Source organism: Eutrigla gurnardus (genome assembly GCF_963514095.1).
Source record: "Eutrigla gurnardus genome assembly, chromosome: 4".
NCBI lineage: Eukaryota > Metazoa > Chordata > Actinopteri > Perciformes > Triglidae > Eutrigla > Eutrigla gurnardus.
In genome coordinates, this window is record NC_139918.1 from 22,869,366 (window position 1) to 23,012,369 (window position 143,004).

The 143,004-nt window shown below is 40.6% G+C and overlaps 11 protein-coding genes and 1 long non-coding RNA gene across 18 annotated transcripts in view; 7 read left to right on the plus strand and 5 right to left on the minus strand.

Moving 5' to 3' along the window:
• samd7 (sterile alpha motif domain containing 7) overlaps positions 1–1,961 on the minus strand; it is a 7,130-nt gene extending 5,169 nt beyond the window's left edge. Inside the window, exon 1 of the mRNA XM_084007973.1 lies at positions 1,652–1,961. The gene's annotated coding sequence lies outside the window, so the exon portion shown is untranslated. The remainder of the gene's footprint in view (positions 1–1,651) is intronic.
• A 3,471-nt stretch (positions 1,962–5,432) lies between these two features.
• On the plus strand, positions 5,433–6,893 carry LOC311012533 (apolipoprotein D-like). Its single transcript, XM_084008007.1, has 4 exons — positions 5,433–5,555; positions 5,780–5,901; positions 6,429–6,517; positions 6,649–6,893. The coding sequence occupies exons 1-4, from the start codon at positions 5,436–5,438 to the stop codon at positions 6,888–6,890; spliced, it is 573 nt and encodes a 190-aa protein (XP_083864133.1). The 5' UTR covers positions 5,433–5,435; the 3' UTR covers positions 6,891–6,893.
• A 730-nt stretch (positions 6,894–7,623) lies between these two features.
• On the minus strand, positions 7,624–8,887 carry LOC311012112 (apolipoprotein D-like). The gene is made up of 4 exons (XM_084007448.1): positions 8,765–8,887; positions 8,530–8,651; positions 7,989–8,077; positions 7,624–7,898 (listed from the first exon to the last, which is right to left on the minus strand). Exons 1-4 carry the CDS (start codon positions 8,882–8,884, stop codon positions 7,657–7,659), a joined length of 573 nt encoding a protein of 190 aa, XP_083863574.1. The 5' UTR covers positions 8,885–8,887; the 3' UTR covers positions 7,624–7,656.
• A 7,418-nt stretch (positions 8,888–16,305) lies between these two features.
• On the plus strand, positions 16,306–18,609 carry apoda.1 (apolipoprotein Da, duplicate 1). The gene is made up of 5 exons (XM_084007646.1): positions 16,306–16,488; positions 16,753–16,891; positions 17,540–17,661; positions 17,781–17,866; positions 18,024–18,609. The coding sequence occupies exons 2-5, from the start codon at positions 16,775–16,777 to the stop codon at positions 18,257–18,259; spliced, it is 561 nt and encodes a 186-aa protein (XP_083863772.1). The 5' UTR covers positions 16,306–16,488; positions 16,753–16,774; the 3' UTR covers positions 18,260–18,609.
• Positions 18,610–19,246: 637 nt separating this feature from the next.
• LOC311012018 (COP9 signalosome complex subunit 9-like) lies at positions 19,247–24,409 on the plus strand. Its single transcript, XM_084007281.1, has 3 exons — positions 19,247–19,456; positions 20,133–20,205; positions 23,799–24,409. Exons 1-3 carry the CDS (start codon positions 19,358–19,360, stop codon positions 23,834–23,836), a joined length of 210 nt encoding a protein of 69 aa, XP_083863407.1. The 5' UTR covers positions 19,247–19,357; the 3' UTR covers positions 23,837–24,409.
• Positions 24,410–28,378: 3,969 nt separating this feature from the next.
• and2 (actinodin2) lies at positions 28,379–33,272 on the plus strand. The gene is made up of 5 exons (XM_084007644.1): positions 28,379–28,466; positions 30,080–30,121; positions 31,117–31,271; positions 31,737–32,633; positions 32,865–33,272. Exons 1-5 carry the CDS (start codon positions 28,382–28,384, stop codon positions 33,255–33,257), a joined length of 1,572 nt encoding a protein of 523 aa, XP_083863770.1. The 5' UTR covers positions 28,379–28,381; the 3' UTR covers positions 33,258–33,272.
• Positions 33,273–50,639: 17,367 nt separating this feature from the next.
• LOC311012096 (RNA-binding Raly-like protein) lies at positions 50,640–83,603 on the plus strand. Of its 7 annotated transcripts, none has more exons than XM_084007428.1 (9): positions 50,662–50,758; positions 61,010–61,280; positions 78,797–78,872; positions 79,329–79,376; positions 80,120–80,310; positions 81,087–81,200; positions 81,421–81,578; positions 82,106–82,143; positions 82,832–83,603. In XM_084007428.1, exons 2-8 carry the CDS (start codon positions 61,025–61,027, stop codon positions 82,136–82,138), a joined length of 876 nt encoding a protein of 291 aa, XP_083863554.1. In that variant the 5' UTR covers positions 50,662–50,758; positions 61,010–61,024; the 3' UTR covers positions 82,139–82,143; positions 82,832–83,603. The 7 variants fall into 7 exon arrangements, with proteins under 7 accessions (XP_083863551.1, XP_083863554.1, XP_083863555.1 ...); XM_084007429.1 differs by having other exon boundaries at positions 82,843–83,603; XM_084007430.1 differs by having other exon boundaries at positions 83,024–83,603.
• Positions 83,604–86,615: 3,012 nt separating this feature from the next.
• Positions 86,616–101,081, plus strand: lrrcc1 (leucine rich repeat and coiled-coil centrosomal protein 1). Its single transcript, XM_084007846.1, has 19 exons — positions 86,616–86,985; positions 87,440–87,645; positions 87,783–87,848; positions 87,954–88,121; positions 89,895–90,061; positions 91,162–91,353; positions 91,755–91,954; positions 92,734–92,908; positions 93,901–94,049; positions 94,924–95,128; positions 95,397–95,536; positions 96,613–96,814; positions 97,335–97,520; positions 97,643–97,817; positions 98,142–98,305; positions 98,497–98,705; positions 98,927–99,064; positions 100,257–100,392; positions 100,782–101,081. The coding sequence occupies exons 1-19, from the start codon at positions 86,942–86,944 to the stop codon at positions 100,890–100,892; spliced, it is 3,033 nt and encodes a 1,010-aa protein (XP_083863972.1). The 5' UTR covers positions 86,616–86,941; the 3' UTR covers positions 100,893–101,081.
• Positions 101,082–101,845: 764 nt separating this feature from the next.
• e2f5 (E2F transcription factor 5) lies at positions 101,846–109,117 on the plus strand. Its single transcript, XM_084007595.1, has 8 exons — positions 101,846–102,120; positions 103,597–103,706; positions 104,026–104,195; positions 104,626–104,744; positions 105,046–105,373; positions 108,168–108,305; positions 108,530–108,568; positions 108,985–109,117. Exons 1-8 carry the CDS (start codon positions 101,992–101,994, stop codon positions 109,059–109,061), a joined length of 1,110 nt encoding a protein of 369 aa, XP_083863721.1. The 5' UTR covers positions 101,846–101,991; the 3' UTR covers positions 109,062–109,117.
• A 2,581-nt stretch (positions 109,118–111,698) lies between these two features.
• On the minus strand, positions 111,699–114,450 carry ackr4a (atypical chemokine receptor 4a; the record flags this gene model as incomplete). The annotated part of the gene is made up of 2 exons (XM_084007594.1): positions 114,237–114,450; positions 111,699–112,826 (listed from the first exon to the last, which is right to left on the minus strand). The coding sequence occupies exon 2, from the start codon at positions 112,809–112,811 to the stop codon at positions 111,699–111,701; it is 1,113 nt and encodes a 370-aa protein (XP_083863720.1). The 5' UTR covers positions 112,812–112,826; positions 114,237–114,450.
• A 2,432-nt stretch (positions 114,451–116,882) lies between these two features.
• On the minus strand, positions 116,883–118,199 carry LOC311012132. Its single transcript, XR_014596991.1, has 4 exons — positions 118,044–118,199; positions 117,850–117,936; positions 117,673–117,719; positions 116,883–117,436 (listed from the first exon to the last, which is right to left on the minus strand). It is a non-coding gene; the product is annotated as an uncharacterized lncRNA (long non-coding RNA).
• A 5,246-nt stretch (positions 118,200–123,445) lies between these two features.
• On the minus strand, positions 123,446–132,342 carry LOC311011995 (uncharacterized protein). Its single transcript, XM_084007254.1, has 9 exons — positions 132,194–132,342; positions 132,020–132,097; positions 131,763–131,822; positions 131,505–131,564; positions 131,247–131,306; positions 130,989–131,048; positions 130,731–130,790; positions 130,427–130,532; positions 123,446–124,007 (listed from the first exon to the last, which is right to left on the minus strand). Exons 1-8 carry the CDS (start codon positions 132,305–132,307, stop codon positions 130,527–130,529), a joined length of 498 nt encoding a protein of 165 aa, XP_083863380.1. The 5' UTR covers positions 132,308–132,342; the 3' UTR covers positions 123,446–124,007; positions 130,427–130,526.
• Positions 132,343–143,004: the final 10,662 nt, after the last annotated feature.

The following is a 143,004-nucleotide window of genomic DNA, read 5'->3' on the forward strand; positions in this document are numbered from 1 at the left end:
TGAACATTTTCACATTTTGATCATCTGCAATAGAGAATATTTAATCTGCTGCAATTTTAAAAAAAATGTTTACTCAAGTTGTGGCTGTTTATTTCAAGTAGTAAGAAATTCCATGTGGTTACTAATTTCTCTTTTTAAAGATGCAAATATATTGATGTATTCTTTTTTATGTAAATGTAAATTGTATTACTAATACAACAAATGTTGTGAGGAACCTGCCTGTCGTAAGCTCAGCGCGTGACAGGACGGACATTAAAATGACGCATGAATAATAAAACCAGCATACGAAGAAAGTATTGAAAATAAAGAGCATGAATCTAAAAGATAAGCTAAAGACAAAATGATTTAACGTGTGAGATGTTTGCTTATAATATGTTTCACATTGTGCTAATGGGGCAAATAGGTCCATAACACATCTTTGTTTGGATTAGCAAACAAAGTCGCGACTTGTGTAACAGGTTGTCATCGTGCAACAAACAGAATATTTTTTCTTTCAGATGGGGATTGTGAAGAGTCTTTTAGAATTCTTTTTATACATTTTTTTAAAGATTAGACAAATGTTTTCCTGGAAAGTCGTATGCTTAGCTCTGTGACTCTAATGTAGAGGTAATACAAGAGAGGAACAAAGTGTGGCCCTTGTGGAAACTTGGAAGAATCCTTTGCTAAGGCCTCGATCACAGCTAACACTTAGATTTGCTTTTGTTTTATGTTTTTTAAGTGAAGTCGTAGTTTAAGACTTAACTTATACCGCTGTAACACAACGTCAAACCTGACCTCGCTCAAACTTCTTAAAGAATCTTACACAAACGTGTCAAATGCGTTTTCTGGGTGAAACTATCGTTACAGGTGACCCTTGAAAACTTTTGTCTCATATTTCCTCAACAAACAGAGGCCACACCGCAGCTGCCAAATCCGGGGATTGGACTCCTTGGATTTGCTGTTGCCTGGTTAATCTCATTACAAGAATGAATTAAAGGGAAAAATTGCTGACGACTTAGATGGAGCCCTGAGGAGGTCATATCAGACAAGACAGAAGAATTGTCTAGTGCTTCCTAATCCCCCCTCAAACAACATGCTAACGCCATGTCACATTTTGTCAGTTACAAGCGGCAGATTAGATTTCTGAGAGATTTTACTGCCAAGCTGCCGGTAGTATTGATTTACGAATTACTTGTGGTGTCAAAAGCTCACACAAAACGTTGAAAACAATGGTCGAAAGGGTAAAATTCAATCAATATAATATACAGTTTAATGGAGACACGATTCATTACAGTTGATAAGACCTTATCATGTATTTTAGCATCAGTTTCACTACAGTAAGTGCTATTTACAGTATCTGGGCTAATTATTAGGTTAATTATCCAGATTTCAAGTGTTCCTAATCGCATTGGCCTTTAGATGTAATCACTTACTGAGGGATCAGTAGGCTTTTATACAGTTAACTGCTCATAATATGCATAACAAGATTTACCATTTGAAGGTTGTTCCTTGTAATGCAAATACAACAAATATCCATAGAAGGTTGTTTCTTTTTCATACTCCAGAAAAAATTAAGTCGATTTCATGGTTTACTCAAAACAGTGAAAAGGAAAGAAAATTAGAAATACAGTAGAAGGAGTAATATTAAAGGAGGAAATTTTAATGCACTTACCTTCAAGTTTGCACAATTGAGCAGAGCTTGGAAATGGGTTTGTCCCAATTCAGTCCCAAAAAACGTGAAGGAAAAACCTTTGGGTAGCCTGCCGACTGTCCCTCTCTCCTGTCCCTCTTTCACTTCAAACTACTATTAATGGTCTCCCACTAACCAGCCGACCGGTCTGAGGACCGTGTGCTGCCAGCTAACTGCCTTAACTAAAAAAGACCTTTTAAATACCGATTCATTTCATCTCCATTAGATGGCCTTATCTCCTGCGGTAAGCCCTCCCTGTCCTGACATCACTATGATCTCCCATCCAACTGCTTGCCGCACCTTGCAACTGAAGTGTAATTACTGAAGCAGCACTAGTCCTAAGCATGGGGTGCTAAACCTCTTTCAACGTTTACCTCACTAATCCCTTGTTAGCACTTTAGACCATAGTTAAGACACCTAAATGCTCAGCTTCCTTTTCCAGTGGCAAAATGTCCAACCCCTTCTTAACCGCTCTATGGCCACATGCAGAGAAGCTACATGATGCTGGTTGTAGACTTGTTGTAAACCCAAACAGATCAGTCTTGTTTTTGTTTTTCCTTGCATGTCTAGTTTGGGTGTCAGAAGCATTGCGCTCCCCAGGGTGCCAAAGGGTCGACCCAAACATGCTTGCTGGTAATTTGCTCGAAATCCGACTAAATGTTGGCCGGATGATCCTCTCAGACCTCTTAATCTGACAGTTTGTGCTCACCAACTGCTTACAGCAAGGCCCTGCACCTCTTTGAATTATTTTTTTCTTTAATGCTGGACGGGCATGAAAGGTGTGCTCAGTTGGGGGGCTGAATGGTAATTTTGCTAATCAGCAGACATGATATGAATGAGGGGGCAGTGTGGTGTTTCCATCTGCTTCTACAGTCTGCAGCAGAGCTCCTGGAAAGTTGAGTGAAACTAGAGGTCAGTGAACCCCTGTGTTGTCAAACATATACATTCACAAGCTGTTTATAAGGTACATTTTAGATTTATATGGTCATTTTGGAGGCTGTCTGTGTTGCTGTTGAACTGTATTGCACTTATTTCTATTATTTTCTGCACCACAATCCACATACTCCCAAATGAGTTGAATCAACACCTGTCAAAAACTTTAAAACCTCCAAACAAACGCCAACTTATTGTACAACCCCTCCAACGAATCGCCACGTTGGCAATAGCTCCCGGTAGGGTCTCCCAAGGCAAAGTGGTCTCAGGGGAGGGGATTAGAGATTCATAGACCCTATAGGAATCATCCAGAAAAGAATTGTTGCACCTTACCTGGAGAAGGAAAAATAGGGACTCATTGTGGAGCCAGACCTGGAAACGGTTGTGGCCAGCCTGGGACCAGAAGCCTCTCTGGCGCAACGCAACTCCTGGTCCAAGCACTGGTCATTACTTTACTCAGACGTGGACCTAACAGTTTCTATTTTTTCGCTCTTACTTTATCGGTAATGATATGTTGTGATTTCTTTCTTTTGACAAATGTACTAGTCGCTTTGGAGAAAAGCATCTGCTAAATGCCCTAAATGTAAATGTAAATGGTGGGGAAGGAAATGGATCTGGTGCAAGAGGTGGAGTGTAACCAACTAGATAGGCTATAGTTGGACTCACATCTACGCGTAGCACTGGTTCTAAAACCAAATCAAACCAAACAAGATAGGGGCTGGACTCCAGAGTTGCACAGTGTGAGAGGTGAGACTGAGTGCTGTGGTGTTGGGGTTTTCCCAAGGAGGGTCGCCACTGCAACTGCAATTTGCTGAGAGGAAGACTCTGAGCTTGCTTATCCACATAAGAGCCACTCGGGTAGCCTGGGTTCTTGGGGTTTCTGGGTGGCATCCTGGAAAGTGACTGGGGACTCTATAGTTCTGCTGGGGAACTGAACCCAATTGTTGCTTTGTTGCTTAAGGTATCGGAGTGTCACTGGTCCCTCTACGGAGTATGGACTGGTAGCTGGAATGGAGCCAGTTCCCCCACTTGGTACTGCCGCGGTGCTCTTGAGCACGGGACCAAACCCCCAACTCCTGGAGTGCCTTGTTGCCCTGACATCGCTGCATTAATACACATGTATAGGTCTTCATTTCACCTCATCGCCACAAAAAGTATGGCGTGTTGGGTCGAGGTCTGGAGACTGAAGCAATGTTCCCCCAAAAATATTTCCTTATGATGAGTGCCGTGAAGCTCATTATTCTGCAGCTTCCCCTGCAGAATAATAATTCCTCCTCAGAAATGTATGAACAAAAGATGATGAGGTGCACCTGGGCATTAACAATGTTTTGGCACTGTGACATTCAAACAATGCTGCTCTGGTAATGGAGGGGTCTAATGTGTGCCAGGAATTTGCTCATCGTACCATTACAATACATTACGTTGAATACAAAATCAGACTTTTACCCTCAGCATGCTGCAGACACATTGAAGTTCCATCCCCCTTCAGTCATCCTGGTGCCTTTACACTAAAGAAACTTTTATGTTTAAGTCCATAAACATATCTGACGAACACATTTCCTAGATAGTATTAGTGTGTTTGTGCAGTAAAAAGTATAGGTTGATCATTTTTACTGAAAAGAAACTAATGAAGGACTTAGGAATTAGGAGAGGAGAGCATTAGGACATCTAAACCGAATTCAAGAATCCCCTAGGTGTAAGCTTTTCGTGAGGGATTTCTGTCCGTCTTGTTTGCACCCAGCAAGTCACCGTGAGGTGAAGGGATCAGAGCAGGTTTAATGTCCAGAAACAGGCCTGGCTGTTAATTCACCGAGTCAGCACAGACAACCGTCCATCTTCTAATTACAGCAACAATCTGCTGTCCAAATTGCATGCATTTCCCTGTATTCTTATATCCTGTATCCCCACAGAACGGCAACTGTACCAAAACTGTATTCCCTCGAAGGTGGCAGCATTACGTCTTTTACACTTGGTGGAAATCCCGTCGATTACCGTGAAATCCTGAGCAGTAGGATTCTTTAGGATAAAGAAGCCCTGAAATAACTGTCAAAGCCTAGTTGTATTACACACAGGAAATACTCACCGACACAGTGAATGCATTTTATGCAGTGGTGGAAGGAGTACACATCTTTTAAATTTATTCTGCTGCAAGATTTCACTTACATTTACAAAAGTAATTCAGATATTACTTCAGTATCAGAGAGTAATATATCTCAGTTATATGACTATATCACTTATCATATTGTTGTACAAAGTAGACAGAAGAGAACAAAGTGATGTCATAACTGTAACTCTACGTGTGTCCATCTCACAGTAGCACTAAAGGAAAAGACATGGGGTCACCAAAGTCAGATTCATCCTCTGTGCAACAGGAATGACAATATAAAATTGAATGGGACTTTTATTCTGCACTGCAAGTACTGGACCGACCCATCAGCATCCAAAAACTAGCTACTTAAACAATCTACCAGTTATCAACATCTGCACGGTAATCCAACTTTTTCATAACTTCAACATCACTTATCTCCTTTTCCTGCTGGAGACCTTTAAAAAATGTGAACAGGTGCCAATTCCCACACAACTTTCTCAAAATAGCCTTGCATGTAAAGTACATATGAAGGAGGGGCTGCGGAAACATGATCTATAAGAACACCACCAAAACTCAGAACTTTCACTGACACCCAGTTATAGAGGCAAGCAGGTATCCGATACCGGGCTCCCGTTTTCTCCACTGGTGTCTCTTTTTGTGACTATCAACATAAATGCATAATCTTTAAACATAAAATCTGAACTTATTTATTTATTTTTGTTCTCATCAGGTTGTGGAGAAAAGATGCAAGCCATCCAAGTGATTTCCCTCACTCTGCTGTCCGTCCTGGCAGCCAACGCTCAGGTCATCATGCCAGGAAGATGCCCCAAGCCTGCTGTTCAGGAGAACTTTGATGCTGCCAGGGTGAAACATGAAACCTTTTTATATTTTACCTGAATATATTCTGTAGGGAAACAAGGCAGCATTTTGTGTTTCATTTTCTTTCATTTAAATTGCAATTATGCCCCCCAGGATGAACATTTGTGCCACTAAAGTAAAATTTCAACTTGAATGCCTCAAGATTCTGCAGCTCTTCATCAACAACCACTGTGTGTCATGCTCTGGTGTTCCTTCTGCTTCCTCTGCAGTATCTCGGTAAGTGGTATGATATCCAGAGACTTCCTCATGCCTTCCAGAAGGGCGAGTGCTGCACTGCCACCTACAGCCTGAAGAGCCCTGGAGTTGTTGGTGTCCTCAACAGCGAGCTTCTGTGAGTACTCTGCCCGCATCCAAATGCTTTTTTTTATGACTGAAATACCCCTTAAATTCTGTTTCTGAAGCCACAGCTAAGCTATAAACAGGTTGAATTTACTCAAGTTTTATCTAGCCTGTAACAGTTAAATTTATTAAGATGTCCAATTTTGGTAGTAAAACTATTGGCTAAAATAACATTTAAAATAGTAGTAATGAGTAAATTACGATAAATTGTGTTTTCTCAAGTACTCTACATAAATACAATGTTGCGCTAATTTGACTTTACTTGAGCATTTCAAGGTTATGCTACTTTATGCTTTTTACTCCAATTTGGATTTACTTTACAGTTTAAGATTGTGCAAACAAAACATGATCAATTATACAATATGATACAGTGCAACTCTCCAAATTTATATAAAGTAATTAAAATGTGCTCCACCTCCACCAGCTGTCATAATTAAAAAGCTTATTCCAATAATAGATATATAATAACTCTTTTGCTGGGAATACTTTTGAATGCAGAGCTCTTTTTGTGTCTTTTAGTGCTGATATGACCATTAACACGATCAGTGGCTCTGCCGTGGCTAAGGACGCCTCTGAGCCCGCCAAACTGCAGGTCTCCTTCTTTGAAAGTAAGAATTAAGAATAAGAATCTCATTAATTACAAACCTGGAACGATTACCATTCAAATACTATGAATTATATATATATATCTTTTTTGGAAATGTGTTCACTTGACCCTCCTGTCCTTTTTACACCTCAGACTCTCCCCCTGCACCTTACTGGGTGCTGTCCACCGACTACGATAACTACTCTCTGGTCTTCAGCTGCACCGACCTCGGGGTGCTGCATGTGGAGTTTGCCTGGATCATGAGCAGACAGCCGGAGCTGCCTGAGGAGACCCTCGCAGAGCTGCACGGCACCCTGTCCTCCATCGGAGTCAGAGTGGACAAGCTGCTCACCACCAACCAGGATGCAGCTTACTGCAGCGCCATGGACCAGTAAAAAGACTGATTGACCCGATGAAGGCTAAAGGCCAACAGACTGCTGGGCGCCTGTGATTGTACTTTTCCGTGTACGTCTCATGCAAAGTCAATGCAATAAAGTTATTTAAACAGCATTACAGGTTTTGGTTCTTCTGTTGTAATCAGTATTGATAAACGGTTCGTTACCTTTGCATTCATATTTTTGTCCTTGTAAAATGTTTAGGTTAGTGTTTAGGTTTAGGTTTGGAATCTGATAGCCAGGATGTTCGTCAGAAATCTGCACAAAGCCAATATTTACTTCTATAAAGTGCATGTTTCTCAAATTAAAAATCAGATAAGGTGCTGCAGAAACAGATAAACGATTTGAGTAGAAAGAGAAATGGATTTTATTTTGTGTGGTGTTTAACAAAATGGTTGAGGTTGAGAAGTTTAGCTAAACTGCAATTAAGCACATTGACCACACATGGTCAGCCTTATATATATATATATATATATATATAATATAATATATATATATGTTTTAGTGTTGTAACGTTTGGAGGTCGAAATCATACTTGATTGATCAGATTTTTTAACCCAACTAGAGAAAGATACGCGTTGCACACCGATTACTTAAATGTTGTGCAATGCAAGTTATAGTACCCACTAGGGTTTGCAGCTCAGAATAAGCCCAGTAGGGCTAAAGATGGCACATCAGAACACACATTTCTTTCTACATGTTTATTGCATTGACAGGGTGAGACACACCACATGCAGTGCCATCGTGTCACGAAACTGGTGTCCGTTTACTGGTCCATGGCGCTGCAGTAAGTCTCATCCTGGTTGGTGGGGATCATCTTGGCCACATTGATGCCGATGGAGGACAGGATGCCTTGCAGGTTCTCTGTGGTCTCCTCAGACAGGGTAGGTTCTCTGCTCAGGATCCAGGACAGCTCCAGGCGGAACAGCCCGTAGTCGGCACAGCCATAGACCAGAGAGTGACCCTCGTAGTCGGTGGACAGCACCCAGTAGGGACCAGGGGGAGATCCTGCAGGAGAGACTGAAATATTAAATACACAAGCGACCACTCACAATGACTGAACTGGAATATTTTTTGTAAGGAATAAGACTTCTTTACCTTCAAAGAAGGAGACCTCGAGCTTGGCGGGCTCAGAGGGGTTCTTGACCTTGGCTGAGCCAACAATGGCATTAGTGGTTCCATCGTCACTAAGACATAAACATTTTGTTATGCATTTCCTTCGACTCCAGGGTCTTTTTTCCAATTCACTGAATGCTTTGCTTTTCATAAATAAAAAGAAATCTAAAAACTATTCTGTTGATTCTGTATGTTAATGTAGCAGGCATTTTGGCAGTCAACACTCAATACACAGGAGGTAAAAAAAATAAAAATAAAAAAGGCAAAAGAAATACAAAGCCTTCTGTGAAACAATTCCATCAGTTATGTTTATTGTGCAATTACACACCACTTTCTAATTTAGAGGATAAAAAGGCTTTTCTGCTCTGAAAATTATTTCAAGGACAACAAGTAATTTTAGTTTCCAAACTATTGAATTCAAGCAGTATTTTCTCTTTTTTTTTTCTTCTTTTTTTTTTTTAAGAAATAGCATATTCTAAACCCCACATCGAAAAGGTTTGACATTTATGCAGCATTTACTCACAGCAGCTCACGGTTGAGGACCCCGATGACTCCAGGACTCTTGGGGCTGTAGGTGGCAGTGCCGCACTCACCTTTCTGGAAGGTTGTTGGCAGTTTCTTGATCTCATACCACTTACCAATGTACTGCAGATGAAACAAAGGATTTCACACTCTTAAGAAAACCTGAGCACTGCAATTGTTGTGAAACAGGAAAGATGATCATGCTATAGTAGCAAAAAGGAGAGTTTAGTATTCACCCTGGACGTATCAAAGTTGGCCTGAACAGCTGGTTTGGGACATCTTCCAAACTTCAACACCTGAGCACTCGCTGCGAGAACAGATAGCAGAGTCAAGAATATCACCTGCATGGCCTTCATCTTATGACCTGGAGAGAACAGCATTGGCAAAATGAGACGATCGGATTTACATCAAGGTAACTCTAGTCACGGCTGCAGTCTGCTCACCTGAAGGGAAAACAGTGTTACTACCGGTATGCATGACGTCCAGTTTTGAGGATCCTTTATAGATCTAAGGACCTTCATTATTGATCACAGTCTTTAGCCCCTCCTCTGGTGTTTACATGTAAACGTGTTGAGGTGGAGGGAATGTGAATGTTGGCACCTGTTCAAATGAAGACACTGTTCAAACAGGCCTCACTCCTGATGTAGAAGTAAACCCCTTACTCTCGCTGCCCAATCACCAGCATCTTTTTAGTATCACCTTTCTCAAGAGGAACCTTGGCCAAACACCAGAGCCAAATGTGAGAATGATACACAAGATGAATAGTAAACAGTATCAAAAAGTATCAAAGCAACCAAGCTGATAGTCTGAACTGAAGAAATGCATTTTTCATGTCGAGGGCTTAAGAGGCCGCATTTCCCCTTCTTAGGTTTGATCGAGTTTGGAATTAGCATCTGCTTATTTACATAGCTTAAATATTTTACACACCAAAATCACAATCTTAGTGTCACGGGATGTCCAGGGAGACCACAGGAGCAAAAAAACTATCCTAAAACAAAGAACAAGATCATCCAAACCATGAACAGAACTCAGAAACAGGATTGCAGACAAAGACCAGGACACAGGACAGATCAGGTGGTGGACACAGATCCAGGATAAAACAGGACAACCAAGCAAAGACAGAACAGAAACACACAAATACACAGGGCTGATTAGGTTCAATGACAGACAGGTGTGGAAACACAAGGGCAGGCTGTGGTGATTGGGGAAAACAAGAGGCAAGGCTGACAAGACAATGAGACACAGCTGGGAGACAGAAAAAAGGAGGGAAACCAAGACAGGAAGCAAAGCACGTGACAACACAAGACAGAAGGACTACAAAATCAAACAGGAAACCAACACTACAAAAACCCAGTTCATGTTAGAGAAAGAGGGACGGCTGCTGGATCACCTGAAACCCTTAATCTCTCCTTTAAAGTATTATTATGGAAAATGCGCTTATTCACTTCACCCAGAGAATTAGTTTGATTAGAAGGCCAATACCACTCATGTTTGTCTGGTTCATATGAAGCTACACCTAGCAGCTTGTTAGCTCATTCTTTTAATGGTGCATGTAAGATGGATTTTGTTACCTTCAGACAGGAAAATGCTCACAGTTTCCCCTGATGGACATTACTGGGACCAAATCATGAGAGTATCGATCTTCTCCAAGAAAGTCAATAAACCTTTCCCCCTCCTTTAAGAAAGTCTCGAGCTGCTACATTTATCAGAACCACAGTTAATGCGTGTTTCCCTTTTACCTATACAAACTGTGAAATAATTAGTCCTGGTTCTTATCACCAACAACATGAATACGTTTCACTCTCCTTACCAGCATCAGCCTTTCAATCTCCAAACATAAATGCTGTCTCAGGTAAACATTTTTAAAAGCACACCCATGTGGAAAGAAAGATTAATTGGGCACAGGTGCATCTGGTTTTCTTGATGCTCCCACAGCAACTCATTCTACACCTCTAAATCTACTTTTAATTCCTGCCCTGCTTTTACAAGAGAGCTGCAAGGGCCTTGGAAACCACTTTGCTGTGGAAATGGGTTGGGGCTGTTGGTTAATCAACAGCAGAGATGGAGAGAAAAAGAAACACAAGGAGAGCTGCAGGACACAAAATGCTCCTAAACAAAACCTTTAACGATTAGATAGCTTTATATAGCAATAGAAGTATTGGAAAGGTGATCAGAACTTATATGTTGTGATAAACAACGGATTCTGTTCAGTTTTAATTGGCTAATTATTACTTCCAATGCGTCATCTACATCCTGAGTTCTGTAATGCTTGTTCTGACAATGTATTGGAGAATAAAACTTTTGCCTCATGATAATTTAAGTCTGCTTTCATACAGTGGATTCACAGTAATAATTATTTTTCTCTCCTTTTAGGAAAAGTGTTTTTAAAACAGGCAGACATTTCCTTTGGTTCGAGTCCAATGTAAGAATTCGTCTGTAATTAAAAGATTAACCACAGCAACATTTATTTTTTAATAAATTACTTACTTATTCAAACAGCAGCTGCACTATTCACTTGCTTAGTCAAAGTTGGCCAGAATTGAACAAATTGCCTTTACAAATCAGACATTGCACTACCTTGGGTCCCCAACAACGCATTAGGGAAAGGCCATCCCTGTGCTGTGGTAATGTAGGGCTGAGGGAACACATAAGGGCTGAGGGAACATATGGGCTGAGGGAACATAGGGCTGAGGGAACACATATGGGCTGAGGGTACATTGGGCTGAGGGAACATAGGGCTGAGGGAACACATATGGGCTGAGGGGACATGAGCTGAGGGAACATGAGCTGAGGGAACATATATGGGCTGAGGGAACATTTATGGGCTGAGGAAACATATATGGGCTGAGGGAACATTTATGGGCTGAGGGAACATATATGGGCTAAGGGAACATAAGGCTGAGGGAACATAATGAGGGAACTTACGGCTGAGGGAACACATATGGGCTGAGGGAACACATATGGGCTGAGGGAACATGAGCTCAGGGAACATATATGGGCTGAGGGAACATATATGGGCTGAGGGAACATATATGGGCCGAGGGAACATCGGGCTGAGGGAACATAGGGCTGAGGGAACATATATGGGCTGAGGGAACATGGGCTGAGGGAACATAGGGCCGAGAGAACATAGGGCTGAGGGAACATATATGGGCTGAGGGAACATAGGGCTGAGGGAACATAAGGATGGCCCCCCAATAGAATGGTTAATAAGAACATATCAAAGGCATAATTTTAATTCTCCAGTTCACCTGCATTCCTTTGATATTTAACAAAATATATATAATCTGTCAGATACATTATCTTGTTTGCAGCGATAATCTGCAATTTAACCATTTTGTTTTGGATAAAAGTTAAAAAAAAAAAAAGTCCATTCAGCAGATGTATTGATCCTCAGTGGATCGAGTGGATTGTTATTGGGAAATGACCTCTGACCCTACAAAGTGACACATTCTCCGGTGTGTTTCACCAGAAAAGTTGTTTCAGTCAGGACCACTTTGTCAAAAAGAATCTTTATTTATTTGCACAAGTTTCATTTGGTGGTATGGTACTGTTCTGGGACTCCCTGCTCTTCCACGCGCTTGCGTGGAAAGCCTGAGGCAGGAAGAGCACCTTCCTGCCCTTCATGAGCCATCATGAATGGCATAAGCAGGGAGCGTAGCAGCAAAGAAAAACCCCAGACAGAGCAGAGCAACCAACAAGAACAATGGTAAGGTACATAACAGATGACGGGAGGAGCTGGGGTGGAGGTGGGTTGAAAACGCCGGCAGAGGAAGCAACGAGGGAGGTCAGGCTAGAGCAGTTTAAATAGTGCGCTCTGAATGCAATTTCCCAATAGGAAGCGAGCACGGGGAGTCAGCTGAGCCGTCAGCTGATCTCCTCGGTTTCGACAGCTACGCTGTTGCTGCTGATTTAGAGCTTGACGTCGTGGCCTGCCAGAACTAACGCTACGCTTGATTAAAGGATAACCACATACTGTATCAGCTTAACCAAACAGTCACCTCAGTCAACAGTAACCAGTTAATGGACAATGTGTTGTCTTAGAAATAAACTTGTTTAATATGCCTACAACAGGGGGAGATCAGGGAGTCATGTATTTAAATTTAATTATAAGCAGGTGTGTATGTTCCAATTAGTTGTATTTTAGTGCAACCAAAAAATAAATCTGTGTTTATGTCCCAAAGGCTGAAAACTCTTCATGGCATTTATTTCACCTTGTTCTACTCTTTATGTTCATTCTTGTGCATGGTGATGGTGAGCAGAACAAGGTCAAATACTTGAACTAAGGTTTTACTACCTGTTTTTAATGCTTTTAGAATTGTGCAAATTCATTTGGTGTAATTTTTATTAATAAATAACTGTAATATCCATGTTGTCTCTCCAGCCATACTTTCCTTAATTACTCATTATTCTGATTTGAACAACAAACTGTTTTTCTTATGAATGATTTTACCCTAACCCTTCTTAATCAATTTCAGCCCTGCTCTAATTTCTTTGTGACTTGTGTTATAGTTAGTTTAATTAGTTAATTCAATGACTTATTTTCAAAAAAATAAAATAAAAAATACAGTCGTGCTGCATCAAGTCTGTAAGAGGCTGTGAATTAAATGTAGGTGAAAGCTCACAGATGGTATTGTGATCTTTGTTGTCCCTCAGGAGCAGCAGCAGGAAATATTCTCAAGCTGTATGTGTGTTATGGCATACATTACAGCATTTTCACTTCCACACGTGTGTGTGTGTGTGTGTGTGTGTGTGTGTGTGTGTGTGTGTGTACACAGGTGCCCCCTGACATGACCCCGTAACCCTGAGAAGTCATGTAAGTTAATGTTCCTGTTGCATGTTTGTCCCACAAACACGTTTAATGATTCCACATGTGTTTTGGATACGACATAAGTTTGAGAAACACTGATTGGCTGATTGATTGATTGATTGATTGATTGTAAGTGATGTACATGCACTTTTTAACGTTAGATTGTTAAAGACATCGAATTCTGCTACCAATTAGGCTTTTGTTATTGCAAACACCTGTGTCAACATTAACGAGGGCTCAAGCCTGTAAGCCTCTATAAACAATTCCATCATTAATCCCCTACATTAGTAATATAATTAGTTACACCGGTGTTTGACAAGTCTGAATGTCTGCAATGACATTCATTTACACACGTACAATTTGGGGTACGTGAGTCTTAATCTTACCGGGCAACTTTATTCTCCACATTTCACAGGGAAATAATACCTTTTACTCCTCTTTATTTATTTGACATTTGTAGTTTCTTCACAAATCAAGATTTTTGCACACAAAGCATACAGAGCTTATCAAACATAGCGTTTTGTGATAGTTACCTACCTAGTCAACAGTTTACAGTTACAGTTTACAGTTTTGCAAGCACAACCACAACCAAATTGACTCAATTGACAGTCTAGCTAGCTACTATTTTGAGTATTCAAGTCATTTTTCATGCAAAAACATTACATGGTTCCAGCTTCACAAATGTGCGGATTTCACATTTAACATTTCCAATGCAGGACTTTCTTTTTCACAGTGTGGCTTCATTTAAATAAAAGATCTGAATACTTCCTCCACCACTGGGAATGTCTGTAATAATTAGCTGTTTTCGGGCTCATGCAGTACACACAAAATAGTTTACATTAAAGCTTCAGTTAACTTTTATAAAAGTATTTTTTTAAATATTTTCTCAAACTGTCACTTTATAATGACAGTACATGAAACAGATCATCTGTGAAAGAATCAGCTAGGCAGCTAGGTGGTGCTGTGATACACTATCACACAACACCGCCATGTCTGAGCACATGCGTTGAATCTTCCTTATCTCCACCGCGAAAACCAAAACATGTTATGTTAGAGTTTTGCGTCTTGGCAGTGTAGACGGAAACGCTACGGCGTATTCAATTTTTTAACTCTGGAGGGTGGTTTCAGATTGTTGCATTTTTAAGCCCCAAAAACGCCGTCACCGTCTAAACGAAAGGCACTTCCGATAAAATATTTTGTCGTTTTTTGTCCTCTGCCAGATAGTCCCGTCTTGTTCGGTAGTGTTGTGTGGGTTTCTTATTATTATTAAAATGTGTTTTTGCCCTGCCTTGCTGTTTTGCCAGCCCTGTTTGGTCACTCCTTCCCCCACCTTTTGCCTGAGACCTCCTCTCTGCTTTGGGGTCCTCCTCTCTGCTCTGGGGTTACCTGACCCTTAACACAAACTTGATGACCGTTTATATAACAACACAACTAGGAACTCTGTAATGACTGAACAGCAACAAAGACTGATACAAATATACAAACAAACAAACTTGTTACAGGAACACTATAATTTTTTTTCTGAAAAGCTCCAGTGTCTACATTCTCATCTGCTATATATATTCCATATTTCCTACCCTTTAAATAATTTTTTTTGTAGCCAGTGTACCAGTCGGTTCTTTCCTTGATCATCTGCTGGCCGGTCGGGCTCATTGCCTCCATTCAGGGGAAAAACCTTCAAACTTCAACCAGGCTTTGATGTATCTGGGTGCAGCTAACAAGTTGTTCCTCTCTGAAGTGTATTAGCTGGAAATTGAGCCTTTTGATCTTTCTCTTCTTTAATTGAACCTTGTTTGTAGCCGTGGGGCTTTGTGTGGAAGCAGGGAATTTGCATTTAATTGACAGTGTTGGGTTTAATCTGTTTTGAGTGTAAAACAGCTGTGGTTTACTGTACCAGAACGTTTTACATATTTTAATGCTGGGTTAACAGCAATACTGATATTTAATCTAATTATTATTATTATTATTTTTTTTTATGCTGCATTTGGACCATGGAGCAGATTTCTTCAACTTTTCATGGATACAGACCTGCTGTCACATGATTAAATAATGTACGGATGATCGTGACATGTAATCATCTTAAGAAAATCTGAAGAAAACAGCAGCATTGAAAGTAGTGTGTGGTAGTTTCATAATATTTATAAAAATGTATAGGACTGCCTTGTTTGGATACTCAAAGACACTTTACATGAGATGCAGGACAAATACAGAACACAAAAATAAAATAATCAATATACCAGTGTTAACTTCAGTCCACACCCATACAATTTTACACCGTTTTGCTCAGTGTGTGTAACTGACAGGATGAGAGTCACCAGTCAATCTGGCTGAAAACCAACACAGAGCAACAGAGAGGATTCAACCCAGCACATAATGAGCAGAAGAGGTCAGACGGATGGAAATACGTGGCCGTAGAAACCACGAGTGTGTGTGTCGGCATGTAATTAACACTAACGGAGGACGATGCCGTATAATGTGTGCTATATTATGAAACAAGACTTTGAGGTTGTAATACTTAACGTAAAAAAAATAGATGAATAATTGTTGCTCACATAATTCTTTTAAACCTTAATTTTAGCAACATCTTGATTGCATTGAATCACCAAAGTCGTAAGGATTCATTGTCTGGGAATCATTCAAGTGTGCAGAAAATATCAATGCAATCCATTCCAAAGTACAACATCAGTGCACAGAGAGACTGACATTACCATCCAGCCATGTCACGAGCGTGGTTAAACAAGGTCAGACTTTGGTGAATTAGGCTGAATATAATTTGTCAGCCCCTTTGTCCAATCAGGAGTGAGCCATTTTCTTTCCTATGTTCAAAAATAATTGAATCTATCTGCATCAACATTAAAAATGGCATCTTAGACCTCAGGTATTTGATTGAAAAAAATAAATCCACATTCCTGCCCATCATGAGCAAGGGAACATCCAGATTGTTTATAACATTTCTACTGGTGTGTCCCACATGACTCCACTTTGCTAATAGTTTACTTCATGTCTGAAATAAGCTGGCTCTACACAAAGACACCCATTGATGACACACTGTCGCAGTGCTGCAAAACTCACAGAGGGCAACGTCTCTAATTCAAATACCAGAATTTGACTGAGGGAGAGAAGATACATCAGAACCACCAGGACACAGAGGTAAGAACATATATTTGGTCATCTAAATAAAGAATAGAATGGCAGTTCATTCACTTATCATTTTCTGTATATTTTATAAGGAAAATGTTATTCATTAGCCACTTTTTATGTTGTATTTTATGATTTTAAAGAAACTATTAACAAGGAAAAACCCTTGTCCTTCACAGCTTCTATCTTGTTCTTTATGTATGTTATTTGTTGCCTTATCAACACGTACTGCAGACGTAATTCCATTTGTATTTTGTGACGGATTTACTTTTGCAGGTGACAAAGGCCCGTGTCGACCATGAAGTTGTTTTTTGTTGTGGCTTTTGCCTTCGTCCTCCCGCTCATCAGGGCTCAGGTGCCCCATTGGGGACCTTGTCCAGAACCAACTGTTCAGCCAGCCTTCAACCTTAAACAGGTAGAAACTTCTTTGCACAGGACATGATAAATAAATAAATTGGCAGACTGATTTTCAGCGGTGTCCCATGGTGGTGTGTGGATGACATGAACAGCTGTCCCTTTTCTCTTGTGCTATCTAAAAAAGCCAAATAAATAATGTCCCACATAAAAACATCTATATTCGTTTAAGTGAAAGCTATATTTAGAATATTTTCCAATGGAGAACTTTCCTGTACTGTTTTTGGAAATGACCTCCTGAGCATAGACAAGTTTCAATTTCAGTTCACTTACACACCAGAAATGGCTGTCTGATGGCAACATAAAGCGGTGGAAATATTCATAATTATGTTCCTAATGTTAACCAATGATTTACTTACCAAGTCCTTTTCATCCCCTATGGGTCCTCTTACAACTTTGAGAAACACCAGCTAGCAGGGCTGGTTCTACCCTATGCAAAAGGGGCCCTGGGAGGAGTTGGGGCCAAGTAGTACAGTTGGTGGTGCCACTGGTTATTTTATAGCACTATTGAATGTTGTAGTCTCATCACTAGTAAAAGAAAAAAAAATATTTATATTTAACTGAATCCACTAATGCATGTAGATTTATTCATACTCTCTCACAGAGCTCTGAGTTGTCTTTGAACTCTTGTGTGTCTTTGCCCTCGCAGTTCATGGGGAGATGGTTTGAAATTGCCAAACTGCCGGCCCAGTTTGAGAAAGGTCGCTGCATTGAAACCAATTTCAGTATGAGGACAGACAACTCCATTCGAGTGGTCAGCTCTGAAATACTGTGAGTCTTATCTGCAATTTCCTTTTTTTGCAAAAAAAAAGAAGTCAAGAGTTAATGCTTGCATGGCGTGTACATTTCCCTTAATCCAACGTGAAATTTGACTGTGTGGTATGAAACAGAAAAAAGGAGCTGAGGAAAATTGAAGGGACTGGAGTCGTAGAGGATATGAAGAATCCGGCTAAACTGGGAATAAGTTATTCCTACGGTAAGAGATTTTATACATATTTGAGAATAACTGCCACTGTTGTGTGTTGTTTAGGGAGTTGGTAATGTTTGTGTTAGTTTTCCCGTTGTGCCACATCAACAGAAAACATCGTAGGTGATCTGCTTCTGCTTGTTTTTTTTGCTCCTTAACGTCACAGTCCTGCCCTTCTCCCCTTACTGGATTCTGTCCACTGACTACGTGAACTCGGCCCTGGTGTATTCCTGTACGGACATCCTGAGGCTCTTCCACGTCGACTTTGCCTGGATCTTGAGTCGCACACGAACCCTGCCGGATGCCACCATTGAGAAAGCCATGGAGAGCTTCGCTAATAACAACATCGAAGTGAGCAGGATGATTCCCAGCAGGCAGGAGGGCTGTGAGAAAATCCTGTGAGGGAGGAGAGAAAATTATTTTGTATCTGCTCTATAAAAGCAATGATGGAAACAATAAAAATATTTGCTGACAGTATAACTGCATGATTATATACTGTGCATAATGCAAGGTTGTGGGGGTGCTTCATGTACAGCAGCATAAGTGAAGTCATAGTATTATTTAACACATCATCCCTGGTTTTATTAGTTGAGAGTAATTTTCTGCATAGTTTTAGCCATTTAAGCTGTTAACTTTGTCATACAGAACAATGTTGATGAATCATATTGGAATCAAATAATATTGACTAAATCTGATGGTTTATAGCACAAACTGGAAGCATATTGCATTTAATAGTCAATAAAAGTCAATGAAACCAACTTCATGTGACCTTTGATTCTGTACATCTTTCAATGAAAACATACTTTATGAACATCAGTGTGTAGTTCAGGATTTCCACACACACACACACACACACACACACACACACACACACACACACACACACACACACACACACACACACACACACACACACACTCTCTCTCACACACACACACACACACACACACACACACACACACACACACACACACACACACACACACACACACGACAAGTAGGTAAATAGAATGTGAACATATATGAAAAAGATGGATACAGGAGAGTGAATGGGAGTGGTCATATTAAAGTAAGAATGAAACAAACTGTATTAAAGGTTTGAAGTATGTCAAATATGAATTTCACATCTTGTAGGCATGTTGTTTTTTATATATATATATATATATATATATATATATATATATATATATATATATATATATATATATATATATATATATAAATATGTAGTTTGGCAGCATTTTCCAATAGTTCAAATGCCCCTTAGGAAAGCATAATAAATAAATAAAACACCACACACATTTAAATAAGCGTGTGTATTAAATTAACGACGACCATCTAAGTTTACCTGAAAAGTCGCTGCGGAACCTTTGTGTCTTCGCTCGACTTTCACGTCGGCTTTATTTTTACCCGGCAACGCACTAACTTGGCTGTGTGTAGCTTCTTTGGCTAATAATTTGATGCATATTTGGCGATAAGACCTCGTTGTTTTGTTCCTCGATGCCATTAAAGGATCAGTCAAACTCCACCGTCGCCATGAAACCAGCAGTGGATGAGATGTTCCCGGAGGGCGCGGGACCGTACGTGGATCTGGATGAGGTTTGTTAAACAACTAGCTGGCTAGCTCGTTAGCATGGTAGCTTAGTTAGCTGCTCATGTAAACAGTAAGCGTGTTAGTTAGTTAGCTGTAACAACTAACATTAGTTGTTCGTTATAACGCCTTCGTCATTTCCGTTTCTACGGCCAAGGTGCGTCAGAGTCAAGTGGCTGTTTGACTTTAACTGCCGAAAGTTACGGATAATAACTAAATAATAATAAAATAATAAGATAATATTAATAACGCTAATGTTAATATAACTTAAGCTTGTTGCCTTGGCAACTGTGTCATGTTATATGTTAACCAACCCAGACGATAGCACATATCACAGTATAAACACTTGTGTGAATCCATTGAGAACCACTTTGATTCGGAGTAAAAAAATCCTTTAATGTGTGTTTGTCCAATAAAGCTGATACGGCAGTATTTTGCAGTATCTTAGTTAATTTTATAAATGTACTTTTTTCAAATATTCAAAAGTATGAAAAATACATCCACAATAAACTCAACAAAATGTGACTGATAGCTTCCTTTTGGATTGACAAGCAGTTTGCAGGCTGGAATAAAAATAGCTCAAGGAAACAGCAAATGTATGTATTAGCAGTTTTAATTGACTGTTTTCTGGCTGTATTTCTGGTTGAATGTGTGGCTCTGAGCTGCGTGTTTGTTCTCTGGCAGGCTGGGGGAAGCACAGGACTGCTGATGGACCTGGCTGCCAATGAAAAGGCAGTACACTTAGACTTCTTCAATGGTAAACTCCTTCTTCCTTTACATGCAACTTGCCATTCCTTACTTTTTTCACAATGAAGACTGAGATTCTCGACAGCAAAAACAACACTATCAATCATTCAACCCTTCATAAAATATTGAGGAAATACTTATTTAATGTTGTTGCACTGACTCCATTTTATCTGACAGCATTGTATGAGCTGTGTATCTACTACTAAGTCCTTGTCAGATAATTAATACACCCACGCACTATGATTTGACATACTAATACAGACAAATGACGTGCAAAAATGTAATATACAGTAGTTCATAGCTAATTTGAATCACTTATCTAAGATTCAGTCACATTTTATCTAAGATTTTCAATTATTCAATATATTCTACATGAAATAACAGAATTATGAGCCAAGTGCCCAAAATATATTTTCACATCAATACTAAATAATGGGTAGACATAACACTTGGGTGGTCCCCAAAGATACATTTTTCTCTGAAATGCTGCAGACTGGGTGCGTGTCCAGCATTTCAACAACGCTTCGTCTGCCTGGAGATGACAAAGTTTATTACTCCAGTTATTGCCTTCATCTGGGAGGAGTTGGGGGCCAGGTAGTGCGGTTGGTGGTGCCACTGGTTATTTTATAGCACGATTGAATGTTGTAGATACTTGAAATGCTCTGTTCAGTTTTCCTTTTTCTGCCACTTTGGTACCTTCAAACTTTGGATTTTAGACTGCTGAGCATTGTATGCATTGGAGTCTGACATTTTTGTTTGGGTTACAAATTATTTTCAGGAAGTGAATGTTTTTAAGTAGGTATTTGATAAGATTTAGCAGAAGACAGGTGAGTCACATTCAGATACTCAGACCCTCAGATATGAACAAAAACTACAGAGATTAGTTAGTCAGTCAGTCAGTGGGTTAGTTAGTTAGTTAGTTAGTTAAATGTTGTTGGATTTTTGCAGCCATGTAGAGTTTTGACGAAATTCTCCCAGAATTTGAATCTAACGTGTCGATTTGACTCTAGCATGCAGCGTCGCTGTATCTCTGACCTTTGTATTAATTTTTTGAGTGGTGTCTTTATTAAAAGACAGAGCCTTGACACAGCTTTTGGTTGTACTGATCCTCTCACAGGTTATTACGAATAGATGTATTAATGCAAATTAATTTTGCTGCTCAGGTAATCTGAAGTGAATTGAGGAGGAGGAGTCAGTCATCTTCAAATGGGAAATAGTCAGTCAGGGCAGATTGAATCTGTTAGCATATGATGTTAATTCACTCCTGGGCGTCAGAGCGCTGCTGGTTCCACTGCAGGAAATCCCTTTACTGGCCCCAAAACATTCCTTGTACCCCCGGCCCCCCTTTTACTAACTGTGTTTTATAATGTAGTGTGATCTCTTGTCCCGAGGCGCAGCTACATCAAACGGCCATGACTTCTCGCCATATGCGACAGATTCCACGCAGACTTCTCAGCAGGAGCTGTGTAGATGTGCTTCGTATGAGGCTTATTTATGGTGGCAGGCTTTTTTTATTCCCTTCTGATAGAGATGTGTGCCACTTAACCATCTCCAAATGTGTAGAAAGCAGCTCCCATTCCCCTAGCCTGCATTTCTAAAGGCATTTTAAATATTCATTCTTTTAAACAATCAGTGGCTCAGTCCTTTCACAGTCCCAAAAGTGACAATTTGTGTTAATTTCCACTGAAATATTCAGGCAGCAGCAGTTGGAATAATAACTTAAATTTTTGAATGGTTCAGGTTTAGTCCTTGTGTTTTTAAAACATGAAGCTGCAGTATAATCAGACTGCTGCTGCAAGTAAAATTGATCTCTTTGGAAAATGATGTGTAGTATCAGGTGCATGCATGTTTAAAATCCAGTATGAATACTGGATTCCATGTATTTATACATTACAACTACTAAACTCCTTTTAACTTTTTAAATAGGGTGATGTGATATAACTGTTCAGTTATTCAGTTAATATGGGTTGACAAAATCAAAATGCTTGACAGTGATATTTTGGACAAAAAGGTACTTCCAACTTTGTGGCAACATTTTGGGATAATGTCCCCGTGCTCCTTTGGGCACTCACATATTCTGGCTAATAGCTTATGTGACTTTGAGAAGAAACCTTTTGTCCCAGGATTTCCAACATGGCAGAAGGAATTTTGTCACCTGAGCTTACCTGTCTTTCATTGTACATAATGCCTATTGTTTTTTTTTGTGAAGGCTTTATTTAACATGTTTTTCTGTCATGAGCTGACATGCTGTCTGATTTCTATGTTCTATGTATTTGACGACACCTTTTAAAACAGGAGTCTGTGCACAAGGAGGACCTGTGGATAATAAACCTATACTGCAACTATGAATTCTTGTGTTTAAGTCTGCACACAGTGTACTTTATGGAGACTGGCTGCAGACTGCACAAAATATAACACTATTTAAGGTTTACACAAAAGTACAAGGAAGATCACTCAAAGTTCACCCTTTTTCTTTTTACTGAAACTGAGATTAGTTGATCAATCTATTATTCCTGACAGAAAATGAATCAGCATTCTTTTTTCAACATAAAATGTTAAAAACACACATCGTGTTGTTGTCTTGTGGTCATGAATCAAATATTTTAGTGATACATTCAAGATAAGACATCACTTTAGTTGATTTGTGATGGTTCTGTTGATTTATGCTTCAGACTAAACAACTGGGGCAGAATAATTGAAAATGAAAATAATCATCGTTGGCAGGCTCCATTTCTATTTTACCAGGAAACCAGCCGGGGTAGCAACTTTTTATTGATTATTTTCATCGATGATTAGCTTGCTGATTATTTTCCCGAAGTTAAAATTGTGAAAAATATTAGTAATACTTTCCCAAATTACTCTGTTTACTGTCATATATATATTGAAGAAAATTCTCACATTTATGTAATCGTAACTAGCCAGCGTTTGGCGTTTTTGCTCGAATGATGAAAACGATGCATCAATTATCAAAATAGTCTCTTCTGTTGATCGACTCATCGTTGCACCTCTAGAAAACATAACAAAGAATGTGAGCCTAAAAAGTCAGTAGTAGTTGAAGTACTAATGCGAGTTTATTCTCCCTTAAATTGGATTGTAGTGGTAAAGGTACAGTGTGTAGGATTAAGTCGCATCCTGCTGTGAGATTGTAGATTGGAACCAAAGGAATGACACTGCTGACTCCCTGAAGATGACCTACGAAGTTCTCATTCTAAGTTAACGGAAACACAGACATTTTTAGTTTTAAGTGATACAACACTTTGTTCCATTTGTGCTGATCGATCCCCTGAAATCCTACACACTGGCCCTTTAACGAAGGCGACCCGGAGAAACAGAGGATGTGGCACACGTATTCCCATGCATGTTCATACACTTCTGCTGCCGACCTCTGACCTCACAAACTGTCAGACCCACAGGAAGCCCGCTCAGCAAGTGCATTCCCAGATCATTTTGCTTTTATCACCCTGCACCCCTCCAAGCCCCTCAACCTGTAATGCTTTATGAGAAAATGCCTTGCTTGCAGAGACATTTCAAAATACGGCGTTTCATTGTCTGGCTGTTATGTAACTTTATTTTAATAATTGTGTTTTTTTTTTGTTTACACAGATTTTGAGGATCTGTATGATGATGATGACATCCAGTGACCGAGACTTCAGAGTAATGATAGATGATATTCACTCCACTCCTGCCTTTTTTTGGGTGGAAAGCAAACCAACCATTTACTGTCTAATGACATACAATTTCTTTTCATAGTCCTAGTTTCAGGCTCTTTTAAAAAAAAAAAAAAAAAACATCCTTAAAAAGTTGTTACCGACTCCAGATGTTGTGAAATTCTTAAGATCCCAAGGATTCTTTCATACGTGGTGTGTTAAAATTATGAGCCTGTATGGCGTTCATGTCTTCGACGGTTTCTAACCTGGATTGCAGGTTTGGGTGTGCTGGAGAACACCTGTTAGGAGCATAATTATACATGTGATGGGCAGAGGTTCCATGTGCTGTCGCCCTCAAACATGCTGTAGATGATATATGATAATTGATGGTCTGCTAAAACGTTGTTAATTATTTGTATGACAGTGTGTGATAGTCACATACCGTGTGTTTGGTTTTATATCTGGACTGTGTTCTGTTGTGTCATGAATTTGCACATATTTGTGCATCAGTTATGCATCCCCACTTGTATTTTTGTTGTCAAAAATCAATAAATAGCATTTTGTATATCCGAAGCTGCAAGTGTGTGTTCTTTTCATTAACAATGAATTGTACAAAGTTGGGGCAGAGTTATGAATTTATTAATATCTCCTGTCACCTATCATGAATATCCAGATTTATCATGTTCCATATAAACTCACTCAATGATTTCAAGGACATTTTTTATAATAAAAAACAGAAACAATGTTTTATTGAAATGTGTCCATTACAGTGGAATACATTCATATCTGTTAGTTGAGAAAACAATCTCACTACAAAGTCCTTTTAGAGGCTCATTACATGATCTTCATCAGCAGGTTGTAGATATTGATGTTCAAACTTGTGTTAAATAGCACTTAAAGAACCACTATAAAATCAACCTTAAACTATTTAAATTTGGAGTCCTTAAAGTGCTCATTGATGGAAAGTATAGCTGAAACCATTCATTGATTGATAGGTTGACTGACAAATCGATTAATCTTTTGTATTTTTTTCACACAAAAACCCAAAGATGACTTTGTTCTAAATATTTGCTGCTTATATCTGCGTCATGTGACCAGAAACATCTTTATGTTGTTTGGAGACATAAACACATTAATGGATAATGAAAACTATTCTTAGTTTTTCTATATCTTTCCCACCTTTTTCAACCTTTACCAAGTTGATAATTGATAAGGTCATTTAGAAGTTTATTGACCTGTCCCACTATCTTAAATCCAAAAACTTGATGATGTATTGCAGTTTATTCCAGGAATATGAAGTGCGGAACCAAAAAGTAAATGAGGAACCTCGAGGATCCGCCGGTTCTTAGAGTGACTGTCATCAACTCCAGTACTGCAGCAATTAAAATAAGATCTGCTAACATATATTTAAATAAAATATTTGTGTTTTTTGGAAAGCAAAACTGTCACTGCTGCAGCTGCTGCAGCTCTCCACCTATAGTTCACATCAGCAGTCAAAAAGTAAGACTGCTTCAAAAAAAGTTGAATAAAGAATATGAGAGAGACTTACAGTTTCTGCAATGCAGCATAAAGCAAATTTCATCCTCAGTTTGTCAGTAAGATATGGATTTTAATAATTTCGAAACCTATGTGTGTATTGCATGGAAGGATTTCTTAATAACGGTAGCCTGCCAATGGGAATACTGATCTGAAAGTAAATAAGGTTTCTAGTTTGGGCATATTGAGGTTTTATTACTAGATATAAGAGGCTTCTGAAGAGCAGTTCAGCGAATCAGCAAAACAAAGATCTGTGCTGTCAGCAAAGACATTTCCAACAGTTATGCACCACACAATGGTGAAAATTCTCACAATGCTCAATTGTGCATTTACACACAAAGAACTATTTCATGTAAGCTGAACCACTTTCAGGCTAAAGGATCAGAACACGTTAACAAAAGTGTCCGTAATAGCAGGAAATAATCGACTTTATTCAAAATGTTTTAGAAAGTCATGATTAGCCTTTCCAGACACGACGCGATATAACTTTCAATACGCAAAGGAACAAAAATGATACTCTCTGCAAAAAGAAATGCCAATTGTGGAGCGCTATTTATTACAAATCCCAAATTCTGTGTGTGCAGGACAATGAAGAGATTAGACAGGATTAGTTTATTATTTCTATAATTTAGAGTGTACGGTCACGCTGGCGACTCTGTGAGGCTGTAATGTTCATCATATTCACCATCTTACTTTAGCATGTTGGCATGCTAATTTGCTAATCGGCACTCGGCAAAAAGTACAGCTCAGACTTATATGAACAATATGGCGACACAATGGGCACATTTTCTGCTCTTCTGACAGTCAAATTAATATTTGTGAACATTCACTCGAAGCTTTAGTCTGGAATTGCATTGAAACAGTGGTGTATTGTATAATCTGGGTCTGGGATGTTATATATGAGATTTATTTGATTTCAGCACTGATCAGAAAATGAAACACAACATGCTTCCATGTGTCTTTCTTTCTCCATCGGAAATACCAAGTATGCCTCATAGTTGTTGAAAAGTCAAATTTTTCTGCTTAAATATTTCTTCGTCTTCTAATTTAACAATGTTTACATTATTATTGTTATTACATGATCCTTTGCTGATGTATTTGTATGTGACATGTAATTTGAACCACAACTAAAGCAATTTGACAGGCAGCGTTTTTCACACTTTAGTGGCTTTTAGCTCAACTTTCTATTCTATTCCATTCTATTCTATTCTACTCTATGCACGGAAATAAACTTCTGCTTTAAGTTGTAGAAGACAACCCTTTGTTGCCTTCTGACAGCCAGTTCCTGAAATGAAGAAATTGCAGGCACCCTACCTGAGGCCGATATAGGGGACAAACTGTACGACAGTTGAAAACGAGTAATTTGGGACTAAGTGGAAAAAGATGTTTGAGGCAGAATTTTGATTCAGTTTTTCAGAAACAATAGGAATCAAAATATATGCTAATATCGTAAACCGAAGCTGCTGCGTATGCACAGGCCTTCTGTATATTCTACTCAGGCTACGTGGCACAATCCAAGCATGAGGAGCCAAACAAAGTGTAGTGTTGGCATGTTGATCGTAACGGCTCTGCACGTCTGCAGCTTCATTAGTGGCCTACCTCTCCAGCTTCCTCCATGTAGGCAAATAAAAAACATGCATGTGCAAGAAAAAAAAACAAGTACTGGTTTTCTCACTGACACTATTTTTTAAAGCATGAAGTTATCTTTTTTTATATTGAGGTCCATCGGTACACTTTTAATGCATGTTTCTTTCTTACAGCAGCTGCAGCTGTGGAATAAAAACAGGCTGAGTAGAGGAGGCTATTATTGTTATTTACTGCCTTATTATTTAAAGCCAGATTCTGTGTTGTATACCCTTTTTTTTTCTTGTGCGCCATCAGGTCTACCTCTTGCTCTCCTGTTTCCACTGAACATTTTATCAGCACCACCTCGATAGCCTAGGGCACTCCTTCATAAATCTGCTCCTATGCAGCAGAGGCCTCAAATTGCATGGTTTTAACAGCTTATAGTTTTTTTTTATGTTTGTGCCCACAGAGCTGTTCATGTATACATTTCAAATTTCAAAATCAACTAGTGACTTAGATGCAACGTCACCTTGCATGTTGACCCCCGAATTCCAAACCTATGAGGAAAGAAAGACAGCGCTAAATGGCACCTTGTTAATGTTTCTCCACGGAAAGCGGTGGTGGTGCTGCTCACCTCTGCTAATTACAGGACCCCTATTGGTTGTTCGGATGGCAGGGCGAGAGCCAATCGTGGAGCGCCTACCAGCATGCCAGAGCCGCACGACATGCCTTTTTGTTTTTAATGATCAAGGGGCCTCCTTTAAAATGTTTCCCTGCCTGTCTGTCCCATAGGTAAAAGGGTTGAGACCGCTCAGACAACCACAGTGACAGGGAGCCCCCGCCCCCTCAAGAAGCTTCATCCAGAGAGCCGCCGGATCCAGAGGTGATCACAGGAGGCCCGAACTTCAGCACCTTTGCAGGTAAGGACTGGTGTGGTTGCTGCATGTTGCTAAAAGTTGATATATTTGCAGTTCGTTGAGCCAAAGCCTTCAACTCCAACTTCATTATGTTTGGATGAAAAGTGAGAAAGTCTAAGAAATGTGTAGGTTTGAAACTAAAGAAGATAATCTTTTTAACGCAGCAGACAGAAGAACATTTCAAGCTTTTGGCTGTTTGATTGTTCCGTTCAGTCGCATTAACTACATTACTAGAGTCAGATTTTTCTCAGTAATCCCTGAAAGAAAGCTCTATTACAGCATGTCCCCAATCCTCTCTATTGTCTGGGCATCAGCCATTTACATACAAGCTCTCTCTGTCTTCCCAGTGCATTGTCTTCCATTTCCATATCTAACAGTTTGCTGAAGAAACAACGGGACGAAGGAGTCTAGTCAAATTGTAATATTACGTTATAAAGCCAGCTGTTCATACTTCATTAAGCTTTCTCAAACATGTCATTATCAGTGAATATTGTTTCTGTCTTTTAACCTCAGGAAGCACATGAAAAACAAAATGGCACGTGTTGGACGACCATCACTTTCCCTGATCCACACAGGATTCCTGTTAGCCATGGTTTTACTACCAGGTGAGACTTGATTTACACATTTTAACTGATTCGAAATGTATCTATGACGTCATCTGATATTTCACTTGAAGATATAGTTGTTAGACAGATGCAAACGTATTCTAATGTAATGTGCACTTGTAACGCATTGGACTGGGTGATTCAACTGAAGATACCGAGGTCTTCTGGGGGAATTTAACAACCTGTGAAGGAGTTCACATTCTACAAACTCTAGTTCTGAAATAGTTTTAAGGCAGAACATTAAATAGAAAATTACCATGACGTTTACAATTACCTGCAACCTCTTTTCACTGTTTATGCTTTTCAGTACCAAATCCTGATATTTCCTTCTGAGATTGTTTCATTTGAAGGGTTTTTGGAGGCCTGAGGAGGTCAAAGTTCTCAGTATTCCACAATTTTTTTTTTTTTTGTGTAACAGAAATCAGATTTATTTTCTTTTTACCCCTTGTAATCATCTTCCTGCCTTTGGACATGCATTAGTTGAATATGTTTGTGTTTTTGGCAGAATGTAACCAAGTATTAGCAAGCTTATAGAAGTACGACATTGAAGCACTTTGCTTCCATACTATGTGACTTGCTGCTAGATTAGGAAATATTGTACTTTTTACATTCATCTAAAAGATATAGTTATAAGTTACTCTGCTAATTGATATTTTATATGGAAAACATATGAGTTAATAAAATATGACACATTGCATATAAACTACATAACATTATACAGTATATTGTAGATAAGATGAGCTCCGCTTTGACTCAAATCCTGCTTTCACATCGGGAACATTATATAATCATTAAATATTAAATAAAAATATAACAATTAAATGGGTTGGTTGTCTGCATAACAAATACTTTTACCTTTGATCCTTTAAGTACATAATGCAGTATATTTAAACCACCACTTAAGTAAAGGACCTGAGAACTTGTTCCTCATTTTGGGCTCATGACCTCAGTGTTGTTAATATCCTGTCTACATCCCAGAGCACTGGCATATTAATCTCTGGCACAGAATTATAGAGACACGTTACCTTCATCTCTTTAAAACTAATATAATGTGCCATGCTGATGTGCAAAGCAGCCTGTAAATCATTCCAGAGTCGTAAAAAGACATGTATCCCTTCTCCTCTGGGAGATTTTCCACATTAATAAATTAGAAGGACCACAAATTTCCACCACAAGCAGCTGACTTGACTTGTTTTCTCATACTCTAATAAACTTCTAAATAACCCCCCCACATATGTCTGTACACAGAAATGTCCCCTCCCTCCCACCTTCCACTTTCACAGTGTATTGGTAATTGGTTTGCGTGAGGGCCCACTCTTTGTAGTTTTACAGGGTAACTTTAAGGAGGCCCCCAGTAGTCGCAGGAGCTCCACCGTCCTGGCTCCAAGCCAAGCACGCATGGGGGGGTGGGGGTCTGCAGGAGGAGGAGGAGGATTGGGTGTTTAATCTGCGGGATGCTGCCTCTGCCAGGGCGCCAGAGCCCCAGAGCCTGCAGTGTTCACCCAAGGGCTTATTAGCAGGTCAGCGTTTTCACCGATGTTGAGAGAAAGCTCAACATCTGGTCCTAGTCAGCTAGCGGCCCCGCTAATGTGACTGCTGCTTGTGTTTTACAGAGTTCCTGGGGGCCATTCCAGTGCAGCAGCACAGGGAGGATGGTAAGGACCTGTGATGTGGCATGTGGGACACGTGGGCTGTTCAGTCAAGGGGTCAGGCTTTAAAAGGAGGAGTGGACTTTAAATCTTAAATCAGTGACAGTTAACGAGGATCATTCAACTCATCATTCAACAGTCAATTTTCATGGAAAAATATATACTATACTGAATATTTTTGGGTTAAGTATTGCTGTTCATATAAAGAAAACATTATGAAGAAGTTTTGCCCTTTGGGATTCTGTAATGGGCATTTCTACTATTAATTTTAATCTGATATTTAACAGTGATTAACGAGCCTAATTAATCCCATCAGGCATATTCAGGGGATGAATTGATTAATACTCGCTAGACGCAGTTCTAATCCAGTCAAATAACTCTGCCAGAAGTACATTTGTGACTGTTATGTTAAGCTTTTGTTGGCAGTATCTCACAGAAGAGAGAGAGAGAGAGAGAGAGAGAGAGAGAGAGGATGCAGTCTGTGATGTTGTCGTATTGATTGGCTAAATTGTTCCTGCGGAGAAAGAAAATAGCACCGAACAATGTGATGTAGTCCATCCTTTTAAATGAAATATCAGGGTAGATCTTGTACACATGACCCACAAACAACACTCTCCCGGTTCCTTGCTTCGAAAACACACATTTACAACTAAACACAAACAAACAAGCTGCTAAATGACTGAAGGAGGATGAAAAGATCAATACCACTCACACACACGATCTTGGTGGTATTGATCTTCTCATCTACCTCTCAGAAAGAAAGCAAATAGACACATGTTGTTAAAATGCTGAACTATTCCTGTAAATATTGACTTTTTATGCTATAATGCATATAAATACAAATATGTAACATAACTAAGACTCTTATCGAAATAGTGAAAATAGTGGAAGGTCTTTGTGACTCTGAGGACATAAAAGTAACTGAATATATCATGTGTAAATTCTGGCTCCAGCACCCTTTTACTTTAGTCCTCTCCCTCCCTCCCTCCCTCCCCCCTCAGAGCTTGCAGTGTCTGATGTTGTGAACGCCGAGGACCTGAAGACGCTGGTTCGCAACAGAAGGAACGTCCCCGTCTTAGCTGTGCCCCAGTTCAAACGCGTGCCAGACTTCTGGGGATGGTACAAGTACTTCATGGACAGCCAGAACCAGGAGGGAGTGAGTGGAGTTTGTTTCACATTAATTATTCAGTTTCTCCCAGCGAGGATTACGAAACAGAGCCTGTTTTTCCTTACAAACAGTTTGCATTTTAACACGTTTTTTTTCCCTTGTTATTTTTTTTTTTAGAGAGATTTACTCAGCTCTTTATACCAAAAAACACATATTTAAACACCTTTTGACAATGACAATACGAAAGCATTAATATAGTGTTACCATTTTAATAGGCTAAATTACTCACTGCAATGTTCCAGCATGTCTTTTTATTCCCAGTGGAAACTCAGTTCAAGAGTGTGAGCTGAAAAGACACATTCCTCCTCAGAGGATTTGTGTTAAAGTGCTCCTCCATCAAAGACCTCTTATGAATGTTATTTTTAATTAAGTTTCACTCTCTGTGACATGGAAATCACATTGAATTAAAGCGCATTCATTCATTTTGTTCCCTTTCTCCCCTGAATATTTCAGGTTGAGGATCTGGATCGTCTGTACATGGCCTACTTGCAGAACAAGCACAGGTCAGAGGAGGGCCCAACGTTCAACCACTACCTCAAGCACCTCAGTGAAATCTACAAATCTTGTGCCGATTCCGATGATCCGGAATGCATCTCCGAGTCCACCAGCAAGCCAAAGGCTGCGGTGGTGATGCCCGCCCCCATCAAGTCTGCTGCCGTCAGGATGTGCAACCCTTATCTCGACCCCTACTGCCTGTTCCCCCTCGTCCCCAAGGCTGCCGCCGTGGAGCCTGAGCCAGCACCGGCCAAGGTGCCAGCCCCCATCTTAACCCCGATGCTGCCCATGCCCATGAAGAGCCCCACCGGCTTCTACTACTACGCCCCCGTCCTGGAGCCTTTCCTGAGCGCCCCTCAGAAGTCTGAGCTGCTGAGGATCTGCAACTCTGAAGATGTGGAGTGTCTGCAGTATCACCTGAGGGCAGCTTACGGCTACCGCGCAGCCCCTGGCCCAGCCCCATCCTACGCCGCCCTCAAATGTGACCCCAAAGACCCCTACTGCATGCCCCCCCTTGTCCACAAAGCCCCCACTGGCTTCTACCACATGCTGTACCCCAGCTGTGACCCAGCAGTGGATCCTCTGTGCGTGTCGACCTCCACCGGTCCTGCTCCCCTTGCTGCAGAGGGCGCCCCCAAAGAGCAACACTGCAACCCTCTCTTTGACGCTGGCTGCAACCCCCTGACCGCCACCAAACTGTCCGGCCTCACCAAGCCCGTGCTGGAGTACGCCTCCAAGGGCGCGCCCGCGGCTCCGGCTGCCCCCCTGGCCTGCGACCCTCGCTCCGACCCGTTCTGCATCCTGGCAGCCGCCGCTGCCCTGCGCAGGCCCGCTCCGCAGATGCCCGAGCACCAGGTCTGAATTTGAAGTCCTGCTACTAGGAAAAGTTAAAATGTTTTGACTAATCTAGTGTAGGCTAAACCTTGCTTGTTGAATGATTCTTTTAAACGTCTCTTCTTTTTTCATTTGGTTTATTAAATGATGTAGTGAAATTCTATGGGTGTTGCATAATGCTTTCGTTTGCTCTCTGTGATCTGCTTTGCATCTGTTTTTGAACCCAAAAACACAAATCAATCAATCAACCAGGTCCGCTCCCAGCTGGGCGTCCGTGGCAAGACCAAGGAGGGCCACGACTGCTATGTGCACTATGACAAAGACTGCACCCCGGTGAAGTCTGGCTCTGAGGCCAAGGCCGACATCAAGGCTCCAGCAAAGCCCTCCTGCCATCCATACGACCCCAACTGTGGCAAGTTCTCTTCACCTTCCGGCGTTGTGGCCCCAAAGCCCGGCAAGGATGGCATAATCCTGCCCGACCCCGACTGTGACCCCGAGTACGACTACAACTGCCGCCTGCGTCGCGCCGAGCCCGCCGCCGCTGAGGAGAAGGCCGCCGACGAACCTGCCGACGAGCCCGCCAAGGATGCCGCCACCCCACGCTTTGAAGATTTCCTCAGGGGCGTCATGAGCCAGCACAAGTAGAAGTAACAGATCCAACATCTGTAGTCCCTAATCCTGATGGACTCCATGGACCACCATCTCAATATCATCAAGTCCATGCAAAACGACAAAATCAATCACAAAATAATGCAGCTTTTAAATAATGAATCTGATTTTCCCAGAAAATCTGAAGGTGCCTTGATTTTGGTCTGTTTTTTTTTTATGAAAGGGGAACAATTCCACAGGGCCAAGCCACATAGAACATGTGAAACTTGTGTATTAAATACTCCATGTACGTGTGTTTGTAGAAAAGAGTTGTCTGTATAGATGTGTGATAGATTAGGGTTTGAATTTGTGTTAGTGGGCAAGAATTCCTCTCTGTTGTACATTCTCTGTTTCCATTTGAGTTACCCTATTTAATGTTGTTTTTCTGTAACTCCAATCCTCATAATGCTTCATCTGTTTAGTTGTTATGACGTTCTAAATAATAATTAAAAAAACGTATTTGAAAAAAAAAACCAAAACTCCTGAATTTTCTTTCGAGAGGTTAAATGCAGAGGTCACAGATGGATGAAAATAAAAGCATCAAACCTCATGATGAAAGCAGCAACACACCATTACCAGCTGGCACCAGTTTATGTTCCACCATCAAAAACATAGTGAATCGTTGCCACATCTGCGTATTTGACATTCACGCATAAATAAAAACGCTTTATCTGACAGTAGTAAAGACAGACCAGAGACACAGTGAGACAGAGGGATGCAATAAATGAGGCTCCCCAGTTATTTGTGTCTTAACCAACTGGCTACCACTCACACCCAATGGTTTTTCTACCCAATATTTTATTTTACCTAGAATAAAGGATCACTTAAAGGGCCATACACCAAAAACACAAAAACATTGCTATCAAGCCACATCTATGCTGTAAATACTCACTGGTAGATGAATCATGTCTTTGTGACACTTAAGCAGCCAATTCCTCACATTCTAACACGCTCATGACAATGCTAACAGGCTAATGTTTATAAGGTATTAGCACTAGCTCATAGTGCCGCTGAGGCTTATGGGAATACCATTAGTTTCGCAGTTAGCTGGTCATAAATCAATGTGTTGAAACATTTTAAATGTTTTGATATTTTGCGCTTGATTGAACTTGTGTTTCCAGGAACAAAGTCACATTGATTTGCTTGAACCTAAAACTAACCTTAATTAAAAGAGTTATCTGTCAAATACATGGAAATCCAGATTTTTGTCCCCAGATTGGAGAGCACTCCCGATAATACAGAATAGTGTTTAACACGCTCGTGCACAAAATGAGGGATTACTATTTGCCTGTTACACATCAGTGGAACAACAGATGCATCATGCAGTATTTGTACTGTGGTATATTCGCTCCCAAAGCTGAAACGTTGTAGTTTAGAAACTTGCAGCTGCGGGCTACAAGGACTGCTGTCTGCTTTTCAATAACCAACTTTTCAGAAGCTCCAGCGCACAGCAGTCGCCTCAAGGAGATGAATGCCGCTGCTTTTTCTGACAGTTTTAAAGGCGGATAACACACAGCCAGGCCCGGTAATGACTACTGTACCTGAACACAGCATGTACTCAAGAAAACCCCATGACAGTTTGTAATTGTAGCTGCTGCTGACCAAGTTTGGACTTGGTGAAAAGTAGCAAAGTACATTTTCTCAATTATTGCCCTTAAAGCGACAGTTCACCCCAAAATAAAAATGATATATACTTCTTACTCTCTTTAATGCTTTTTTTTGTGTTTTGGTGTGAAATGCCTAGTTTTGGAGTTATCGGCTGTAGAGATGTCTGCTTTCTCTGGAACATACACGATTATAAAGCACTCAGCTTGTGATGCTTAAAAAAAATACAATAGCAATATATAATTTCTGGAAAGAGAGATTGCCGTATGCCGAATGCTCATCGTTTGTACCCTCTAGCAATTGGAAACCCTGACCACCCCATACAAAGGTATTCAAAATGTAATTTCCATTTAGAAAACCTTTGAATTGGCTGTTCAGGGGTTTTTTCAAAAGTACTAACCACCAGCTTTTTGAATGTGTATATTTTCATAGAAATTGGCTGTAACGACCTGAAACACTTTGAGGACCTGAACCTCTACTGTAGACCTTCTGGGTCATCCAGGTCCAGTCTATTAAAGGTGCCATATTATACTGTTATACTGTCCTGAATTTCAGCTGTCTAAAAGTTGCTCAAATGAGCTCTGCTGAGAACAGGCTGGTTCTGTCTCTGCACCTTTAAATGCTAATGAGCTCCGTCTGTCAACGCCTACTTGGAGAGAGACGGAGACGATGCCGCTTACGCTAGCGGTAGCATGCGCCAATGTTTACGTGGATGTATCGCTATGGCTCGCCTATGTGGCTCAGGTGAAGTTGCCGGGTCCCGTATGGTTGGGACAAATCGTTTTATGAGGGTCAGTGTCGAGGCAAAGGCAGCTTTGTACTGACCCTCGTTACTGAAGCAGTCTGATGTGAAGTGGTTAGCACAAACATACAAGCTAACGCGAACCGTAGCTGGCACATTGTCATTGTAAAAATGAAACGCAACCACCGTCTCTTCTGTTCTTCTGTAGCTGGGACAGAATATAAGCACTTATGTTGATTTGTACGACAACAGGGCAATCTGCGTGTCTAGCTCTGAATGACGACATTGTGAAACATTGCTATCTCACTGCTATTTCATTGCTGCCTCACTGCAGGACAGACCAAACTTCACCTCCGTGATGAACGCCCCCTCTCGGATATCTCCTATCATCGCGTAGAGGAGTTCAGCCTATGCAAATGACTCCTTTCATTACGTAACGACAGGAGCTGAATCTGAACAGCCCGTAGGAGCACCGTTGTACCAGTGGGTGGGCTGCAGAGACCATGCAGGAGTCACTTGTTTTCCTCATTCGTGGAGTTGACAGGCTCAAGGAGGACCAGTTTAAAGGTGTAGAGACCAGAGAAAACATGTTTTATATAATATGGGACCTTTAAGGTGGAACCCGGCCAGAGTTAAAGAGCTGCCTCTATTATGGTGCATTTTTCAATTTCGTAATAATAAGTAATTTACGAGTCTTTTCACAGGCTTAGCCAAGAATCCACTTCAGTCCAATACTGGGTAAGTTTTCCTTATGGCCTTTCTTTAATTTATCAACTCTGACATTTTGAATATCTCTGACTGGCCTGAATGGAATTTTATTCATTTCCTCATATTTTAGATTTTTGTTTGCATTCAAGGAAGTGGAACACAGACTGATTTTTGCACATTTGTTCACTGTCTGCACAGGAATAGAAACATTTACAACATAATAATGATATTAAGATTAGATTAGCTGTTATCAAGGAAACCCTTGCATTTGATTTATCATTATTTGAGAGTTTTTATTTGCACTTTCATTTCCTATGGAACAATTCATTCCACGTTTGATCGTTCCACAAAGCACATGCTGCACACGAATATACACAAATGTGAATAATGTGAATGCAGGAAGTATAATTAAGCAGTATGCAAGTGTTAAATGACTTATTTAAAATGAAAATAATTAAGTTATTATTTAATTCATGAGTTGAACCTTTAATCTAAAGCCGAAGCTTACATAATTTACTAAAACATTATTATTTTAAAAACTACTGACTCACACTTGACATGTGAATTTAAGCACATTATGCATGAGTGAATGATGAAGCGGCTTGGAGAAAATGTCTCAGTGGGACAACAATGTGTCTCTTATCTTACAGTCTTTCACATTTTCATTTGCAGCATGCAGTAAATTTAGAATATGAGTGTAAAACGTGTTGGCATCCATTGCTCCAAAGAGAAGAGCTCCCCTGTGACTCTTTCAGTGCAGTAAGTGTGCGCTGTGTGTTTAACCATGGGAGGAGTCAGAGCGGGGAGTAATTTAAGTTTGGCATTTTGATGTTCCATGTCAACACAAGAAACAAAATAAATGAATTATACACATAGTGTATTTAAAAAAAAGTTTTGTTTAGAACTGCAATCTGAGTGTAATCTTGGTGTTGATTATTGTGGAAACAGTTGAGAACCTTCATATTTACACACGGCCTCCAGCAGGTGTCGCTGATCTCCTAGAGCTCCAAATACTGAGCTGTCATGCATTCCTCTGTAACTGCTGTCACAACTGTCTCAGCAAATGAATCTCCATCACAGTCAGAGCTGGTTTTTATTACTTACCAAAGCAAATTAGAAAGAAACTGTAATATAAGTTGATAGGCAGTTGATGGAGGAGATGTTGTGCAAAACACTCAAAACAGGAATTAATTAATCTTGATTACATTAAGCAATTTATCCAACATCAGATGACTTCCTCTCTTTTTTAAGCCAAAAGGTACAGAACGATTTGTCAGTGATGAAAGTTTGATATCTTTAGGTGAGATATTGTAAAAGCTGCATGAAGTGTTGATGTTCAAAATTGAATTTCATCGAGGGTCGTCTCGGGGGAGCAGAGATCAAACAGTGTGAGGTGGAGAAAGAGAAAATGTTTGGAATCAATTTCACGCCTCCCTGAAGAATAATTGCTGTGGATTTTAAACATTACAATATTGAGTTAAGCGTCTTTCAGCTTATGTCAGCGGAACGCATTTAGTCGAGTGGTTCTATCACGGCTGCCTGTTTCGTGTTAATTAATAAATAACTGATGTATTTATCTGCCATGAAATACCATTTCCTGTCTGCTCCTGAGACAGACAGACAAACAGACAGACAGACAGACAGACAGACAGACAGACAGACAGACAGACAGACAGACAATAGATAGATAGATAGATAGATAGATAGATAGATAGATAGATAGATAGATAGATAGATAGATAGATAGATAGATGGATAGATAGATAGATAGATAGATAGATAGATAGATTATTTCCTTTTCCTGCACATCAGAACATTAATATCAACAAACCTACATGTATAAATTATGCATAGATGGACAGCGTTTACTTTTTATGGATAGTGGTTTGATAAAAAAAAAGGAGCTCCAGCAGGAATTTTTCTCGTAAACAAGCAATTTTCTCTTCTAGACAAGAAACCATTTATATTCTGAATCCATCCTTCATAAAAAGGCATGACTGACAAAACAAATGGACACACAACTTGCATTAATAAGAAATAAACTTTTCTGTGGTACAGAAATGGAGCCAAAGCAGACTGTGTGTGAGGTCATTGGCCCTTGTACTCCAATGAAAACTCCACCGGTGGACTGAGTGAGTATTAAAGTGGCAATATATGATGTTCGGAGACAGGGACGTCACTAGTATTTGAAGAGCTTAGCCCCCAGGAGAAGCATACAAATCGTTGCGCTTGCATCTTTTTACTACCGTATTACAACTACACAACAACCAGGGAAGAAGTCAAGCTAGTAACAAGTTAAAAGCAACAGACATTGTCTTCTTCCATTCTCTTTCAATTACTGTAGATTGGTTCAATCAGAGTGATTTTGCTCAGTAATATTTGTCATAAAGTACACAGTAGAATAAACCAAAACTGTTTTTAAAGGTTGCAATGAAATCTGACAACATATGAACTTTACCCCAATAACTGTACTTTGTATGTATGTGTGTGTAAACAAAAAAATCAAATCAAAAAATCTAAAACAAAAAAGACAAAAAGGCTTTACAGAAATGCTTCTTTCTAGTATATTCTTTCTACATACTATGATGCTATACTCCTAAAAAAAACATATTTTGGGGGGCTTGGGAAGAATTTAGAGTAGCTCCAGCCCCCCTAAAATAGACTTAACCTAACAATGTCACTGTTCGGAGCATTAATATAGCACCTAACAACTATTTGGTCCGTAAAGACATAGTGGGGAAATATCTACCTGAATGTAGTCACTCTCCCTCTGTGTGTGTTGTTATCCGAGCTTCTCCTTGCTGTTAGCAATGTTAGCTGAGGGACCGGCATCTCAGGCTTCACCATGTTGAGAGATGTTTGGAGGCGGTATGAACCTTTTAGTAGCAATATTTAATTTTCTTTGTCCTTGTCCTCAGTAATGCTTTTTATGAGTGAGGCATTACAGTGAAAAGGAGCAGTCAAGTAATACATTGACAGGGACTTGTTTCTAGCAATCTTTAGGAAGCCATGCATGTGTGCTACAAATGCTAATCATGTTTTGTAGACCAGTCTCTACTTTGTGTATGGTTTTTGCTGTTTCAGAAAGATGATGGAAAGTGCAAATGATTAGCAGAGTGGGGGACTAAACGTGTGAGGAAAGTGAGTGTGACAGGCAGAGTGAGTCATTTAAAAAGGTCAGGTTCTCAGTGTCTCTTTGAATTAAGTGATGCAATGAACTTCTTGCATAAAGATGTGTTTTCAGATGCTACTTATTAAGAACAGGGGTGGCTCAATTTGGTTATTGTACAAAAAAAAAAGACCCAGTTTGCCTAATTCATGTCATTCCCAATTTGTTTTGGTAAAATAAGCTGATTTTGCTTCCAGTAGATGACGTTATGTGGCAGTAATGGTGGTCTTTTGCTGCAGCGCTGGAACACGTGAACCAATAACAGTAGTAGCGACACCTCCATTATCGCGATGTCCTATCAACATTCGTTGTGTTTCAAGCCGGCGGTGAGTCACAGCGAGACCACAAACATGGAGGAAACCCCACAGAGATTGAACAGTGGTGCTTCTGTTCTTAAAATCTGTTTTCCTTCACAAACATTCCCCCCAATAAATCTGTCCTTCTATAATTTTAACCAGAAAAATGCCTGCAGCTTTGTGGGGGAGTAATTGCACCATGCATTTTAAGAGCTTCCTCCTCTACCAACAAAGGTATAGCTTATGAACCTGCTTTATGTTTTGGATAATAAATTGTGTTGTTCCATCAGATGAATTTAAGCTTATTAAACCCACTCTTTATGCAATTGCTGCTTTGGTTTAAGGGATCAGAGAGATTGTGTTTTTAGTGAAATGCATCTAAAAGATGAAAATTAAAATGAACGAGCAATAAAACGAACTGTTGCTCAGTTTCACGAGAGACTCAAATGGCTGTTCCTGTCCCCGTCTCAGTGAAGATGCAGTCAGTCCAAGCTACGTTCAAGGTAAACAGTGAACCTTCAAGCTCAAAAAGTAGGAGTGAAATAGAAAATGGGGGGAAGGAGTGGTTTGGAGTTTGGAGGTGAAGGAGTCCCAAACAGCCCTGGGGCCGTTGGTGGACAGCAATGATAAAAAAACAAAACTAAAACACTCTGAACTCAGTGGCAGTCCTCTGGATCCTGTGGATGGAATGATTTTAGCTGACTATGCTACAAACACAGCTTCTCGCTAAGTCTTAGCTTCAGAGGTTGGGAGGTAGAGCCGGTAGCTGTGGGAGTTTTCTTTGGCTACTTGAGTCAACACAAGGTGAGGTTTGTGCTGACAGCGCGGCCTCAGTACCCTGGACCTCCAGAGAGCGAGGGGAATAGCATTACCTCAATCAAATCCGCTGCCTGCGAATGGCAACGAGGAGAAAGAAAAAGAAGATGCTAACTGAAATTAGCTCCACTGTGCATTCAGTTCACCGAGCGCCACACTTTGGATTCAGCAGGCGGAGGCCGTCTGAAGTCTGTTCATCAAAGTTTCAAACGAGAAGCTTCAGCACGAGGCTTGCTGTTTCCCAGCTTCCACGATTTCATCGTCTCTACGCAACTTAGAGAACTGGCTTCGTTTGGACGCTGTTTAAACATGAATCCCAACAGATGAAATCTGCAAACGCAAGACTCTGCAGTGTATTACTGTTGCATTTGATGTGCTGCTTGCTGAGTGAGCTACAGTCGACAACAGAGAGCTTGTTTACTGGCAGATTTTAGTACTGGGAAAGGAGACGTACTCAAGCTTGTCGAAGTTGCTCTTATCGCAGGCAACTAAATTGACATAGTTTTAAGCAAAAAGCAAGAAGCTAGACAAGTCAGAAATGTTTCTGGTCTCAGGAGGGCTGCTGTCAAGAAGTTTTTTGGGGGGTCCTGTTGGAAAAATTTCCCTCAGCAGCACGGAGACATCAAACCAGGCCTTTAAAATTTAAAGCAAAGTAAAGAGAAATATCAGATGGCATTTTAAAAGCATTTAATGGAAATATGACACACCCTGTGTGTGTTTTCGTTCTTTGGATACAAATGTTTTGGTCTTCAAAGGCAATCATTCTGTCAAAGTGCTTTCTTTGCCTCAGACTTTATTTATCATTTAAAATGTTCCTACTTTTTTTCCTGAAGGATTTTAATGTTACTTTTATTCACAGACCTAGAAACTCCCAAGTATTCACTCACAATAAAGACATAATTTGAAGTGGCTCGTATGAAATAATCTGCACATTTTCACCTCACATTTTGGGCGGGATGTGGGCTTTTTTAAAGCTTGCATAAGGCCTCCTCCATGTTTCCTTTTGGCGCATGAAGCATTTGAGGAGCCCCGTGGAGTTCAATGGTATTGACCATAGTATGAATGCAGAAGTACACACACACACACACACATACACACACACACACACACACACACACACACACACACACACACACACACACACACACACACACACACACACACACACACACACACACATCTGAGAACTTCCTTTGAAGCATCTGCTGCCCAGAATATATAGTCAGTATGAATTTCTTATGTTCCTGCATCTTTTACTCTTGTGCTCTTGATGTTGGAGGGAAGTAGACTTCACAGGTCAGACTTTCCACGTCTCTTTGACCCAAATACACCCAGATTGCTGTCAAACACACGCGCACATATACGCTGAACACAGGTTGGTCTTGCGAATCCGTTACCTTTCTTCGGGGAACAAACACGATAATAATCTCAGGCGTGGCTGACTACAATGTGAATATATGCCTTGGTTTTGTACAATCATTTTTTTAAACGCCAGAGAAAAGTGTCAGGAGGGAAATAACATGTTTCCACTGCAGGATTACGGCCGGAACAAACAGAAACTCACACACTGTCATCAAATGGCCCTGACGTTCAACACACATTTATTGATAATCCATTTCAAAGCAGAGGCAGAGACAACATGAAGTGTCCCTTTGTCTGTAAAAGCAACACACTATCTTCTTTGTGAGACAATTTAGTTCTCCGGCAGCTAAAATCGACTCCCGGTGTTTGTTTGCTTCTCACAGCCGAGGTTCACGCATGTGAATGTGATACGGATGCTCCTTAAAAAGAGAGTATTGCTCTTAATAGCCATGTTTACAACATGTTAGTCAACTTTCCATCAACTCAAATAAACTAAGCTACGGTCAGAAGTTGCCGCTGTTGGTCACACAATGCTGCATGTTGGCTTGTACTGGCCATGTTTCATGCTGTCCAGAGATGAAGACAAACATTCGGCGGTGATGGAAATATCCAGGAAGATGGCAGAAACTGCTGATCAGTCATGTGAGATAAATGTTTGAAATGTGTTCAACAAAGACGTTTTCAGAAACCATTTAGTGACTCTTTTTTCCGACAAAACCACACAGGGTCCACCTTATGTTCCCTCAGCACAGGGATAAATATGAAGCTGCAGCCAATTAGCATAGCTTAGCATAAAAACTGGACCATTTATATACTCGGTGGCAAACAAACATGTATCATGCTTACACGTTTTGTCCAGCAAGATAACCTTCACAAATGAACATCACTCCTATGATTTTTGAAGCATAAACATAGACACCAGCCACTTAACCACCTTTTTAAAAATGCATAAAGCTTCAGAATTCAAATCCGGCATTTACCCGGGTGTTTTGTCTTAACCACAGACCATATTCCTGGCATGAAACAAAAACCCTTGGGCCCTATGATTTGCCAAAATGTGGATACAATTTATGAATTCATTAGAAGCATTTTTTTTTCACATCATCTATGCCGAATGAACAGAAAACAAACTATGCTGCTGTGCAAAAATATTGTTTTGTTTTCATTTTCAGGGCTGCTGATTCTCTCCTTTGCTCTCGTTGTGAGAGCAAGGCTCCACCACACACACGCACACACACACACACACACACACACACACACACACACACACACACACACACACACACACACAGTCATGTCGAAGAGGCCCTCTGAGACACCTAGTGTTGTGAACACTACAAGAATTTGACACAACAGCAAAATGTAGAGCACCCTATTTTACAAAAGGATGAAATGTTTTCTTACTGTGTGAATGCAATTGCCAGACGCTCTTCCTGGTGACAAAATGTGCTTGAATCGTAAAACAACGAATTTAAAACCCTTTGATTTCGGGACGAGGGAACCGGAAGTGCCAGGATTTAGGACTCATTCCTGCCGCAGTCTGTAATCCACTGAGAAATGCAGCAGCACAGAAGATGACGTGGAATCTTTCTTTTAGTCTTCATCCTTCTGCTACAGAGAAACACCTTGACAGCTCTGTGTGCTACTCTGTGCTGCCGGTTGCACACTTTCTTTTCTCTCACATGTTTGTCTGTGTTTTTTGAAATCTCTTTCATGGTTGCCTATTATTTACTTTTTTAAATTGATGCACTGCTGCGTGTTGGGGTTACACAACAATGTGAGAAAACCCTGAAAAAAATTGGAGTGCTGATCATTATCACAGTGGTAGGGCTTTTTATCTTGGAGTTTATGTGTTTTTAATCTGCTCTGTCTGAAGCAAACACAGCTGACCAGTCTGCAGCTCGGAGGCGGACGTAATGAAACAGATGCTCGGCAGATGTCAAGGTTAAAACACGCGCCGAGGAATTCACTTTCCCGTTTAACGGGCTCGTTGAGAACATGCCTTTCAGCTGTGGCCTGTGGAAGTGGAAAATTGGGGTGGAAGTGGCGAGGTGGAGGGGAGGATTGAGTCGTTTCGAGTGCACATATCTTACACTTTTCTATATGCATTTGCAATCGAAGGTCTCCGTTTTTTCTTTGGGGTTTTTGTGGTCGGATGGGATGAGACAAACCCTTACAGATGACATTCACTCGTGCTGCTCCCTCGTGCTTTAGATTGAAGGCGGCTGCCAGCTAAGAAGATGATCATTTTCAGGATTCAACTTAAAATGGAGCCCTGCAGCCTCTCAAAACTGACTCCGGCTCTCGTCTTTTCAGGGGCGACATGAGGGAGAGGAGCACCTACAGTGAACAAAGAAGACGTAGATATCTCCTCTGACTCTGGCGGTGGTATATGAGAAAGTTGTACTCTTCATGTTGCTTTTAAAGAAAATTAACACATACTTGCATGCATTTTTTTCCACTTTTATTGTAGAAAAGTATTTGTTGTAATCATATGGATACAGTTTCATCTGTTCTGAGTAAACTATCACTTTAGGAGGATGCTGTGAGTGACATTTTGAGATTTATGGTACCATGGAGACAGAGGGGAGGCGTCACCTACTTTTTCATCTTTGACAGTAACAACTTATGAGCAGAACAGACCTCCCATTAGCACAACGACTACCATATCTGCCTCCCAGCTATCCTTACATGCACAAACTGGTCTTCAGAGCTCACTGGGAGGAGGACGAGCTTGGAAGTTTCTCAGTTCAGATTTCCTTTATTTAATTTGTGTTTTGTTGTGTTTCTTGGCGTTGAACAAACTAAGTTTCTGTCTTTGTTAGGGAGAGGCAGGAGTGGGCACGATACAGCGAAATTACCCACCTGATGCTGCAGTGCACACACACACACACACACACACACACACACACGCACACACACGCACACACACACACACACACACACACACACACACACACACACACACACACACACACACACACATTGCTCTGCTCTTCCCCTGTTTGATAATCAGCTGCAGCAACAATCAGAATGGGAAACGAGCAGCCATAGAAACGTGTGCCTCTTGAGTGCACGTTGCATGCAATAAATATGCCTGCGAATCACTCTCCGTCCTCGCCCTCCGTCAACTCTGCTCGGCTGCTGGTTGTAACGGATGATTTATTAATATGTTCTCACTAATACACTCCAATCATGCCCTGTACTGCCTGCCGGGAGAAATGATGTCTACCTCTCACACTGTCCCTCTGCTCGGGTCAGTCCAACAGAACCTGTTCAATAATTCAAGAACTCGCTGGACCGGAAGGGCCGCGACCCGCATGTTACACACAACGAGGAGGCACACGGCACTAAACTCCAGCCATCGCTCACAGCTCATCATCAGCTGCCGAGGAATAATGAAGCCTAAATGACCCGAGCAGAGAGAGATAAATGAAGTGGTGCAGAGCTGGAGAGCACGAACAGTGGATATCCATGTTTAAGATGACACCGTTATCCTCATTTGATGTTTTAATAATGCTCCATTATGTAAAGGACATTTGTAAAATATGCTTACTGTATTAGCTTTCATACTGAGGGTTTAGTTCAGCATAAAGAGACGGATGGAAACGTCTAGCCGCTCTGTTTGAAGGTAACAAAATCTGCACTTCTGAAGCTCATTTATTAACTGGGATTATCTTGTACTTAACTGAAGTGTTTCATTTACAGGAGCTCAATTGCTGGACTATTTCTGGGCGAGGCAGCCTGGCAGATAGTCCAGCACACATCCCCAACAAAAAAGGCAAGTTGATATTTTTATACACGTTGATAAATAAGCATGGAATAATTGGTTAATTTGTAGGTGGATTTGGTTATTTTTGGAGCCAAACAAGCTTTTCCCTCCAGCTTCCAGACTCTAGTGCTATGTTAAGCTAAGCCGCTGCTTCCCTGGCTTCGTATTTAAATTTCACCTGCCCTCTGCTGCTGTTGCGTTTCCAGGAGCGACTCGGTGTGTGAGCATCGTGGCAAGCACACCCACTGCTGAGGAAATTCACTCATAAGTCAGAACTAAACTACAAGGGAGCAAACGGATTCATTGAAAGGTTTTGACAACTTGTGCGCATTTTAAATCCCCACAGGAAGCTTAATAATCACACTTGAGCTTAAACTAAGAGAGGAGGGAAATAAGCGAGAGCATCTTACTTCCCCCATCAGCTGAATTAATCAGGAGTGTGAGAGGACTCACATCTAATGAGTCCAAGTTGGAGCACAGTGATGCCCCTAATTGAACTTTGCACACTAGAGGAAGACAAGGAGCGAGGGGACGGAAATAACACTGCGTATCCTTCAGTTCAGGCTGAATTCTCAGTGGGAATATAGAGATACGGTTCCCTCTGAGGTTAAAGGTGCAAACACAGATTTCACTAGGAGTCCCAGCGAATCCCCCTGGTCTGCAGACCACATCTGTTTTCAGAGCAGATGCAGTGTGTTTCGAGTCCATTCTCACTGAATGGGCATTTTCAAGGAGCAAGTGCTCATCATGCAGTCAGACCTCGCTTTGTGCAATAGGCACATATTCCCAGGTGTGCTATAATACATCATGGAGTTTGTAAAGCAGGCAAGGCAGCAGTTTCACATTTCCAATTCATAGCAGCCCCCCCCCCCCCCCACACACACACACACACACACACACACGCCTGCTCACTCTCCGGTGTAATAGACTCCTGTCATTGACGAGTCCCTGGGGTGTACAGAGTGAATCCTTTCTCACGTCTGCATCGATCGGCTCGAGAGTCCTGCCTGATCTACATTGACAAGCTGATTGGGGTCCAAATGAAAGTAAGCAGGTTTTCCAAATTGGAAACACAAGGGACGTCGGTACGCAAACAGACAGCCGGGAAGGTAAATGTCGACATTTGGATTGAACGCCGCAGAAGACGGCTGACTTGGCGACTTGAGAGGCAGTGGTCACTTTGAGCAGCGTGTGCTCTCGTGTTAAAGGATCATTTAACGTGTGTTTGATTTAGTTAAAGCAACGGCTACTGACATATTGGTACTTCATGGGTAATGTGTTTGCAAACAGTTACACGTCTAGACACTGTGCAACATTAGCATTATTTTTTTGTGATGTTAGTCTCATATTCACTCTTGTTTAAGTTCAGTTTTGGTCTCCACCAACTCTCGAGGGAAATGTCTGTTAAAAGCTGATCCATCAATATAAAAAAAAAGAATCAGTGCAGCTTTAAAATCTTATGTCAATGGAAGCCAAAGCTCCTCTTTTGGTGTTTTTGTTCAGAATAATAATATCAGGAGGTGAAACACTGCCAGGTTAATTCACAGTATGATACGGAGACCCGTAACATATGGGCGGCCATATCGGGAAGCCAAAAGAACAGATGGACCAAAGCCCTCATAGTCATTAAGTGTCAGGGCTCATTCAACAGTCAGTATCACAAGCTTGATGTTTGGTTTTTAAAAAGTCGGTATTGCTTTTTAATTTCAGTTCGGGATGTTTGATGGATGCAGAGAATATGAAAGTATGAAATATAAAGGGCTTTATAAAGTCATGAGAGGACAAGATGATCAGGATATCAAATATTCCACACACGTGGACAGAGCAAAGATCATTGAGATCATTGAGATGTCCAAATTACAGTGGAATACCTAAAGCAAAAACATTAACTTGGTTTTATTTGACAGGGGACAGATGAGTTAGTGAAACTAATGTAATTATGTTTTAGTTGCAGGCTCTGCACGGTTCGAGAGCTGGCAGGACAGGCAGCTCAGGGATACGTGAGCTTCAATAAAGTCCAGGGTTTTAGTTTTCCCAGAGGAACACAACAGATCTCAGGAAATGTCAACGTGCAAACGTATCAAAAGGTTACGCCTCGGGGAGGTGCACGGACAAATGCATGATCTGCAAATGAACGGCCTCCCACGCGAAGAAAAATAACACACACGTGCACCAACTGCATCAATGACCTTTCGTCTAATCATTATCTTTCAAGTAAGCAGCACAAATGGTGTTTTCACAAGTCTCTCAGACACTCAAATTACTTTTCTTTACGTTGTAATTTCCGTGAGAAATGGCAGCAAATGCAAAAGATATGCCTGAAAAACGGGACAGAGCCGAACAGAAAGAGAGGGCAAGCACTCAACATTTCCTCAGAGCTCTAACTTACACACAATTGAAATTAATTTTCTCTCCACCCCACCAGAGGCCCTTGAATGATACTGGCAGCATTATACCAGGACAAAGCTTATTTGGTTTACAAACACACACACACACACACACACACACACACACACACACACACACACACACACACACACACACACACACACACACACACACACACACACACACACACACACACACACACACCACTCAGTCACCCACTTTCACATCACTTTCTACATGTCCTAAATTGTATTTAATAGCACCAATCAGTGTGTGGATAGTGAATCCCTGCTGCTAATGCACTATTCGTGTTTGGAAAAGGGGACATTGTAGGCGAAGCATCAGTCCTTTTGCCATTAACGTTACATTACATGTCTTGTTTCGCACTATAATTATAGCTGAGTGCAGACACATGGTTGGACCCGAGTCTTGGAATAAATCAGGTGTTTACGAGGAAGAGACGTGGCCTGCAACGCACACACACAACAACACACAGGCGCGTTGTCTGCCATCGCCTCCTTCGGCTGCATGGCTCGGAGCTGTGTCAGCGAGGACGAGCTGACGCCAGACACCGTTGGACTTATTCACACGGGGCTTGGGACGCCAGCCAGAGAATCACCGTGTGCACCGGGCTGGAGGAAGGTGGATCGAGATGAACAGATACAGAAATCCTCTGTCCCACTGGAGTGGCAGCTGCTCAGAGTGATGTGACTCTCTTCCTCCTTTTTTTTTTTTTTATTGATTTTTATGATGAAGTGAAGCCCCAGAATATTTGGATGTGTTGCTGTAGGAATAGCAGGCAACAACCAAACAAAAACATTTTAACACATTGTGAGATTTTGACATCATCCAGTACAAAACGTGTCTGATAAATGCTGCACAAAAATCGATTCTGGCAGGAATAAGATGCACGATAGGAAGTGCGCTGCCATTACATCTGTCTGTCTCTGCTTATCAGTCCCTTGAGAAGCCATTGATCCATACAGACCCTTTGCTCATATGACCAGCAGACGCTGCAGCAGCAACAAACCCTTCGCTCTCCGTCAAGAATGGGTGGGAACCCTGGAGATGTCAACCTTTCAAAGAGAGGGAGACAGAAAATATATGGAAATATGTCCTGGAGTTTAAAGGTGCAAATGTGTATGATCTGGTCTGAATTTTTGTTTAGAACATTAAAAACATCCACAGAAAGTCTTGTCTTGTTCCTCGGGAGACACTATTACTCCCTGTCACCAGGGGGACTAGGGAGGAGGATGGGTGGTGGGTCCAGGAAACGGGCTTCTAGTTAGCAGTGAGGTAAAGCAACTCAAATTCGGGAGACAGCCCAAACTCCCTGCATCAACAAACAGCAGCCCACTATCACTGCACTGGGTTTGAGACGGCTGAATGCAAGTCGCTACGGCTGCTAACTGAAAGTCTGTCCCGGGGCAACCGGCTTTCCTCCCCGCGGCCATGTAGTTTAAACTTTGTTAAGAACCGCGTCGATCGTTGACATCCTTATTGGTGATCAATATTCTCATGAGGCTCAGTATAAACTCTGTGAATCCATTAAGTAGTTTTTAATGAGCAAGCACCGAGAAGTTGAAGTCGTAATGATGCATGGAAACCTTTTTCAATCGTTCAGTGGACGAAAACAGCTCCCGGCAATAATGATAATCAGTTTATTAGTTTACTAATTTATGTAAATGACAGAATGAGCAACAAGGAGCGATATAATGAGAAATGCTCATAGACTTTTGACAAGATATTACCTTTATGGATGTGGTGGTGGCATGACAGATAATTAGGTGGAAATCAGCATCAGATCAACTTGACAACTGAATTTTTTGACTAAAAGGAAAAATAAGCAACATGATCAGAAAGGCTTTAAAAAAAAACTTGAATCTTTTTTTTTTTGCAATAATTTATAAAAAATAAATTATTGAGGACACAAGCAAATGATTATAGGCTACTTTGTCTCTAATTTTGATTATTCAATTTAAATAAAAAGTTGAAAGTTTTATCTTGAATATTAAAATTTAGTAAACTCAGAGCATTTGATACTCTCCCTGCCTAACTTTCACTGTTTACATTTGTGGGTTTTTTTTGGCTAACAAGGCTAATTTACCACCATGTCTTGGTTCAGCTTTAAAACGTCACTGACCACGTGGACTCACGAGTTGTCAAACTTTTTCAATTATGATCAAGGATCACCAAAAACATTCTGATTAAATCATAGATGCAATGCAACTTAAAAATATATCAGAATGCATTTATCAACTTCAGCAAATGAAGGAAATAAAAAATATATATAAATAAAACATTTAAAGAAAAAACCACCTAGGAACCGTCCGTGACCCCAGGTAGTACCCGGACCCTATTTTGAGAAACTCAAAGATAGCAACGCGCTTAAACATCGACGGCAGAATTCTGAAATCGTCTATTCTTTAACAGCGATAGATAGAACTAGATAGCAGAGGAAAGAAGCTCGGACTGATTAAAAAAACTCGGGACGATCACGAGTCACGTGACTCGAGCACCGGCAGCGGAGAGCGCAAAAGGGACGCAGAGCCTCGGTGCACACACGCCTGCACACCGCCAGTCCGCCGGCCGCTATACGCCCAATTCTCTTTTTAATTGAACCCCTTTTACTCCCGCTCGGTGAGTACATTTCCCACTGACATTTTCTTTTTTTTTAATCCTCTTTTTCTTGCTTTCTCGTCTTGCTGCTCCGACGCCGGAGAAATGTTTTCTCGTTTTCTGCATGCAGTGATTTGAATCTCGGATGCTGTGCGTTGACGCTCCGGCGACATCCACATGAGAAATAGCCAAACGTGCTTTGCGGACGCTCTTGATATTTTTTTTTCTTTTTTTTTTTTAACCCCCTTCTCCCTCTCTCTTCCTCTTCCTCTTCTCTTCCCGAAGCAGCTTCTTTACGGGCTCACTTGTTATATTCTCCACCTTCTTTCACGCTTTTTCTTCTTCTTCGCAATGGCTTGTTTTGGTTTGATTTTGGTTTTGGTGCTTTCCTGTGATTTTGCAGTGTTTCTCTGGTGCTGGAGGCTGCACGTCTCCGAGGGCGAGAAAATAGTTTTGATTTTCATCTTTAAGGATTTTGCTTTTCTAATAGGTGAGAAATGTCACTTTGCTGGAGTTTGTTTTGGTATTTTCCTCGTGCATCTTTGTGCAGCCTTACCGAGCATATGGGACTTTTTTTGTTTTGGATATCTCGGACAGAGCTGGATTTGTATTGGATTGTCAAATAGTTTTAGCTCTTTTAGATGCATCTTCAAAAATCATGCCACGGTTAAAGACATTTTACATCTTAAATCGATGTTCCTGTTTCTTTGGAGGATACAAGTAAAGTGATTGAATGACACAGAATGCAGGATTTGTGTCCTTCAAAGTTTACCTTTTAATTTGGAAAATGTTAAAACAAGTCTATGAATGCAAATCACTGCTGTGCAAAACAAAAAGAGGAGCAACGACCGGATTCCTGCCCATTGAACCGGCCACAGCTGTGCATCTCCGCCCCTGTTTCTCTTGTTTCACACACATTGATAACTGGCGAACACTCACACGTCACCAAGCTTGGAAACTTAAACCGGCTGTATGAGTGGATGGTGGGCGCGGAAGCTTGTACGGGGGTTCCTTGAGGCCCTGGCACATTTTCCAGCAGTTCATTATGCAAATCTGGCTGATAGATTTGATTAGTGGTTTGACCTTGACATGCAGCCAGAACCCAACCGCTAAAAAACCTGCAAGCGACAAATAAAAAAACCCCACAAATCCTCATGCGGTTAACAGGCAAAAATAAAAGTGGCATTACCCTTTAAAATGACCGCTGGAATCATCTATTTAAAAATCCTTAGCCAAAGTTTGTTGTGCTGGAAGCTCTCAAGATATTTATCGGACCAAACCTCCTTTCAATCATCCTCGAATAGACACGGGTGAAGGCCTTTGACAAGCTTTTCCAAGCCTTCAGAAATGTGCAGGTCAGGGAACAGGTGGGGGAAGCCGAGCATGAAATGTGCTGCGACGCAAACAATACTTATCTCTCTACCGGGGATGAGGTGGGGCTGGCTCTGGAACAGCCAGCCTATATAGGCATTGACTGAATCACTAAGAGAGCAGAGGAAGGAAGTAATAAAAGTTCCACCCAGCATTTCTCGAGCGGTCGGTCATCTGTCTCGGTCCAGCCTTGGCCTGTCTTTGTGTTTCCGTGCCCCGTGGCCTGGGATGATCATTGACCCTTAGCAGGTGTACCATGTGGGCTGCCTCCAAGCCACGCACCACAGAGTCCATCTTCTCTGAGATATGGACAAAAAAACATTTTAGAGCTGCTCCAGCATTCAGAGTAGAGGTCAAAGAACATCTCCATCTCTCCGTCTCCTTTTATATCCCCGCATGTGAAAGATAAACAGATGAGGGCGTCAGACAAACAACAAGAAAGACGACGGCGTGCTTTTGTGTGTGTGAAAGAGTGTGTTTCTCTGTTCTAAAATTCACAAGCACACACACACGTATGATATCCACTTCACATAGTTGCAGTTGCGTGTTACATTATGCATGTGGTAATACCCACCGCTCCCTATTAGATCTCCCACACTATGTTCCACGCCTGCATTAGTCATTTTCATCACACTTTTCCGGTGCATGGTTTCGCTTTTGTCGGCCACTGGAAAGCAGCAGTTTGGATAAACAGCGGCATCCTGCACTCATGCACCTGATTCTCGGTTCTGTTGTCACACATGGCATTAGCAGAGCAGCGTCAGTATCTCAGCACCACGGCCAGCTCCCTTTTTTTATTTTTTATTATCCATTCACAGAGATAGTGGTTGATTTCAGCACCATGGACAGCTGCCAGCACTTTATTACTCTGGCAGCTGGAGCGAGCTGATTCTTGCCTGGAAGTAAAGTGTCTCCGCTCACTAACCCCTGGCCTCTCCATCACACACGTCTTATTCTGAGCTATTTCAAGCTCTGTACTCCCCATTCAAAAGGCTGACAAATAGGTTTTTACCCTCGATAAGATAATGAGCATAATTTTATCCTTTTCAAACCATCACTGGAATACTCTTCATATTGTAAGGTTGGACGTATAACAGATATTTGTGTTGTTATTCAACTAAAATAACGTGTGGACACAAAACCACATTTGCTGTAGAGTTGTATGGACACATCATTGACACATACCCAACACTGTGAATGTAGTTATTATTATTGTATTGTGTTGTGTCCATCCATTCAACAGGCTGCAACAATTAGATTAACAAAACGATACTTACTCAGACAGGCAACCTCCATGTTTTAAGCTGTTTATATTCATTTATTTTCTTTTTTCTTTTTATTACTGCCAATAAATCCAACGAAGGACAAAAACAACAATGAACTGACTAATAATTCTTGTCTGTGAAGCCAAAGCCTGATGTATTTTTGTCCTTGTTGCCAAAGACCAGTGATTTATGTATATTGCAGGGGATCCATGAAATATTGTGGAGTACCTCAGCTAATTAAAAATAATAGGAATAATGGTTTGAGAAAATAAATCCACATATCTGTCGTTGCCAAAAACTCTGATTGGATGTTGGCTTTATGCTTTTTACACCACATGATGCATTTACGGTAGTTACGTTGTCAAAGTTACGTTATTATTTAAACCCAAAATGAAACGTATCTGTGAAAGATTTTCAACATTCATTGAATTCGGTGGTTGGCAGAAACCTACAATGCCAACATTTAATTCTGTCGACTGGGTTTTGTAAACCCATAGACTTTAAATGTTGTCCAAAAACGGTTGAAAACGCATCAAGCATCACAGCTGAAAATAGTCCTCAACAAATGAATAATTAATTCTTTGTTTTGTAATGTTTGATTTACATATCTAGTGGGAAGCAATAGGCTTCAGACAGGCTGAGGGAGTCGTGTCGAGAGATGCATGTACTCATTGTTGGTTTTGGGCTTTTGGTGGCATTTATTGGTAAAAACAAAAATATAGAATTAAGGCAGGTTTATGCTTTAATTAAATCCTTAGTAAACCCAAATTTGACTATGCCTTATATAGTAAGGACAGATGTAAAGTGTACAACCGTTATTTGTATTGTTTTTTCAACAGACATATGGCACCAAATTTACTGTAGAGTTGAATAAACGCCTCACGTACAAAAGAAAACGATAAAATTAGAAACTATGAGCTTTACAAATGTATAATTTATTACTTAAACATGCCTGTTATGAACAAATATAGACACGGAGCCGATGGATCACCAAGACAACAGTTTTTTCTGTTTCTTTCCTTTAACATTTAATAATTAATTAAATGTCTCATTTAGTGACATTATTTAGTGTTTGCTCGTTTTGATGTCGCATGCTTTCACTCTATTGTGTTTACAAAATCAGTTTCTTATCCACTATACAATAAACTGAAATCACTGCCAGCGTGTTCAACAGCAGACCAGAGGGATTTTTTTCAATTTAAATTGCAAATTGTTCCTAGATTAGAATTATAATGAGCAACTTTGTTTTTACCATTCAGTAAGGAAACTCCACATTATAAATATCCAGCTCGGCTTCATATTTGATTCATTCGATCAGACCTGCACAATGTTTGAATGCCCCCTTCTTTGTGTGTGTGTGTGTGTGTGACCTCTTGCCCACTTTCACCTTTAACCTTTCACCCTCACTGCCCCAAAATCATTACCTCAGTCTGACTTCACGGCTCCACTCCACAGCCTTCTGGTGTCATAAAGCAGAAACCAGCTAATTACTCACAGCTCTAGTAACCCAGTTACTTTAGCCTAGTGGAGCGGGAAGCTACATTTGGCAGTCACACAAGAGGAGAATTAAGGAAATGGAGAAGTACATATGTCCGTGCCAAGAGATATGGGGGGGAAGCATGGCATATGCTCATATGCCCTTGAGTGGGATTGTGGACTCCCCTGCTACAACAGCAGGTGGAGTGTTTTCTTCCCAGTTGCCTTCAAACACTCATATTGATGTAGGAACAGTGCTTGAGTGTTTTCCTCAGTGTGACTTTGGGAAAATCTTCAAGTGAAGCTAAAAATAAACAGCAGACAGCAGCGTGGACACAGTGACGTAACAGAGAAAGAGGGTTAAACACGGTCCATGAACAGAATATGTCCCATGGGCATCAATGAAGCATCGTCCAAGTCGCTCAATAGGTTTCTCCGTGTATCGCTTTTTATAACTGTTTACAAAAGTTGCAAATAGTTTCAAGTTCAAATGATACACGATGACCTCAAAGATCAGGTTTGGTGATAATATAATATGATGTGATGATATCATAAAATCAAATGCCCCAAAGATGCAGAGATAATCTGCCCTGCTATTATTGCAAAATGCAAGATAAAACGTCTCCCAGCGATACGGCTGTATGCCATCTCACCGCATAGGTCACACTGTGCCTTTATCTCCCTGCTGTCATCGCACGTCGAGGCTATAGGTCGCTGGAATCTGATTATGATACTCATTTTAGCTGCGTGATCATCTTCCTTCAGTCGCTCTGCTTCATTGAGCCTCACACGGGAGGGGGGGTTTCTTTAGTTCTGTATAAGTGTATACCTGTGGGGTTTCACATATCCTTCCACATGGTTAAAGGTATGAAAACAATGATGAAAGGCTGATAGAAGAGGAATATAAAGGATAGATTCACAGAAACGATTTTTAAGCTACCTACCGTGTGATGTATGCTTGTATTTTCCCATCTTTCAAATTCTGGTCCGAGGCCTAAGCTCCTTGAAGATGACTGGCATTGCAAATGTCTTTTTATCCCTCCACCCCCCTTTTTTTGACGTTCTCTCATTCCCTCCTGTCTTATTTCCCTTTGTTGCCATTTTGCTCCTTTCCATTCCAACTCAAGACAGGTATTATGCAGGAGGTAATGAGAATAGTGCTTGACAGTCATCCGTCCGTATTCCAGGTACATACAGTAAACGGGGCTCAGCACTGCGGGCCAAGTTGCTCATTATATGTTGGCTATAACAGCCTATTCTCTATCTGCTGTGCAGGGTTAGCCAGTATTTACTGTACACGTCCTGCAGGAGAGAGATTATATTCCACTGGGCCCTATGGGCTGGGAGCAGAATGGCCCAGCAAGGAACTCTATTCATTAAGCCCTTAATTGCTAATTGAGGTCTTGAATGATTCAGCAATAGCCGCTGCTGTTCAGGCATTAGTTGAGTAATTTATGGCCGAGAGGGAGCAGGGGAAAAAAATTAACAAGGGCGAGAGAGTGTTATTAAAAAGGACATCAGTGCCCGCACAGCGCTGTTATGACACAGCCACCTAATGTTAACTCTCCAAAATCTGTAAACGGCTCTTTTTTTTGAATAGCTGATTTGTCTTTGAGTTAAACGCATTATGTTCTGCGTTTCCTTTAACCATAATAGTATTTGACCCTCCACACCCTCATAGTCTTTATTTAACTCACATTTTTTGTGGTTAAGAATGGGTTTTTAGCAGTATTTTCAGCTTTTATATTATTCACAGCAGCATTTTGATAAATCCTCACATGTACTGCCAAAACAGCAGAAGCCGAGTTCAGCATAGCTCATAAATTTAGACTGTGTAAAAATCAGCTGGCAGCTGGTGAGGAGGAAAAACCAACCCATGGTGCCATGTGATTTTACACCAGTTGTTTATTATCTCTGCTTTCTTTCTTTCTTTTAGTTTTTGTTTTAGTAAATAACACAGATTATAACAATAATAAAAGAGCCAGGGGTATATATATATATATATATAAATATGGAGAATATAAAACATCCTTCAGGAACACAACAAAATAAGTCGTTTGGGTTTTTCTTATGTGGTTAATGGGATTTAAAGCCACATTCTGTTGTGCAAATTGTACAATGACAATGAATTGAACCTTCAACTTTGTATTTCTATTGCTAAAATGATATTTATGAATAAAAGATTTTGTCAACATTCTCGGGTTGTTGGATTTTTAAAAAAACACCGCCACACCAACACCACACTTTCCCATCGTAACGTTAAGCTTTTTTTTACAACTGATTATTGGAACATCTGAGCAGCCAGAACAGCAACAATCATTATTCTGGCTCTAAAACCTCCCAGAGACGCTGTCATTGAGTGATTTCAGCACAATTTTCAGCTTTTATGGTTTCCACAGCGGCATTTTTGATAAATCCTCGCATTTTATGCTGTAAATGTTCTCCCGTAAAGAAGGAACATTACCCATACCTACATCATGGCGTGCTTTGTAAATGTAGACTGTATAAAATGTAATTATATTTCAGTCCACATTTATGCCCCTGTAATGTGTTTGGCTGTCATTCAAAAGGCACAAAGAAAACAAAATACCGGCTTATTATAAACGCATACTCCATTCTTTTATGCAGATGTATTTTTTCCAGTGAGGTACTAAAAGTTGAAACTCGAAAGTCGTCCGTCACCTGATAAGACAGAAGGCGACATATCTACAGCTTGTTCTCCTCTGCTGACGACGGTCGAGGTTAGATGCTACGCCATCAGATAAAACGCCGCCATGATTAACGCGTTCAAGCGGCGGAGAGTGAGTGTGGCCTGAATGCATCCTTCACATCCCAAAAGTATTCGTCACACTGGGTGAGGGGTTTCCATCTTGTCCTCGTCTGACGGGAGCGTGAATCAGCGAGGAGAGATCTGGGGAGAGAGGGAGAGGATATGCTAAAATGATTACTTTCACCAGTTCCTCGCTTCTTTATCTCCGGAGACTCTGAAGCCGCCTGACAGTCGGTGTGAAAGGACCAAAGAGGATCCATGAAATACTTAAACTTGGAACCTCTGCAACACGGGAGGATGCCCTGAAGAAAGAAAAAAACATCACTGTCAAGCACTCACTTTGCTGTTAGAAGAAAATGTACTGACTTGTAACAGACAAACAAAAATGTCTCAGCATGGATAAAGCATGCCAGTGGTGACGTAGGGTGTGTTCGCAGCTTCACCGATGCATGAAGATGTTATTTAGCATTCATTTCTGAAGCGTGAAGCATGCCAGGCTGAATCCAAAGTGTGTTTTTTTTCCGGCCTGGGATGTTTCCACACGCGTTTGCCAGCAGTTTTGCCACATGTTCTCCTTAAATGCTTTGAGGATCTTTGGGACTCATGAATATGGTAAAATAATCGTCTCTTATTTATTTTTTGTGAGTGGCCATTTTGAGGGAGCTAGGAATAATGTAAAACTTTTTCTTGCCACCATTTAAAAACATGTGATCGAGGGGAGTTGACAAAATACTGCTGGAGTATCTCTGGGGCGTTGATGTGAGCTGAAGCATGTGGTGAAAGAGAGACTGACGGCTGCCTTAACAGGATATAGATCGTTTACACAAGCTGCAGTTATTTAGAGCACAAGTTTAGTGGAAGCACCAGTTGTCGTGGACGGTGGACAGGTTTCCAGATTCTGTAGAAAACTACAAAGCCTTAGTGGAGCTAATGTCCATAAGTAAGTTTCTTTTTAGCGTATATGAGACGATCTATGCCCTTCTGTGTCTTTAAAAAAGAATATATTTATATAGAGAGAGAGCTTCTGCAGTCGTTCCAACCAAACAAGTTTCATTCAAACATTTCAACCAGTCTATCCAGAGACAGACAGGTAACCAGTCTATCACAGGGCCAACATGTAGAGACAGACAGGTCTCCAGTCTATCACTGGGCTGACTGAGACAGACAGGTAACCAGTCTATCACAGGGCTGACATGTAGAGACAGACAGGTAACCAGTCTATCACGGGGCTGACATGTAGAGACAGACAAGCATTCGCAATCACATTCACACCTACGGGCAATTTAGAATAATCAATTGCCTGTCTGTCTGTCTGTCTGTCTGTCTGTTTGTCTGTCTGTCTGTCTGTCTTGATTCTTAACGATGTACTGTATTTCATACATTTATGTTTTGTCAAATCTTAATCTGTAACGTAATAACTAAAAACTCCAGCTGTAAAAGTACCTAAAAAACAAAAAGTTACCGTCCACCATTAGTTAATATTATGAGAATTAGCACCAGTAATTAATTAATTGATATGGGTCGAGACAAAGGTAGAAGGAGCAGCCTGGTGGCGTTTAGTAGGACTCAGAGTGGCGGTGTGTTCTCCTGAGGGCCACATTACTGTATAACGCTGACCTGAGGTCCTCACAGGGAATTGATGAATAGATTGGAGGATGATTGTGGGGCCTGTTTCTCCCACCGGGGGGGAGCCAAGTCTCTTTGCTGGACTATCTTTTAAATATGGAAACAGGGTTATATCTCCTATAGGAGATATGTCAGGTTTCACACTTTTCCTCTCACCTCCTGCAGACAGTGTTCCTGTCTCAGCTTCCATGTAAATGTGTAGGTGGGGTCAGGATATTCATCAATTAACTGAGAAAAACAATGCTCAGAAATATATATATATATGTATATTTGTTTTGGTTCTGTAAGTAAATGGAATTTCTTTTGGTTTTAGCCAAGGCAAGGCAATTTTATTTATATAGCACCTTTCAACAACAAGGCAATTCAATGTGCTTTATATAAAACATTTAAATAAGCCAATAAAATAAAATATATTTTGTTTTAATAAAAAAAAAAAAAAAAAAAAAAAAAAGAATGTCAAGGAATGGAAATTACAGTGCAGTATAATAAATTCATAGATAAATTGTTGTTTGGAAAACAATAATGTCATGTGACGTTTGATGCAACAATTTGTCAATTAATCACAGTCATTGACAGAAAGTTATTAGCAACTACTGTTTTGAGTCATTTTTGAAGAAAAAAATCTTTCCTGCTTTTCCTTGTTTTATAGTTAAGGATCTTTGGGTTTCGGACTGCTGATCAGAAAATACAAGATGTTTAAAGATGTCACCTCAGACACTGATGTTTTACAGGATAAATGATTAATCAATAAATAAAAGATAGTTACATGTTGCAGCTCTAATTTGAAGAGATCACGTCGGCTTTTGGGAAGCTGTGATGGACACTTTTCACTTGTTGCAGCCCTAAAGGATTTACTGTAGCTCCCTAATTTTTGGTTTTCAATTCTCTTATAAACAAATAAGAAAATATGATCACATAAATCAAGCATTTGCTGTGACTATTGAAGTTGTTGGGTAAAAATCTTTGAGCGTATCTCAAAATGCTTTTATCGCTCATAGTTTGACCATAGTGGGGTTTAGGTGGATTCATAAAACCATAGATGGCGGTGCGTTACTATGAGGGGCCGTCAGGGACATAATTCAGAATTACCTCTCACACACACATGCTCTCATATACACTACTGAAACGCTCTCATACACACTACTAAAACGCTCTCACACACACTTCTAAAATGCTGTCATACACACTTCTAAAATGCTCTCATACATACAAGTAAAACTCTCTCACACACACTACTAAAATGCTCTCACACACACTACTAAAACACTCTCACACACACTGCTAAAATGCTCTCATACATACAAGTAAAACACTCTCACATACACTACTAAAATGCTCTCGTACACACTACTTCACTTTAATTTGTAAGAGGATTTTACTTGGTTAGCGTTTTAGTAGTGTGTGTGAGAGCGTTTTAGTAGTGTATGCGAGAGCGTTTTACTTGTATGTATGAGAGCGTTTTAGTAGTGTGTGTGAGAGCGTTTTAGTAGTGTGTGTGAGAGCGTTTCAGTAGTGTGTGTGAGAGCGTTTCAGTAGTGTGTGTGAGCAAATACTTTTTCAGTTGTTTATGTGAGAGTGTTTCAGTAGTGTATATGAGAGCATTTCACATGTGTGTGTGAGAGGTAATTCTGAATTATGTCCCAGATGGCCCCTCATACGTTACGTCCCACTGCTGCTCGCTGTTTGGCTTCCTGTGTGTAACCTGCACACTCTAACCCTTCCTGGCTTTCTGAGCAGTGTGCACCTGTGTCTCCCAGCAGGCAGTGCTGCAGGACTAGGATGACTGGGAAGACCCAGACCAGCAACGTGACCAACAAGAATGACCCGCGCTCTCTCAACTCCCGCGTCTTCATCGGCAACCTCAACACAGCTGTGGTAACCAAGGGCGACATCGAAGCCATCTTCGCCAAATACGGCAAGATCGTGGGCTGCTCGGTGCACAAGGGCTACGCCTTCGTCCAGTATGCCAGCGAGAGGAACGCCAGGGCGGCCGTGACCGGGGAGAACGCCAGGGTCGTCGCCGGACAATCACTAGGTGATGTTGTTCAAATGTGCATCCTTGAATTCTGGTTACTGTGCAGTGAGAACTACACTGGACTTTCTCCATAATAAGAGACCATTTTTCAGTGCTTCACTCTAAAAAGTTTTTAATGTCAGATGACTTGGATTCCCAAAAGTACATTTCTGATATCTTGAAAAACATATGCAACAACAACATATACAGATCTGCTGGCTGATTTATGTATACGTTTATAAAAGATGACGAAGCTAGCGTTCAGTGCAACATCAGGTTCCTGTGTGTGACAGTTGGCCGTTAGTGTCCGTGGTTGGTCCTTTGTCTGAGGATTTAGTGGAGATGAATGAGAGTCATATTCTTGTAGTTTATTGGTGGCCTGTGGATTCTGGTTTCCGTTTTCTTCTCCAAAGTTCAAGCTATTGTTGAAGCAGCTGATTACAGCTTCCTGGCGTTAAGAGTGGACTGAATTTGGTTGAGAAGTTAAAGTTTCTGAGTTAATAAGCTATATTTAACGGTATTTAATGACTATATTTTCAACATGTAACTTGCCCTGATGGTGGCTTGTTATCCTCCACCTATGATACTAATGCGTCTACAGCTACTATAAAGGGTTAAACTTGTCTTCTATTTCTGGCAGTACTGTTAAGTGTTCCTCATGCATTCATATGGTTAATGCATACTTGAGCGTGAGACACCTACATCTTCACAGGTGGAAAAATTCAACTTGAAATATATATATATATATATGCACACGTATCATTTTCTGCAAAAGCAATAAAAACTACACAAGCTGTACATATAAGAAGAAGGTCATATAAGAAGGGGTCAATACCAATAACAAGAGATCATGTCATAAAAGCAAGTCCATATAAAAAGACCTCCAGTTGCCATCTGGTTCATTGTGTTTGTGGACGAAAGCCCTCCGATGACGGCGAGCTCGAATTTGATCAGTAAAACCGTAAAAACAATTATGAAATGGAATGGAGAAGTACAGCCGGTGTGGAGATACTAAGATACAGAATCCGTTTTTAGGAGTTGACTTAAACTTAAAGTTCAAACAGACAGACAGTCAGGCAGACAGACGGCAACAAGGAGGAAACATTCAGATCCACCATCCTCGTGGGCATTGAGTGGATCCCTGCAAATCTTCCTTATTACTTATTGATTAGTTTACAGCCTCCTCCACGGAAAATAAAAGTCCTCCCCGAGCCCTGCTCTCTCATTAAATATGAATGAGAGCACCGCCGGGTCACATCTGTGATTTCGTCCTGTGTTTGCAGACAGTTCCATGCATTCCTTGGCTGTGAAATCACATATGTCAGTGGTAAGAGTGCAAGGTGGGGTTGTGTTCACGGGGATTTGCTGCATTATTATGTGGCTCAAGAACTATTATTCAGTGAAAGTAAACTCACTAAGGTGTTATTTTGGTAGAAACTGGTCAAATTAGACCCGGTGGGACCAAAGATACAAGCAGACAGACAATCGGATTTTAAACAACAATAGGAGCCAAACTTAATGCAAAATCCATCACAGTTTAAAGATCGAGTTCCTGGTTCAAGTTTGACCTACGGTATTTGCTCACATGATTATCCTGTTACTGCTGAACTTTAGGTTTGGATGATCTGGATGTTGGCTTGTTTGAAAGCTAGCGAGGAAGAAGAGATCTGTTTGAAAAGTAAACTGGAATAAAACGAGAAGAAGCGTAGAAAAATGACACTCCAGTTGACATAAAATGGAAATACTGTATCCTCTTAAAGAAATAATTCAACATTTCGGGGATACACACGTTTTGCTTTCCTGCCAAGACTCTCATGTCTGTATTAAGTATGGAACTAGAGCCAAGAGGTGATTAATTAAGCTTAGCATCACTTCATCCGGCTGCTGCTTGCCATTTTTCTCCTGTGGCTCCTTTTTCCATTTAATTTAGCACGACACATGCTCAGTCATTTTCAAAGAAGCATAAAGGTCTTGTGAATAATTGGTTATCTTATCAGCCATCACCATACATTTGCGTTATGGTAGGACCATCGATAAAAATTGTATGTTCAATCATCGGACCTAATTACAGAGGGGAATAATTAGACACATTTCCGAACGCCTAGGGGCTTGTTATTGACCCAGCCTTCAATGCAGATCCACATCCTGTCCGTCATGCCCAGTCTGCATCGTTGCATCCGCCCAGAGGAGCTCCTCTCATTGTTATGCACGGTTTTATGCGTCGTGAGAAACCCACGGTTTCCTGAGAGGAAAAGCAAACAGCGTCCAGCTGAGAAGATCTCAGGTGAACACTCGTCTCCTGAACAGTGTCTTTGTGCAGCAATAAAAGTGAAGGATTCCTTTGCGTAGCGTGGCATATTGCAGCTCCGCTGGCTGCATCCCCGTAAACACAATAAATTCAGCATATTAGCAATGCACCATAAGTGTCAGAGGTATCCTTAAGGTGCCGACAATAACGTCTCCCTCCGCTTTGGAAATGATATTTTCTGCCTTCTGAAATTTAACCCTTCAATCATCAGCTTTTAAACATTAACTTCATATTTGATTTGGCTCTGGAACTGTGTTTCCAAGATATTAATTTGTGATATTTCTCTTGTTTTATTAAATCACACAGAGAGTAGTGTAAAGGTATGTGACAGGAGGGGTCACAAGGTCAGATCCAGACCTGAGTATACAGCATGCAGCTCGAGTTAGCAGAACGTCCCACGCTCGAGTGGATTTAATAGCCACGAGATACTGAAGCTCCAGCGATTGCTTCATTCAATTTAATTCCTTCGGACATGACTGGAGTGCTGACTCAATGACTTTAAGTAGTTCATGAAAATAAAAGTGACATTCAATCACGCCGCCGGTTGGCCCCAGACAGCAGCTACTTAGATCCTGATGAAGACGTCAGCTGTGATGAAAAGCACGGAGGGGGGGTGGTTCTTGTTTCCTACCAACTCAGCATTTTCTGCTTTGGCCGGTAATCTGGACGTAGATGCATCGAAACTTTACAGGTTCATTTTTTACAATCGGAGCTCGGGCTGACCATATGTGCGGGTTGTGACTTCCCTCTCTTCTCTGGTTCAGACTGTGTCAGCTGGTTCTTGGGCGACTGCTGTCAGGTGGTCTTTGAGCGCCTCTCTGTGGTTGAAAAGCTGCAGGACACCATAATAAATCTCAGGTATTCGTGGTGAATATTTAGAAAATTGGTGGTAGAGCTTCAAAAGTGAGTAATACGATCTGAGTTTTGGACAGTTGCTGGGAAATGTGTCATTTTTCTATAGGAGTGAACCATTTATTTGCTATAAAAATATATGTAGCATATGGCACCAATATATCAATACAGAAAATAAAAGATGGGACATTTGAAGGTTAATATTTGAATACTGCATACTAAACATTAAATTTGAATCTAAAAGTTACCCTGTCAGCTCTGAAATATTTAATCATACCTCTTTCTGTCTTGCTTTACTCTTCATGCATTCATGACTTTCCATCTGCATGAACACTAGGTGGTGCTGAGAGAATATCAGTGAGGGCAACGCCACCAAAACTGGGACAAAACTCATTCTGTCCCTCAGCATGTTTGATTCATTTGTATCCTCCGTAGTCAAACTCATGCAGGGATCGCCTGCATCCTGTGCAGAATATCCAACCACATTTTTACATGAATGAGTCATTTTATGACCTAAAAAAAAGCAGCATTTTTAGTGGCCTTTGCTGTTGCCATAGTGCGTAGCAGCTTGGAAACGGTTTAGTATTAAGATATGCCAACATGTATGCTGCTGCCGCCAGTAAGTGATCAAATGTGTTTCAAAATGATACTGGAATAACCTTCTTGTATGAATCCCAAAAGACCAAGTACATAGAGCATGTTTTATTCCTGCACATCAAATAACTGGAGATGCATTTTTAATATTTTTCAAGAGATGTCACATTGGCAGTTTGATTCCCGGCGACTGTCCTTGAAGCCGCGGATCCTTCGTTCTCGGCCTCCATGTTTCATGAGCTTTTAGTCTCTTGTCTTTTCTCAGCGAGAACAAAGAAGTCGGGCGACCATTAAGACGTCAGACTGTGTGCGAGACAGCTGCGAACCCCTTGTGAGTGTAATTAGATATTACAATTACACGGCTTCATCCAAAGCAGAGCCCGAGTGCTGCAACAGCTGGGGAATCAGTAGGCGCTCTGCTTTGTCGGTCTGTCCCTTAAGTCCACAGCCCATCCACTTTAAATTAAATTTACAAGAGAGAGAGAGAGGGGGGGAGGAAGGGGGGAGATGGTGGCAATAGGAATCTGATTTATAATTCCAATGGATGAAAGTGAGGTCAAACTGAATTATTCTGCATGTTTAAAAAGGAGAAAAATGCAGGATGTATTTTCTGAGACAAACCTTGAATCTCAAACAGGAGTTATTCACTTATGGCTCTCTTAATCGGTTTGGTTGTGGGTTTTTTTTTTAAGCTAATGTGCAACAGATGTGTTTTGATTTGTGTGAGTGTGCGTGTTTGTGAATCATAATGCAAGACGTGTTTTAGTTTTTCTTGATTTTCTATTTATTTATTACAAATAATTCTTTCTTTTACTTTTTTTTTTTTTGCTTCTGCACTTCTCACTTATATTACCGGTATGTGTTATCTGGGTGCACTTTTTCTTTTACAAGCCACCACAAATCCCTTCTTTTTTAAAATGTATTTATTCATTCACTCGGTTATCTATTTTTATTTGTATTTATTAAAACACAGCACCAATAAAGCTTTATTGAATTGAGAGAAGCATTTACCCCTTTAATGAAAAGTTTCATAGTTTAATACAGCTAAGCATCACTTGTAAGAAAAAAAATCCAAAAGATGTCATGTGTACGTTTGTAGCCTCTGTTCCTTGTTAAACAATTGAGTAAATGCATTCCTCGACATATATGTAGTTGCAAAAAAGTATGTGTGAAGGTGTATAAAGACATGTGACCAATGAATCCATTGAAAACGGATTCAAAGTCCACATCCTTGATGGTGCGCTTGCTAATATTTTCCTATTAGCTCCAAATGATTAAATGGAATTGATGCTCTCATTGTGTCCTTCTCCTGCCCAGTGCAAACGAGTTAACGACGAGCATAGTGGATGTACAGATATTTCCATCAGGAGTCGATGCGATACCGAAAGTTGAGTGAATGTTGATAATAATATTGAACATAAAGTGCTAACATGCTAACGTCTGCCCGTGTTTGCTGTTTAAAGTGGCAACACCTGCATGAACTTTATAAGGTGATAATATTTTAATGCTGCCCCCAAGTGGCTGAAATAATCGTACTGCCACATGACAATATGAGTATTAACATACAGAAAAATACTGATAATAACTATATAGTGAGTTATGTAATGTATTAACTGTAGCCTACACATTTCAGTCAACAGCCTGATATGAATGAGATCATGTTCTCTTTATATATATATTTTTAATTTTGGGGGGTGTAGCAACATTTATTTACATAATTAGTTTAAATGTAAACATTTAAAAAAAACGACATGCTCTTTTCTTAGTCTTCTATTGTAGTCAATGTAACTTTTGTTTTGGACTGAAATGTGAATATTTTTCCACGAGTAGCCTAACTTAATCATCATTTTCTACTACTTGTTGACATTTTAGAAACTAAAATGTGAACTGAGTCATCAGTTGATTAATCAATAATGAAAGCAATTACTAGTTGCTTGCCAGTACCTTCAGGCCAGTTGTTTTTCACAACAACTCATAGGTATTCTGAGCAAATGAAGCATGAGTACAATCCAGATGATTAAAACTACATTTCTACGACCATTTGGAATCTGGTGCTCGGTAATTACCTTTTTCTAACAGGGTGGCGGATGTCTTATGGAAGTCCATTTCCACCACCGTCAGAGACCCTTGATGTGTGTAGTGATTTTGGAGTCTCTGTAGGCCTACTGTATAACATTGGAGTTATTGATTGTCTTGCAATTTGCAGACGGTGCCTGCGCACTCGCCCGGCTGCCGGTTGCGCATGGATATCAATGTTCTCCGTTCAGCTCGCAGGACGGCTTATTTATGTAAAAAATCGGGGTTTTGGTGCTTGTAGCTCGTAGTCTTTGGTATTACGGTGAGACAGAGGCATCATTTGTGTTTGAAAAACGTTTCACTTCTGATTTATTGATCCCGGAAGTTCGACTCTGTGAATATCTTTCCAACTTTACCGAACTTCAAAATGATCTCGTTATCACTGGAAAACGGGTGAAAAATTATCTCGTTATCACAGGAAAACGGAGTAAAATGATCTCGTTATCACGAGAAAACGGAGGGATATTATCTCGTTATCACGGGAAAACGGAGGGAAATTATCTCGTTATCACGAGAAAAATGGAGGAATGATCTCGTTATCACGGGAAAACGGAGTAAAATTATCTCGTTATCACGAGAAAACGGAGGGATATTATCTCGTTATCACGGGAAAACGGAGGGAAATTATCTCGTTATCACGAGAAAACGGAGGAATTATCTCGTTATCACGGGAAAACGGAGGAAATAAAATATATGTATGCATGGCCGTTTAGGGCTTCCGTAGGATCGTTATCAAATTGTAGTAATTTCCTCGCGACCCAATCTTTGATTTGTTTAGACAAAACCGGTCCAACTCCTGTATTTGGAGCGGAGAGTCCCTCCCCTCCTCCCCCCCGGAGTAGTTTGGTAGATGGTACGGTCCGAAGCGGCTCCAAAGCGGAGCTGGAGGCGCGGCAGCAGTCTGTCTGAACATCAGGGGGGGAGAAACGGACCGAGAGTTGGCTCCACCGCTGCAGAGACATCCGCCGTGTTTGCCCGCTTTGTCACGACCATGTTCAAAGGCAGGCGTCGCAACCCGAGAAGTGAGTATGAGGCGCCAATCACTCGTGACGTCATTGAAGTTAACGCGGTTAGTTTTCGGTAGATTCACGTAGGAAACCCCGTGAGTCACGTCTACGGTGTATTTCTAGTAAGTCAGGTGTTTATGGTGCTCAGGAGGCTTTACTTTACTTTACACCGCAACTTCTGTAATATAAACGTCTCCTTTTTGTCTAGTCCGAAAAGTGGGTAAAAAGTACATTTAGCCCCAAGTACAAATGTGAGATTTTATACTACTTTACAGCACTTCATACTCTTCTCCATCCTGTATATCTTACATATGTACCTTTTAGATCAAGATTCTATACATATGATCAATTTATTTAAAAGAAAAAAAAATTGTAATTGATGGACCTACCCAACAGTATAACAACAAATGAGTTGCCAACCTTGGATTCTGCTTGAACGATGATGAAATCAGGGAATATATTTCAAATAAATAAAGATGAAAATTTGAATGGAGACATTTTGCACTGTGATAGTTACAGTGCAGTTTGGTGCTTGTATTTTAACGTGAGTAAGGTTTTTGATGGCAGAACTTCCACTCCCACCGCTGCCAAAGAGTGACCATTTCTTGAGAAAGTTGCTGAAAATGATTGATTGTGAAATGTAAATGCAACACGGTGTGCTTTGCAGTTTTGGTGGTTTGCTTGATTGAAATCTGCTTTTTCCTTTTTCTGTCGCTCACTGTGTGTCAGCATCTGCGTGTCAATTTGACATTTCCAGGGAAGCCGAAGTAATCCTCGTTTTATGTTCAAATGTCTTGTAGCTTTTTCTCATGCATGGGCATTAAAGCATGATGCAAATCATACCAGATAATCATTTACATACCGGAGCAAATATGCTAATTTATATACATTTTTTAATCTCATTATTTTCACCCAGTTTAGTGTGTGTGTGTGTGTGTGGGTGGGGGGGGGGGGGGGGACTTGATCATAAGCAGGACATTCATTATATTCAATTTGGTGACTGCGGAATTAAAAGAGTGGTGATGTTTGTTGTGTATGCTCAATGCAGAAGTGCCTTTGAGCAAAGCAGTGGAGGTGCAGTGGGTATTTGCACGTGGCAGCTGTGTGGCGTGCACACGTGTACACGAGAGGCCGATGTAGGTGTTCTTGCATTGTTGGCAGATCTTCGGGCCGAATGAATTATTTATATCTCATATATTAACATCTATATTTACTGATTTATGACCAGAATGCATAATTTATACAGCCAGTGTGTTTTTCATCTGACCCTTTTAATTAATATGTAGTTAAATATGTATTGCAGCAGACATTTCGACTGAAGGAAAAACACGGGCGAGGAGGATTTCTTTGTAGGCCAAGCTCAGAAGTTAGCGTTGCGCTGGTTCCCTCGACGAAAAACAATGTGAGGTTTCCCTCTGATTTGGGATTATTGCAGAAAATGTGGCTCTGTGGCAAACACAAGTTCATGATGCCTGTCCATCAATATAATCTTCACAAATATGCACCACTTTTATGATTTTGAAGCATGAACGCAATCTACAGAAGTAAAGCTAGCTAATGTTTAGCTTTAAACTAAAGCTTGAAAGAGTTTGGGTTAACCCCAGACCTTATTTCAGGTATCTAACCAAAAACCCACTGACTGAGACGAAATGCTCATTTGCAGATTTTAAGAAACAATTCCTGTAGCAGCTAAATGGATTTAAGCCATCATTCCTTTTTATTATTTACACCTGTGCTTTTTCCTAATGTGACATGACAAAATTACTTCCAGGGGAAAAGAAGGCTAATTACTCGGAGGATTACTTCCCTTATTAATTCATTAACTAATTTGTTAAATTAAATGTGAGAAAAAAGTCTCCACAGTGACTTTTCTTTCGTCCGACCAACTTTTCTAACATCTGATGTACTATCGCATAATATAAACTAATGTCTCTTCACAACAGAGAAGCAGAAATGTGAGCACATTTGACACATTGCCTAAGAAAAGACATTAATCAGTGATTCCCAGCCTTTTTAATGGTTTGGAGCCCCTTAAAGTGAAGCAATGTGTTGTGGTTCAAACAATGACTGATGTTTTTTTTTTTTTTTTTTTTTTCACTTTTTCTTTTGTAAAGTTTTCCTCTTCGGTCCCCCTACAGGTTGGGAGCGGAATTGTCCATTACTGCCGTCGTAAATAATTTAGTTGCACGCACTTTATTTGTTTGTTTGCAGAACCGGCTCTGGAAACAATGAACGATTTGTCCAGTGACAAGATAGAGTAGCTAACGCCTTAGCTAAGATTAGCTAATATGAGCCATAGCGATAGTTGCATATATATTAGCACAATAGCTAACGCCTTAGCTAACATGAGCCAATAAAATAATCGACAATGTATTGTACACAGATGCACACTGTTGGAAAAAATATGATTAACGGTATTATTTACAAGTCCAGCAGCAACAAAGCCGAGTCACCATCCGTCTTGCATTTTGTAGCCTCCTTCAGCTCTCGCCAAGTGTGAGCCGGTCCGATATTCACGCTCGTTCGAGCTCTTTCTTTGTCACGCTCCCATTTTCTTTTCTTCGCATCATCGGACATTATACTCCTCCTTTTCTTTGCAGGCTCTGCCATGACGCCAATTTAAAAACTACCTAGCTGCAAGGCATCTTCCACGCACCTGCCGGGTGTTCTCCCACTGATCTCTACGCAGAGCCTCCACCTACCGGCTTTTGTAACGCTTGCCGTAAAGCAGGTCAAATTTGTAGTCTCGAGGCAAAGTTACATAGTGCGGTTACAGCCAATAGAGGGCTGCAGAGGGAATGGGGAAGTGCCGTTCACCCGGTTTTGAGGTGATGAACCACTGAAACTATTTTGGAATCATTATTTTAAGGGCACTAAAAACTCTTTAGTGTTGCTTTAAATAAAGCCTGAAATTCTCCCAGTATAACGACAAGAAAAAAAGCCAAGATCAGAGGCAGTATATGAAGCGTGAACATGATTCCTCTTCTTTTTCTACCCTGTTAAACCTTTCACAAGACCCCTAATGTTCATGTGCTGCTGGTCAGCTAAAGGATTAATCACCTGGTGATATAATTGGGCTGATGCCTAATCGCGTATGCTGCTCAATGTTTCAGCATCGACCACCTGAATGAGGAGGCCATGTTTCCAGCTGCTTGCACAGACTGGCGAGCGCGTGCTGAGGTGGAAGTGACGGACCAGCTCTGCGGGCATAAAATGTTTCAACTCGTTGCACTAAAGAACCACATAGTTACATCATAAGAAAAACTGACAAAATGGGGGGAAGGAGCTCAGGAGAGATGAAAGACTAAATGATCTTCACCTCCGATGTGCTCATTATGATATTAATGCAAAAAATCAACATGTATTCTAATGTTGAAATGGACAACAACTGCAAATATATTTTATCCTCTGCTCATCTGAAGAACATTCATCCGCTAATGATTGTATTTCCTGATGCAAAGTATTGAGCTCAGTCCAAATTAGCAACCTCGGGCTCACCTTAATGGACAGCTCAGCAGGTCTAATGAAAATACTTTTATTAGATCCACGGGAGCCCGTCGAGCAGCTGCCAAATCTGTACGCCGCCAAGTAACCATTTTCCTTAAGAGGGCGAAAGAGCAAAGTACAAGGAATTCATTAAGGAAGGACAGCGATTAATTCACTTGTCGCCTTCCGAACCATAACAAAAACCGTTAGAGCCTCGAGGTCTTCATCCTGATTGCTGGAATCAGTCAGGACGTAATAAAACCGAGTCCAGTTCGTGTAGCTCACAGAGAGTTGACAGATTAATTTCAATAAACGTCAGTGATAGTCAAATATCTCGCAAGGTAATAGTCTCGTCCCCTGTGTGTATATGGCAAGTGGTTTGAACATAATACTTTATATGGCACTGACAGGATTGTGATTAAAGATATCTGCAGTTTATCTCAGATTAGGCAAATTTTTAATTTATGATATCTTTGTCTTGATGAGTCTAAATTCAAGTGTATTTAAGGTATAACATTCTTACAAGTGAGAACTGTTGAGTTGTAATGAGGAATCAAATGTACTGTAAATCCTCAAATAGTGGACAGGGCCTTTATTATTATAGAAGCAGTTACTTCAAATTCCCTAATTACTTCTAATTAGTGCATTTGGTCACATTTTAGTATGAAGCTGCCTCCTTTTATGATCCGCTCCCATTGGCTCCGTTACATTGTTGTTACTGCACTATGCGGTTAATTTCAGCTTTTATTGCTTTTTATTTTCATACGGTGCTTCAGATGTTGCTGCTGTCATCGTTACTGCATTACTGCTGAACTGGGATAATAAAACTTCAGGTGAGTCACCCAGAACAATAAAGTGTTGGAAGTAAGATCATTATATTGTTGACTTTATGAATTAAAGTAATGAAACCATTATTCTTAGTTAACATCCACATTTGATAGCAGACACCAGGAGTTTGTCCACCCTTATTTTTCCTTAGTTTGGGGTGGGCCTTTATTTGTTGGTGGCTGACCGTGCCATCATTTGAGACCCAGCTTTGATTCGACTACATTTGTCTAACAAATTATGGCATGTACAATTTAAATTTAGATAATCTGTATATGAATTTCAATTAGGGCTGCAACGAAAAACAAATTTGATAATAGACTAATCTTCCAATTATTACTTTGATTTATTGATTGTTAATCGGAGACACGATTATTTCATGTTTTGTGTTAAATAAACTTAACCTATTCCTCATATTTTTTGTGAAATATAACTTTTATATATTTGGTCAGATATCGCTCATTTTTCTGCTGTGAAGAGATAAAGGATTCACTTTGGACCCAAAATATCCCCAAAACTCTGCGTCTGTTTTTAAAGACTGTCTTACATTAAACTTAACCACGTCAACGAAGAACTAAGAGCCAGGTTTCCACGGTAACACGCATTGAAACAGAACGACAAAAAGAAGAGGAAAACATGGCTCCTGATGTATGGTGTTAACAATGTTGTGAAGCAGGGCGAAGGCAAAGAGAGAGCTTATGATAATGTGGAATTTCATGCCAACTGTAACATTTCCTGCTGGAGTGAATCTTCTCTGTTGGCAGTGGGGTGTTTTTCAGTTTGAAAAATAGTAATAATGTATAATGTATCCTGAATGTGTTTCAGTTTGATGGTGCCTTATCGTGTCATATCCATCTATCCAGAATAACATTCTTTATGGTCACACACACACACTAATGCATAAGCCCTTGAGCCAAGATCAGAGATTATTCAAGTTCAATCCTCGATTGAATCTGCGGCCGCTGTCACGCAATCACACATTTGTAGAGTACACTTACTTCCCAACTCCCCCGATTCCCAGAGTTAAACATCGCTTTGCAAATTACCTTCAAATGTAAAATCCCAGTCAAGGGGGAGATTGGTAATATACTATAATTCATCTTGTGCTCAGCTAAACATAAGTAGCACAAGGGCTACAGTTATTAAGCTGCGTTTCCTTTTTCGTAACTAAGCTCACCCCCATGGAATAATTCAAACGTTTCTCTGCACTGTCCGGGCTATAAAGACTCGTCCACACCTCCAGAGACAACCAGCTCAAGGGCTCGAGGGGTCCTCGTCTAACTAAAGTAGATCCTCACAGGTACTTTAGCACAGCTTCTTTAATATTAATGAACTCAAACAGAGTCGCAACGGCCCTGTAGGTGGTGAAGAAACTGAACTAAAATGAAGTGTGGCGACGTCAACGTGATTTTAAAATCTACACTGTGCAAGAATAAAACCTCTTGTTCAAGTGTTGTGAACGATAAACGGTGCATATTAGCTCTGTTGGAGAAAAGTCCAGTTTTATTTTTATATAATAACATGATATACAATCTCTGTAAATCATATGTAGACACCTATTTATTCTCAAAGGATTTTTATTGATTGAAAAAATCAGTTGGCAATCAGCTGATGCAGTAGTGGAGTCAAGAAGTTGGTGGAGACCAAAACGGAGATAAAAGAGAGAGAATGCTGGACATAACTTGCTGATTCATTTGCCCTCTGTGATCGCATTAATATAGCAGTTTTTATGTTATTGGCTGGAGTCTTACAGCCTTATAATTATTTTGATATTTATTCTATTCTGCTTCATATTCACACACAGAAACCAGCTCTGAGGATTCATCCCAGTGAAGATCTTTTATCATTTTACAGGACATCAATACATCAATAGCCACTCAGAAGCCGAGAGGATGACCAGTGTGTCTATACATTCGCCTCTGTGTTACTCTCGATGAGCCTCAGCATGAAGTAACTTTTATATTCCCCCCTCAACGTGATGCTGCACACAGTTTACGGTACCAATCGAGTCCTAACTGGCTATTGCTTAGCAACACAGTCTCTCTCTTCCATTTCAACCCCTCAACCTTTTTTTTACACGTACAAACAAGTCAGGCACACATACATTTGTTACATTTGTGTATATGATGAATATAATGACTGTAATTAATCACAGGCGTGCGTCTGTTTGGGGGGGAGGGCTTTTTAGTGCTCTCTCTTTAAAGACCCCAGCAGGGGACCAGCGGGAGTAGAGAACGCTTTACAATGTGAACGATTCCTCACGTCTTCCTGTAGCCTAATGATAATGATGCAGCCGTCCCCGTGCAGCAGAGAGCTACATCTCCAATTCATTAGTCCATTAGGGAGAGAGCGAGGAGGGAAAGAAGAGGGAGAGGGAGGGGAAGGAACATGGTGCTGTGGTTAATCTGCAGCCAATGTGTTGTAGCATCCAGGTGCAGAGAGAAAAGGTGTGACAGAGGAAATGGTGTGTGTGTGTGTGTGTGTGTGTGTGTGTGTGTGTGTGTGTGTGTGTGTGTGTGTGTGTGTGTGTGTGTGTGTGTGTGTGTGTGTGTGTGTGTGTGTGTGTGTGTGTGTATTTATTCACAATGCAGCACTGGATTTCATTATCATCTCCACCAGTGAAGCTGTCCAGGGTGACTCAAGGATCTACCCTGCCGTGTGTGTGTGTGTGTGTGTGTGTGTGTGTGTGTGTGTGTGTGTGTGTGTGTGTGTGTGTGTGTGTGTGTGTGTGTGTGTGTGTGTGTGTGTGTGTGTGTGTGTGTGTGTGTGTGTGTTTATATTTGCTTGTGTTTTTGACCTTGAGCACCACTCGAGGCTGATTGAGATGAGTTGGAGCAGCGCTGACAAGCCGACAGACTAAACGCAGTGATACCAGCCTGTCAGACTGTTGGCAGCTAGAAGGGGCTGTCAATCAAGACGAGGCCATGTGGTGATGAGTCACAGTCTGGGTCTGCTATTGCATTTGAAGGGGATTTCATTGTTTTTTGTTCTTTTTACTAAGACGAAAAAAAGGAAAGCTTTGCCTTGCAGTTTTTGTTTTAACACACAATCGATGTCTCGGATGTCTCAAGGCCATTAAACCCTTAGAAAGGTTCCAGCCTCTCTGCTCATCTTTGTCTAAGTCTCTTTGAAAGCTACAGTGGACTGAAGTTAAATCACTGAATTAATCAATGCTTTCTACCTTAATTCACCTGGTTGGTCTCATGACACTGAGCTCTCCCACCTTCAGAGCTTTGAACTACTTTCAGCAAAAGTTCATCTTCATACTACATAGAGTTTTGATTTTAATACACACAAAAACAATTTAAACCAAAGAACTCCACGCTTTTAAAAAGATGCTACCAGAAAATGTTTTTACTTTGAAGTTGATGATGTAATGAATGCTTTTATATTTTATATATATATTTTATATATGAATCTGTTGCATGTTTCATTGCTAGCTATTTGAGAATAGTCCAACTTGCTGTTTCAACTCAATCTGCAATTTCACAAACTTGTAGATGTATTTTTAAAGCTTTAACCAACAATTTAACAATGGAGTTAATTAAGCTACAATAGATTTAGACATCGAGTCAAGCACACTATACATACTCAAGAGAAGATTGGGATGTTTTTTTGTTACCCCTAGATGTACAGCCAACTGGATTACTTACAAACCGGAAAAAACATACAATGATTATCAGGCAAGTTCTGCAGTTACACAGTAGGGGGGCGTCTTTTTTTCCATGATTTCTATTCAGATTTGTGGATTTATTGACAGTCGACAGTTATGACTCAGAGAAACAGCAGCTAAATTCTCTTAATTGCCTCCGTGAGCTTTGTGTCACAGCCATCGCCGACTGTGTTGATGGATGAGACGAATCAGCGGGCCAAACAATAATTAACTTCCTGTTGTTTGCAGTATGTAGCTTTCCCTTTTACCTACCAAGCGCGGCATCTACGCTTCTGTTACAGCATTGTTGTGTTCATCATCTTCAGTAATTGTTACACAGAATTACATATTAGTTCTGGTAAGAAAACGCAAAATGGAAAAAACGGTCAGGTCCAGTATTACATAAGTAATCTGTGAATATGTTTACTTCTATAGTGTTTTTGTGTTTAATAGACTTTCTCCATGAAGCACGTCTTTGTCTGTTACCACCATGCTTTTGTGTGTTTATATCACAATAGTTGCCATGACGATTTGAAGGCATAATAGAGATGGTGCCTCTTCTTGCTCACAAGATTGACGCTGAGTCTGCAGGGATTATGTTACCCAATAGCAGTGTTTCCCCTAGAATTTTTTTCAGGCCCGGTGGTACCCACCGAAAAAACCCTAAACAGACGAGACGTGTGGGATGGTGTATTGGTGCAGTTGGATTAAGTCAGGTGGCACAGCAAGCAGTCTGCAATTCTGCAATTATTATATTTGCATTCAACATTTTTGTTCAACCAGAGTGTATTCAAGATCACAAGGAGAGAGTGACTTATTAAGGTGCTGGTTGATGGAAATGATCAGGGTCCAGAAAAATATGGCTGGAAAATATTGAGCATCACATTAATAATAGCTACAGATACTGTAAAACACTACAACGACATATGAGTGCATATATTGTCTTATTTTATCAAGTAAAATATAAGTTATAGGTTTACTCAGCAGCAGTTAACTCAAAGTTCCACATCTTATCAAAAACAATCCAAACGGGCTTTGGCCGGTTTGGCCGGTTGTACATACGTCATCACGTCCTAATACTACACACACATGGCGTGATGTTGTTTTTAAGGAGCGCCGTCTCTGCTTATATTTCTCGACAACACTCGACCTGCATCAGCGCATGTGCGCACGAGCGGATCTGTGCGAGCAGACAGCGCGAGCGCAGCGGGTTTTGGACGGAGACACACAGCGGCATTTTTATTATGTAAAAATAAATAATAATGTAATGTAATAAAATTAATATTATGGACCCTATGGACCGGTTCCGCTCACACCACGAGTCTGAAGAGTGCAACAGCTTATCAAAATACAGTGTCAACTTTCCGTGTTTTCAAAGTAGAAAGCGACATCGTGGTGGTTTAACGAGGCGGAACGGCATCAGAACAACATCAAACGTGTAAAGTACACGAAGAAAAAAGTAGCGGGAGCGCGCGGCGTGGATTGTTGCGGCCGCGCGTCTTGCGGAGCAAGTCTACTGTGCTGCGCGGAGGCGCTCCTGATTATTGATTTATGAATGAATTGATAGGTGGCTTATTTTTGGTATATTGATTTTTTTTTTGGCCTGGCGGCAGGTCTCCTTGGCCTGGCGGGCCGCCAGGCCTGTACAATGGTAGGGGAAACACTGCCCAATAGGAAGACGGCTAGAATGAAGTCCCTCTCATGTGTCCGTGTCCGAGGAGTGATTTAGAGGGAATCGGCCCTCAGGCTAATCTTGCCCTGTACTCCTTTTCTTTTTTTTCTCCCCTTATCAGCGGAGTCCCTCGTGGGATGCCGATGTTTTCACTTCAAAATGGAGAATCGCTCGTTGTTCTTGCGTTAATGTTGAGAAAAACATGCTGTGGTCAAGCTATAAACAAGATTCTTACAAATGTTTGAAAAAAGATTTGCATTACCTTGATATATGGTATGGATCACAAACAGTATGTTCAGTACATTATTACATTGATTGTTTAGGGTGTAATATGTCAGAAAACAGTGAAAAATGATACATATCACAAGTTCCCAGAGTCTTCAAATCTTCAAATTCATCTTCAAATTACATGTTTTATCTGAATATTGATCCCCGACCGAAAGATATTCAATGACATGTGAGAAACCAAAGATTATTAAAAAGTTTTGCTTGATAAATTACTTTATTGAAAATCGACAATTATCACATACAGAAAAATGTTCTTCCAGAAGGCGCTTATTCTACCAGGGATGCAATGTTTAAATAGTATAGTAGGCATAGGCACATTTTTTTTTTTACTATAAATCTGTTTACTTGCAGTCAAACACACTGTGATTCTTTGATTTATATCCAAACCTTTATATTTTCCAGTGATCCTGAAGTTACCAACACTGTAACATGTCTACAATCTCTGTTCTCATGTGGTTAAATCCAAACTAGGTAACTAAGTATGAATATGAAATCGGGATTTGTGAACCCACTTTTGACTATTATCGTGGGACATTTGTTTAATTGTGTTAGTTAAACAGCTTGGAAGCTCATAAAGTTTAAATTATAGCACATGAAAATATCAGGTAATATTTTAGTTTATGAGTGTTGAAGAAATTCACTTGACTCCACTTTTTTTACACAGAATTTCGGTGTAGCTGCAACCTTTCAGATGAATGTATAATCGGAGTGTTTTCAGTCAGACATTAAAGCTGCTACTCTTTCACATCATGACGTCGATTTTCATTCTGTTTGCAGACATAAACATGGCAGGAGAGCCGAAACCATACAGGCCTAAGATGGGCTCCAAGAGGCCTCTCTCATCCCTCTACAGGTCTGTTTGAAACACACGGGTCGATATTATAAAGTAACGGTCCGATGTTGCTTTGCTGACCTAGTTTTTCCCGCCATAATTATATTCATATTATATTCTGCTGTCTGGTCGGGTTCCTTTGGAGGCCATTATCCCAACCGTGATGTCGGTGTCTGTTATTATTCTACATATAAAAAAAACCAGTGGAAAAGAAGTGAGATGTGAAATTCAAGAATACAAAATAGCTGTTCATCAGGGCTTAGCTTATTCACTTTCTTGCCGAGAGTTGAATTGAGATTATTTTAGTATATAGCAGGAGGCAATCTCCCAGGTCTGACAGAAATGCCTTTAAAATTGCATTCTCTAATGGCCAGCAGGGGGCGACTCAACAAGGTTGAGAAAATAATTCATGTATTACACATGTATTATTTAACCCTGTTACGGAAATCTTAAAACCGGTCTGTTTTCTCTTCACAGCAGCTATGAGTTTGACTACGACTACTACAGAGATGATTTCTACAGCAGGTACGTAAAGACGATTGTTTTGTGGTAAATATCACAACATTCTGGCAGAATAGTATCCTTTAAACTCCTCTCCCCGCTATTTCTGCCCATCAGTTTTCACTCTCCTTTCTTCTCATTCCAGAGACAGCTACTTAGATAAAGATGAGTTTTGAACAGAATGGCCCCGTTTCCATCTGAGGCAAAGTAACTACATTATCATAGTCATAATGAATGTCATATTGGGGAGGTTTTTATTCCTCTCCGTTGGACTTGCTAATGATGCTTTTATCCGCATAGGCGAGTACTGAATGTCAGATGGTCCCCCGGCTGGTCATTTGCACCGGCGAGGCAGCGAATGTATCTTCCTTCTGACAGTTTCATTGGATTGTTTACTTCCTCTACTTTGCAATATCCCTGATGAGAGTCGAATATTTCAGCTTCGAGTCAATTATTGCTATTTTGGCAATTTGATGCGTCGTAAGCAACTGGGAACAAGATGTGATTGAAGGACGGTGGCGTCGTTAAATATGTAGCGCTATCATTTCGTCATCTCTTGCAGCGTGTCTTGGTTCCTTTTGTAAGCGTTTCTTGTTGCTCATATAACATCGAGCAAACGTGGCAGCGACTCCAGGAAGTGCCCATAATAAATCCTGAAATACTTCTCTGTGCTGTTTTTTTTAAAATGTGTTTTTCTGCACTGTAACACGATTTGTAGAATTTGTATTGTTGAGATTGCTGCAGCTTTATTCTTCATGTGTCTACAGACTCTTTGAGTACCATGGTCGCGTCGTGCCGCCGACCCGTGCTGTGATCCCAATCAAACGTTCGCGGCTAGTCGTCCCGTCCACACGCAGAGCCAAATCCTCCTTTCCAGTCAGGGCCTGTTCTTCCTCCTCCTCCTCCTCTTCCTCCTCCCGAGCGCTCAATGTCGGCTCGTCCATCACAGTCCCTAAACGTATGTTCTCTTTGTCCCTTTTTGCTCCTCTAAGTCTCTTTTTCCTGCTCTGTTTAAAGTTAAATTTACAACTTGAGTCTTGTGTTGTAGGTTTGTCCATCATTTCTAGGTTGTTATAAGAATGTGCTCACCAAAGCTCTCCTCAGCTTCTACGGCGCGTTTTAGTGTCTTTCAGCTCATAGCTGTAACGTTGTGCATCCTGCAAATGGACATTTTTGGGAAATATGGGATTCCACCCTTGTGTGTGGTGTTATTGCTCGATTAAGCAACTTTTCAGACCCTCTTAGCAACTTTATTTATTTAAAAGTGGCTAAATTAAAGACTTACAGACTATCCCGGATAAATCTATTTATCCCCATGCATGCTGCTCAGAGTAATCACAGTCCACAGCTCTTCGGCAGGGAGCCAGTAGGGGTTTCTATGGTTACATCTTCTATGATACACTTACATTCTTGTAAATAGATGATGATTCATAATGTTTTTTACATGAATAAATACATGCATAAATACATAATTTTACATGGATAATAAAGCGTTGACTCTGTAATACAAACACGAGACACTATAGAATAATGTTTTCTCTGATTCCTCTGCTAACGGTTCATTTGAGCGTCTCTTTCGCTCTGTTAGGGTGCTCCTATAGTATGTAAATATGCATATTATTTGTTTGATGTCCTCCCTCCTTATTGGTACATCACTGGCTGTTGTAAGCACATCTGTATGCTTGTCAAACGTCCCATTAATCAGGCTTTTTTAACTTTATGAATTACTTGCAGTGAAGACGGACCAGCTCCTAACGATCAAGAAGGAGCTGTCACAGATCAAGACAAAGATCGACTCATTGCTGGGAAGGCTGGAGAGGATTGAGAGGCATCATCGCTCTGACGGCGGTGAGGTTGGACATAGGGGAGGGGGAGGACGTGTGCTGGAGGAGCATGCATATATACACTAGCAAATGAATGACACACTCTGGGGAAGTGATACAGAAAATATTAAAGCTTCATAGAGTGGCTTGTCTGAAAGAACGATTATTCTATTAGTGAAAACAAGACGTCAGCTCAATAGATCTATTACGCCCCGATGTTTACTGCCAGTCTCTCTTCTTCGCAGACATGCCGAGGAAACAAGAGGGGGTGTGTGAGTGTCTCCATGGTGACGCGGCGGACCACTCCGGTGGAGAGGAGGCGGGGGAGACACACGAGGTGGAGGCGGGGGAGATGACGGACGGCGGCGAAGATGACTTTGACGACGAAGGCACCAGTGACATGGTGAGCAGGTCGAAAGGATGTTTACGACCTCAATAGGGAGTGAAAGAAATGATTTAATTGCTTCTAAATGAAAATGAAATCTGAAGCATCAACTCTTAATCAATGGTTGTATAGCCTCTCAAGCTGCCTGGCCTTGGAAAAACTGACGTGTTCTAATAAAGACATTCCTTAAAGATGAGGACGCTTTATAGCTGGAAACCCAGTTACTCAACCAACTATGTGCCTTCTGATGAAGAAATGCAGCTTCTGTATGAGAGAATATTGAACTTCCTTTTTCTCAGGTTTTTCTCTTAGTTTGTATCTATCTTGCTTTTTTATTTGTCCATTTCATTGTAGAAAAATATGAATGCTAATCAATATATTCCTGCAGAATTAACCATTTTTATTTACTTTTTAGTAACTTTGATTATTTGAAGCTTTCATACAAAATGATAAGAATTAAAAAAAAAAAAAAAAGGGCCACTTTTGAGAATGGATCTTAACCTTACTGATGTCTCACTGATGTTTATTTTTCCTTATAATTGCAGATAGAGAACCACATATCAGACATTGACAACTAAGTAAGGTCAGTATTTAATCTGAATAAAAGGGAATATTTCTTTATTCATAGGGCAACAGTCTGGCATTGTGTGCATAGATTTTGAATGGTGTAATGGTAAACACGTAACGAAGCACGGCAACTTTTAGTCAGCAGCAACAGTGACTAGAAAAATCGTTGGCTTATTTTTCCACTTTGAAGCAGCCGTGAGAAACGCTGCTCATCCCATCTTCTAAATGACCTGTCATTCTCGCCGTCTGGCCGCGTGAGGAGAAAACAGCTTCTCCGCAGTTATCGCTGATGACTGTCTGAACAGCCGCAGAGATACGACTCCGTCTCAGCCGCATTTTCCATCAAACGACATTTAAATCCCCAGATTTTCTTCATATGAACTAATAGCTTTGCGATTTAATTTGCCTCTTGGCTGACATTTCCTCCCTTCTGTCCTCAAGTGCCCGATAACGGAAATCTTTTCCCGCCCGCTCTGAACATGATGGATCGTTAAGATTACAGGCATAATGAACTGTTTGTCCTCAGGTGGATAACTCAATGGTTGCAGGTAATATTGGAAGCATTAGTTTATTCTAATGTTAGTTGCAGCCTCCACCTATTTTTCTCCTCACAGTGAAGTTTAGCTGCCTTTTCTACAAACGTTTTATGTACAAGACAGCCAGGCGATAATTGGGAATTTTCACCGTTTTGTTTTCTTTTTCAGCTTTTTTCAAGCTGGGCAGTAAAAAGGAACCCCCAGTACAAGAAGATGGGCGAATGGATGCCAGCAAAACCTTCCTGATCGAGAAGGTGCATTTGAAGTTAAAGGAAGGCAATGACGGGAATGACTGGCGGCAGAGGAAGATTTCTTCAAACTCGTTTTGTTTTTGTTTTTTGGTCTTGTAAGCCTCATTAGAACACGACGCTCCTGTTTCTTCATCTAAATTCTGGTTTAGATGAAGAACACATCAGAATTCTTCAGACTACTGCAAAGAGCAATCTATAATCTGCCTTCAAGATGATTGCCTTTCTGAAAAATGAGGACAATATGTTGTGTTAATACTATATTATGGTCTGTATTGTGCATAAAAATGCCGTTACGTGATCGATCAATGAACCCTGATCCGCCCTCTTTTGTCGTGTTTTGTTCCGTTTCTGTGCATCGAGCCACAACGCTGGCAGAGAGCTAAATATGAATGTAAGAGGAACACTTGATAATTATGTGATTTTTTGCTTTATTTGTACCTTTTCGCTGAAATATACACGTTATGTAATTTATTCAGAATGTTCCCACACGGTGTTTGTATGCATTTTGTGTTCATCATCTGTTTAAACATGATAAGAAACATTTAGAATTGTGTTTACATTCTGTTTATGGTTAACAATAGATGACTATTTTTTACTATCAGCATGTTTAAAATGTGGTTCTTATGGATCATTTGTATTCATTGCATCTGTTGTACAGCTATGGATGATAGAAGTTTTTGAAATAAACTCCTTCCTCCCAAAATAAAAACCCTTTTGAGTTATTCATTTTACCAAAATATATTTCGGAGTCTGGGAGGTATGCACACTGTGTTTCTGCTCAGTGGAAATATATTTTACCGCTTGAAAAACTATTGTTTTTTAAATTAACTTTGTGTGATATCGGAAGCAGCATTGGAAAGTTTCTACTTGACTTAAGTTAAAGTTTAGCCTCATCATGGCTGTAGGGGTGTCGATGCCTTTCTGTCTGTGAAAACATCCAAACCACTATTGGATGGATGGTCAGGGGATTTTGTTCAGCCATTCATGTTCCCCAGAGGAGAAATGGTCATTCTCTTACTTTTCCTCCAACATGTAACTAAAATACAGTACATGTGCAGTACATTTTACACTAAGTACTGCACTGGAATGCAGTGATGAGGTAGTTGTACGCTTTCCCTGCCATTTTATACATGTATATATGTATCTACTTTTATTCTTTTAATTTATATGCTATAGGAAGCGTGGGTTCTCCACGGGTTCTCTGGCTTCCTCCCACACTCCAAAGACATGCAGGATGGGGATAACTTGCCCATTAAATTGCTCGTAGGTGTGAGTGTGAGTGGTTGTCTGTCTCTACATGTCAGCCCTGTGATAGACTGGCGTCCTGTCCAGGGTGAACCCTGTCTTCTTTCAATGTCAGCTGGGTCCGGCTCCAGCCCCCCCGCGACCCTGAATACAGGATAAAGCGGTAGACGATGGATGGATATGAATATTTCCTCCACCATCTCAGTTGTTTGTGTCCCGTGTGAAAATTATTATTATTACGCTAAATTATGATAGAAGGTTAGTTGGTAACATTATGCCTTTTAAGTAGTTAGCATGGCCAAAGCCTAAGTTATTGCCTGTCATTAACTTTACATAACATCTGAAATAACATTGCAAATGAACTGCCCGACTCAAACTAAAGCCTTACTTCTGAGTATCTTCTTCAAACTATTTTCAAAACAAATGGGATACCAAGGTGAAAATAGAGGTCTGGCAGAATGATGCTCAATGTAAGAAATTCTCCATTCAAGTTTAATTATAGCATTCCTATGCATTAGTCCTGGTCTGTAGGCTAATTGGGTATGAGAATATTCATCAAAAAGACAGTGCCCTTGAAAACTATAGTTTATGAGTGATAAGTGGTGGTGAGGCAGCAGCAGATGGCCTTTTCTAATTCAGTCACTTCATTAGCACCAGATCATCATTTGCACAGGTTAAGGAGGGCCATTGGCCGGGTTGATGGTATAATTGGTTCTATCATCGCTGGCTAGCAGCCAGTGAGTACAATGATCAGTCATGCAGCTCCTCTAATATGGACAATGTTCAGTGTGTGATGAACTGAATCAATCACCGGCCTGTAGCTGCTGGAGGAATTATGAGTATAATAGGGGTCAGGATCTGTATAATACATCTGTGAGCAGTCGTACTTGAGCACAACTCACAGCAAGCCTTGTTTCTCAGGCCTGTAAGTCAATGATTGAGCCAATGTTTAAGTTATATGAATTTTGTCTTTGAAAAAAGGATTAGGGTCATTTATATTTGTATGGCTGGTGGTCAAATATTTGTGAGGTGTGAGCTGTATCACACTGTTCTCCTGCAGAGGTTTTTTAAAACGCCAATATGAATCCTCTCGGTGTGCGCGGCCCCCAAAGGTAGCTTCTTCTTCCTCACCTCAGATCTCGGTGCCCAGCCATGTCTCCTCAGCAACAGCTAGTGTATGTGTGTGGGTGTGAGTGGGTGTGTGTATGTTTGTGTGTGTGGGTGTGTATGTCTGTGCATATGGCTATGTGTGCGTGAGTGTGTATGTCTCTGTGTATCTCTGTGTGTATATTTGTGGGGGTGGGAGGTTTGGGTTTCATGGTGTACTTTGTTGTTCATAACTTGTTTCGTTTTTGTTTTGTTCGCTTTTATTTTCTGTGAGGCACTTTGTGCTACTGTAAAGTATGAAAAGTGCCATATAAATAAAGTTTGATTTGATTTGATATCTATTAGCACTTATATTGGAAATAAATCTTCAATTTCAGTTCTGGGATTTCTATTAGTATTTGTTTTTTTATTAGATATACTAAAGATTCTAGTGTTGATCTGCAGCCCCCGCGACCCTGAATACAGGGTAAGCGGTAGAAAATGGATGGATGGATGGATGGATCTGCAGCATCAGCATCAGAGTGTGACTGTGTGTGTGTGTGTGTGTGTGTGTGTGTGGGAAACCAAGAAAACACGGAGTGGATTCTTATTGCTGTGGGTATTGTCTTAATGAAAGTGGAACGGATTTGATCATGAAGCAATGAAAAGAGCGCTTGACAAATTAGACCCGCCACTAAAATTTTAATGGGAAATGTGGGGGGGTCCAAACGACTTTTTTAAAAATGTGGGGGGGGGGTCCCGACCCCTCAAAATATGGTGGCGACTCCCATGATTAAACAGCTAACTACACTAACTAGTTCTTAAATTGTTGAACATCATGTTTTGTTGTTACTCCCTCCCCTTAGTTTCAGTACACATCGAAATTATTCACAACGTTGCTTGTACACTGTCTCGGATATATTAGTTGTTTATTATATGACCTAGGCTATACTTTACTTTACTGGTGCTCTACTACATCTCAGAGTGAAGTGTACTCTGCTACATTTATTTTACAGATATTGATTATTATTCCAAAATATTATCATCAAATAAAATATTACATTTTATTATTGATCCAGCTACCCAGTATACATTGAGCCTTTGTCTTCACCAGCTGCAATATTCAAGTGATGTGTGTACACGTGAATGCAACACTAATTCTAACCTGGCCTATATTATGATCTTTAAATATTCCATTCTGCCTAATGAGTATGTTTACGTCTAGTGTGTGTCCTTCAAATATAATGTGGTGTCAATACTTGTGTACTTTTAGTTTACTGATACTGATGATACTGATCGCGCCTCGGTGGGAACACAGATTTCCCGGATGTTACCGTTAACTACGTCACGTAAACAGGAAGTCCGATGCTAGAAGCGGCTATTTCAACAACTCGACAGAAGAGAAGCTAAAACACATCCACAACGTTTTTAAACAAACTCACAGATAATGCTTTTTTTCTGGCTGAAAATACATCACTATCCTCGTTGTCTTCTCGGGCTTTGGAAGGCGTGTTTACATCCTGAGCTCGGTCGCTGGTAAACTTTCGCGAGGCAGCTAACGTTTGGTTAACTTAGCTAGCGTTAAAGATGTTCGGGATGCGTTCAGCCTAATATGACAGACGTTTTGTTAGCTTAACGTTTTCACAGTGTCTACAAACGGGTAAATAACGGTTAACACTGGCTACATGTCGACGTTATGGGAGAAAAGGAGCTGAGTCTTATCGACAAGAATATAAAAAGGTAACTAACTTTTTAAAAGCTTGTTCCATTGAAAACATGCACTGTTGTATTAAACTTTCAATACATTTCTTGTAAATCATTAGTTAAGTAAAAGTGCAGAAGAACTTAACGTTACTTAAAACACTAAAAGTCCTTAACGTTGCTCATTTTGCAGCAGAATGGCTCTTATCGACATGTTGGCTATATTATTGATTTTTAAATCCTTTAATGTGTAAACCGGATAAGTTTTATGTATCTGTTTATGTACTGTGTCCTTTAAACAACAGCAATAAATGAACAATTTAAATATGAAAGTAAAATACTAACACTAACTGGCCATCTTTTATGTCATGGTCTATTGCCTGGACACTCACGCTCAACTTTTCCTGCAGAGAAAATATGTCTGGGCATGAAACTAAAGGTTTTCTTCTTCTCTGGTTAATCTATTTGTTTCACCTTGTTGCTTTCTGTCTAGTTTGCTGGATGTCCCCCTGAGTCCCACTGTAACATCACTCAATCTGCACTCCAATCACATCCCGGGGATCAAGGGATTGACCTCCGCTTGGCACCTACGGCACTTGGACCTTTCCTCCAATTGCATTTCTAAGATTGAGGGTCTAAGTTCCCTTACTTCCCTTAGGACTTTGAATTTATCCTGTAACTTAATCACCAAGGTTGAAGGTGAGTCTTTTGTCACCACTTTACTCTGACACTACGTTTTTCAGCTTTGTGGGTGTCCTCCAGGTAATATTTCTTAATTACAGACCCTATGAGCTGTAAAATCACTCAGTTGTTAATGTCCCCTCCCTTTAACTCAGGACTGAATGGCCTCGTGAACCTTACAAGATTAAACTTGTCCTACAATCAGATAAACAACCTCACCGGTGAGTTGAACAACGTCTGAACAAACTTTCATTCTCTGCACTCGAATAAAATCACTAACGAGTGATTGACGTGTCAATGCTGTTGATTCCTCATCTCGTCATTAGGCTTGTTGTATCTTCACGGCGCCGGATACAAGCTGAAGCACCTCAGTCTCCATGGCAACCACCTGGACAACACAGATCACGTCCTGCAGTGCCTGCTGGGATTGCAAAGTTTAAGAGAAGTCACTTTGAGCCAGGATGGCGGAGACAATGCTGTGTGTCGGTCACCAGGTAAGACATGGAAAGGTTATTTTGGAGAAGATTGAACTGTTAGAGTTGCTGTAATTATTGGCTTTTCACAGATACATATTATTACATTTTAGCTGATGTGCAAAAAAAAAATTGAACTAACTTTCTCAGTTAGAGGAGGTTAAAGTACAATTTCAGTTTAGAATGTCAGGTCGATTTGAAGGATTCTTGATAAAGTTGGTGTGTTTATTTATACACTATACACCAGTTTCTGATACCTATGAAAATAATTTACTTTAAATGAAAAATGATATAATTGAATCGCCTAATTCTCCGCTGCAAGCTGAAAAATCAACAGTAATAAAAAGCAGAGGGCAAGTAAAGACTGTGGAATAAATGGTAACAGGAAGAATCAGCAATGGCACTGATATGAATGCACTATAAACTGCAGGATACCAGAGGTTTTCACAGTGTGAGGGGGGCTCCAAACTGTTTCAGGGGAGGCTCAGTGATTGGGAATGAAAAACTTTTACATTATTAAATGAAGATAACATAGAATAGCCTTAAATGTCCAACATGTAAAATGTTTCCTATCAACTAAGTTTATAAACCAACCTGCACAATGTTTAGTGTTCAAACTGTTTTAGAGTGTTGATTTGTGTTGCTGTTGAATTGAGGGTTGTTTATTAATATTTAGTCCACCCTCATTGATGTGAATGTGGTGGATAGAATATTACAATATAAAGCCTCCAGAAGGAAGTTAAAAAAAGCACATCTTGATCAACACTGATCATTTTTAAGTACGGCTTTATGCAGCGCTGTAAATCTTGTGTCATTATATTACATTATTTATGCAGATCTTTTCACCAAAGCCACTTACACAAAGTGTATTCAGAACAAATGTCTTTAAAAGAAGGAACATTCATCCCTCCCAAACAAACGGCTACAAGCTTGTTCAGTGCTGCTTTTTCTTTAGAAATGAGGGTGAGTAAAATATTTACAATGGAAAAGGTGACTTATACTTTGAGCATCCAAAAGAAATTCAGTTTGATTAAATTGATACATTCATTCATATTTATATCACTGTACTAGACATATCGGATCTATCGTCTATACACCAGGTTCTTATTCTAAATATAATTCTGTATATAATTTTTTACTTGTATTTACACCTGCACTATATAGTTTTCATATTTCTACATAACTTCAGACCCGACCAATACATTTAAAAAAAAAAAATCTGTTCTGTTGAACTGAATCCAGAGGTTAATTGTTAGATTTTGCAGAATAACCGACTCATAACTACTCCCTTGTGTTGTCCGATATAAAAGTAAAATGATGGGAATGACTGGTATTTCTTTGAATCTCTATATACATCTTATGTCCGCATCTTTTAATAATTAGATCGACCGCAGTGATATGAATGTAAAAAAATTGTCTTGTGTTTCCTTTAAGTTATTGTGGCCATTATCCATACATACCAATTCATGATTAATTCACAGCAGTAACTGTTGAAAGCACGTGTTTATATCCATGAGGGCACACTTAAAGCATTCTCACAACCTGTGCTGTCAATATGTGGAGGTACACTTATAGTGCTCATTTCTCATTAAGTGGGCTGCATCAATAGTGCATATAAGGTTATTCATTTAGATATAGATTAGTTTATTTTCTGCAACATAACCACCAATAAACCTGATCTTTATGCCAAGCCATGTACCACCAATTTAACCATTGTGGTATTGGTGGACAGTCTTGCAGCATGAGCCTGGTCAGTCAGTCTGCTCTAATGTATGTGTGTCTTTCTTGCTGCAGGTTACAGGGAGATTGTTATTCAATCCTTGCCACTGATCTCTGCCCTGGATGGACTGGACCGGCAGGGAAATCCATCACACCTAGGTCTCGGGAGTCCCTGTGATATCCCAGGTCTGGAGGACTATGTAGACCTTTTGCTGTCTTCGGATACTAGTCACAATGAAGTGGTAAGTTTTGATGCCATTCCACCATTAGCCGCCTTATATTTATGCCATTATATTTTATTCTAATTATATCACATCCCAGTTAAATAGTTTCTTAATTAGACATTTATTTGACAAGAAAGTCTTGAGATAAATGCCAACATAGAAGTATCAACACATAGTCACAGAGGAACACACACCATTCATTTACAATATTCATCTATGGCGCGGTAAAATAGGACATGAGAGGATTGAGAGATAAAAGCTTTGTGTGTCACATTTTATTAGGAGAAATGGAATACAATATTCATAACTATGTTTTCATTATGGAAAAAGATATGTATTGTCATTTCAGGACTTGTACATGAATTAAGAACTCAGGTGCAGGTACTAGCAATAATAATTAAAAGGAGAGCATGCAATAAAACACAATTCAAATATAACAGTATATAAATATGTAGATATAAAATACGTAGGTATATAAATATATATAATATAAAATCCAGAGATTTAACAATACAATCTGGGCCCAAGCAATTCCTTAAAAATGATAATGATAGTAGCAGCAAACGCTCAGTGAGATGCAGAGTTGATCTGTCTCCCAGCTTCAGGGGAAAAGCTGCTCCTGTGGTGCCAGTCATCCTAAAGTCCCTGTTATCTCATGTGATTAATCACCTGAAATGAAGAATCATTTGGTTTTTGGTAGTTTAAAATGAGCTCTACATATCTACATGGGGCCGCGCCACCATGTGGAAGAATGGACTATGTCTTCTGTATACATGTATGGGGAAATTCAGAATTACACAGTAGCACGTTTTATTACTTAAGAAGCTCCCTGATGCAAAATAATTCAGGTATTCACCTTTTGCAACGAGAAGACCTCCTATAGGTAAATAAAGAATTGTTATCCATATATAATAGTCTAATCTAGAATCAAAATTTTACTTTCCATCACTTGATGATGCTTATCATAGTCTTTATATAACTATGTAGCTGAAGTGCTTCTTGTAAACAGCAGATTCCCGGTAGTAGCTGGAATTTTGTGTAATTTAGTGGATTTATACCTGGAAAGTAAAAGTTAGGGAATCTGATCTCCAACCAATAAGTTTAAGATTCTATTGCAGGCTAGAGAGGACGTCACCCTCACCACACCCCGCATCGACGAGGTGCTGACCCAGTTTCGTCAGCGGATTGCCTCGGAAGCGACCGCAGATCCAGATGCACAGGTTCGCTCTTCTGTGGCCGATCCGACAGACCCAGTTAATGAACAACGCATCAGAAAACTGGAACACCAGATGTCCCAGCTCATCCAGAAGGTGCTTATTAAACACTACTGGAAGCCATTTAGTCTATAATTAAGCAGTGTTTGTGTGAGCTATACAGCAGGTGAGAGTAGGTGAAGAGCATGTTGATGGATTATATTTAAAACCAGCTGTAGTTAGCCTGGATAACTAATGGTCCTATTTTACAAAATAGGTTATAAATCACATAACATAAGATAACTGGAGTATTTTCTGATTTAAAGGATACCCCGTATTTCAGGTATCATTTTGTTACCTTTAGTGTGAAGTCCTAGGCTTTGAATTAGATTAACAAATTATTTAATTCTTATTTTTAGTGTTCCAATTCATGTTTCTGCCCTTTATTATTTAGACTATATTCATCCAAACAGGTAGACTATTTGGGTATTATGAGTATTTCTGCAATGTTTTCCCAGGCCCCTCTGGGTGACAAATCCAGTAGCTCTACTCAATCTGTGGCGACGGTACGGAAAGCCAAGAGGGACACCGACCACACGTCTGAGAGTGAGTGCGACAACGGGAAGGAAAACAGGAGGCGCTCCAGGATCCCCAAACACCGTAACGTCAAAACATCGAGGGCGACCCCCAAGGAGACCAAACCCCGGAGATCGGACAGGTGATTCTGCACCTGCATGTCTCTGCACACAAAAGGTGTTTCAGTTGTCAGGTGTTTGCACTGTAATGGAAACGATGTGTTTTCCCTGGTTTTGTTGTAGTGGCTAACTACCACCCACCCATGCCCAAAACTCGATAAAACTCAACAGTGTGAAGACATTTTAATCTCTTACGGACACTACGAGAAAATCAGGGAGTGTACCTGTTGAGTAATGATAATCACATTCATACACGCTGTGCTGACACAGAAGTGCTGATGATGGTATAATTGACAACGTCTGCATTTCTGATCATCAAGCACAATATGCAGCAATTAATATTTCCATTTTCCTCCGCATGAATCATCCTCCTGCATCAGGTATCTTGATGATTAAGGAAATCCTTTTACATCTTTGCTGGAAGGCGGTGATATATTTCCTTCTCTGAGCGATGTGGTTAACTTTCCTCCTCTCTGTTAGAAATGACTGCCATCTCGGTCCCATGATTAATGACCATGCTTCAGTGGTCTACCCCCCTCATCTTGCTTCATCAGCCGCTGATGACACGTGTTAAGGATTCAGTAATTTAACTTAAGTAAGCTCCCAACTGTCCTCATCAAAGGCAAGGTGATTTAAAAAATATTGGCTTCAAATTCAATTCAAAGTTGCTCAAACTTTGCCGAACTATAAAAGTGAGCAAGTTGTTGGCTTTGACCTTTTACTGAGCCAGACCTTAGCTCCAGGGCTGTTTATAATCAATTTTACTGCTGCTTCAATATCTGTGATTTGTTTTTTTATGCAGCGATCAGGAGAATCATAAACAGAGGAGTTCAAAGTTTGCTGAGGGGCCCAGGAGGACCGCTGGCAGCCAAGGGGGTACAGCGTCAGCGGGGTTAATAAGGAGAGGACCTGTGAGAACTGCTGAGGTCTCGGGCAACATGAAGACCAAGTCCACAGAGCAGGAGGAAACCTACAGGGTATGACATTGATAGGTCACACAGTCTGAACAGCAGCTTCTATTTTTATTGAATGCATTTAATATGAAAAAGGTTAGGAAAAGGTCTCCGCACAACACAAGCTTAGGCATCCTCTGGGTTTGTACTCGTATCTCTGTGAAGCATATTATAGTTAGTATTTACTTTTATTTCGCACAAAACTATTACACAACATGTTGGATGTTGGGACTCTTGAAATTTTGAGCGTATTCTAGTCCTGCTCAATGTGTTAAGTGTCCTGAGATGACTTCTGTTGTGATTTGACACTATAAATAAAATTGAATTGAATTGAACAACATGCGCATAAAGGAACAGAATAATAGAAAATTTGCATTTTCTGAGTCTCATCAATAACTTAAAGAAACTCAAACTAAGACCCATTCAAGTCACATTTATTTGTATACCACATTTCATACAATGTAAGCTCAATGTGCTTCACACACAAGGAATATTAACAAAAAATAGGGCTTGAATATATTTGAGAATTAGAGAAAGAGACAGAGGCTTAGGTAGGTTTTAAGTGCTCCAGTGGTTCCAACTTCCAACGATAGTCCCATGATTCAGGCACATAACGTCACACGAGGGAGTCCATCATGTTTGGTAAAGCAGAAATAAAAAAAGAAATGCACACATACATAAAATAACATTGTGTTTTAAATGAATCATTGTGTTACACTAACAGGTGCAATATGTATAGAGAAATGAATGTAGCCTAAAGAACAGATGATGAGTTGGCTACAGAGATCTGGTAAAATCTGCTTTCCAACTTTTTTATTTTCAAACTTGTAGGCTTTAGATCCAACTGAGACTGACTAAAGTGTCATCACTGGAAGCAATTCATCAGATTTCACGCCGCTCCATCTGGAGCATTTTCAACACATGTAGTACTACTCGCCAAAAGCTGTAAACAGACTTTGATGTGTAAACTCAGTGGAGCGATAGTTATTATTTGTGTTTGTTTGGGCATTTGTCAGACTATTGTGGAAGAGCGTGACCAAGAAAGGGAGAGGCGTTGGAAGGCTGAGCAAGCTGTGAGGAAACTAACACAGGATCTAAAGTGCCTGCAGAGTAAGGTCGGCGAGGAAAAAGACCTGCAGAGTTTGGCCCTCCACACCACCGACAGGTAACCCAGACGCACGTTTGCAGCAACTCTAAAGCAGATATCTCGATACAAAGGGATAATTGAACTTGTCTCTGTGGATTTAAGTTGTCAACTGCATAATGGATTCTCATCTGTCTCAGCCCTCTTCATCTTTTGTATTGGCTCTCCTGAGAGCAGGGCGCGCTGCCTATCTCATTCTTGAACAATGAGCATCCACCCCACCATTAAAATCTTCACATCATTGTCCCGTAGTCTCATGAAATCAAGCATGGAGTAATGGAGGATGTTTTGGCTCCTTTGCTTAAAAAGTATTTAGTATAAAGATCTTAAACCTACAGCCCCAACCTGTTTTCCTATGTGTAAGAACGTTTGGCAGTTAACTGGACAGATAGAGCCAGGTGCAACTATTGTGTCCATTGTTCTGGCTCACATCACGCCCAGCTTAGATAAATCTGCATTATGTTTTTAATTAGAAGCCTAGTGACATGCAAATTGTCAGCAGTACTCCATAAATCAATCTTAACTGTCACTGGCACTGAACACTGCTGCTGTTGTTAACTCCCTTGCTCATCAGTTGACAGATTCAAGTATAATGAATCATCATGGCTAATATAAAAAGGTAGCGACTTTAGGTGGTCATACAGTTTTCCTAAGTTCATTCAACTGTTTTCTATTGCCAATTTCAATATATTTCTATTCTCTGAGTTTTAACATAAGCTGTGGACTGAGCTGTAATATTAGATATTTCAATTTCCCATTTTTAACAGGCAATAAAACACAGGGGACAATCAAGGGCATCACAACATTGGGAGTGGTCGCCTAGTTTCCATACCAGTAAAAACAGTCATTCTGGGTATGTTCCCTGTTCCTCTTATCCTGTGTTCTCCCCATACAGACTGAAAGAAATGTTGATAAAGGAGCGATCGGGGAGCTCTGAGCTGCAAACTCGTGTTGAGGAGCTGGAGAGGAGGTGTCAGTCTCTAACCCAGCAGCTGGAACAGGCCCACCGCACCGAAGAACAACACAAGACGACACTGCGCACGCTAGAAGAAAGCATCTCCTGTGGAGAGACACTCAGGGCTCGCCAGCAGGCTGAGGAGGTACAGTAGTGGATGTAGTATAGCGGAGTATACTCTCGTATCGTCATTTTGATACAGATAGCACAAATAAATTTAACCTGCTGTTTGTTATCTTCTGTTACTTACCACTGAACTTGTTGAATCCCAATGTCACTAAATGTTTTCATTAAACCAGCATAGTAGTGTGAATAAATGCAGCTAGATGAAAGGATTCAGCAGCCTAGGACTCGTTAAGTTCTTATAGTAGGTGATAAAAACACGGTGTAAAACATGTACTGACCTTCCTCAGATGAAGCGGCACCAGGAGTTGGCGAACAAGGCAGCAGCTCTGAAGAGAGAGTCGGACATCCAGAGAGCCTCAGTGCATCAGTACAAAGACAAACTGCAGCAGCTGCACGAACTGCTGGCATCCAGGGAACAAGAGCACAGGTACACCTGGAGGATTTTATTCTGAAGAGGTGTTGCTTGATACCAACAGTGTCCCCTTTTTAAAGGCTTGAAAACTGTTTTCTCAATCAATATCTTCCTATGAGCAATGAGCTCCGACGGTACAGAAGAAAGATGCTACTTTTTCTGCCAAAATTAGAATATATTTGCTTATTCCACATGAAAGGTTTCTGTATTTGTGCACAATTAAGGTTTTCAGGCCCTTCTTAGATGAATCAATGTTTTGTGGAGCCCTCAGGTGATCTTGCTGGGTTATTTGCTTGTGTCACTGGCACCTAGTTAAACCACAGCAACATAGTTATGATGAAACAGATTAGGTGGGTCTTTCAGTGTTTCAGTGTATCCAATGAAATACTTAAAAGAATATCTTAATGATTTAAAAACAGTCAGGTGCCTATATGAACATTGAAAATGTTTTTGCTTGCTGTAATCATTCTTCCTTTTCCATACGGATCCATACGGATCATTGGAATATCTTGTCCTAATGCTCTTTCAGTAAAAGTAATAGGGGGGCAAATTCCGGTTGAACTGATCCCTAATTTACTATATTCATTGTAAATATTTTTTTTTATCTATTTAAAATTTACAGTTGTAATGTTATGTCCCACAAATATTCATTTTCAGGTTTGTGAAGGCCTCAGCAGCCTTTGGAACATGACAGTGTACCTGTTAAAATAATTTGTCCTTAATCGAATAAATTCACCCAAGGAGGAGATCGGAGACATAAGTAAAGTCGACGTCTGACTTTAATCTTGTACAAGAGGAGCAGTTACAATCCAACAATGTGTGAGGATGCTACAGAGGAAGTGCTCAAATCATTGTTGTGACTTGAGTCTTTTAAAGGCACAGGAGATAACGCGTCATTGACAGTTAATCTTCATGCAGAACTAGACATCATGACTACCAGGCCTCTGATAACATTTAGGTCAGAAATGGGGATACTAAAGTAATAAACAGTTCAACACATAAAGCTGTAACCTGAACAAAGAAAACTTTTAAGACATGAGGTTATACAAAATTCTTATAACAGTACTGTCCTTGTTTGTGTTGTTTTACAGAAAACAGCAAGATTTGCGGTTGCAGCCTGGCGGGGCTGATTTCCGAGAGGCAGTGGCGAAGGAAGCTGCGTCACTGGAACAGAGACACGGCCACAGGGAGGTGGAGCTGCAGGAGAAACTAGCCGAGGGCAGGAAACAGTACGCTGATCTGGAAGACGAGTTCCGCATTGCACTAACCATCGAGGCTGCTCGCTTCTCTGAGGTCTGCTGATAGATGGACACATGCCATTGCCAGAGCAAATTCTCTCCTAACTTTTACTGTACATTCTATGCACTTCAGCTGATAAATTACCACTGTGTCCAGTAAAAAGTGCTGGGCTTTTCAGGCTCATGGTGAAAGCTGAGATTGGATAAGGGGTTTGTGACTCTGGACAAGTAGTCTGTGATTGCCACAGGAATAAAGCTATACAAAAGGATTTGAATCAATCTTCTTGTTAGGGTTACATATTTCCTTCATACATTCTGCACAAAATGTAATCTAATCTTGATTGCTACTGATGGTTTTCTACTTCAAGTCTCCAACCTTTGGCCTTTCCTTGAATCGGATACAGATAGCGAGCCAAAAGCTCACTCGGAAATCTTTATAAAAAACCTTTTCTGTCAGAATGTGACATTGATTGATAAAATTGTCAATTCAGGTAATGCTCTGAAGTGCTTCACTGTGAAGTGCTGTTCAACTCTCATTCAAAATTTGATTCCTTGTCCTCCCTCTGCTTCTGTAGATCAAGGAGGCTTACGATCAGATGACTGCAGAGCTGTTGGAGCTCAAGGCGACCCTCGCCCAGTCCCAGCAGAGGGAGAAGAAATCGGGTTCCCTGGTGCAGGAGCTCACGGCCATGGTCAAAGAACAGAAGAACCGCATCGCTGATCTTATCAAAGCCAAGAGAGACGCCGTCACTGATCTTAAGGTACTAATGTATAGTGTACTACACTCTCTTCAGCATATCAATCTAATTAAATAGTGTATGTTCGGCCACAGCGTCTCCCTCTGGATCATAACTACTCTTTCCCTTGCATGTCCCTCTGCCAGAGCCGTCTACATTCCTTGGAAGCAGAAGTGGAGCAGGACCGGCGTCTTGGGTTGCAGCTCGAGTTGCTCAAGAAGGACAAGGCACGACTGTTATCTCAGCTCACAGCTCAGGAGTCAGTGATTGATGGCCTCAGGGCAGAGAGGAGGATCTGGGGCCAGGAGCTTGCTCAGCAAGGTGGGAGGCATCCAGGAGGGCACACGTTTTCCACCTAGAATGAGCTTTTTAGTGCGTTACAATTTGACATTTTTTCTTGAGTCCAGCTCTTTCATACTGGCCATGGGCAGAGTGAATCACTCACTTTAGAGTCAGTTTGAAGGAGACATTAGCTGTTTGGCTTCATACTTAAGAGTAAAGCCTGTCATCTAGTGGTTATTTGGCAGAAACGCATTCATTAGACAGTAGAATTCCACAGAAAAGCAAACACAGAAAAATATAAGCATAATGAACAAGAAAAATTCAAAAGGATGTTAGATGTTAAAGTTGTAACCTCTTTAATAGGAGCATCCCTGGCTCAGGATCGTGGACGCCTGGAGGCAAGGATAGAAGTGCTGGCCGATGAGCTGGAGGCTCAGAAGAAACAAAATGAGAGGGACAACGATGCCCTAAAAATCAAAACCAAAATCATTGATGACCAGACAGAGACCATCCGCAAACTCAAAGAGGTAGTGGGATACTTTGATTATTGAAATCTGTGCGACAAAAGAGCCCATCATACCAGAACAAGTCACTCCTTCAATGTTGCTTTTAACTATTTTATGTCTGTTAATGTACATCTATGTGCCTTATGTTTTTTTATTTTTTTTTATCATGAGACATGCTGAAGCCATATCTCCTCTGCCTCCCTACTGTCTAGACCCTGCAGGAGCGCGATGATCAGATCCGTAGGCGGAGTGAGGAGGCAGTCCAGGGCCAGAAGAGGTTACAGCAGCAGCTGGAAGAGGAAACGGCTCGGCAGGCTGAGCTGAGGGAGCGGCTAGAGCATCTCAGCCTGCGCAAGGAGGAGCTGAAACAGCAGCTGGAGGACAAGGAGGTAGAGCTGGAGGAGATCAAAAGAGTTTACAGGCAAGCATCCAGTCAAACACACACAGACATACTAGATAAACAGTATCTACGCACATAGACATAGCAGAAAAAAGTCATTAAATGTATTTGGAGTACAGACCTCTAACGCTCATTACCTGAAACAGCCCCCTTTAACATCTTCCTAATTAAGTTTTCAGTTTCTTCACCATCATCTTTGTATTTAGTTTTTTTCTATTTCTCCACATCTATGTTGCGACCAGTGATTCCAGTAAGAAGTGGCAGGCGAAGGCAGAGCTGCTCACTAGACTGGAGACCCAGGTGAAGCGCATGAAGGAAAACTTTGATTCCAAGGAACGCTTGCTGCTGGAAGAAAGAGACAAAGCAACAGAGGCACACAAGTATGATACGCCATCACAACAGAGGAAACATGTTACATTTTGGGACTGTGTGTAGTTATCAAGTCACGGTTATTATTGGCATATGATCGGTATGGTATTTACTTCTTTTAAATTAAAGGAACAGTCTGTAGCATTTATGGGGCTCTACTGGGATGAAGTGACATGAGAAGGTGGAGCTAAGTACAACCAAACACTGAATAAGATATTTTTAGGTGATTAAAACGGTTGCAATTAGCTTTCATGTGAAAGGGGTAAAGATATAAGTTGAAACAACTGACAACCCCAAGACCGGACAACACCGTGGAAGAAGCAGCATTGCTTTATTGTCTGTTTTACTCTAAATGGACCATAATTTGCTAAATTAGCATCATGCTATATCAAAGAAAACTTCAAACTAGTGATTGAAACCATAAACTCATGGTTACAATGTTTACTAAGGTAATAAATCAAGTGAGAAGTTGAGTAATTTCCCCACAGACTTCTATACTCTTTGACTTCTTTTTGCAACCAGAAGAGTCGTCCCCTGCTGGCTGTTACAGAGAATGCAGGCATATAGTGTGATACGTAGCCCTTTAAGTGCATGATTAGGATAAATTGTTTTTACAGAGTAGTCACAGTTTTTCAGAAGGAGGGATTATCCTCCATAAAATCATAAGAAAGAAGAGAAACTTGTTATAAATGTAATTCCAGTGTTCTTCATTCTGTATTATCCGATTTACCAGAATGTGTACAACTGTTTGTACAATCATTGTCCACCTGCTGGGGACATGTAAGGACAGCTTTGCAGCTTTCTTTAATCCTGGGGGAGAGGAAAGACATGTCCTATGTCAAGAAAGCTGGTAAAATGCTTTGCTCCAAAAGCTTTAACGGAAGACCACAAACGGAAGATGTTCTGAAATGAGTATCACTCTGAAATGTTTTGGGGCATTAGGGATTATTTTTATACATTATTCTTCCATTTCTCGAGTTAGATAACTCAGAATAATTATAATTGTACTAACATATACTAACTTGGGGTCAAATCAGAGTTAAGCCCTTGAGACAGAAGAAAGGCGATGAATAAAATACTAGTTTGTTGGTCATCGCTTCTCTTCTGGGGCTGTCCACATAAAATCCATTAGGTCAGCTGTTAGGATGACATTCTTCAAGGGTCTTCTCTAACATTGTTTTGTATGTATTGTCTGTCTTGCAGTGCCGCAGTAGAGAAGTTACACTGTGTAGATGATGCATTTCGTCGACAGCTGGAGTCTGGCCAGGCTGCCCATCAAGCTGAGCTGCTTCAACTGGCGAATGAGAAGCAGAAACAAATTGAACAAGCCAACCAGAAGGTAAAATATAGACACTAGGATAGTTTTCCCAAGGTTACAAGGCTTTGTGCCAAACATGCCCTCAACTGTAGTGTGCATAGACTAATCGTTGTGTGTGTAGTAAATTCAGTAGAGGGTTCTCATAGAAAGTCTTAATGTTATGATATTATTCAGTAGTGTGATTATTCTAGTGTTTTAACTGCTTGTTGCTGTTGTTTACTACAGAGTTGGATCTATAATTCATTGTGAATAATGTGAAAATGTTACATTTTGGACACAGCCGATTGATGTCCTTTGTGAATTTGAGAAAAAAAAACGTTTTTAATTATGAATGTAAGGAGGAAGGGCAAACCCTGTAACACAGGCATGTCATGATTAATGTGTGTGTGTGTCATGTGTGTCATCCTCAGGTCTTTGAGGTGGAGGAAGAGATGCGTCAGCTCCTGGAGGAGATGGAAACTAACAAGAGAATCATGGAAGAGAAAATGAAACGTCTCACACGTGTACTAAAAGAATTTTAACTGATGAAATGTGACTTCTTTGCAGTTATGGCAAGGTATGCATTTGAACACTAGAGGATTTTTTAAAAATGTTATTACTCAATTTAGGTTTTTTTTTTTCAAGATTTTCATTTTAAGTTATTGTTGTAATTTAGTATATCATGATTTATCTAATAAAATAGCTCATATTTTTATTTTTTATTTTTGTGTCAACGCAACTTCCCAATGAGAACGTTCCGATGGGATATAATAAAATTTTATGTACCATATTTAATCCAAAAATAAGCGATACAATGTGCGTCGCATGAAACATGGACAACCAAAAGGGGAATCGATATTCAACAAATAAGATTCAAAAAGTAAGAAAGAAAAAAAACTCTACAAAATCATAAAGTATGTCTTCCCTTTTCTGTTTTGTGGTCAAAAGTAATATTTGGTTTGGACTAATGGGTTTTTAGAGTGAAATGACTTCAATTTACTCTGACACGGTAACACATCTTGATTCTGACACTTCTGTAGTAATCTCACATGTCTTAGCTTTCTTTTAAAAACCAATATACATACAGCCTTTGTAGTTGTGAAGATATACTCCCTTTATTTTGGGTAAGTCATTTCGGACAGGAGGCAGAAAAATATAGGCTTGTGATGAAGAGGGTCAGATTTATATTTATATATATATATATATTTATATTTATATTTATATATATATATTTACTTAGTACGAGATAGTTAATCAAATTTACTATTTTGACTTCAAGTCAACTCTTTGTTTTGAACAGGTATCTGAAATTTAACCTACCATGAGCATTTTTTTTTATTCGCTTTTTTGGCCTTTCACGGCTCCCATACACATCGATTAGTATTGTTTGATTGAGCAGTATCCGATCGTGTTTGTCCGGTTGAGGGGGGGGGGGTGCAGGAGGGTCAAATTCTGGTTGAGGAGGGGCGTCACTGAACTGGGTGGAGGAGCGGGACAAGGGGTTGCCGTGGCAACTGTAACCTAACGTAACGTCCGTTGATTTAAAAAGCCCTTCAGGTACGGCCGTCATCCCGTCGAGGTAACGGTAATAGTGAAACAACTTCGGCTTACTGCAAGTGGGACTGTTTTCAAAGAAAGAAGATGGAGTTCGAGGCGACGGAGACTGTGCGCTCGACAACGAGTCGCCACGAGAAAAGTTTGGGGCTCCTCACGATGAAGTTTGTCAGTTTGCTCCAAGAAGCGAAGGATGGCGTCCTCGATTTGAAAGTGGTCAGTGAAACGGCGAGACTGCTGTTGTTGCTTCTTGGTTGTTTTTTGGGGGGGGAGGAATTAATCGTTTTTTGTTTTGTTTTTTTGTCGGCGTCACCTCGGGAACAAAGGGCTGTCGGTCACAAACGGGGCTAGTCAGGTGCATTGATTTGCTTAACAGGTGGACTACCAAGCCGCCATTAGCTGCTCGTCCGTCGGTTAAATAACTCGCAGGCAGAGTAAAGCTGTGCTCTTTACAGAGGGGGTGGTCTAGCTGCCAGTTTGCAATGAGGTTGTTAATGAAAATAAACCAATTTATACAGTGAGTAATGTTAAAAGTGAAGCTAGCAGCCCCCCCCCCGCTTACAGCAACAAAACTAACGTAAAGTCGAGATTCAGTAGTTCAGGACTGCAAATATTCTGGTTCTAGCTTGAAATAGCCCAAGTAGAATTGGCCTTATCACGTCAAATTGAATGTTAATTTAGCTGTGACGACCTGTGGAGAACCCCCAGATGGCATTGGTGGAACCATTACATTACACCACCTTTTGTTTAGAGTTTATGACAGCCATAAAAAAAACTGATTTGTATGGGTTATTACCAGGGCAACCAAAAAGTGATGCTGCTTTAATGTTTTGGTTTCCGAGCCCTGGGGAGGTATTTATCACATCCATCACATAAGGGAAAATGCAAAGATTAAGATGAATGTAAAAAAGCAATATAGTTTTGTTTTTCTGCTTTCCTTTCATTGTTTTAGATTTATCCACATAGGGAATCAATAGTTTAGCACCTTCTCCCTTTGATGTCAGTCTAGTCAGAGCTGCAGCAATTTAATCATCAACTATTTTGATAATTAATTCACTGTCTATAGTAATATTGAGACAACCCAAACTTTTTGGTACCAGCTTCTCCAGTGTTGCTGATTTTGTCAGTTTTATAATAAGTAAACGGAATGTCTTTTGTGTTTTTTAGATTGTTGGTAAGACAAAACAAGAAATGTGAAGATAATTAGGAAAACTGGGAAGAAGTTTCAATATAGTACAGTGAATGGTAGCATTTTTATACCCCTTCTCCTCAAACCGTAATCTACCAAGCGGCTCTCAGTGTTTCGACGTATCTCTGCCTGACCTACCTGAAGTGTCTCCCACATATCTACCTTTCTTTTCACCACACATAGTTTTCCCTCCCTTCTAGGGCGCCAAAGCTGGGTAATGTTTACACAGCAGGCTCCTTTAGACCCTTTCCCTCCTCCTTCCTCCTCTGCTATTGTAACTGTCCTCTTCTGCAAATGGGGTTTATTTTCTCTTGGTGCAGCTTCATTTACCAAAGCCTTCATCTGTTGTCTCTCTATTTTCCCACCTCAAGAAATGTTTCCCACAGAAATTCCGGCTTTCCTGTTAAAGCCTGCTGAAAGTGTCACGTATCTTGTCAGCGAGGGTTCATATTAAGCTGCTACTGAATAAGAACCTTTATGGAAGTGTCTTGACTGCTTAATAGGCTGCAGACAGCTTGGAAGTGAAGCAGAAGAGGAGGATATATGACATCACCAACGTACTGGAAGGTGTGGGGTTGATCGAGAAGAAAAACAAGAACATAATCCAGTGGAGGTTTGAAAAAACATTAATATTTTACAATCGGTTCAATTGGCAACAGTTTTCTTACTGATAAGTAATTCGATTTGAAATCTTCGAACTCTTGAATGATGTCAGTATGAAAACTTTTCAAGGACTTCCTACTGTTCAAGGAAAGTAGCATCTTTGCTCCTCACCTTAGGCTTTGAATTAAAACATGTTTACACTTTTGGCAGCCAAATCAAATTTTAAGTTGCCTGTTCACATGCCAACATTAGGAATACTACAATACAACTTGTGCACATTCGCTGTGCTACTGCTTTCCTCTCTGATCTGTTATCTTCCTTGTGTCCAGGGGAGAGAACTCGGGCAGCCAGACTCAGGAGGTGCTGGAGCAGGTGAAGGTTTTGAAGGCCCACATCTCTGAACTGGAGGCTCAAGAGAAGGAGCTGGACAACCAGAAGTCATGGCTAGAGGAGAACATCAAACATCTTAACCATGATCCCATCACTAGCACATATCCTTGTATGCCATCTGACACTAAATGCAGATGATTGCTTGTACCTATTTTAAGGTTGTTTAGTGCGATCCAGGTCAGTGGTTTGTCTGTATCTTTGTCCCATTCTCTTATATTGAGTTCGCAAAAAGAAAAAAGTCTTGTTGAGGCAATTTTCAAAGGGGATACCACTTCTTTCTACAGTTTGTAACTATATTCCTCTTGTGGGGCCCATTTACTCACTTCAGAGGGAAAACACCTCTCCTTGATCCCTTTTTAAATGTTTTTGTTATTAAGAAAATGCTATAAAGGGAGGATTATGAATATAATTGCTATTGTCAGTCTCCGGTGAAATCCCAGCCAGGCTAATCTTGACTCACACAATGCTCACCGTCTTGTTTTTCCTGTTTATTGTCTCCATTTTCCTCTCCTAAATAAGCCAGCTCCTGTTTCCTTAACACCTCTCCACTTATAAATTTGTCACACATGAAGACATCTGCAGTGCCTTCAGAGGAGACACTCTTCTTGCTGTCGTGGCTCCTGCTGGAACCCAGCTGGAGGTTCCACTACCTGAAACGGTTGGTCACTTCTTTCAGGCTCTCTCATCAATTGAGGTTTTCAATAGTTTTTGCTGGAAAAGTTGCCTGCAGCAGCTGAAAATTATGCAATGAATGAACAAAAACGGTAAAGTTCTGTGCTGTAAAACCCCCCAAATTAGTTGAAAGTTGCTAAAATGCTCCGTAGAGGGAAACTGTCATAAGTTTCCGTTGGTTTGTCGCTACAAGCCCCTTTCACATACAAGTAGTCCTTTGATCCATTGTGTATCTGAAATGTATTAATCGTGCTGTAATGACGATAAATGTTTCTGCTGCTCCGTAGTGCCAGAGTGGTCAAAAGAGGTACCAGGTGACCCTACGCAGCCACTCCGCTCCCATCCAGGTCATGCTCATCAACAGGGATTCAGACTCCACAATACCTGTGGTCTTCTCTGTGCCACCCAATGACGACATCTGTCCAATGCCAACTCCACCCAGTACCCCCGCCAGCCTGCAGAGGTTCCCTCTCTCCTCGTCCCTGTACTCCACCTCCAACACCACCACCTCCTCCTACTGTAGCCAGGACTCTCTCTGCTCAGACCACCAGATGGTGCTGCCAGAACACGATGAAGTGCTGACCCCATCGTCTACCCCTCCTGATGTGCAGATGGGTAAGTACAAGGACTTTGAGTTTTTTAATTCTTTAGTTCTTCTAGAAAACCACCATATGCAACTATTATTGGCTCTTAATGGCTTCTTGTAGGCTGCAATTTATACATACAGTAGAAGCTTAATTAACAGAAAGGATTAGATGAAAAATGACAGCCACAGCTTCAGTAGCTTAGGAAAACATTGGTCAATGTTCACCGTTTCAGGTCAAACATTATGTCTAACATCAAAAACAGGCCTCACAAAAAAATGAATCGCTTACACATTAAATTAAGAGTGGCTCATACACAGCAACTGGTTTTACAATCACCCTAAAGTACTGTTACTCACTGGGCAGTTTAATTTTTTTTTCAAATGCTCGGTCATGATCATGAAGATACTGAACAGATGTTAAGTCCCTCCCACCTGTTTTGTCTGTTATTGTCATATCATAAAACTTGTTATAGGTCCACACAGATGCTCGCTGAAGGTGCTTGCTGTTTTTAGTTAAATGAGTTGGAGAAAATCACTGTGATATAGACTTACCAAATGCCACCAGGGATATCGCCCACCATTCAACGTGGCATCATGACTTTTTGTAAATATACACGCCACTTCCTGTGGCGTGTTATCTGTACGTAATTCGAGCTATCCGCGTGTATGTGTACGTAGCGAAACGATCCATCACATCCGCGTGTTTGTCAGCGCCCTTTAGGGTTAGGGTTCGGCGTTGATAAACACGCGAAAAGCCGATTGTGCGTAGTGATAACACGCCATAATGGCATATGAGTGTCATACACATGCCACTTCATGAGATCAGTCTGCACCATTGGATCAAACTTTAAATAAATCCTAGGAGTGCGATGCAATTAGTAATTTTTAACTGGACTATTTAACCGCTGACACCCAATGCTCTCAACGTCCTACTGCTGTGCTTTTTAGTGTCTTTTTAGACACTGGAAATATCAGGGGATCATCTTGTTAAACTGTGTTGCATTATACTGAAAGTCAAATGTCTTGCCTTCAATAATGGAAGACTACATTTTCGCAGACACTTTTTCAAATCTGTGTTTCAAGATGCTCTCGATTGCTAGAACAGAAATGATTGCATTTCTAAGTTTAATAAGGCAAACGGTAAGAAAATAGTTTTTGTTTTTGTACATGTAGGAACAGTACATTTTCCAAAATAACATTACTGACACTGTCAGTCATAGTGGCTTAGCTACCTCAAGTAAAGTTGAAGTAGATTTAAAAAATGTGGAAAATGGTCAATAGTAAGATAATGGTTAAAAACCATTAGACACCATAAGAAAAAACATCACATGGATAATAAAGCAACAGATAATGTGACAAATGTCTAGATATGATGATGGTGTTTAAAGGTTGTACACTCAAAGTGAATGTCTAAAACTCTTGAAATTGGAATGTTAAAACCTCTACGTTCATAAGTCTATTTGTACAGATCCAGTTTATCATGAATGTTCTAATTTCTTCTGTATTACTTATCTATTTTGGCAGATTTCCATAAACTCCTTCAAAACGGCTTTAGTGGTAAGAAAGCAACGACACCTGTGATTTGATTTTTTTTGCAATGGTAGCTTTTGGTGTAAAGAATGCATTATTTAGTCGTAGTAGTAATTTGTTTATAGCCTATTGTTATATTCTTTACCTCTGGTGATTGCATTTATGCTTTGAAAATGCTAAAAGTGGCTTTTATTTGGGAAGATTATCTTGCTGATCAAAACTTGCCACAGAGCTGATTTTCTGCATCATCCAAAATCCAATGGAAATACCCCATTGGCTTTCTGTCAAGGGATTGGATGCGATGCTAACTTCTGAGGCTGGCCTACAAAAATACGGCAGCCCTGCACCACGCTACATGCTGTGAAACACACGTCTTATATATAGATATATGTATATCAGCATTACCTTGTTTCCACAAGCCAAACAGAAAGACTGCACCCACATCAAGTCATGGGAACAGCCAAACAACAACAACAACCTAATAAACTACCAGTCTGCTTGCACAATAGAGCACTTCCTTATCTGGATCGAGGTTTCCAAGAAAAGGATGAGTCAAGAGGTGGACTAGTAAGCTCTGATTAAACTGGCCTACGCACTGACTCATTGTGAAAGGAAAACTCAGTCTGATCTTTCTTCCAGAAAAAAAATTAGAAATGACCACAATGGCAACAAAAAAAAAACATTTACTAAACAATCTTTACTGTTGTATAACAGACAATATTGTGTGTTTACATGATGGCTTGTTAAAATGACTTGTTATTGAAAAAAATATCCGCTTTTTTCATTTTTGTTGTATACGTTTATTATCTTACATCACTCATTCAGAGTATGGAGAGACTGAATAACTTGTGTTTGTGGAATTCTGTGAAACATGGATGTGCAAAGTTTGTTTTTGTCCGTCTTCGTTGTGAGAAACCCAGTGGAGGTTTTTATATTGACATAATGGTGTAAAGGCAAACTGAACTGATCATACTGTATCTGTAGTGGCTACTCTGTGATGCAGCAGACCTACACTCATCATGCTTTAATTGCCTTTATACCATTATGTATAATCATTTAAAAATACTAAATGTGTTATACGGTGAGGAATTTCAATTCCTTGAGCTCCCATGTCTTGTTTCATAGTCCAGCACCCTCGTGGGCTTGAGGTCCAGATGGGTTCATTTCAACACACTTGATTATTAAGCTTTTCTCTGTCCCAGTGCTTGGAATACCTCTTCTTAGGAGTCCAGACCCAGACATCTAAACCCTGTTATGTTACAGGTTTCATTTTGCTCCCAATGCTCCCTACAGAGTGTCACAGCCAGTCAGCAGCATTGTTGGAGCAGCAGCAGATGGATCTGGCGGGCCCAGACTTCCAGGCTGTACTGGACCTGAGCAGCCTGCTGAAGGTCAATGCTGCCGAAGACCACATGAAGGACAACAGAGAGGGTGAGGCACAGGGACACGGTTTTCTCTGTAATTACATCCAGCAGTGAAGCTCGGGGGGAAATTCAATGTTTGCTTCACATTCATTTAATTTATGCACTGTAAAGGCTTTAAGATATTCTTGGACTGGTGGGAGAAAAATGGCTGAATAATATACTGATATTATCCAACTTTGGTTGTTTGTATGGAATGGAAATGGAAACATGTTGTTTTTAATTCTCTTGTAGGAGCTGTCGACCTGATTAATGAGCTGCTGTCCGCTGAAGGTAAGCATCTGAAGACCTTTACTAACTGTTTCAACAGTTATTTGCAATTACAGTATGTTTACTTGTATTGGCAACAATGACTTCACAAGATCAAGGGGACCGCAGTTGTTCTGCACTGACTGCAAGACCCAGGGCATGATGGGAAACGCCTGGTTGTCGCCTGATCAAAGAGCTGATTAGCTCTTAGTTATGGCAACAAGTTTAGTAGAAAATGCTAATTTTCTGTGTAACTCTAATATTTAACACTAGATTGTAGGCTCTAAGTCTCATGTTGTGCAAGGAAGGCTTATTCTATTAACAACCATATCTGGTGTGGTTGATGATTATGATATAACGATAATAAGGATTATTTATACAACCCTTAAATATTGTTTTACGGTATGACATGTTATTGATACAGCTCTCTCTTCACGCAGAAATAGACTACAGCTTCAACCTGCACGACAATGAGGGAGTGTGTGACCTGTTTGATGTGCAGATTCTCAATTATTGATGACTAACAGTGCCCTTGCCTCTCTAAAGATGCTTCAAGTATGCCTTTTTCCATTCTTCTTATAATTGCACAGCAGATACTCAAACACACCGTAAAAAACTTTATACACATTTAGACATATCTGCCAGACAACTTCAGTTGTTTGCCCTCAGCCAACGCAAAACAAAGTGCCTGGTTTGATTTAACAAGTGTCCAATTGAATGGTTTACTGAATAAATATCATTCCCCGACATGAGTTGCCTAGTGTAAGTAAGCCAGGACAAATCGTTCAGCCTCCTACTGCACCTTTGCATTTACATATTTTTGTATTTTTTTCCACATCCAGTGGAAATCCTGAGAAGGTACTGCATTAGCTTTGTGTTTATGAACAGTTGGAATTGTGAAAGATTGTTTTCTTTTTTAGTTGATATTCACAGTAACTTTCAATTCAGTATTGGCTTCTTTGTAACATTTCATACAGGGTTGGTAGTTCAGGCTATGTAAGTAAGTAACTTTCTTTAAAAGAATATTGTGTAAAAACTTACCCAATTCAATAGTTATATTTGATAAAAAAAAAAAAATGGCATATTGTATTTAATGAGTGAATGTTTTGGTTATGTTTTGTGACCTTGTTCTCACGTGAAAATGCCAGAAATATTTCTTTTCTAAATTATTGTGACACTGCCAGTTAAGGCCTCTATTTTTATTATTATTATTTTTTTATGTATAATTACTTTTAAGGAAAACAAATATTGTTTCTAAATTGTTGAAAATTAAGCTGGTTGACTGCCTTAATTGTAAAAAGAAGTGAATTAGCCATATTTCTTATTGGAAATATCAGATCTTAAGTGGCATTTTTGTATATTTATAGTTTACTTTGATTACAAGATGTTATGTCATGTTTTTTGTGACATTTTGCTGTTTATTTGCACATTTTTGAAAGTTTTTGTTTTCAATAAATGGATCGGTTTACAAATGTTTCTCTTGACAAATGATGATCCAAGTTGGATTTGAAAATAAAAAAAAGGTAGAAGGAATATAATTTCAACATGTACTCAACTTTCATCAAGACAGGCTGTTTGGGAGTTGTCACAGTCTTCAACCTTAAAAAAAGGCTTCGTTAATCACACACTAACATTTCTATCTCCAGGTTGAAACACTTCTTTTTTTACTTTTTGACTGGGTGAAATGTTTTGCTGAGTGAACAGATGGCAAACATCAGTTAAATTGTTTCCACACGAGAAAGCACACGAGCCAGGGCGTAACCTGCAGCATCACTTGATTTTTACCAGCTGGGGCAGGAAGAAAACTAAGTGTTTTTCTAATCATATCTATGAAGAACATATGAAATTCTTACTTTCGTAAGAGTAAAAGTGTTACAGTAAAAATAACAGAAATGCAAACAGTTTAATATAAAAGGCTGCATTTGTCTAATTCAAATTGGAGTTATTTGCTGACGAACCCTCCTGTGTCAGTTACCAATGACCTTTTATCCACTATGCAATGACTTTGCCTCATTCCATTCCACTCAAACCATTGAGGAGGCTGTTTTTCAACACCCTGTTTTGATGTTTTCCAGCCAGGATTTCTACCACAGCACAGAGACTGCCATTATTAAGGTCTTGAATGACATCCACATTGTGGAAAAGTCTCCGTATTTTTAAATTTCAGAGCTGCATCTTGCATGGCTAACCACAGCACACGACTAGAGAGACTGGAAAAATGTGACGGATTTTCTGGCACTGTGCTCAACTGGTTTTGTTCCTACTTGAAGTACAGAATATGGTGCCCCTGAGAGCTCAATGTACTGTGAATTTAGAAAACACATGCAGATAGACACAACACAAGCACATGAGGAAACCTCAGTATTTTGACAACAAATGCAGCATAAACATCTTCACCAATGAGACGAGGATCTATGATTACATCTGATTGTATCCGAGCATGCAATAATTACATGGAGTTCCCCAAGGCTCCATTCTCGGGCCTCTTCTGTTCAACATCTACATGCTGGCATGGTCTTGAACAAAAACTTCTGTAATAAAGATAAACGATTTGCAAATATCAAGAGAATGACGTGGGTCCCTTCGTTGTTTTTCAGTGTGTTATGCAGACTTCGCTGAAGAGGAAAACCTTGAAGTACTTGTCCAGGAAATGTGTCTCAGATGTTTTGGAGAATTTCAGGGAACTAGTCTGGGGCTTTCCCACATGAAAGGGAAATAAATCCCACTGGATGTAGATTTGGTACAAAACACTTAAAAGCAAGCATTAGTTCTAATTACAAAATTGTTTTCCAAAAGATCGAAGTTCCAACTTAATCATAGTTACACAAATATAAACATATATTTTCATCTTTTATTAAATTTGTAGCTGATCATGTGTAATGAAGTGTGTGATGTTCAAGCATTTATCTTATAAGCTGTTTACGCAGCTGTGCTGCTATAAGTGTTAAGTATTTCCTGTGAAATCCCGGAGGAATGTCTTTTACCTCAGATCTAAATAAACAAAATGATTTAAGCTCGTCAGCTATTCTGCAAAGTGCCTTTTTGATTTTTGCAAGCCAAGGTCAAAATAGTTCATTGTCATGCCAACTTTAAAAAATTCAGTTGACATGAAATATAGTTCCCTCTGGGCCAGGGTATAAAACCAGTGTATATATCATATGGACAATGTGTTTGTCTCTTGAGATGCACTGTGGGAATTGAATGACATCTCCATCTCTTCAACCTCTGCAGGATTTTCCCTCCTCTTGCTCCTCTTTCTTCTCTTCTCGCCAATCTTTTTGGCCACTTTGATCATGTGCTGCCTGAAGGACGAGCCCACGAAGGCGTAGAGGATCGGGTTGAGGCAGCAGTGGGTGAGGGCCAAGCTCTCTGTCACCTGAGCCGCCTGATCCAGAGCCTTGCTCGTCCCACAGTGAATAACTAAGGTGTACACCGAGTCCATCGCTTGAAAGACCTTCAACACGTTATAAGGCAGCTGAGTGACTACAAACACCCCCACTACTGTTAGGAGGACACGTAGGGCCTTCCACTTCCTGCCTCTGTTCTCAACGGGGAGGCCCTTTAGTGCCCGGCCCACGCTCCAGTAACAGATCACCATAACCAGGAGTGGAAGCAGGAATCCCAGCAGCACTTCTGCCATCTCCAGAGCAGCTTTACCCCCTTGAGCCATTGATGGCGGGTAGATAGACAGACAGACGCTCCTATTGGATGCCCACCTCACTTCTGAGAATATTAAATCAGGAATACCAAGGACGATAGCTGTTGCCCAGACAACCAAACATATCTTCCAGCAGTGTCTCCGGGTGAATATCCTCCGCAGCCACAGACTATGGTTTTTACCTTGCGCCCTGGCTAGCGCCAAGTAACGGTCCAGGCTGATGCAGGCCAGCAGCAGCATGCAGCAGGTGAAGTTGACCGTGTAGCAGGCTGACACCATCTTACAGAGGACCTCGCCCAGCTCCCAGCCCCGCGCCGCGTCAGCGGCCCAGAAAGGCAGCGTGAAGAGCAGGAGCAGGTCGGCAACAGCCAGGTGAGTCAGAAAGGCATCCGTCATGGTCTTGAGCCGCTTGTGGTAGGCGTAGACTGCCACGACTAAGCCGTTTCCCGCCAGCCCCACCACCAGACACACAGTGTACATGAGGGGGAGGAAGACGGCTGCAAAGGACCGGACGTCGTTCTTCTCACAGAGTGCCGGGTAGTCGTCGTAGCTGAAGTTGAAGCTGCTGTTTTCGTGGTAGTAGTAGTCTATCTCCTCTGAGACGTCCATGCTGATCAGATGAAGCTGTGACGGAGGACATTATAAACATTCACAGCGTTACTTGTGCAGTGATGTAATACACAACATAGTGTTTTATAGATATCTTCCTATTTGTGGGGAAAACCACTATAGTCTGCAAATAATTGAGCAACTGCAGGCTTATTATTGTACCGTGATAAACATAATTGTTGGACAACTGGACACGGTGTCCTGACCAGAACTGGTCCTCCCTGTTGTACCTTCACTGAGATAAACCGGTTAATTTTTCCCCCTTCAGAGCGATTAGAGCAAAGCACAGAGGAGGAAACATCGCTTCAGATCGCATGAACTATCAACTTCCCCTGGAGATCCTTCTGCTGGGAATCTGCTGGGAGTCTGGAATGTTTGTTTGCAGCAGTAGAAAGTAACTAATTACATTACTCTATTGTACTGTACATTTAATACAAATTTGAGGTACTCGTACTTTGAGTATTTCCATCATTTCTTATTTTCATATATTTCTTCGTTATATTTCAGAGCCAAATATTGTACTTAAGTTACTAGTTACTTTACCAATTCAGATGAATAATACAATATATAATAAAGAAATAAATGATGACATCATATTAGATGAAGATAAAAATATCTTTATACCTGGGAGATGTTCATAATATACCCAGAAGTAGCCTATATAAAGTAGCAAATAAGCTTCACCTTTACCAGCTGCAACATTAATGTAATGTGCACAACAACCAATCAGTTCTTATTCATAATATTACTAATAATAATAACCCTCGAACACAATACAATTTTTTTTTCACAATGTTTTTTCTTGGATTTTTTGCATAATGAGTACACTAACTTTTGGCACTTAGTATACTTTTAATGCTAATACTTTTGTACGTTTTACTAAATATTTAAACACATGTTTTAACTGTAACAGAGTATTTGTAGCCTACACTGTGGTATTGCTATTCATATACTCTTCCACCCACTGTATAACTAATAAGTTAAGTACTTTTTTGACTGTGAGTACCATTGAACTGGTTGACCACATGATAAAACTCAAGTACTGTTCTTAAGTGGCCTAAACAATCTTGAGGTATTTCCATTGTATTCTTCTTCATAGTTAGTATAATGTATTGCATTGTGCTTTTGACACTTTAAAATGACTCAGCAGCGTAAATACTATACGCCTACAAAATGCTGCTCATAATTGAATGCATCAGTAATAATAATCCATGCATATAATATTTGTAATAATAATCCGAAAGGGACACTCATAATGACCCCTTTTACTTTTGATACTTATGACGAAATGACGATGATAGCAAAGACATAGCTTTATACAATGCGGGTCCATAAATCCTGATTAAATATTAGCGTTAAAGGCAGAAAGTAACGTTTCAGATTCACAAAAGCTAAACAGATTTGTCATGTTGGACGGAGACTCACCGTGTCTGCTTTGTCTGTTTGGCGCGTTTGGAGCTCAAAGAGTCGCGCGCTCTCTGCGGAGGAGGCGCGTGCGTTCAGCCCACGAGCTCTGAGCTCCACCTAAACAATAAAACAAGAGAGAGCGTCACAATGTCCCAACGGATCTGCGTTGAACTCAGTTATTACAGCAGGCAAAGTCCATGTGGAGTTTGCTCTGACTGTATTCGTGGGCGGAGAGAGAGAGAGAGAGAGAGAGAGAGAGAGAGAGAGAGAGAGAGAGCGAGAGAGCGAGAGAGCTAGAAAGTCATTCTAAATCAGCTCCACGCCATTAAAGTGATGCATCAGTCATTATAATCCAGTAATATCAAATGCATTATTGTGAAGTATATTGCGATGCTTTCTTAAAGGTTGAGTAGGTCATTTGGAAAAAACAGAGATTTTGACTTTGAACCATAGCTGAACCGAAAAAGTCCCGCCCCCTTCCTATGCTACTTTTACTTAAGTAAAATATTTGAGTACTTCCTCCACCGCAGGAGATTTGCTACGTAGGTTAGACATTCATATTTGTGGCTAATGTACTGACCCTAAAATAATCTTAAATTTTCTTATAGATAGATACTTTCTGAAAGATACAGCTGTGTATTTTCATCACTGTGATCATCGTGTATTTAGGAGAATACTACTGGGAAAACAATGCTAGTTAGGTTTGTTGTTTATGCAGGAGGTTAACAACTGAGGACAATAGTAACTCAAGCTTGAAAGATTTTAACGTTTTGTTGTACAACATAAAATACATCAGTAAATACCCCGCTTGTGAATTTTGAAACTTTTCAATTTGTAAAAGAAAAAAAGGCGGTTGCTAGGACTAGGAAATGTCATCACGCCGACTAAGCCGCCTTTAATGCATTGTGACCTCGGTGTAGTTCATGTATAGTGAATGTTAGGATTTTACTTCTGAGGGTTGCATTCATGCTTATAAAATCATAAAAGTGCCGTTAATTTGTGAAGATAGACCAAACCTGCTGCAGAGTTTATTTTCTGAAATGATCAAATGTAAATGTTACCATAGCTGTAAGATTTGAGTCATGTCATGTGACTGGAACCAATCTTACCAGTCATTCTCTTTCCAGAGAACCGGAAATTAGTCCAGCTTCAAATCCAGCTGCGTCTTGTATCTGCACTCTATAAACACACTTCTGACAATGACTCAGAGAGACGGAGAGAGAGAGAAGTTACAGGAGACGGAACTAAATCATTTATCTGAGTTGTTTATACAGTAAAAAAAACATTTTGTTTACATGCATGAACATGTTTAGCAAATACGTTAACATCAGTCGGAAATCGGAAAGATATTAAAGAACTTCGAAGTCTAACTGACAGAGAAAATGATTTACAATGATAAAATAGAAAACGCAGTGTGCAATAAAAGTGAGTAATAGTCATCACTCTGTGTTTAAGGATATGCTGCTGAGACATGGACCTGTGGTGTCTGGTATTTCATTTTACATTCACACCCATAGTATTAATAACCTCGCTGCTGGGAAACCACAAGGGAAGTGAAAAATTAACTTTCGTTTCTAATCCATCCAGATTTGCCTGCAGAGGCTTGTTCTTTCTTCTTTTCTTTTTTTTAAATACTTCTATCCTCCTGTCCTATATTCCCTCAGCTGTTGAGCTGCACCGCCCTGGAACGGAAACATGATACACTGATTCTCCTTTTCAGTATGAAATCCTCACGTAAATCATGTTTTGCAGAGTGAACTTATACATGCCTATCCATCATAGTCACTTAGTGAATTCAGACCGTTTAAATTATTATTTTTTTGTTTATCATCAGTGAAAATAACTTCAATGGAATTTTTTCTTCTGTTACCGTGGTGATGCAGGGGATCCACGCGGCAGCTGGGGAACTATTTTGACAAGCTAACCGCTACACACACACTCAATCGTGTCCCTCAACAGTGTCTGTGTCCACAATCTCTCCCACGTCACCGCCGATCATTTCATCACTCATTTTGCATCACTCATTTCTCGTCACCCTTGGCAAGTGTGGTGACGCAAAGTTGTTATTTTTCTTTTTACATTGCATCACGTTGCGTTGTGCGGTGGTTGGCGGAAAACAGATGCAGTCGATCCACGTGCATACCCGTGTTTAACCAACAGTCCAATTTGATTATCACGCTGCATCTGTGTATTTACCTTACATTATCGGCTTCCTTCCCCTCGAAGTGCCTCCTTCATCATTTCCTTCCTTTTTGTAACTTTTGTATTTGAAGTTAATGCACCTGAACATCCCTAAACTTTACAAAAACCTTGACTGAAGAATTTTATACTGAACTTATCATCTTGTTATTCATTTTAAAAGATGTATACAGTGAAGAAAAGTCCATGTGCTTAGATGATCAGGTTTGAGTAAACAGAAGAGTATTTACAAAGCCAGCTGACCACTGCACACTCATAAAGCAGACTTTCGCAACGGGAATCAGTGTCTACCAGTAACATCCCCGGCAGCTCCCAGTTTCAACATATTAAGCCAATGTTTCTAGAATAAACATTTTAAATTTAACTGCTGTCATTGATCAAACATTTTTCTAGTTTGTCATCAAAGCTAACGTCACAGAATGCTGCCAATAATGGAAGCCTAAAAGAGGACACACACCTTGTCTATTCTTATTTCATGACTTTATTTCGTTTGCAACCAAGTGAAAAAAGTGAACTCATTAGAGAGCATTCATCCTAGCAAAATAAGTGATAGATGTGTAAGCGTTTTATCAGAGCATGTAAAGGCAAAAGTCACATTTACTGTGCAGATTTTTAACTAAATATCAAGAAAATTACAAATCATTTGCAACATTCTATTTGTCTTCTGTTTCTTTCACTGCTGCTACAACATCCTCCAACATGATTAAAGGATTCAATACAAAATACTTGTTTATATATATATATATATACTGTATATATATATATATATATATATATATATATATATATATATATGATGTGTAAGCAAACTGCCGAGGAGCACAGCTAAACAATGCTAACATTTTGATGATGTGAGCAGAATTTAAAAATACAAAGAATTTAACATCACATATTGATTGATTATTGTCACCAAAAATGTAAAATGGTGAAGAAAAGAGAACTTTGTTGAAGAGAAGATGCAGGTTTTCATTTTCTGTCTTCGGTTCTCGGCTCAGATCTGTGGGAATTTCTTCTTTTTACTGATGTAGAAAAAAAAGGAGACAAGTCACTGAGACGTAGAGCAGAAAAAAAACATTGCATATGTGTGAAAAAGATTAATTATATCATGACCAGTATTTTTTTCTGTTTCAAACAATCAATCAAACAGCTGATTGAATAATATAAAGTAGACCTCTTTTACACTTGACAATATAGCAAGACAACACAGATCTCAATCCATGATAATATTCATGCTAAAAATGTTAAGCATATTTACATTATTTTGTCCAAAGGCAGCAGTCGATGGTTTGGTGTAGTTGGATCCTGTAAACAGAGGAAAAAAAGAGAGTCTCAAACATCTTGGCCTGCTCTGTTTTCTCTCTGCGGGAATGTACTTATTTTATTGTAAATAATATATATATATATTTTTTAAATAAAGCAAATTTTGTTTCACCTTTTTGAAGCCAAGACATGAACCTGGCAAATACCAGCAATGAGGCAGTTGTCTTAATTTTCTGTCGGGCACACCTGCTCCCGCCACCTATAAAATCAGGAGAAATTAGTCATTAGTTTATGTCTACAGCACTACAGTCTCTGAACAGTCCCGTGAGAAAACACAATTTGAATGGAAGATTCTGATGTTCTTACCAGATCAGGAGACTGTTGTTGATCATCTTTCACTAGAGCAGCTGCACCAGTGGAAGTGAAGGCTGTAATGAGCAGGAAACCCTGCAGACAGACCAGGACCAGGAGCACGCTTTTGTCCATGGCTAATGACCTGAAGAGTCTGAAACACACAGATCTTTATATACTCGCTGCCGACTGATCATTTCAGGACGACAACAACAAGTAGGATGTTAAAATTGGTGATTTCACACATCCAATTTCATCAGGGTAGAGACTCCCTGAAATATCCGTTTCTTTTGTTGTAACCCCTCCTGTGAAATCAGTCCTCGAACCTCTTCCTATTTTCTAATCAGCAAATCAGAACAGAAGGGGTTGGAAATTTACCAGAAAAAATCACTCGATAATAATCCATGTTAGTTATCGAGTCACTTCATGCTCTCCTCAGATTAAAGCCTGCAAATGTGTGTGATGTTGATGCACCATGGCACTCAAACCTTGCAGTTTGTTCTGCGGAACAAAGTCCACAACTATAACGGCCTAAAATGTGGTCGGGCCCTGTTTTTCACATGTTACCCAAAAACGGACTGAATGTCTTAATTTAGAGGAAGAGAGAATATGGGGTTTGCACAATGCATTTTTGGTGGTTTAGAGGTCTTCAACATTTTCAGGCCAAGGACCCGCCTTGGCCTATCGTGACCCGGTGGCGGGACCTGGCATTACATATCATTATAAAATGTGTTCCTTATTAAACTGGGCCAATAATAACATGTAGTGCAGCCTATTATGCCATGTATAACAGTTGTTATGATGTATGTATACAATGCTAAGTCATCAAAATAATACTATTTTGGCATTTCTACATCACAATTTCACAACATAATATGAAACAAACAGGAAGATGTATATTTGCTTAATATAGGTGCCGGACAGTTGAAGATCTCTGACTTAGAGCATTTGACTACTTGACTTTTCAGAGAAAGGTCCTACTCATGTTATTTTCACTATTACCGTACTCAATCGTTCTGCAAAGGGAGACTGACCATCTACAGTTATGTGTATGAATGTAGCCCATCTATGTTTTAGACAACTACTAGTGTTCCAGAATCCTTTAAAGAAATTAAATGAGCAGTATCAAACATGAATATACAGTATAAGAAAGTTATGTAAAGATATAGTATAAGTTATGTCTAAAGAGCAGTGCATGAAGTTGTTCTCCCTCTGTTTGTGTTGTTATCAAGTTAGTGTATCCTTGTGAGCCCATAACCTATGGCCCTAACTGCACTGCTCATGTGTGGCTGTTACAGCTCATAACACTGCTCCAACCCAGTGTCGGTGCTGAAGCTAGCAACCGCTTGGCATGCACGATATCATCCACAATAATCATCAAAATGTGCCTAAAATCCTTAAAATGGCACAAAAAGTTACAAAAAATATGGTCTCCCTGCATAAATGGTAAATACATTTTTGTATCCTGTATATATATATTTTAATGAGACTCTTCTTTTCATTTCTCTTCAATGATAGTGAGCTAACAGTTTTTTCAAGTACTCATGATGATATTTGCGATTATCCCGATAATGGAAATTCATCACGATGGATTATGGAGTCCCATCCCTAGCACCCACCCTCTGGTTCAACCATAGGTAGGCCTAAACACTGTTACCTGTCACTACTTTCACCATTGTTTGCACTTTAACACTGTTATCTGAGAGACGCCGGCTGGCCGTCACCATGTTCCCAACATGCTCCCCTTAGGAAAATTAGAATTAAGAACCGTGTAACACCCTGGTTCTCACAGGAACTGTCTAGCTTGTTCAAGGACAGAAATTTAGCTTGGTCTCGTGCTAGACATTCTGGTAACTCTCATGACTGGCTCACTTTTCGTCAGATTCGTAACCGCTGTACTACAGCTGTGAGGAAAGCTAAAACCGAGTATTTTGATTATCTGATCTCTAACTCTTCTTCCAACCCTGCTAAATTTTGGAGTGCAGTAAAACTACTTAAACCTAAAGTTTCCAGTGCTCTGCAAACACACTTGCGTGTAAACGATTGTGATGTCTCAGGCGAAACCAACATCTGTCAAGCATTTAATAGACATTTTGCTGATGCTGGCCTTCTGTTCGATCAGAATTTCAGGTCCACTGTTGCTCCACAAATGATCAGCTCTGATTGTTTGTTCAACCCTTGTTTCTCTCTTAACCCTGTCTCTCAGCAAGAAGTACTACACCAGCTACTATTGATTAATCCTAGAAGCTCTACTGGTGAGGATAATTTAGAACCATTTTTCATCAGACTGGCAGCTCCATATATTGCAGAGCCACTCAAATACATATTTAATCTTTCCATCTCCGCTGGCAAATTTCCCCCTGTTTGGAAATCCGCCCATGTCATTCCCCTGCACAAAGGAGGAGACGGGGATAACCCAGACAATTATCGTCCTATCTCTAAGTTACCTTGCCTTGCAAAAGTGCTCGAGACATTGATAAACAATCAACTGAAGGGCTTTCTTTCCACCTTCTCGATACTCAGTCCCCAACAATCAGGATTTAGAGCCAATCACAGTACAACTTCAGCCATCACTCTGATTACCAATGACATAACCACAGCATTAGAAAAGAAAAAACACTGTGCTGCTTTATTTGTTGACTTGTCGAAAGCATTCGATACAGTCGATCATCAAATACTGTTGAATAGTCTACATAACATAGGTTTACATGCAAATGCCTGTGATTGGTTTGCTGACTATTTATCTTCTAGGCGCCAATGTGTAAAGTCTGGTCATTTTTGTTCTAAATTCCTGCCTGTAACCAAAGGTGTGCCACAAGGCTCTGTCCTGGGTCCTGTCCTTTTTACCATTTATATCAATGATATTCTCTCTTCGCTGAATGAATAAAAAAATGTTAGGAATCGTTGAGAGAAAAATGGAAATGGTAGCTTGCGCCTTTCACTCGTTCTCTCAGTTGCACTAACTGGCTGCCAGTTTGCATCTTAGTTTCACGGATGAAAACAAAGATGGCGGCCCGAATGAAGGCTAGGAGGACAGACCTTCTAGAATACAATCGTGCGCTAACTGGTGAGCGGCAAGTGCAAGCTAGATTTTTACGGCTCATGCGTTTTATTGTAATGACGTGCGGCGTAATATCTTCTCTTAGAACTCTCCTGGCTACCCGTAAAGGCGAACGTAAGTCCAATTTCCTCTTTCTTTATGCGTTTTTGGTGTCTTATGTGGCGTCTGACGAGCCCCGAAGGAAATATCTGGTTATTTAGCTGCTTAATGCTCCACTATGTTCACTAGCTAGTCGCTAACTGCGTCCACAACCGTTAGGCTACCTCCAGGTGTGTAATTAGCATTCAAGCATATAAACTCTATCAACTAAAAAGGTGATGACGTAACACGCTGTGTTCACAACAACCGCTGCTCCAAAGTGTAAAAATAAATAAAATGTAAAAAAATAACCAACCAACTAAATGATCATGTGGCCAAAGCTACCCATCAGTGTGTAAAGTAATTTGAATCAGCTCCACTTACCAACTGCAACATAAAAGTTATGTTTACACATCAGTGGATCAATAATTATAATCAGTAATACAACGCAGGCTGCATTATTCTGAAGTGGGCCATTGTGCACAATGAGTATTTTTTAATTTAAAGTTTGAATGCAGGACTTTTACTTGTTACAGAATATCTTTACACCGTTGTGTTTAATTTTTACTTTATGATCTGAGCACTTCTTCCACTGCGGTTTAGCCTATGTATTTTTTTTTTGTAATGACTTTTAAGCCGTCCTGTCCAGGGTGTACCCTGCCTTCGCCCAATGACAGCTGGGATTGGCTCCAGCCCCCCCCCCCGTGACCCTAAATACAGGATAAGCGGTAGAAAATGGATGGATGGATGGATGGACTTTTAAGCCATCTGGGATCTTATTGTTAGCCAGCCTATCCTACTGTTGCTTCTACTTCTCTAGTTGTATGTGTGCAGATACACACCCATTCCCATCCATTGGTATGCATATGTACTTGTAGCTTCATTCTGATGTCCTTGTAGGTCTTGTAGCTGATTAATAGATCTTTCATGCAAATATATTTCTCCCTCTGACCACCTTGCTCCTAATTGGTCATTGCTGTTTGTTTGAGTGATTTAAGTCATATTGTCATATTTCTTAGATTTTGTCCAGTTGTCACATGTAAATTGTACCTCTTCAATATCCAATTGTGTGAGTGTGATTATAGAATGATTTAGATTAGGGTTAGAGTAACCCACAAAATGAAAATACTTCTGAAACAATTTATGAAATAAAAAACTAGCAGTGCTGTGTTAAAAAATCTGATTTAATCTGCAGCAGAAACTAATAATGGACAAAATTAGCATTTGCAGCAGAGGGAAATCTTTTTTTATTATTACAGTATAGTTTGATTGTGGAAGCTGAACAGATGATGCACTCCTTGTGGACTTTCATTTCAACCACATTACTTTCCAACAAAAACATAAAGTGAACTATATGCTGTAAAAAAATAAAATAAGTCAAAGCTGACTGGCTCCATCTTGTGGTCACATTATGCAGCACTTAGAATATCAAGTAGATCTCATTAAATAGTAGACACTTGTAATAATGTGTTATCTCTAAAGACCTAATATTTTTGTATTCACACATTTATTTGCTTAAAGCAATAGTTGGATAAAAAGATTGAAACCACTTTCCAGTCTTAGGGCTACAGCCCGAAAAAGATTAGCTAAGCATAATAAACTGAACACAAAAGGAAACGGCTAACTTCACTCCTTTCTCACGTGACAAAATCCAGCTACCAAAACCTCTAATGCTCACTAATTAACATATTATACTTGTATCTTTTGTTGTATCTTATCTGTGCAAAAAAAAAATAAACATGAAAATGTAGTAATACTCTGTATTTAAAAAAAAAGTTTTTTCCAAAAACAAGAAAGCAAAAGTGTAAGGTATGGATTACATGATGACTGCGTGTTTGTCTGCCCTAATGTAAGCTGCAAACGTCAGCATGTCCAGCTTTTGTAACTTTAGCCAGTGTTACTTCCAAGGCTGATGAGTGTGTCATTAACTAACTACATCAGATCAAGTTGGGTTTTTTTAAAACCCACTTTAGGTTTTAGTATTTCCTGTCACCACACACATTGATCTGTTCTCATCCTGAGACACGAAAGATGAGAACACACTGTTTGATGTAAGCTAAGCTCAACAAGGTTATGCAAGAACTGAATGGTCTTTTCTTACATTTATCTTTACGAGCACCAACTTCTTCTGCGCTGCAGTACAAGAACATGCTTCTTTACTTCTGAGTTTCCGACTAGTAAATGCCTGCTAGCGTAGCATTATGAAAGCTTTAATCTGATATGGCACTACCTAATGTGGAAGTGCCTGAAAACATAACAAATGAGGACACCTTACATTACATCAAGTAGTTTAATGCTTACATGGCAAACTCTTTAATCACACAACTGTTGATCACGTGAAGACTGGCATGTCCGTTAATGTGTGACGCCGTAGCAACAGTCACTAAGGGGAGGTGAGGCTCAGCAAATTTTTTTCTCATTTCCGTGTCTCTCTGTCTCCAGACCAGACACCCATGAGAGGGATGGACGGAGGGCTAGATATGGCAATGGATGGATTGATTATGACTGATATTGTCCTTATAAATAATAATTTATAGGCCTTACAAAGCACTTTTTGGATACTCAAAGACACTTTACATTAGATTAGATCAAGAGTGGAAAAGACACAAGATACCAAAATACAGAGATACAACATTAAGCGGTTTGACAGATCAGGTGAGTACAGGCAGTGGGATAAAGTTGTTGTACACTTTTTTTTTTTTTGAAGAGGTGGGTTTTGAGTTGAGTTTAAAAGAGTGGAGTGAGTCTGAGTTGCGAATGTTTGGAGGGAGGGAGTTCCAGATAAAAAACTTCTGAGAGTGACTAAGCCACATTAACACTGAACACCTTGAAACACTGCACTTCACTTGTAAATCATGTTGCTTGAAATGAAACTGCCAGATGCCGTCTTGTCGCCAATCTCCTCAGACAATTGTGATCTGTGCCGTCCAATTCTGTGGGCTGATTGCTTTCAAAAACAAGAGAGTTACAGAACAATTAAGTGAAACAACAATTGCAACATAGAGAAAAACATTTGCATCAACTGGCATCCACCTTTTTACTGAACAACTAAATTAAGATGCTGAAATTTCGGTCGTGACATGTTGTGCTTCTTGAAGATTTTCTTAGACAACAAATAAACTGAGAAATTAAACAAGTTCAGAACCCTGTAGCTGCCAATCTCCTTAGACAAACGTGATCCCTGCAGAGGACGTGGGCCTACGTGCTTTCAAAAACAAGAGAGTAACAGAACTATTAACTGAAACAACAATTGCAACATACAGAAAAACATTTTCATTAACTGGCATCCATCTTTTTACTGAGCAACTAAAATAAGATGCTGACATTTCTGTCGTGACATTTTGAGCTTCTTGTAGATTTTGTTACACAACAGATAAACTTAGAAATCAAACAGTTCAGTACCAGATTGTGCATGCTCCTGGCCTCCAAAACCATCTTCTCCCACTTAAATCTACAGCAGAAGATCCTCTCTTCACCTTTGGGAACATGAAGTTAAATTATGCACCTTGTTGTCATCGTGTTGAATGCATTTATACATTTATATAGCAGCAGTGCGTTTTCTTACCAGGTCAGTGGACTGCCCGTGATCGTCTGTTGCCAGATCGGCTGCATCGCTGAAGGCTCTGATGAGCAGGAAAGCCTGCAGACACATGAGGACCAGCAGCACACATTTGTCCATGACTGATTAACTGAAGAGTTTGAGACGTTTGTGAGACACACAGGTCTTTATACACTCACTGCTTCAGAGCTGCTTCCCAGGAAGTTACATCAGGATACGTCACTGTGTTAACATTAACTAGACGTTTCATTACAATGACATTGTCACAGACAATACAGGAACTATGCCTCAGACAATACAACACTGTAGTGCACAGACATTTTAATTGACTTTAGAGCAAAAACCCTGTATTTAAGTGAAACATTGCAAATGATAACAAATGAAAACATACAAGTACAGAAATGAGGATGATACCACAAAGCCACGTTAACTTGGCTGCTCCCAATGTGAAGGGTTTATTTGGAAAACCTTAAGCTGGAAAATAAGTATAATAGCAGGAGCACTTTAAAAATTATTTCGTTCTATGACCTGATGTTTCAACAACATAATCTGTTGAGATTAAGATTACTTTAAATCCACAATTCTGTTGGGGCAGTGGTTGGTAGGTAAAATATGGGTAAAAGCATGTCTTTAAAAAAAATCTAAGAGTTAGGCTGCATCCCATTTCCACCCCTTACCCTTACCACTCCCTTGTTTGTGCGTGTTCGTGTGAGGGGTAGGGGTGTCCCAATTCTCATTTGGGTTAAGGGCTAGGGTCAAGACGTAGGGCTACGTAGCCCTTGAAAGGGAGGGCTTTGAGGAATTTGCCGGCATCCACACGTGACCCGTCATCGAAGAGCTGATCGCTGCCTAGATTTTTTTAGGCAGCGGTGGCTCAACAAGTATACCTTAGGAATCGCACAAGTATTTTCAGCATTTTAATTGATAATATAATTATGGCAGTCATGTGTTATGATGATGATGACGCGAATGGTAATCGAGTCGTGTCTCATTTCTTAGGGCAGCGTTCTTACTCCTCGCGCCCTCAACTCTGTAGTATTGAGGGGTAAGGGGGTAGGGTTAGGGTGCAGGGGTGGAATTGGGATGCAGCCTAAGTCTTCTTTTTTGGGGTGTTTATAAAAACATTTTTTTTTTTAAATATTACAACATAATGAAAAGCAGGAATTGGTCAGTTCCAAAGCAACTTGTGTGAGAGTGATAGAGAGATGGCAGTAATATCTCTATATATGCATTTAGTCCTTTATATTGCATACTTTCTGTGATGCTTCCTCATTATTGTTCTATACCTAAAACCTAAAGTTGGTTTGTTTTAAATCACAACGTTAAATTTAACTTTCACAACGCAGTGGATGCAATTTGGCCCGTCTGAAGCATTATAACGGCTCGTTAAAACAAATGTTAAAATAAAGTTGTCTTTTTGAGTGTAACATTGGTTCGATTTTTTATAATTGGACGATTGTCAGATGAGTGGTAGCTGTTGGAATACAGCAGCGAGCTACATATTATAATGAATATCGTTGCAACACCAACTGCTTCTATAGAACAATAATGAGGAAGCATCACAGAAATTACACAATATAAAGAAGTAAATGCAAAAAGTATCAAACTTCTATCTCTTTATCGCTCTCACACACATTGTTTGCGGACTGACCAATTTGTGGTATCATCCTCGTTTCTGCATTGAAGATAAGGCGTGCTGCAGCGTTCTGGATACGCTGCAATGGTTTAATCGCAGAGGCCGGGAGTCCGGCCAGGAGAGAGTTATTGTATATTGGATATTGTAGAGGGCAAATCTGCAGGATCGGGCCACAGCACTGATGTTGGGGGTGCAGGATAGTTGGTCATCGAGGATTACAACCAGGTTCCTCGCAGATGAGGAAGGTAATACTGTGATGCCCTCGACAGTGACCGACAGGTCCATGCAAGGGCAGTCTTTCCCTGGGATGAAGAGGAGTTTGGTTTTATTCAGATTAAGCTTGAGGTGATGTGCAGTTGTCCAGACAGAGATGTCAGCCAGACAGTCCGAGATGCGAGTTGCAATGTGAGTGTCAGAGGACAGGGGAAAAGAGAGGAACAGCTGGGTGTCATCTGCGTAGCAATGGTAGGAGAATCCATGCGATGTGATAACGGAACCTAGTGATCTGGTGTATAGTGAGAACAGAAGCGGTCCTAATACTGAGCCTTGAGGGACACCCGTGTCCAGAGAACAGGGTTTGGACATAGAGCCATTCCATGTGACCTGAAAGGTGCGATTTGTCAGGTATGATGTAAACCAGGTGAGAGCAGAGTCGGTTATGCCAAGTTCAGCCAGAGTGGAGAGGAGGATTTGGTGGTTGACTGTGTCGAATGCAGCAGATAGGTCGAGGAGAATGAGAACGGAGGAGTTGGATGAGGCTCTGGCATCTCGCAGGGACTCGGTCACTGTGAGGAGGGCCGTCTCAGAGTCTGCAGGGAGGTATAGGCTGAGATGGTGTCCGCCTTCTTGACTGCAGACTGGCAGTTCCACAGCCCCCCTAGTACCTCAAGTTACTTACCGGTGGAGAATGGTGGGTAACAGAGATTGGATGGGTTACAGCCTCGAGTGAAGGGTCTTTGGTAAAACCTTCTCCAGTGTGATGTCCTGACTGGGATAAGACACATGGCTGCGAGGGGGGGGGGGGGGGGGGGGGGGGGTTGAGATGTTATGCCTACCTCAATGGATTACCTCGATGGACTCCCACAGATAGACTCCCTTATCTTTGTTCAGATGTCTTGACTCCCACAGATAGACTCCCTTGTCTTTGTTCAGATGTCTTGACTCCCACAGATAGACTTCCTTGTCTTTGTTCAGATGTCTTTGTTCTGATGGCCTGACGCTGTAGTGACAGCCTTTTAAGTGCTCAGTTTACCGCAAGTACTGACTGTGACCCCTCCTTCCAATCAAGTCTATTCACTACAGGTGAGCTGGCTGAAACAAGCTGATTGCTCACTTAGCATAGACAGCTTCACAAGAATTTCAACAACAAGCTATCAATACTAGACTAAATGTTACAACTAGCTTTACTCACACAATGCCTAAACCCAAATCTACAATTAGTTTCTGAATTACCAACAAGAGACAAAGCAACAGAGCTAACAGTTTTTTCAAGTAGGCTACTCATGATGATATTTGCGATTATCCCGATAATGGAAATTCATCACGATGGATTATGGAGTCCCATCCCTAGCACCCACCCTCTGGTTCAACCATAGGTAGGCCTAAACACTGTTACCTGTCACTACTTTCACCATTGTTTGCACTTTAACACTGTTATCTGAGAGACGCCGGCTGGCGGTCACCATGTTAGGAATCGTTGAGAGAAAAATGGAAATGGTAGCTTGCGCCTTTCACTTGTTCTCTCAGTTGCACTAACTGGCTGCCAGTTTGCATCTTAGTTTCACGGATGAAAACAATGATGGCGGCCCAACAGTCCACTGGCTACCTGCCTACATTGAATGAAGGCTAGGAGGACAGGCCTTCTAGAATACAATTGAAAAACTGGTGAGCGGCAAGTGCAAGCTAGATTTTTACTGCGCATGCGTTTTATTGCAATAACGTGCGGCGTAATATCTTCTCTTAGAACTCTCCTAGCAACCCGTAAAGGCGAACGTAAGTCCAATTGGCGTCTGACGAGCCCTGAAGGAAATATCTGGTTATTTAGCTTCTTAATGCTCCACTATGTTCACTAGCTAGTCGCTAACTGCGTCCACAACCTAGACTACCTCCAGGTGTGTAATTAGCATTCAAGCATATAAACTCTATCAACTGATGATGTAACACGCTGTGTTCACAACAACCGCTGCTCCAAAGTGTAAAAATAAATACAATTTAAAAAAAATAACCAACCAACTAAATGATCATGTGGCCAAAGCTACCCATCAGTGTGTAAAGTAATTTGAATCAGCTCCACTTACCAACAGCAACATAAAAGTTATGTTTACACATCAGTGCATCAATAATTATAATCAGTAATACAACGCAGGCTGCATTATTCTGAAGTGGGCCATTGTGCACAATGAGTATTTTTTAATTTAAAGTTTGAATGCAGGACTTTTACTTGTTACAGAATATCTTTACACCGTTGTGTTTAATTTTTACTTTATGATCTGAGCACTTCTTCCACTGCGGTTCAGCCTATGTATTTTTTTTTTGTAATGACTTTTAAGCCATCTGGGATCTTATTGTTAGCCAGCCTATCCTACTGTTGCTTCTACTTCTCTAGTTGTATGTGTGCAGATACACACCCATTCTCATCCATTGGTATGCATACTTGTAGCTTCATTCTGATGTCCTTGTAGGTCTTGTAGCTGATTAATAGATCTTTCATGCAAATATATTTCTCCCTCTGACCACCTTGCTCCTAATTGGTCATTGCTGTTTGTCTGAGTGATTTAAGTCATATTGTCATATTTCTTAGATTTTGTGTCACATGTAAATTGTACCTCTTCAATATCCAATTTTGTGAGTGTGATTATAGAATGATTTAGATTAGGGTTAGAGTTACCCACAAAATGAAAATACTTCTGAAACAAATTTATGAAATAAAAAACTAGCAGTGCTGTGTTAAAAAATCTGATTTAATCTGCAGCAGAAACTAATAATGGACAAAATTAGCATTTGCAGCAGAGGAAATTTTTTTTTTTTTAATTATTACAGTATAGTTTGATTATGGTAGCTGAACAGATGCACTCCTTGTGGACTTTCGTTTCAACCACATTACTTTCCAACAAAAACATAAAGTGAACTATATGCTGTAAAAAAATAAAATAAGTCAAAGCTGAGTGGCTCCATCTTGTGGTCACATTATGCAGCACTTAGAATATCAAGTAGATCTCATTAAATAGTAGACACTTGTAATAATGTGTTATCTCTAAAGACCTAATATTTTTGTATTCACACATTTATTTGCTTAAAGCAATAGTTGGATAAAAAGATTGAAACCACTTTCCAGTCTTAGGGCTACAGCCCGAAAAAGATTAGCTAAGCATAATAAACTGAACACAAGAGGAAACGGCTATCCTTACTCCTTTCTCACGTGACAAAATCCACCTACCAAAACCTCTAATGCTCACTAATTAACATATTATATCTTGTATCTTTTGTTGTATCTTATCTGTGCAAAAAAAAAATAAACATGAAAATGTAGTAATTCCAAAAACAAGAAAGCAAAAGTGTAAGGTATGGATTACATGATGACTGCGTGTTTGTCTGCCCTAATGTAAGCTGCAAACGTTAGCATGTCCAGCTTTTGTAACTTTAGCCAGCGTTACTTCCAAGGCTGATGAGCGTGTCATTAACTAACTACATCAGATCAAGTTGGGTTTTTTTTAAAACCCACTTTAGGTTTTAGTATTTCCTGTCACCACACACATTGATCTGTTCTCATCCTGAGACACGAAAGATGAGAACACACTGCTTGATGTAAGCTAAGCTCAACAAGGTTATGCAAGAACTGAATGGTCTTTTCTTACATTTATCTTTACGAGCACCAACTTCTTCTACGCTGCAATACAAGAACATGCTTCTTTACTTCTGAGTTTCCGACTAGTAAATGCCTGCTAGCGTAGCATTATGAAAGCTTCAATCTGATATGGCACTACCTAATGTGGAAGTGCCTGAAAACAGAACAAATGAGGACACCTTACATTACATCAAGTAGTTTAATGCTTACAGCACTGCACTTCACTTGTAAATAATGTTGCTTGAGATGAAACTGCCAGATGCCGTCTTGTCGCCAATCTCCTCAGACAATTGTGATCTGTGCCGTCCAATTCTGTGGGCTCAGCCCTTTCAAAAACAAGAGAGTAACAGAACTATTAACTGAAACAACAATTGCAACATACAGAAAAACATTTTCATCAACTGGCATCCACCTTTTTACTGAGCAACTAAATTAAGATGCTGACAATTCTGTCGTGACATTTTGAGCTTCTTGTAGATTTTGTTACACAACAGATAAACTCAGAAATTAAACAAGTTCAGTACCCTGTAGCTGCCAATCTCCTTAGACAAAGGTGATCTCCGCAGAGGAATTGGGACTAATTCCTTTCAAAAACAAGAGAGTAACAGAACTATTAACTGAAACAACAATTGCAACATACAGAAAAACATTTTCATCAACTGGCATCCACCTTTTTACTGAGCAACTAAATTAAGATGCTGACAATTCTGTCGTGACATTTTGAGCTTCTTGTAGATTTTGTTACACAACAGATAAACTCAGAAATTAAACAAGTTCAGTACCCTGTAGCTGCAAATCTCCTTAGACAAAGTTGGTCTCCCCAGAGGAAGTAGGACTACTTCCTTTCAAAAACAAGAGAGCAACAGAACTATTAACTGAAACAACAATTGCAACATACAGAAAAACATTTTCATCAACTGGCATCCACCTTTTTACTGAGCAACTAAATTAAGATGCTGACAATTCTGTTGTGACATTTTGAGCTTCTTGTAGATTTTGTTACACAACAGATACACTCAGAAATTAAACAAGTTCAGTACCCTGTAGCTGCCAATCTCCTTAGACAAAGTTGGTTTCTGCAGAGATGGTTGGGGTTCATCCTTTCAAAAACAAGAGAGTAACAGAACTATTAACTGAAACAACAATTGCAACATACAGAAAAACATTTTCATCAACTGGCATCCATCTTTTTACTGAGCAACTAAATTAAGATGCTGACAATTCTGTCGTGACATTTTGAGCTTCTTGTAGATTTTGTTACACAACAGATAAACTCAGAAATTAAACAAGTTCAGTACCCAGTAGCTGCCAATCTCCTTAGACAAAGTTGGTTTCTGCAGAGATGGTTGGGGTTCATCCTTTCAAAAACAAGAGAGTAACAGAACTATTAACTGAAACAACAATTGCAACATACAGAAAAACATTTTCATCAACTGGCATCCACCTTTTTACTGAGCAACTAAATTAAGATGCTGACAATTCTGTCGTGACATTTTGAGCTTCTTGTAGATTTTGTTACACAACAGATAAACTCAGAAATTAAACAAGTTCAGTACCCTGTTGCTGCCAATCTCCTTAGACAAAGTTGGTTTCTGCAGAGATGGTTGGGGTTCATCCTTTCAAAAACAAGAGAGTAACAGAACTATTAACTGAAACAACAATTGCAACATACAGAAAAACATTTTCATCAACTGGCATCCATCTTTTTACTGAGCAACTAAATTAAGATGCTGACAATTCTGTCGTGACATTTTGAGCTTCTTGTAGATTTTGTTACACAACAGATAAACTCAGAAATCGAACAGTTCAGTACCCCGAAGGCTGAGTATGCTCCTGGACTCCCATAGTATATTCTCCGACTTAAATCCACAGTAGAAGATCCTCTCTTCACCTTTGGGAACATGAAGTTAAATTATGCACCTTGTTCTCCTGTGTCGTTGTGTTGAATGCATTCATACATTTATATAGCGGCGGTGCGTTTTCTTACCAGGTCAGTGGACTGCCCGTGATCGTCTGCTGCCAGAGTGGCTGCGTCACAGAAGGCTCTGATGAGCAGGAAAGCCTGCAGACACATGAGGACCAGCAGCACACATTTGTCCATGACTGATGAACTGAAGAGTTTGAGACGTTTGTGAGACACACAGGTCTTTATATACTCAGCTGCTTCAGAGCTGCTTCCCAGGAAGTAACATCAGGATACGTCATTGTGTTACTATTAAGTAGACGTTTCATTACAATGACATTGTCACAGACAATACAGGAACTATGCCTCAGACAATACAACACTGTAGTGCACAGACATTTTAATTGATTTTAGAGCAAAAACCCTGTATTTAAGTAAAAAATTGCAAATGATAACAAATGAAAACATACCAATACAGAAATGAGGATGAAAGCCACGTTAACTTGACTGCTCACAATGTGAAGGGTTTATTTGGAAAACTTTAAGCTGGAAAATAAGTATAATAGCAGGAGCACTTTAAAATGATTTCCTTCTATGACCTGATGTTTCTACAACATAATCTGTTGAGATTAAGATTACTTTAAATCCGCAAATCTGTTGGGGCAGTGGTTGGTAGGTAAAAGATGGGTAAAAGCATATGTTTAAAAAAATCTAAGAGTTAGGCTGCATCCCATTTCCACCCCTTTCCCCTTACCCTTACCACTCCCCCTTGTTTGTGCGTGTTCATGTGAGGTGTAGGGGGTGTCCCAATTCTCATTTGGGTTAAGGGCTAGGGTCAAGACGTAGGGCTACGTAGCCCTTGAAAGGGAGGGCTTTGAGGAATTTGCCGGCATCCACACGTGACCCGTCATCGAAGAGCCGATCGCTGCCTACATTTTTTTAGGCAGCGGTGGCTCAGCAAGTATACCTAAGGAATCGCACAAGTATTTTCAGCATTTTAATTGATAATATAATGATGGCAGTCATGTGTTATGATACAATTAGGGCTGGGCGATATGGCCTTTTATTAATACCACAATATTTTTAGGCCACGTCATGATACACGATAAATATATCTCGATATTTTGCCTTAGCCTTGAATTAACACTTTGATGCATACAATCACACCAGTATGATGATTCTATATGTCTACATTAAAACATTCTTGTTCATACTGCATTAATATGCTAATTTTAAACTTTCATGCAAAAAAGGGGAAATCACAACTAAGTCAAAGTTAACAAAACTGTATTTATTAAACAGTTAGAGGCACAAACATAAATTTGTCATTTCAAACCAGAAAGTGTACGTTTTGTGCAAAATTGTCACAGACAACATTTCAAAGCAAGAAATTAGTGCACTTTTGTACATGTTGTAACTCACATGGCATTTCAAAACACAAAATGAACGTGCACTTTTTGTACATAATGCCACTACAATATTTTAAAACGAATAAAGGGCCTTTTGTACATTTCTCCGCGACGGTCGACAATTGCTTCTGCACAGCTGTTGATTCAGAGCTATTTTTTTTTAATTTTGTTTGTTTTCATCTCTCTACTCTGTTTAGATACACAAATATGATCGCTTTTGTCGATCGCGGTATTTTATTTTGAAAATTGACCGGATTGTCTCGTATTTCTTTGTGTAACTTCCTGCCAGAATTGACGCGATCGCTCGTGGCTCGCGCAACAAATAGACGCCGAAACGATCGCTGCACGGCGCGAGACGGCCGCGTAGGATCGCGGCGCTTCGCGTCTGATCTGAACTATCGGTTAACAAGGGCGCCTAAAGGAAGGCTCGGTTCAACGGCTATTTGCGGCGCTTCGGCGGCCGGTGTGAACATTTTTCACTGGCCCCACCAGTGAATTAATTCGTCCTCCTCCATGTGTTAGAGTGTGTGTGAGAAGCCTGGAGTTAAATGTCCGCGGCTAAAAGCAAATGTGTTACAACGATAGTCATTTTTTACATCGCACAGACTACAAGCCGCGATATATCGAGTATATTCGATATATCGCCCAGCCCTAGATACAATGTTTGTGTGTTTTTAAATTGTATTGCATACTTTTCAATCACTATCTAGCCGTAGCCGGTGCTAATGTTCCAGTGTTCCTTTCATATAGGTGGCTGTTATCGCTATTTGTCGAGCTGAGCTCCGATAACCCTTGACATGACATAACACGTCACGTTATGGTTTTAAGTGAAATCAGTGTGACAGACAGGCGTTCAACGATAACAGCCCAGGCAATCACATCACAACCTGAGGGGTATTCCATCAAACTCGCTAAGCGCAAAGCCGGGCTAATTTCGATAAGCCTCGCTACCTTTAGCGAGAGTTGCGTTCCATCAACGTGACTTAAGGCACTCTCCGCTAAGTAACCATGGGAATTTATCCGACCAAACTAGCCTGCTCCGGGGCAGGCTAACCATCAGGCTTACTTTAGCGGGGGTTTCAGAGAAGTCCGTCTGTTGGAAACAACTGTACCAGCAGAAGGTTCCGCCAAGCCTAGTCCTCGTGATTTCGTCACGTGAAAGACCAAAAATTACCAAAATTACATGTATGAAGTACAAACAGACTATATTTTCATCAAGCGTCTAAAAATACATGCTTGCAATTAAAAAATATGAATAAATCGTTTATTTTGTTTAACACCGACTGGCCATATCATTATCTAAAGCCTCCAGTTGGGTGAGTGGTGATGCACCTGCCCTTGAACGTGGGCATCCCAGGTTCACATCCCGGCGAGGACATCTCATGTGTGTTTTTTTCTTTTTTTTTGCCTGTATAATTGTCTTTAGATCAGAGAACTAGACCAACATTTTACATTAACTATGATAAATATGTCATACAATTTCCCCCGAACCCAAATATAACTTGCAAAAACATGATAGATATAAAGATGTTATTATTAATAGCATGTTTTAGATCCCAATGACAAAGGCATTGCTGCATGCAATTTTCAGGCACATAAATTCCTTTCAGGTGAAATGAATGGGTTCATTGAATGTAATCATTAAATTGTTGAGATAAATGAGTTGGTCAATGTAGATGCATTTACTAGGCCTATCTAAAAAAAAAAGAGAGAGAGAGAGAGAGAGTTCCGGCCAAAGAAAGAAAAAGAAACGACTATAGTCGGGAATTGAACCCTGGCCGGCCGCATGTAAAGCCGGCGCATTACCTCTACACTATCCTCACGTTAGAGAAATCGTAGTCAGTGTTATATTAGAACATGTTACTCTTAACGGTACTTCCGTATTAAATCGCTCGGCAATTCTTGCCCAAGCAGCCTCGCGATTTTTATTTATCACTACAGTATTCCCTTTTTTGGTTATGATGGGTTTATACTCCTCATACAGTTCCATCAATAATTTTTCTGCCATTTTCTCGATGATTCGACATTCCTGGTTCTGGTCTGGCTTCATATCCCGTGAACGTGCGTAACACACGACAACGTTAGCCTGGCTTGAATAAGCCTCAACAAGGCGCGGCTGAAATGCGTTAATGGAATGGGTTTAGCCGCAAGTGGAAGTTGGCGTTAGTTCTAACCAGGCTTAACCAGGTAAGCGCCGCTTTAATTAGCGAGTTTGGTGGAATACCCCTCTGAGATGACGGCATTTACGTTTGTTTATGTCTACACTTGTCGCTTCTGTTGACATAGCAGTCTGCTAGTGGCAAGCGATGATGACGCAAATGGTAATCAAGTGGTGTCTCATTTCTTAGGGCAACGTTCTTACCCCTCGCACCCTCAACTCTGTAGTATTGAGGGGCAAGGGGGTAGGGTTAGTGGGCAGGGGTGGAATTGGGATGCAGCCTAAGTCTTCTTTTTTGGGGTGTTTTAAAACTTTTTTTTTTTTACAACATAATGAAATGCAGGAATTGGTCAGTTCCAAAGCGTGTGTGAGAGCGATAGAGAGATGGCAGTAATATCTCTATATATGCATTTATTCCTTTATATTGCATACTTTCTGTGATGCTTCCTCATTATTGTTCTATACCTATAACCTAAAGTTGGTTTGTTTAAAATCACAACGTAAAATTTAACTTTCACTTTCACAACGCGGTGGGTGCAGTTTGGCCCGTCTGAAGCATTATAACGGCTTGTTAAAACAAAATCTTAAAATAAAGTAGATTTTTCATAATTGGATGATTGTCAGATGAGTGGTAGCTGTTGGAATACAGCAGCGAGCTACATATTATAATGAATATCGTTGCAACACCAACTGCTTCTATAGAACAATAATGAGGAAGCATCACAGAAATTTCACAATATAAAGAAGTAAATGCAAAATGTATCAAACTTCTATCTCGTTATCGCTCTCACACACATTGTTATGGAACTGACCAATTGGTGGTATCATCACCGTTTCTGCATGTTTTCATTTGTTATCATTCATGGGTTATACTGTCATTTGTATTTTTTTCACATTTATGTATCTTACCTAGATTAGTTATTTTAAGGCAAGGCAAGGCAACTTTATTTGTATAGCACATTTCATACACAAGGCAGACTCAAAGTGCTTCACATCACACAACAAAGTGAAAAAAAAAAAAAAAATAGAAGAATTAAAAGAAAATAAAGGCAAATTTAAAAATGCATTACAGAAAGAAAGGAGAATAAAAACATATTTGCAATAATTAAAAACAGTGCAGACATTAAAAGATTTAGCAGAAAGCTATGGTGAACATAAAAGTTTTCTAAGTGGTCAGAGTTGGGGCAAGTCTTACATCTTCAGGAAGTTTATTCCTGATGTCGTCACCCTGAGCAGTCGACCGTTGCTGAGCTCCCGCTGCTACTGAGCTATATGTCACTATTAACCTAATTTTAAAAAATTACAACCTTACAAAAACTTACTTAAAAGCATCCAGACAACACGCCGAACACAAAAAGCCTCCGAACCCGCGGTAAACATGTCTGCTGAGGAACCAGAACCGAACCAGGCCGCGGCAGCTAGCGAGGATGCTAACGTTACACCTGCTGTGGACAACGAAGCCCTCGCTGTGGAAATATCACAATATGTCGCTGAGAGAATATCAACGATGATGGATAAGAAGTTTGGAGATCTCTCAGCCACATTGGAAAATATTACTACACGACTGGAGTCCAACACAAAACGCATCACCGAAGCTGAGAGTCGCGTTTCGGACGTGGAGGACAACATGTCGGCCATGGAGTCCAGGCTGAAGGGACTGGAGACTAAAGTGTGCGCCCTGACTGAGAGGAGCATTGATATTGAGGGGCGCAGCCGCAGGGACAACATTTTAATCTTCAACCTCAAAGAAAACGCGGAGGGCCGACAGCCGGTTACGTTCTTTGAGAAATGGCTGCCCACACTGCTGAACCTGGAGACCAAGCGGGGCATCATTAAAATTGACCGTGCCCACAGGTCCCTCGGCCCGCCAAAGCCCAACCGGCCCCGCGCAGTGATTATCAAGTTGCACAACCCCAGGGATAAGATGAGGATCCTCGCCGCGGCCAGGGAGAAAGGACCGCTGACACATGAGGGACAGACCATATTCATCCGACAAGATCTGGCTAGTGGAGTCAAGGAAATGAGACGTGCGTTTAACGGAGTGTGCCAACGACTTATTGACATGAACATACGGTTTTCCATGCGCTTCCCCGCTACTCTGAGTTTCTCCCACGGAGGAAAAAGTCACTCTTTTCACTCACCGAAAGATGCGCTTGCCTACGTGGACGGACTGAGCTGAGCTAGAGGTGATGTAAAAATACGCGTGTTTTGCTCATTGCAGACATGGTCAGATCTTTCATAATTTGTGAGAAGGTGTGTTAGATAAACTTTGTGTGGTAAAGTTAATTCTTAGCTGTTTTTTTTTGTTTTGTTTTTTCCTCTCACATTATGCTGCAATTCACTACAATTAACGTTGATGGAGAGCTCAAGCTGGTTGCCAAAATATAACCATGTTAGTTTGTATGGTTGTGATCTTCTTAGCTCGTGGCGAGCGGGGGAGTGGAGAAGACTTTCTTTTTCTTTTCTCTTTTTTTTTCTCTCTCAGTGATGTTTTTGCTCGGTTTCACGTGCCCCGCTAGTTGTTCAACGGGCCACACTATTGGCCCATTCCGGGATAGTGGGTGGTGGGGGGGTCGGGGAGGGGGGGTGTTCTGGGGATTCTTTAACTGGGTGTTTGTTGGGATTTCATCGTTTGGGGATGAATGCTTTGTTCATGATGTTCCGTCATGTTTATTTACTTATGCCATCATATATCTGAAGCCTTCCATAAGATATTTCATGGAGCTGTCCATTTCTCAGCCTGTTTGTGGTAAAAACACTGAGCCCCTCTGCCCTGTCACAAAGCTCTCTGCTAGATTACTCAACATTTTACTTCTTATCTCTATTATGCTATGAGTGATCTCAAAATAGTTTCCCTTAAAGGGGACATATTATGCAAAACTGACTTTTTCCTTGCTTTAGTTTGTATATTTGCGTATCCGGGGTGTCTCCCGACCCCTTAAACATGAGTTTTGACAACTAAGTCAATATTTAGTAACTGGCAGAGTCAGGAATTTAGACTCTAAACGAGCCGTTTGGATTTTGACCGTATTGTGACGTCACAATCCGGTCTTTTGCATATTCTTGCATAGTCATTGCATTTTCATGGCATATCCCCGCCCACATTACGCCGGCTACCTGAACAAGGATCCGCCATTTTTTCTTACTCGCTTCACTTGTACTCGACAGCCTAACCGCCACCATGTACAAGCCGAAAGCCAAGCACTGCTGCTCTGTCATCGGATGCACGGGTCCTCATATGGGTCCACGGGGCCGCCTGGTGCCGGGGTCGTCTGGAGCTCGCCATGAGTCCGTCAGGCCCGAGAGTTCGGCCGGGGTTTTGAGCCTATAATCGGGGGGGGGGGTTACCGGCAGAGTTCCCGGTTCTCCGGTGCGGACTCTTGTGGCCCTGGGCGGGCCGGTGTTTTAGTGAGGACCACGGGCTTTTCACCATGGTCTGGGGGCATCAGGGCCGAGAGTTCGGCTGGGTTTTTGCGTCTATTAACCTGCGGGAATCCCCGCAACGCGTCCGAGGGTTTACGGGTCTATGGACGGAGCCGAAGTCCGGCTTCGCTGTGCGTAATTGTGTCGTGGCGCGGAGCTGGACCGGCCGGTGCTTAAGTGAGCTGCACGGGCTTTTCACACAGCCTTGGGGGCACAAGTGGCCCGAGTTCGGCCGTGTTCAGCTGTCTGTTTCCCGGCTGGTTTGCGTGCGGCGCGTCTTGGCGTTTCGCGTTCGATGGAGAGTCCGCCTGTGTGGACTCTTGTGGACCTGGGCGGGCCTGTGTGTTAGTGAGGACCGCGGGCTTTTCACCATGGTCTGGGGGCATCAGGGCCGAGAGTTCGGCTGGGTTCTTGTGTCTATTTACCTGCGGGAATCCCCGCGACGCGTCCGAGTGTTTTACGGGTCTACGGACGGAGCAGAAGTCCGGCTTCGCGGTGCGTCATTGTGGCGCGGCGCGGAGCTGGACCGGCCGGTGCTTGGGTGAGGTGCATGGGCTTTTCACACAGCCTTGTGGGCACAAGTGGCCCGAGTTCGGCCGTGTTCAGCTGTCTGTCTCCCGGCTGGTTTGCGTGCGGCGCGTCTTGGCGTTTCGCGTTCGACGGAGAGTCCGCCTGTGTGGACTCTTGTGGACCTGGGCGGGCCTGTGTGTTAGTGAGGACCGCGGGCTTTTCACCATGGTCTGGGGGCATCAGGGCCGAGAGTTCGGCTGGGCTCTTGTGTCTATTTACCTGCGGGAATCCCCGCGACGCGTCCGAGTGTTTTACGGGTCTACGGACGGAGCAGAAGTCCGGCTTCGAGGTGCGTCATTGTGGCGCGGCGCGGAGCTGGACCGGCCGGTGCTTGGGTGAGGTGCATGGGCTTTTCACACAGCCTTGTGGGCACAAGTGGCCCGAGTTCGGCCGTGTTCAGCTGTCTGTCTCCCGGCTGGTTTGCGTGCGGCGCGTCTTGGCGTTTCGCGTTCGACGGAGAGTCCGCCTGTGTGGACTCGCGTGGGGCTGGGCGGGCCGGTGTTTGACCGATGTCCGAGGGCTTTTCAGCAAGCTCTGACGGTGAGAGTCCCGACAGTTCGGCGTGGTTGAGGTCTCTATTTAACGTCTGGATTCCCCGCAACGCGTCCGAGGGTCTACGGGTGCGTAATTGTGGCTTGGCGCGGACCTGGACCGGCCGGAGCGTGACTGAGCTGCAAGGGCTTTTCGCCCGGGTCTGAGGGCACGGGTCCCGACATTCCGGCCCGGTTCGATTGCCTGTATACGGGCAGGATTCTCGGTGGCGAGTCCGGCAGCCATTTCTCCCCCGAATCAACCGTTGTTATGGTTACAAAATGGCGTCCTCACGTCTTACGCCCGGCAGGAAGAGGTGGGCGGTGCCAAGACCGTTTGGGCGGCGCACGCAGTAGCTCATTAGCATTTAGAGGGAAAGTCACTGAATCCGGCCGATGAAAGCAGGGCTGTGAAACTGGTATGTTGAGAACCCTGCTGTGCTCAATCCTTGGGTTTTTTCGACCAAAGCATGTTACTATCATTCCATTTAGACATCAAAGACCCATGTCAACAAGCAGAAATGAGCATAATATGTCTCCTTTAATGTTAAGGGGTTCAATAATGTCATTAAAAGGCAAAAGATCCTTGCTTTTCTGAAAAAGGAGAAAACACAAATAGCCTTACTGTCTGAAACTCACTTAAACGATTTGGAACATCTCAAATTAAGGAGGTCCTGGGTGGGCCAAGTGTTTTACTCATCCTACAACACAAACAGCAGAGGTGTAGCCAGTGTTTCCCCTAGAATTTTTTCCAGGCCCGGTGGTACCCACCGAAAAAACCCTAAACAGACGAGACGCGTGGGATGGTGTATTGGTGCAGTTGGATTAAGTCAGGTGGCACAGCAAGCAGTCTGCAATTCTGCAATTATTATATTTGCATTCAACATTTTTGTTCAACCAGAGTGTATTCAAGATCACAAGGAGAGAGTGACTTATTAAGGTGCTGGTTGATGGAAATGATCAGGGTCCAGAAAAATATGGCTGGAAAATGATGAGCATCACATTAATAGCTACAGATACTGTAAAACACTACAACGACATATGAGTGCATATATTGTCTTATTTTATCAAGTAAAATATAAGTTATAGGTTTACTCAACAGCAGTTAACTCAAAGTTCCACATCTTATCAAAAACAATCCTCCCCCCCCCCAGGCTATGGCCGGTTGTACATACGTCATCACGTCCTAATACTACACACACATGGCGTGATGTTTTTTTTAAGGAGCGCCGTCTCTGCTTATATTTCTCGACAACACTCGACCTGCATCAGCGCATGTGCGCACGAGCGGATCTGTGCGAGCAGACAGCGCGAGCGCAGCGGGTTTTGGACGGAGACACACAGCGGCATTTTTATTATGTAAAAATAAATAATAATGTAATGTAATAAAATAAATATTATGGACCCTATTGACCGGTTCCGCTCACACCACAAGTCTGAAGAGTGCAACAGCTTATCAAAATACAGTGTCAGCGTTCCGTGTTTTCAAAGTAGAAAGCGACAAGTACACGGAAGAAGAACGTAGCGGGAGCGCGCGTCTTGCGGAGCAAGTCTGCTGTGCTGCGCGGAGGCGCTCCTAATGTAAATGATTATTGATTTATGAATGAATTGATAGGTGGCTTATTTTTGGTATATTGATTTTTTTTTGGGCCTGGCGGCAGGTCTCCTTGGCCTGGCGAGCCGCCAGGCCTGTACAATGGTAGGGGAAACACTGTGTAGCCATATTGATCCACCGTAGTCTCCCGTTTACCTTAGAGAAAACCATAAAAGATGGTCGTTATATCCTTATCTCAGGCTATCTTTACGGGGAACAGATACTCATTGGCTGCATATATGGCCCAAATTCATACGACTCTGCCTTTTTCCCTAAGCTCTTATCTGAGGTCTCATCAGTATCGACCCCATATGTTGTATTAGGGGGCGACTTCAATTGTGTCCCTGACCCAAGCCTTGACCAGTCCCCACCTAAACCTAGCCCAATCCCTCGGAAGAGCCTCAGACTGAAAGAGTTCTGCCATGATTTAGAACTGTTTGACACTTGGAGAATGACTAATCCCAGGGAGAGAGATTTCACCTTTTTTTCCAATCCCCATCAGACATTTTCAAGAATCGATTTTTTCCTGTCATCCAGAGTGGTTTTGGATAGGATAAAGGAGTGCTCAATTGGCATATGCTCACTCTCTGACCACTCTCATGTAAATTTGAGCATTTGTCCTCCTTATACTGACCCCTCCTCTCGCCACTGGAGGATGAACCCCTCGCTACTGAGCAGTCCTCCATTCATTGATTATATTACCGAACAATGGAATGTTTTTATTGCTACTAATAAGACTCCCGATGTTAGTCCATCTCTGCTATGGGAAACGGCTAAAGCCTATCTTAGGGGGAGTATTATATCATATACCACAGCTCAGAAAAAGGCTGCTATGAAGGAACAATTTAGCTTAGAAAATACAATACAGCAGCTGGAGGTACAATTTAAAAGTGCATCCTCTAAATTTCTGTCTAAAAAATTGGAAGCAGCTCGTTCGGCCCTAAACCAACTGCTAACTAAAAAGGCTGAGTCAGCCATCTTTTTTGCAAAGCATAGGCTCTATGAGTCAGGGAACAAACCTGGCCGTCTTTTAGCAAGATTGGCAAGAGGTAGAACGGAGTCAAACACGATACCATCACTGCTGGATGACAATCAGGTTAGACACTACAAAACCAAAGACATCAATAAAATAATGAGGCAATTTTTATCAGAAGCTTTATTCATCTGAATGTGAGTTTTCTGAGGAGAGGAGGAAGGAGTTTCTCAATAAG

Coding starts and splice junctions, on each gene's coding strand:
- LOC311012533 (XM_084008007.1), top strand. CDS start 5,436: ATGCAAGCCATCCAAGTGATTTCCCTCACTCTGCTGTCCGTCCTGGCA. Junction 5,556..5,779: donor AGAACTTTGATGCTGCCAGG/GTGAAACATGAA, acceptor CTTCCTCTGCAG/TATCTCGGTAAGTGGTATGA. Junction 5,902..6,428: donor GTCCTCAACAGCGAGCTTCT/GTGAGTACTCTG, acceptor TGTGTCTTTTAG/TGCTGATATGACCATTAACA.
- LOC311012112 (XM_084007448.1), bottom strand. CDS start 8,884: ATGAAGGCCATGCAGGTGATATTCTTGACTCTGCTATCTGTTCTCGCA. Junction 8,078..8,529: donor GTCCTCAACCGTGAGCTGCT/GTGAGTAAATGC, acceptor TTTATGTCTTAG/TGACGATGGAACCACTAATG. Junction 7,899..7,988: donor CGAGGTCTCCTTCTTTGAAG/GTAAAGAAGTCT, acceptor TCTCTCCTGCAG/GATCTCCCCCTGGTCCCTAC.
- apoda.1 (XM_084007646.1), top strand. CDS start 16,775: ATGAAGTTGTTTTTTGTTGTGGCTTTTGCCTTCGTCCTCCCGCTCATC. Junction 16,892..17,539: donor CAGCCTTCAACCTTAAACAG/GTAGAAACTTCT, acceptor TTGCCCTCGCAG/TTCATGGGGAGATGGTTTGA. Junction 17,662..17,780: donor GTGGTCAGCTCTGAAATACT/GTGAGTCTTATC, acceptor GGTATGAAACAG/AAAAAAGGAGCTGAGGAAAA.
- LOC311012018 (XM_084007281.1), top strand. CDS start 19,358: ATGCCATTAAAGGATCAGTCAAACTCCACCGTCGCCATGAAACCAGCA. Junction 19,457..20,132: donor CGTACGTGGATCTGGATGAG/GTTTGTTAAACA, acceptor GTTCTCTGGCAG/GCTGGGGGAAGCACAGGACT. Junction 20,206..23,798: donor ACACTTAGACTTCTTCAATG/GTAAACTCCTTC, acceptor TTGTTTACACAG/ATTTTGAGGATCTGTATGAT.
- and2 (XM_084007644.1), top strand. CDS start 28,382: ATGAAAAACAAAATGGCACGTGTTGGACGACCATCACTTTCCCTGATC. Junction 31,272..31,736: donor ACAGCCAGAACCAGGAGGGA/GTGAGTGGAGTT, acceptor TGAATATTTCAG/GTTGAGGATCTGGATCGTCT. Junction 32,634..32,864: donor CGCAGATGCCCGAGCACCAG/GTCTGAATTTGA, acceptor TCAATCAACCAG/GTCCGCTCCCAGCTGGGCGT.
- LOC311012096 (XM_084007425.1), top strand. CDS start 61,025: ATGACTGGGAAGACCCAGACCAGCAACGTGACCAACAAGAATGACCCG. Junction 61,281..78,796: donor CGTCGCCGGACAATCACTAG/GTGATGTTGTTC, acceptor TTCTGTTTGCAG/ACATAAACATGGCAGGAGAG. Junction 78,873..79,328: donor CCTCTCTCATCCCTCTACAG/GTCTGTTTGAAA, acceptor TTCTCTTCACAG/CAGCTATGAGTTTGACTACG.
- lrrcc1 (XM_084007846.1), top strand. CDS start 86,942: ATGGGAGAAAAGGAGCTGAGTCTTATCGACAAGAATATAAAAAG. Junction 95,129..95,396: donor CTCGCCAGCAGGCTGAGGAG/GTACAGTAGTGG, acceptor GACCTTCCTCAG/ATGAAGCGGCACCAGGAGTT. Junction 98,706..98,926: donor GAGATCAAAAGAGTTTACAG/GCAAGCATCCAG, acceptor TGTTGCGACCAG/TGATTCCAGTAAGAAGTGGC.
- e2f5 (XM_084007595.1), top strand. CDS start 101,992: ATGGAGTTCGAGGCGACGGAGACTGTGCGCTCGACAACGAGTCGCCAC. Junction 105,374..108,167: donor CCCTCCTGATGTGCAGATGG/GTAAGTACAAGG, acceptor TGCTCCCTACAG/AGTGTCACAGCCAGTCAGCA. Junction 108,306..108,529: donor CATGAAGGACAACAGAGAGG/GTGAGGCACAGG, acceptor ATTCTCTTGTAG/GAGCTGTCGACCTGATTAAT.
- LOC311011995 (XM_084007254.1), bottom strand. CDS start 132,307: ATGGACAAATGTGTGCTGCTGGTCCTCATGTGTCTGCAGGCTTTCCTG. Junction 131,823..132,019: donor GAGCATACTCAGCCTTCGGG/GTACTGAACTGT, acceptor TGTTTTTGAAAG/GATGAACCCCAACCATCTCT. Junction 130,791..130,988: donor AGGAGATTTGCAGCTACAGG/GTACTGAACTTG, acceptor TGTTTTTGAAAG/GAATTAGTCCCAATTCCTCT.